Here is a 144,179-nt window from a genome sequence, read left to right as displayed (position 1 = left end):
GTGAGCTGCAGCTGCTCCTTGCTTTTCTGATTTCCGTTTTTGTTTTAAGTACTGGTGATTACAGTCTTTTGCGCTCATCTTCACTATTATAAGTATTTATAAGAGAGTCCATTTGCATAAACTCAGATGTCACACTGCTGAAAATTCAAATATCTGTCTTTTAAAAACAGCCATGTACTCTATGTACTTTCCTATTACAAATGGTGCATTTTGTCTTATTTATGTCAGGAATGGTGCCTTCTATTTCTCATTTCCTTAGCCTTTCATTTGGTTTATCTTTTCCTGTACCCTCCTTCGTGTTTGATGAGAAGTCAGAAAAAGTAAAAATAAGTTTCTATTAGCCCTAAATTTTTTAATTCTGACATGGTGAAATTTTACTGGAAGTTTATGTTATATAGAAATTAATAAAAATTCTTAAGAAGTTATTAATATCCATTATATACTTATTTTTTTAAATATTCAGTTTTAGTTGTAGGTGCACACAATACCTTTATTTTATTTCTGTGTGGTGCTGAGGATTGAACCAGGGCCTCACACACGCTAGGCAAGCACCCTTCCGCTGAGCCACAACCCCAGCCCCACCACATACTTTTGATAATACAAAGTTGAGTCATTTACACTTGTTTAATTAGGTAAGAAAGACAGTTTGAAAGTATCTGTGTGACAATTTCCACAGTTTTTATTTTCAATCAATGCTTATACTGAACCTAGTTATCGTAAAGTTAGGCTTCTAAGTACGCCTATTAATAAGAAGGTCAACAATCCCACCCTTGTTATTCAAAGATCTGATTTAATAATTCTAAGGATGGTTGACTTGCAGTGGTGAAACTGTAAGTATTTGCTATAGGAAACAAGCAGGAAACAGTGTTTGCTTACTTACTGGTGACCGCTCTGTGACAGAAGGTTGAACTGGTCATTTTTTTCAGTCTATAGGCCTATGTGATCTCTCTGCTTGCTCCCTGCCCAGCCTCAGTTTTCTCCCTCTCTCTCATGCCCTCTCCAGCCTTTCCTGCAATACTAGAGGAGCAATTCCAGCAGAGCCTCGGTGCCGGGGACACTGTGACTCGGCGTGGTTACTCCCTCACCTCCTTCGTCCTTGCTGAAGGGTCACCTACTCAATGAGGGCCACTTACTCTGACCGCCCCATTTAAAACTGCAATTTGCTCAGCACCCCAACCCTTCCCATCCCCGGGACCTTTTCTATAGCATGTCACTATCACAAACCACTTTACAAAATAACATGTGCTTTACTTATTAATGTCACGTAACTGTGTTTACTGTTCATTTCTATAAATAGAGATGCCCCTCCTGGGATCCTCAGGCAGGATCTTTGTGTTCCCTGTTGCTGCTGTTACTGATGTGCACAAATATATCTCAAGCCAGCAAATACTATATGGAACACAAGACAGTGCTCCATAAACAGTCATTGAACCTCTTTTCCCACTGATTCTGGCTTTGCCAATGTTATAATAAAATTTTCAACCAGTCTGAGAATGTTAATGATTCTCTTTAAGTTAGGAAAAGAATTTTTCTTGGGTGGGAGCAGAGGGGTAACTGAGGATGGAACACTGGGGCATTTAGCCACTGAGCCACATCCCCAGCCCTATTTTGCATTTTATTTAGTAACAGGGTCTTACTGAGTTGCTTAGTGCTGAGGCTGGCTCTGAACATGTGATCCTCCTGTCTCAGCCTCCGGAGCGGCTGGAATTACAAGCCTGTCCCACCGTGCCTAGTAGGAAAAGCATTTTTAAACTTCTCTTCCCAGCATATGTTAGATAAATAAAAATTACAGTCATCATTTAAACGCAGCATAAACTGTTGACTTTATGAAGATCAAAATCTACCAAGATCTATCAAATATCCATTAAGGGAATACTTAACTAAATAATTACAGAAAGGGAGCATTCTGCAAAGGAATGTTATTGCAGGAAAAAAATGGAGACCACGTGGCCCGTAAGAAGCATTCCATTATATGCACCTGTACTGTGAGTCCAGGTGACTGGCACTGCCCAGGAGTGAATCACCTTCTCACTTTGAGCAAGTGGAATAATCTGTGTGAATCTCACAATCTCTGAGATCTATTTGTAAAATACCCCAGATTTATAGAGTTTGGAGAAAATGCCACAGGGAAAGAAATGTTAATAGTTCAAAAATTAAGTTAAAGTACTTAAAATACTTTTCCTGGGCATTCAGAGACTCCATAGTTACCCCACATTGCAAACAAATAAAAAATTAAACAAAACCACAACAAATAATTATCTTTACAAATGAAAAATGAGACAAAAATGTAAGAAAGAACTATCTTTAGACATCAGATGGCAAGTAGCACAAAGTCGTGATCCCTAAGCAAACCCACAAGATGGCTCCTCCCACCACCTGGACTTCCTGCCTGGGGATAATTCCCCCCAGGAAACAAAGTACCCCACCTACTCCCTCTAAGGCAGGGCCAGTCATAATATAGTTAAAGTGTCTGATTAGATCTTACTCTCTCCCATCCTTACACACTCCACATTCCCAAACATGCCTCAGAGAAGGCTCCAAGTAAATATTTATTAAATGAAATAAACACTTTAAGGGATTAGCAGTGACAGAGCCACCAGGTACAGACAGAAAGAATCTGCTCAATTTTTTTGTGGGTCTAAAAAGTCATTCTAAAATAATTAAGTCCTTTTTTTATTAAGTGGGAAAACAGTTTCTCAGAGGATGTGAACTCAAAACTCAGTGAACACCACCTGCTCACCCCTTACTTCTATAGACACTGACCTTTCCCCCCTAAAGCACATCTTGGAATCAAATCCCCAACTCCTGTAGTTCCCTGTTAGTGAGCGTGACCTGCATTGTAATTTGCTTCCTGGGATTCCACAGCCATTAGGGAAATGTTTAAAATGGTGTTTAAAAATAGACCTGCAAAGTGTACATGGCCAGTGAGAAGGTCAGCTCCTCTGTTGAACACAACGCTTCTAAGAGGGCATTCAGAATTAGCGGCAAACATCTGGGCATCTGTTTGAAAAGGGGGCTGAAGGAGACATGGGGGTAATTTAAGATAGCGTCATAAATGATTAAGTGATTAAGCTCTGGGCATGGTCCTCTTTGCTGGTGTCAATATGCACAGTTATTATTTAGTTGTGAGTTTTATTCTTGTGGAATAGTTCTCTGGACTACTAGCTACAAGGTTTTCCTATATGATTACAAGACCGTTCCATCAGAAATATCTATATCATTTTAAATTGCTTTTTACAAAAACTGTATTTTCAAATGTCAGGTTTTCTCCAGAATTAAAATCACTTTGATTGGACCTGATTCCCTTAGGTGCCCTTTACTATTATAAAGTCTTCATCTCAAGTCTTTTAAAAGAAAGAAATGAAAAGAAAGAGGAAGAGAGGAAAGAAGGAAGGAAACAGAGAAATCCTGAAAAAGAGCAGGTTTTCCCACAGAGTACAAGAGCATTCTGAACGTGGACTGTGTGTAATCCCAAGAATGTCTTCAAGGCATGCCACAAATATGCCAGAGATCTCCAGGATGAGACCTCCACTCCTGAGGAAGTAAGAACCATTATTCTTCTACAACAACCAATCGTTTTCATCGCTTAAAGCACTAGTTCTAAGAGTGCGGTGCCCAGACTAGCACAACATTAGTATCACCTGGGATCTTGTTAGAAACGCAACTTCTCCAGCTCCCCTGGCGCACTGAATCAGAGGCTCTAGGACTGGAGCCCAGTGGTCTGTTTTTTCAAAACTCCTCTGGGTACTTGTGACCCACTGACTTGAGGAAGTCATCTCAAACACTGCTTGCTGCACAGGAAATTAACTGAGAAACTGGAAAACCACAGCTGTCTGGAATGGTCTGGGAGCAGCCTGCACATCAGGACTTGCAGCTGTCCAGGTAGTTTGAACACGCAGCAATGTTTTAGGACTCTGCTTCAGAACTTCTCTACTCCTTACCCATGTCTGGGAAAAGATGGCAGCTCAGTGGGCTAGAGCCAATGGGCACTTAATAAAAGAAACCAGACACCATGGAGAGACCTTGACGCTGTGTAAGTGCAGGTGCCAAGCCCCTCAAATCCCCTGAATTCCATATTCTCCTCCTGGGCACCAGGGTGTTCGAGGCTCAACCAGAGCTTAACCCCATCACCTAAGCTAATGGCAGCAATGAGAAGAGAATTTCAGGAAAATAATTAACTATGATTCTTATATTTGATGCTACTTTCAGTTTCAGACTTGGGGGTAAAGTGTTTTCTAATCAGTGGATGCTGGTGCATCGGTTTCTAACTTGGTATGTAATAAACAGGAGCAAATATAGAGTATATTTCTTTTTGTTCAACCAAGCAGCTTTGGTTGGACTTGCCCTTCACTCCCACAGTCACTTTATTTTAGCATAAAATGAGGCTGTCTCCTAGTGACTGCTCCACCTCTCTCAAGCTGGTAGCCGCAAGCAAAGACAGCACTTTGTGCCGGTCTGCATCTGCAGGGCCCAGGGCTCAGCAGGCTGTTCCCAGTGCTTGTTGATTGAGTCAATGAACTATGAAAGCTACTCTCAGTCTCCGAGCAAGAATTTGTACACTTTGTCAGAAGTCACAAAATAAACAGATCCATGGATTTCAGCAAGATGAAGGCTATAAAAAAGGTTTTCACATACATGATCAAGACTGTCTCCCTGGGCTGGGGAGATAGCTCAGTCGGTAGAATGCTTGCCTTGTAAGCACAAGGCCCTGGGTTCAATCCCCAGCACCACCAAAAAAAAAAAAAAAAAGACTATCTCCCTTTTAATTTTCCTTTGTTCTCAACAAAATGTACAAACTATAAGATTGAAATATTGTAACAAAAATAAGTCAAACTCAGAAAAGTATCACTGTTTTTTTTCTCATATGCACAAGCTAAAGGGGAAAAAATAGGGAAAAAGGGGGACACCATGAAAGTAGAAGGTAGAAAGTAGGGGAAGGAGATCAGTGGGAGGGAGGAAGGGAGGTACTGCAGAGTGAAGTTGAACAAATGACGGTTTTATGTGTGTATGAATGTGCCATGATGAAACCCACCATTCTGTTTAATTACTATGAAACTACAAAAAAAAAAAAGACTGAATCAACCCTGATGGCACATGCCTATTACCCCAGCATCTCAGGAGGCTGAGGCAGGAGGATTGCAAGTTCAAAGCCAGGCTCAGCACCTTAGTGAGGCCCTGTCTCAAAATAAAATATAAAAAGGGCTGGGGATGTAGCTCCATGGTTAAGCACCCCTTGATTCAATCCCCAGTACAAAAAAAAAAAAAAAAAAAAAGATTCAAATATTTTTAATACTAGTTCTGATCTTCTAAGAAAACAAGAGTGGGATGCAGTTAAATCCCCCACTAATCAATGCAATAACAGGACAAAGTATTTTTCAGGAAAGACTTTCTCTGCAATGCACATGTTTGTGTGTTTTACATATGCAAATTTTACATGTGTGTTCATGGCAATGTAGAGATGCAAAAACATATATAAATCTGTTTTGCAAATAACCAAGCCATTTCAGATACTTTCTTAATAGTTTGCTTAAGATTTACATACTGAACATATTCTCTAAAAAGAAATTAGCAAAAACTTTTTTTCCTAAAGGGTCAAACAGCAAATATTTAAAGCTTCTTGAGCTATGTGGTTCTCTGTCATAACTACTCAACTCTGCCCTTTGCAACATAAAAGCAGACTGTATATAAATGAACAGATGTAGAATGAATTAATTTTCACTCTACAAATACACCTCAAAGGCTTAGTCTCTGCTCTCATTTGAGCTCTGAAATCCCAGCTCCATCCCTCACTCTTTCATATATTCCACAAATATTTGCCTGGCATCCAGATAAGCACTGTGGCATGTCTTTGAGAACTGGAGGAAAACAGTTCTTCTGCAGTTTAGAGTAAAGGAAAGGAGGTAGACTATATATAAAATAACCAATGAGTCAGAGCAGCAGTGCCTTCTAGGGAACACTTGGTGACAACTGGAGATAATTCTGGTTTTCAAACTTCGGGAAGAATTCTTGTGGCAATTAGGGAGCAGAAGCCAGGGATGCTGCAAATAGATTCTAGAAGGCACAGGACAGTCCCCAACCACAAATTTATATCCAGACCCTAATGTCAGTGGTGCTGAGGGCAAGAAGATAAAGGTCTGAGAGGAACGAGGAGCCTTGAGAGCACCTGACTTCATCAAGGGTTTCCAGGAAGGAAGGAAGTGACATTCAGGGGAGTCCCCAGGAATAAACAGGTATTCACCAGGTGAGGGGGCTGCCCAGGTGTGGGGAGCTCGCAGGAGTGTCTAAGATACCTGCACTCCACCCTGGTCAATTAAACAAGAACCTCCCAATCTGTTGTTGATTAGAACCAACCCATAAGCTTTAAAACCAAAAAAGGTTGAGAAATTATTCTGAAATATGTCATGAGGCTGATGGCTGACAGTGTAGGACAAAGAAAATAACAGATGAAGGGAGGTCCAGGGGGGTGGTATGGAACCATAAAGACCCAGAATAACTAAGGCAACCCAAACAAAAAGAACAAGGCTTCAGGCATCACACTACCTAACTTTAAGATAAACTCAAAGTTATAATGATCAAAACAGATGGTACTGTCATAAAACAGACACATCAATCAACAGAATAGGCTAGAGAGTCCAGCAAAAGACCCACAAGTTTATGGATGATAGATTTTTAAATAAAAGTACCAAGAACACACAATGGGATAAGGACAGTCTCTTCAACTAGAATTGCCAGGAAAATGGGATTTACATACAAAAGAAAGAAGTTAGATCCTATTCTCTTCCATATACAAAAATCAACTCGATCAATTCTAAATGGATTAAAAATTTAAATATGAGACCTCAAACTGTTAAACTAGGATAAAACACAGAAGAAACATTTAACAACAGTGGTCTGGGCAATGATTTTTTTAATATGTATATAACCAATAAAAAGCACAGTCTACAAAAGCAAAAAAAAAAAAAAAAATGGGATTAATTAATTCTAAAATTCTTCTGTGCAGCAAAGGAAACAACAGAATAGAAAGAATCCAAGCAGTGGAAAAAATACTGCAAACCAAACATCTGATAAGAGGCTATTATCCAAAATATACAAGGAACTCACCTCAATAGCAAGAAAAGAAATAATCCAATTTTTAAATAGGCAAAGGACCTGAACAGACATTTCTAAAGAGGACATACAAATGGCCGATGTGCATGTGAAAAACTGCTCAACATCTCCGGTCCTTACAGAAATGCAAATGAAAACCACAATGACCTATCACCCCACATCTTTTAAAATGGCTGTTATCAAAATGACGAAAGAAAAGTGTGGGCAAGGATGTGGGAAAGGGAGCCCGGGTCCACTGCTGTGGGAACATAAACTAGGACAGCAATTATGGAAGACGGTGTGGTATGGTAAACCAAAACCAGAACTACCCAGGACGCAGCAGTCCCGCTTCTGAGTGTACACCAAGGAAATGACATCAGCCGGTTGAAGACATTCCTGCACTCCCACACTCCCTGAAGCACTATTCACCAGAGCCAAGAAATTAAACCAACCTCAATTTTTTGCCAATTAAAATAATTTTTTTTAAAAAAGCATGTGGCCAGGCATGGTGCCCACTCCTGTAGTCCCAGTGGCTCCAGAGGCTGAAGAAGGAGGATCTCAAGTTCAAAGCCAGTCTCAGCAAAAGCCAAGCACTAAGCAACTTAGCAAGACCTTGTCTCTAAATAAAATACAAAATAGGAAGGCTGGGGATATAGCTCAGTTGGTAGAGTGCTTGCCTTATAAGCACAAGGCCCTGGGTTCAAATTCCCAGCACCACAAAAAAAAAAAAAAAAAAAAAAATACAAAATAGGGCTGAGGATGTGGCTTAGTTGTCAAGTGCCCCTGAGTTCAATCCCTGGGGGAAAAAATAAATAAAAAAGCACATGTAGAAATAAGGAGAGAAAAAATAACTTCCAAGCAGAGGAGTCTGATACAGATTCCCCCAAGTGATCAAGGTTAACACAAGCAGTGATAAGTCAAGTAGATAGCATGCACCATTGTTAAAACAGAAATAGCCCTTTACCTCTGTGGTCTTCCTCCTGAAAATTTATACCCTGAGTCTAATAAGGAAAACACCAGACAAATCCAATGGAGGGGCATTCCTCAAAATAAGGAGTAGTAGACCTTAAAGCAACCAAGGTCATCAAAAAACAAAGTCTAAGAAGCTGTCACACCCAAGAGAAGTCTAAGGGCCAAGATGACCAATGACAATGTGATATACTGGATGGCTCCTGAAACAATGAAAGGACAGCAGCCAAAGAATTTCAGTTAATAATGATATGTCAGTATCAGTTCATTAATTGTAACAACGTATTATATTAAAGCAGGATGTTCGCAGGAGGGAAAACTTGATGTGGGGCACACCAGGACTCTTCTTGTTGTATTCAAAACTGTTCTGTAAATCTAAAACTGATCCAAAAATTAAAGTTCATTTTTAAAACAAATAAAACAGCATGTGGATCCATTCTCATATATAACCCATGGGATGCAAAATGTCTTGAGAAACAATTTGGTCATTTCTTATAAAATTTAACATACCATAATGATCCAGCAATCCCATTTCAAGGTATATGCCTATGAGAAAAGAAGAATAAATAGTCATGAAAAAACCTCTACACAGGTGTTTAATCATACTTGCCAAAACTTGAAAACAATCCAAATGTTTTCACCTGGTAAATAGATAAGCCCACTGTGGTATATCCATACAATGAAATATACTCAGCACTAAAATGGAAGACATGACAATAGGAATAAAAAAGGAATGAAGCCAGATTCTAATACTAAAGGATTTCACTTATATAACATTCTGGGAAAGCAAAACTATAGGAAAAGAAAACAAATGTGTGGGGCTGAACATAAATTCCACCCCAGTTTTCCTACACAAGTCCATCTAGAAGGCCATTCTGCCCAAGTGTACAGCCGCTTAGGTATTCAAATGCTATGTATTGCCCAGGCTCAACTTGTTCTACTCCCTAAACACACCTACTTTGGTCAAGGTTACATTGTTATTGTCACTAGATAAACAATGGTGCAATATTTTGTTCACACTGTTCTCATATCATTAGAATTGCTCCTTCCTTCCTTCACTCCTTTCAAACTTCTACTAATAACTGGAAGCCTTCCCATACCATCACAGCCTAAGCACCATCCCTGTGCAATCCTAGCATACTGTCTGTTCCCCATGTTCTGTTAATTCACAGTGGAATAAGTGATTGACAGTATTTACATAATTTACTCTTGCTGGCTGGAATCTCCATTAAACAGATGAGGAAACTACTAATGCTCAGCAGTTACTTCCCTGAGACACAGTGAGTAACAGAGAAGCCTGCAAATCAGCTGAATCCAAAAGCTGTTGTCTTGTAGTGATAATTCACTATCTTATCTTTTGTATTTTTTTAAATGTGAATGTCTAAATAATGCACAACTAAGCTCCCTGAGAAGAGAGCTTTTATAGACTCCTTTTGTATTCTTCAACATGCTAAAGAAAACACTTCCAAAACAATTTGTCTTAAGGTTTTAAAATCCTGGCCTTGGAGGAGACTCACATATCTGAGGCCACTTCCTTCAGTCAATAAACAGGCTCCTCTGTAACAGGTCTATATTTGCAAATGTGGACTTTGGGTATTCAAACTTTGAATAGATTCTCATATAAAGTAAGAATTCTGAATCCTAAAAAACACTGCCCAAAGGAAAACTAACCAGCACAAGTATAAAATATTCCTTTCATCCTTAACCCAGCCAAAGTCATCTCTAGTTGTCACATACTTTAAATATTTTTAGAGGTCTTGAACTTTATCATTTTTACCCTAGGTTTTACTTAACCTGTGCTGTTTTGGGGTTCTTTTATATCTTGGTACTTTTTCTTTTCCTTTTTGTTAAATTTCTATTTTACAAAAAAACAATTTTTCAAAATTTAAACTCAAATATCGCATAAGCAACATATTAAATCACAAAGTTGTAATTCTGGAAATGAACATTTTATAAAGAAAAATATGTAATTGCAAGATGAAAAAAATTTAGATATCACTCCATCATAGAATTTTAGTTTCAAGTTTGTTTACTTCATTGACACACCTACTTTTATTAAACTGACATCTATTTTTTAAATTATCCCTCACTTTTTCATATGATTGATGGGGTGTCCACTAGGTACTTCCCTTATCAACCAAAGACAACATAAAAACTAATTCTCCACTTCTTTGCTTTACTTTCTGCATAGGAGGTGGCTTAGATGCAATATGAAGGTTCTGAGTGAATTGAATAGACACTATGTGTCAATCAGTTTGTCATCACAGTGACCAAAATACCTGAGAACAACTTAAAGGAGGAAAAGTTTTAGTCCATGATCAATAGATTCCACTGCTCTGGATCTGAAGTGGGGACAAACATCATGGCAGAAGAGTGGCAGAGGAAGCTGCTCAGCTCATGGCAGGTGGGAAGTGAAGAGAGGAGTGAACCCACAAGGGGCCAAGGACAGATACAGTCCAGCCACACCCCACCTGCCTACAGTTACCACCCAATTATCCATTCAAATTATTGATCCACCAAATTGTTCTGATTAAGTCACAGCTCTCAAAATCCAATCATTTCATCTCTGAACACTGCTGCATCACCTACTACATGAGTTTTTCTGGGATCATTCTTAGATCCAAACCATGACACAATATAAATCCCAAGAGCGGTCTTATTACACATGAGAAAGTGGTCATTCTACAATCTGAGAGACTCTTCCACTGGAGCAAAGCTTGTTTGTCTGAGGCAGGGCCTCACTATGTTGCCCAGGCTGGCCTCACAGGGCAGGTTCAAGGGATCCTCCTGACTCAGCCTCCTGGTAGCTGGGTCCACGGATGTGCCGCCCCGCCCAGCTGGGCCTGAACTTGCGGTTTGGAAAAGCGCTGACCTTAGGTCAAGTGGCCAGATCCCGCCTGGCAGGTCTGCTCACGGGTCTCAGAAACACTGAAAGGGGTAAAATAAGGGCGGATTTGTCTTGAAGCATCCCATGATCTGTACTTGCAAAGGAACACTTTGACTAACGAAGCTGAAACCTCATGAAATTTTTACTAACATTTTTTTTTACCAACTATTCCTTAGTCAACGTGTTTGTCACTCTAACAAAGTACCTAGCACGCTACTTAGGAAGAAAAAGAAGTTTCTTTAACTTACGGTTTGGGAGATTCACAGTCTAAACTGCACAGCACAAGCTCCAGGACCAGGGCCATCCCTTGGCAGGAAGCGTGCACGTGGTGCCCAGGCAGAGGTCTGAACCCTCAGCAAGAAAGCTGGGCAGACAGATGCGTCCCTCACGATACTCTCGCGAGAACTCAGGCTCAGCCGGAACTACTCCTGCCCCTAATAACAGGTGGATTTCCCTGAGGCCCCACCTCTTAAAGGCTCCACCACCTCGCAATAGCACCGCCCTAGAGACCAAGCCTTTAGCACCTGGATCCTTGGTTGACACCCAAGCCGTACCTACACCCTAGCACTGTCCCATGTCAGGACGTTTTTTCCCCTATAGTCAAATTGAAAACATAATATCTTTACTACTTAGTGATTTAGCCAAACTTTACTAAGTCCTTATAGGCTTCGTGATCATCACTAGAGATACTAACAAATGAAAATGCCATTTAGTAACTCATACTCCAGTGAGGAAGACATGAAAACAGGTAAAAATGCAAGATATTAAGTGCAATGGCACAGGGACTGCAGCCCAGTAAGATTGAGAGATTGGGGCCAGGGGCAGCAGAGCCCACCTGTGATACCAGCTACTTGGAGAGTTTGAGGCAGAAGATTTTAAGCTTGAGGCCAACCTGGGCGACTTAGTGAGACCCTGTCTCAAAATGCAATAAAATAAAAAAGTACTGGGGATGTAACTCAGCAATAGAGTGCTTGCCTGGCATGTGCAAAACCCTGAGTTCAGTCCCCAGCACCAAAAAAAAAAAAAAAAAGACTAAGAGGACTCAAAAGAAAGTTTCCCAAGGAACTCAATTAATAAGTTATAGAACTGAATTTGAACCCAACTGTATGCAAGTTCAATGCTATTGACAGCCCTGCAGGCCACTGACAAATAGAGCATCCACATCTGCTCCCTGTGAGCAAAACTGTAATAAGGAGGTCCATGGTTATTGGGATAATTTCTGGTAAAAGCTAACATTCAATAGCAAGACTAAGCTGGTTCCAATGGTCTGATTTATGAAAGACACTTTAATGGGAAGCCAGATTTAGGAAAATGGCCTTTGTTTCCTCCATACTAGAAGGTGACCTAGACCTTCTTAAGCCAAAGCTGCCAGCAACTACCTCCTTTCTCTAGAGAGAGGCAGTGCGTACAGTGGGTAAGCACACCCACATTTGAATCCTGGCTCTGCTCTTTAAGACCTTGGTCAAGTAAATGCCTGGAGACTAGGAGGTCTGATTTCTAGTCCTGGCTCCGACACTATGGCTATACATAATTCAACGAAAATCCTAACCTACTATACCTAGTAATGAAGATTCCTATAAATAGAGACCAGGCTGCTGTTGGCCCTTGTTATGCAAAGAGGATTAGTTCCAGGGCCCCAGATGGAGAGCCAAATCAGTGAATGCTCAAGTCCTTTATATAAAATGCACGTATTTGCATATAACCTACATGTGTCCTCCTGTACATTCTAAATCATCTGTAAATTCCTTATTATACCTAATACAATATAAAGGTTATATATTTGTTCTACTGTATTATTTAAGGAATAATGACAAGAAAAACACATTTGTACATGTTCAGACAGACGTAATGTTTTTAAAAATATTTTTGATGCACAGTTGTTTGAATTCACTAATGAGAACCCTCACAGAGGACTACATGTTCCTATGTCTAAAATTGAAATTTTGCACATAACCATGAAAGTGTTGTCTTGGTGAGTATAAAAGGCAAAGAGAGCTGAGAGGGCAGGCATCAACCAGAACCAATGATGGTGCCGTCAGAACCCGTTGTCCTGGCTCAGAAAGACAAACGCTCCACCTGCTCTCATATTGTGGAAGTTAACCATTTGACTGCCTAGAAGTAGAGAGTGGAACAGCGGTCCCTGGAGGCTGGGAAAGGTCGCAGGGTTAGAGAGAGATTGGGTAACAGAGACCAAAGTGCAGTTAGACAGGAGAAATTAATTCCAGTGCTCTGTAGAGTAAGTATATTCCACAACAGTTATTATGTATATCAAAAAGGCTGGAAGAGTCCAAAGATTCCCAAGACAGAAATGGTAAATGTCTGAGGAGACGAAAATGCTAATTTGACTCAGATTCAATCACTGCATTGTATGCATGAGTCAAATTACAATGCTGTTCCCCACAAATATGCACAGATATTATCTGATCATTAAAATGGAAATAAGTGAAACACTCTGTCAAAGAAAGATATTATTAAATATTTAATATACTTTAAAAGTGAGAAGGTATGAAAGGAATTTTTGAGTGATAGAGGTTTTTTTTTTAAAGTTTATTCCTTCCTAAGAAGGAAGTTTCAATTTTCCCAAAACTTCAATTACATACCAAAGTGAATTCCCATATGCTATAAATGAGAAGCTGTACTAAGGAACAAACTAAGTATAAACCCTTGATGGTGCTCGTCTGGCTATCTTCTTTTAGAATACTAATGAACAGTGCAATAATATGAATACTTACTTAAAGATAGGTAAAGACCAGCTACCTTCATGAAAATATCCTAACAGATGTAAAGGAGTCAAATGGTTACATATAAAGGCAGAATAACTATTTTTTTTTTTGTAATTTTAACTTTCCCCAAAATGTAAATATATCCTTGGTGTGCAGAACTAAGAACTAAGCACACATATAAAGTCACATATTTTAAAGATGCTCAAAATATCACTTTTCCAAATATAATTCATACATAACCCAAAATGCTATTCAAAATATATTTTAAAAACTTGAAAATGTTAATAATCTAGCACTTTCCACAGTGAAATGCCAAAACATTAATTTGAAGTAGTTACTAGATTGGTTCTGTTCAATTGTCAAAGGCTGGCATTTAGTTAGAAATTCCTCGTTCTGACTTGTTGCCACAAAATAAACTATCACCTGTGAGGTAAATTATCATCTTGATATTCCATCTGTATAAGACATTCATAACATTACACACAACAGTAAAAAATTCAGAGTTCACAGGAATAGTACTAAAAAATAAAAACTTTTTTAAAGCTATTTAATAAAATCAGCCTCAATTAATACCCAAATCAATTTATTACCACTATCAGTCAAAAGCATGTCAAACTTCAAAAATATATAATTTTTTTCTTTATCACATAAAATAATTTTAAGAGTACTTTTATTTATAATATTTCCACAAATACAGACTGATCAAAACCTTAAGAAAATGCCCCTTAAAATAAATAGCACTTTTTAAGAGTGTGAAACTTTTAAATACTGTTTTTCAAAAGACAATTGAACAAAAAAAAAATTAATCCAAGCCAATATTTCATCCCTCAAAGCAATAAGAAAGATGCTATCAAACTTAACAAACTCTAGTCAGCAGTTTAAAAAGAATAAAGATGGGCTGATTTGTGACCGGTGTCTGGCGCCATCTGCTGAGCAGTAACAGTAATTTATTCTTACATGTTTCTCCAGTGTGTAAATTGTGATTTACATAAGCAATATGTACTTTGTGATGTAAAAATAATTGCTGTGTGTAGAACACTATTATTTTGGAACAGTCTTATGTTTAAGAAAATAGGCTGATATGCCTGTGGACACAGTGGCACACACCTATAAACCTCCACCTGAGCAACTTAGCAAGACTGTCTCAGTAAAAGTTAAGGGGTTGGGGTTGTGGCTCAGTGTTAGAGCACTTGCCTACCACATTTGAGGTACTGGGTTCGATCCTCAGCACCACATAAAAATTAAGGTATTGTGTTCATCTACAACTAAAAAAATAATTTAAAAAAATAAAATAAAATTTAAAAAAGAGCTGGGGATGTAGCTCAAAGGTAGAGTACTCTTGGATTCAATCCCCAATATTGGGGGGAAAAAGTTTTAAGACAACAATAAAAGAAAAGAAGAAAGAAAAATTTAAAAGGTGTATTTATGGACTCATACAGAAGAATCAGAAATTGCTCTAGGTATTATTTAGTGAATATGAGCAATATTTGTTTGGCATGTAAATATGTATAAATGCATCCTTTTTTTTTTTTTTTTTTAGTTGTCCACAGACCTTTATTTTTATTTATTTATTTATACGTGGTGCTGAGAAATGAACCCAGTGCCTCACACAGGCTAGGCAGGCGCTCTCCCACTGAGTCACAACCCCAGCCCTAAATGCATCTTAATTTCTACAGAAAACCATAAATTGTTTTTTCAGTGAGACTTATTACAAATGCATGAGGGTAAAAATGCTGTCATACCTGGTGATCATGAACATTCAATCAGAGAAGTACCTGCCTTGGGAGCAGTGTACCACAGTTGACATGATGGGACTGTGGTGCTCACTAAACCGTTCATAGAAGTTTCTGTTTTGGGTACTGGGAAAGATGGATGTGAGCGGGAAAGAGCAAGGAAAAACCAGAAACTGCTAGGATGAGATGCAACTTGCCTGACAGGCTAAAACCCACCTCAATCTCTCACCACCCCCAACTTCGACGAGGAAGGAAGCTTCAAGTAAAGCTGGCACCTTGGTGGTGAGCACACTCCCCTGACTTGGGAGCTGGAGCAACTGGGCCAGGCCACAGCCCACCCACCGGGAGCCAGCTCAGGGCAGAGCCGCTCCCGAGAACAACACGCTGCTGCTTCACTTCCCCTTTCGAATCCTGCTCAGGAGTGTCGTTCCTGGACCACACCAACTCTGCAGAGAACTCTGCAAGAAAGAGAACTCTGCTTCAAGAGATGTAATAGAGATCGGCTTCAGTGCTTGGCTGAATTCCAATCACACATCCATGAGATAATACATCACAAGGTCGCCCCATAACAAGTACCAAGGAAAAAAGCAATTGCTAGAGAACTGAAAGATGAACAATTGCCAAAGCTCATACTGTGACAGGAATTATTTGACTCTCCAACAAGAATGTGGGGAAAGGGACCTTCTTAGATACAGACATTTGGTGGAAATCTCAGAAAGGCCAAACCTTAAAAGTGGGACAAAAGGAGCTCTGGACTAAATATCACCCCAGATCTAACCTAAAATAACTTCAAAACAACCTCAGAAGAATCAGCCACATTTGCAGGAAATAGGTGGAAGTAGAGAATATCATGCTAAGTGAAATAAGCCAGTCCCAAAAAAACAAAGGTTGAATGTTTTCTCTGATAAACAGATGCTGATCCATGGGGGGGAGGGGGGGGGAGTTTGGATTGTGCAGAGGGGAGTGAGGGGAGGGGTGGGGCAGTGGAGATGGGAAGGACGGTGGAATGAGACAGGCATTATTACCCTATATACATATATGAAAAAAATAAATTAAAAACATAAAAATAAATTTAAAAATTTTAAAAAGAATCAGTCACTGTGGAAAACAAGTTGGCTTATCCTAAAAAACACTTAACTATAGATTATCACATGACTGAGAAAGTCAACTCCTGGGTATATACCCAAAAGAAACTTTCAAAGATATTCAAACAAGAACACCTTATAACTAAGATTCATGGTTGTACCATTTACAAGAGCCAAAATGGGAAACAACCCAAGTGTACATCACCTACTAAATGAACTTTTAATTAACATTTTATTTACATGCAATATAATATTATTACACTTATGTCAGGGACCAAGAAGAAGTTCTCATTCTGAGAACATTCTGACCTTTACGATAAGCAGCAGTGCCCATCCCCGCTCCTGGCTGATAATTCTGACAGTATGGCACCTATGGCACGGTCCCTGCTTCTCTTCCCGGACTTCACCTTCCCGCCGGCGGGAACTTCACCTTCCCGCCAGCACGAACTTGCACCCTATCAGGAGCCCAATAGAAGAACACAGCCAACCAGCCTGCACCTCGTCATACCCCTCATTCCCTCAGCATAAATACCCGTGAGAACAATAAAAATTTGCAGCTTGATCAGAACTCCTGTCTTGCTGTCACTCCCTGCGTCTCTTGTCCCTTTCATTCCTTCTCTCTTAGGTTCGCCATCCTGTGTTGATGTCCCGTGGACCGGGACACACTTAGTATTATATTATTACATATTATTTGTTTATATGCAATTTAATGTCATTTGACCCTGAAAAGGAGTGAAGTCTTGACACACTCTATGGTGGGGACGAGCTTTGAAAACATTAGGCTGGGTGACAGAAGCCAAACACAAAGGACCACCTACTACATCATCCCAGTTATGTAGACTCTCTAGAATATTCAAATATATAAACATAGAAAAGAGACATGTGGTTTCCAGGGGCACAGGTACTGGTTATATCTTGTTCTTGTTAAGATGTCAGTTTTCTTCCAGTTGATTTATATATGCAATGCTATCACAGTCATAATCCCAGCAAATTTTGTTTCATTTTTTTAATTAGCAAACAGCTAGGTGCCATGGTCATACCTATAATCCCAGCAATTCAGGAGCCTGAGGCAGAAGGATCCCAAGTTTGAGGCCAATATTAGCAATTTAGCAAGATCCTGTTTCAAAGTAAAATTTAAGAAGGCACTTGGGTATATAGCTCAGAGGTAGATCCCCAGTACTGCAAAAAAAAAAAAAAATAGCAAACGGACCTAAAGTTTATATATATATATATATATATATATATAAAGTGAAATACTTAGGAATTAGTTGAATCCAGGAGGTAGACAGTCTATATACTGCAAATGATAGAACACTGATGAAAGAAATCAAAAAGGCCATAAATAAATGGAACTATATCCCATAATCATGTCTTAGAAGAATCAACATTATTTTAAAAATTCCAAAGGCTTTTTTTTTTTTTTTTTTTTTTTGCAGAAATAGGAAAAAAACACTAAAATTCATATGGAACCACTAAAGACCCAGAATAACCAAAACATTCTTGATGGAGAAGAAAACTAGAAGCATCACACTACCTGATTTTGAAACATAAAACATACTACAAAGTTATAGATACAGTGGTGCTGTACAAAAACAGACATGTAGACCAATGGAACAGAATGGACAGAAATAAATCCAGTTATTTGTAGTCAAATGATTTTCAACAAAGGGTCAAGTCCAGAGTGAAGAGATTGTTGTTTAAAATAAATAAGGAGGGATAGGGAGATGGTGCACACCTATAATCCCAGAGACTCAGGAGGCTGAGGCAGAAGGATTGCAAGTTTGAGACCCGCTTGAGTAACTTAGCAAGACCCTGAGCAACTTAGAACCTGTTTCAAAATAAAAAGGGAAAGGGATGTGGCTCATGGTTAAGGGCCTCTGCATTCAATCCCTGGTACCAAAAAAGAAAAGAAATAGATAAGAAATTCAACAACTTAACAGCAAGAAAATAAATAAACTAATTTTATTTAAAAACAGGCAAAGATCTGAATAGACATTTCTCAAAGGAAGGACATACAAATGGCCAATGTTTGACATCAAAATGGAACTCAAAACTACAATGACATATCACCTCACACCTGTTAAAATGGCTATTATCTAAAACACAAAACATGTCTTGGCAAGAATGAGAAGAAAGAGTCATTATGAGGAACAGTTTGGAATTTCTCAGAGATTAAAAACAGAACTACCAGTCAGGTGCCTTGGTGCACATCTACAATCCCAGCAGCTCAGGAGGCTAACACAGGAGGATCACAAGTTCAAGGCCAACTTCAGCAACTTAGCAAGAACTCCAAGCAATTTAGTGAGACCCTTTCTCAAAATAAAAAATTTTAAAAAGGACTGGGTATGCAACTCTGTGATAAATTACTCTTGGGTTAAATCCCCAGTACCTCCCCCTGCCGCCCCCACAAAAGGAAATACAGCTACCATACAATCTAGCCATCCCACTTTGGGGCACACATCCAAAGGAAATGAAAACAGTATGTTAGACATTTGCACCCTGCGTTCATCACATTAATCACAATAGCCAATATGTGGAATAACCTAAGTGCCCATCAACAGGTGAAAAGATATAAAAATAAGACGGAGCCGGGTACGGTGGGGCACACCTGTAATCCTAGTGGCTCAGGAGTCTGAGACAGGAGTGTTGAGAGTTCAAAGCCAGCCTCAGCAATTTAGTGAGGTCCTAAGCAACTCAGGGAGACCCTGGCTCTAAATAAAATACAAAATAGGGCTGGGGATGTAGCTCAATGGTCAAGTGCCCCTGAGTTCAATCCCCAGTATTAAAAAAAAAAAATGAGATAGAAATCCTGTCATTTGCAATAACATCATGGAAGACATTATGCTAAGAAAAATAAAGCAGACACAGAAAGACAAATACTGCACAATCTCATTTACATTTGGAATCTAAAGAATTTGAATTCATTAACAGAGAGTACAATGGGGGTTGCCAGGGTCTAGGAATTCAGAGAAATGGAGTGATGTGGAAAAAATAGAGGCAAAGAATTACAGAATGTCCTAGAAACAGAGCTTCAAAAGGAAAAAAAAAAAAATTGTGTGCTGCACTCTTACTAAAACACGTAATCCTTATGATCAAAGCCTATCTACCCTTTCCTAAGCCTAAACTGACAAAGTGTTACTACCAGCTAGCTATTACTGACAGATCATGCCTTTTATTCTTTATACCACTCATACTTCTGTAATTGCCCAATATATCATAGGAAGGTAACGGCCTCCAATATGAGCCTTTTTTAAAAAAACAAAATTAACCCTCAATTGTTTTGCTGGCAGAATTTGATTTTTGTTGTCCTAAGAACCACCAAGTAGGACCTCATCCATGAACTTTCAGGTCCTATGGAACCCCGAGTCCGTCCCTTTCTCTTTATCCTCATGCAGATGGACACAATACCTTTATTTTATTTATTTATTTTTATGTGGTGCCGAGACTTGAACCCAATGCCCCACACATGCCAGGCAAGTGCTCTTCCACTGAGCCAAGACCTCAGCCCTCTCCTTCATTTTTAAGAACACATGAGCCAATGAGAAAAAACAGGCAAAAAAGATCATCGGAATTTGAGGGGGATGCAAGGCTGATAAGGCAGGGAGTCAGAACTGCTGACTGCCTTCTCTCCTTCGTGGAAAATCAAGAAAGGAGGCACAGGTATATTGTCACTGGCCAAGGTCTGGACCCATCTGAACAGACTGGAATGGTAGCCAGATTTTATACCAACACCAAATATAAAAGGCTAAATATAAAAGTCCCTACTCAGATACAAAAATCCCAGTGACACATGTACAGGTCAGGGACTGAATGAATCGACAGCCGTGTGTGAAATGTTTTTAATTTGCAGAACCAGAATACTCAGTGTCAGGAAACAGTGAACTACAGCTAAGGAAACAGCTGGGCTGGGGCTGGGGCTCAGCAGCAGAGCATGTGCTTGCCATGCTGAGCCCCTGGGTTCAGTCCCCAGCACCAAAACACACAGAGACAGAAAAGAAAAGGTGTTCAACAGAATCTAGAAGGAGGAAAGCTTGTGCATGCTAGACCAGCGGCAAAGGGTATCAGCATCTGGGGCCTTGTGTTTCGTTCTGGACACCATGTTTCAAAAGGTGGTTTAGCCATTTAAAACAGCAGTAAAAAGAGTGAGGAAACTAATAACGATTTTATGAGGAAGACTGGAAGAAACGTAAAAAAGAGAGCTGAAGTCCTATGGAGCAAGCCGGAAGCTAAATCAAAGAGCAGCCCCAATGCAGCTGGACACAGGAAGAACTGGGGTGGCATTTCAGGGGGCTGTGGGGTACTGGGCAGCCCACAGGAAAAAAAAAAAGGATTAAAGGACTTCTACTCGTATTAGACTGTGACCAGTTTATCTTCCTAAGATGGAAGTTTTTTTTTCAGATTCACCCACTTCACGTAAATCAAGTGCCTTAGAATAAATACAAATAAAATTTCCTTTAAGATTCAATACATAGCTGGACATGGGGGCCCACACCTCTGATCCCATGGATACAGGAGGCCAAGGAAGGAAGATCATCAATTAAAGGCTAGTCTCAGCAATTTAGTGAAGCCTCAAGCATCTTAGTGAGATCTTGTCTCAAAATAAAAAATAAAAAGGACTGGGGGTGTAGCTCAGTGATCAACGGCCCCAGGGTTCAATCCCCAGTACAAAAAAAAAAGATTAAATATGCAAAGGGGCCGATGATAGTATTTTGGGGGATGTTGGCACTACTCTCTATTTTGATTACACAACTATATATTTGTCAAAATTCATAGAATCCCAAAAAAAGTCTAACTCTTTATAAATCATAAATTAAACCAATCAAAACATTTTGCTTCAAACAAAGAGGATGTTTTCCAGGCAGCTTTCTTTACATCACGCTCACACCACGAGCTGATCCCAAACTAGAAGAAAGAGTTCATGCATCTGATCTTCTTGGCACTCCTTTGGTGGCTGGTGAACATTCTGGAAGGATTGAGAAAGAAAAGTCCCTTTTAGGTCTTTGCCCATTAACCCCAGGAGGGCTGCCGACTCTCTCCCTGAGTGCAGCCCAAGGTCAGCCCAGGAAAGGGACTACTGTGGAGGAGAGGCCAGCCTCTTCCCGTCTCAGCAGAGGACCAGGTGGGAATAGATAGGACTAAACCATGACATAGGTCACATGGACGAGGCCTGGTTGGTTCCCAACTTCCTCTTCCCGTCTAACCGGAAAAATAAAATAAAACAAGAGAAAGAAGAAGGCATTGCTCTTCTCCTTTCCTCCTGCCTCTCCTTTAACCATAGGGAATATTTATTATTTAGTTTCTGGGATCTCAGCCTAAAGACAAATCCAAACATAAAACCACTCACTTGCCTAGAAAGAAAGCAAATCTAGCTGTACATTCATATGAGCTCAGATCTGTTTTCAGTGTGAAGTACTTTTATTTTACATCTTTGTCCCAGAATCCTACGACCCAGTCTTCACACCATTCCTCTCTCAGCTTTGAAGTCACTCCCCACATAACAAGCAATCTACCCTAGATAGCCACCGACTCACTTCCTGTTAACCTACTTTAGTCCCCTGCGTGCCCCACGGCTAGCTGGTATTTATATTTATAGATCGTCTGTCTTCCCCACAAGAACAGCATTCTATGAGAACCATGACCTTGTATATCTCACGCATTGTGTCTCCTGAGCGCCTAGACGCTGCCCTATTCTAGCAGGTAAGGTAACCAACAGGTCCCTGTTTGCCCAAGGCTGTCTTGGTTCTAATGTAGATCTCTGGTGTGGGAGACCCCTCAGTCCCAGGAAAACTAGTACAGCTGATCACTCCATGAGTAGACGCTCTCCATCCAGTTACAATAAACATCAGAAACCGAATGAAGAGGTTTTACTCCAAAATCTAACACAACGTAGTTGAGTATTTTAGTCACAAGGTGGCAGTAGACTACTAGATTTATGAACATCAACCTCCATTAAAATCAACTTAATGAGAGGTGACATTACAATCTAATTCCTTGTGTATTCAGCTGTTTTTCATAGTACTTTTGGAGTCTTCTTCAAGATTCAAATATAATCTACATACCTTTGAAATTTTTTTAATTCCTATGTGTGTTTTTGGCCATCATTAATTTTTTTCCATGTAGAAAAAAGATGACTTTATAATTACTGTGACTAATTTGCATTTTGTATGTTATTTACAAAATGTCTGTCACACAATAATCTTATGTCAAAAATGTTTTGAAAGCAAGCTTTTCCATTAGGTAAGAGATAACCCCAAGCCAGTGTCTTTTTCCAGCAGAACTTCATAAAGTCACCAAGTCAAAAATGTTCATCTCGGAATTCTCCTCTACAGTGCAGATTTGTTGCTCTGATCGCTCCAGTGATTAAAATTTATGGAACAGTCTCCAAAACAAGGGGTTGTAATTTAAGGAAATCCCATCCTCTCTCATCCCCAGAGATCAAGGTAGTTCAGTCTGATCATGACAAGATGCAATGCCATTTCTGTAAACTTGCAAGCACACCCAAACAGTACTTGTGTGCTATTCATAAAGAATATGTTTGCAGCAAAATTAAAAGGATGCGCCAACATAATGAATGCACAAACCATCACAAACATGGGTGGCTTCTGAAGAAAAATTAAGGAAAACAGACCCAGAGAGGAGTTCAAGGGGATTTCAACACTATCTATCATATTATTAATTTTACCAGAGAAATGACAAAAGGTCAATTTTTTTTGTTTGTGCTGATGCTTGTTACATCAGTTTCCCTTTTTTTTTTTTTTTTCTTTCTCTCTTTTAATCTTTCCAATCAAAAAAAGAAGAAAGAGGAGGAGGAGAAGAAATAAACAGATATTACTCCCAAGGGTCTTCTGACTTTGCTGAAACAAAGCTGTCAAGCCAAGGAAAGACTGCATTCAATTTTTTTTTTTTCTGGTACTGAAGATTGAACCAGGCATGCTTTCCCACTGAATTATATCCCCAGTCCTTTTAAATGTTTTATTCTGAGACAGGGTCTCACTTAGGTGCTGAGGCTGGCTTCAAACTTTCCATCCTCTTACCTCAGCCTCCCCAGTTGCTGTGATTACAGGCATGCACGACCGTGCCCAGCTAGGCCTGTAGTTTTTAATAAATAAACTTGAGGTAGAAACTTGGAGGGGTGGGGGTAATGTATTTTTATATAGAAAAAGCTTTTCTTTCATATTCTTCATTATACTTACATCATTTGGTTTGGATCCTTTCCAATTCTATGAAAAATTGTCATTTTATCATCAGCAAGGCTAAAATCCAGAGTCCTGAATCTGACTCAGGAAGCTAAAGCATTCACAGAGGTAAATAAAAGACAAAATGATACATTTTTCCAATATCTCATGAAAGGTTACTGGAAATTATTCATGAATACATGAAACTTCCATATAATTACATTAGATACCACCATAACTTTGTTTATATTTTCAACTCTTTAAATAAGATGCTCTGCTCTCTAGGAGTGCCAGATCTGATCTAATCTTTGCTTTTCCTCGCGCTCGAGACCACTTGTTCCCCAGCAGTGAGTGTGGAGTCAGTCTCAGGAGCTCCGTGCTCTGCTGTTCCTTCACTTAGGGTCTTGAAAGTGACCTTGTGATCCGAAGCAGGGCTGGTAACAGTCATGAATGTTGCTCCACTCAAGGATGCATGTCTGCATTTTTTTTTTAATGTGTTTTTCAATAGTTGTGACTAAGTAAGTAAGTCAAAGAAAAGGGAGGTGGTGGGCTGGGGATATAGCTCGGTTGGTAGAGTGCTTGCCTTGCAAGCCCAAGACCCTGAGTTCAAATCCCCAGCACCACCAAAAAAAAAAAAAAAAAGGGGGGAGATGGTCTAACAGTTAGGAGTGGTTCAGCCCTACACAACTTGGTTTACAGGAACATGGAATTCTCTACAGTTAATTAAAATTCCCTTTCTTTTAGGACCAGAAACTAAGATACCCCTTAAAACTTTCATCTTCCAAAGTGTGGTGGTATGTGGATATAGCGGCCCACACCTGTAATCAGCCACTCTGGAGGCTGAGGCAGGAGGATGGCAAGTTCAAGGCCAGCCTGGGACAACTTAGCAAGACCCAGTCTCAAAATAAAAAGTAAAATGCGCTGGGGATATAGCTCTGTGGTAGAGTGCTCCTGGGTTCCATCCCTACTGTCATCCCCCACAAAAAACTGTACATACACATATATTTGTAGCAGAGTATAATAACGTGAATAGGTCTTGTCTTTCTTTTTCTTTTTTCTTTTTTTTTTTTTTTTTTTTTTTTTTTTTTTGGTGGTGCTGGGGATTGAACCCAGAGCCTTAGTGCATGCTAGGCAAGTGTCTACCAACTGAGCTATATCCCCAGTCCTTGCTTTTATTTCAAAAAGAAATTTTACATAGTGTTTAGAAGTATAGCCACTCAGCCCAGACTAAGTTCTGTAGAATTTAATGCAATTTATTTCACTGCCCATGCCTCAGTTTTCTCATCTGTAAAATGGGTATTATAATAATAGTACCTACCTCACAGAGTTGTTGTTTTTCAGAGTTACTAAGAAGAGAAATATGAGTCTTTGTAAGGCATTTAGAATCATGCCTGGCATATAGAAAGCAGAATTGATATATGAGCTTTACATTATAGAAAAAAAGAAAATTTGAGGGAACTTCTTGGCCTCCATTCCTTAAGGAAATGCATGTTGTGGAGGTGGTTGTTCCTCCATGACTCTGAGGACACGTGTGTAGTGGGACACATACCCGCCCAGGCCAGCACGTGGTTAGCAACCTGTACAGGACACCCCCACTCCACCACCAACTCAGGAGGATCCCTGCTTGGCCTGATTCTCTGCTGTTGCTGTCTTATGATACCTCAGACCTTTTGAACAGGGGACCTGTGTTTTCGTTTTGCCCCTGGACCCTGCACACGATGTGACAGTCCCAACTCCGCGCCCTCCTGTGCCCACTCTGTTCTCCTTGAGGCTTTAAAGCGCAGGGGCTGTTGGTGGTACCCGGTCACAGGTTTGGAACTGATCCCTCTGGAGGAGGAGCCATAAACAAGTTGAAAACCCTCAGGCACACTGCACGGTCTCTGCACAGAACCGTGTATCAGCACACATTTCTGTAAAGAAAAGGAAAAAAAAAAACGCGGGGAGGGGGTTGGGGAGATAGCTCAGTTTGTAGAGTGCTTGCCTTGCAAGCATGAGGCCCTGGGTTCGATCCCCAGCACCGCCAAAAAAAAAAGAACCCAGGGAGAGGGTACCTCCTTTGTGGAAACCAGTTTATGCAGTGTTCCCCTGTTCTTCCCTTCAGGTCCCTTCCTTCCTTAGGAAGGTGGCTCAGAGGGGACTGGACAAGGCAGGAGTTCAGCGACTGCCCACCTGTGCCACCTCCAATGGGCAAGCTATGCTGGCTCCCTGCGCCTCACTTTCAAATGGCTCTCAAGGAGGACAGCAATCCTCAAGGATACAGGGACACCGTGAGATGCAAAGCAATGTATGTGAAGGTCTGTCACCCTCTGCAGGGTGAGGGCCCCAGACACAGCATCAAAGAGTTCACTGCTGAGAGGTGAGCACCAGTCTCAAAGTCACTGGCTTCATTCCCAAGTGGAAAATTTGAGCGCCGGGAATATTAAATTACTCCATAAAAATTTCAAAGTAAGGTTAAACAAAGGTGGGCGGGTTAGTGAGCTGATCACTGCGGTACAACCTCTCTGAGTCAGTTATAGGAAAGGCAAAGAAAGGAAAGGTAAGAAACATGATGTTCTGTGCTATGCGAGAGAAAATTAAGGGTAAATGATTGTCACCCAGAATTGTAAGATTTTTGGTGCTGTGTTTCCAGGGGATTGAACTCAGGGTTGATTTACCACTGAGTTACACCCCTGGCCCTTTTTATTTTTTATCTTGAGACAGGTCTCCGTAAGTTGCTGAGGGTCTCACTCAATTACCTATGTTGGCCTCGAACTTTCGATCCTCCTGCCTCACCCTCCCAGTTGCTGGGATTACAGTCACTGTGCCTGGCTGGAATTGCTAAGTGTTTAACAAAGGAAAACATAAAAAGTGCTGACACATCATCTCCCTGCAGGCCTTGGGGAAGGTTTCCCAGGGGACGCCAGAAGGAGGTCCCATTTGGAAGGAGGAGGGTATTCAAACTGGGGCTCATCCACACGGGGAATCCTCAGAAGGACACAATGAGCCTGAAATGAGGTGGAGAGGAGAAATCTTCCTGTAGTTGAGCCACTGGAACTTTTGTAGCCTTTTGAGGTCAGCACCATTCAGGAAGATAATTCTGAACATAATGCAGATTATGCATTGGAGTGAGGAAGTGAAGGTGGCCAGAGAATTTATTAATAAGGAAACAATTCTCACTGTCCATCAACTAATGACTGGATAAATGTATTTGGTACAGATGATAAAATATTGTTTGACCATAAAAAGTAATGCAGTAAGGATGCACACTACCCATGACAGGCGAACCTCGAAAACTTGCTAAGTGAAAGAAGCTAGCCACAAGAGACCATATGTAACTATGTAAAAGAATGCCTAGAACAGGCAAATCTGTAGGGACAGAAAGCAGATGAGCGGTTTCCAGGAGCTGGGACAGAGGAAAGCGGGGAGTGACCAATAATGACTGTGCGGTTTCTTGTTGAGTGTTCACAGGTTCTGAAATTAGATAGTAGTAATGACGGCACAACTCTGTAAATATACCAGAACTACCAAATTGTCCATTAAAATTGTACTTTTAAAACAAGCCAGGGCACAGTGGTACACATCTGTAATCCAAACTACTCAGGAAGCCAAGGCAGGAGGAGCAAGTTCAAGTTCAGTCAAAAACAACAAAGAGAGACCGTTTCAAAAATACATAAAATTAAATAAGATAACAAAGAAAGAACCTATTGCCTGATAAAGAAATAGAAGAGCTGAGCAAAATTAGCACCAGAGAAAAATAAACAAGAATAGCTTCCAAAATATTTAGAAGATACATTTACAAGAAAATGCATTTCAAAGATAGGGAGATAAAATTAAAATAAGACATCCCTCAAGCCTTCTAACCAGCAGCAATAGCTAGATGGGACCGAGATAGAGAAGAGGCAAAGGGGACATATTCTTGCAAAAAAAAGAGCTGGGTTTCAGATGCAACAGGACAAGATAGTGGTGTTATACAAAGCTCTGTGACTTCATAGTGAGCCAGAGAGGGAAGTCACCAGCAAACAAAAATAAACAAATGATGGGGATATAGTTCAGTGGTAGAGTGCCTACCTACCGTACATGAGGCCCAGGGTTCAATCTGCAGCATCACAAGAAAAAAAAAAAAGAAAGAAAGAAAAAGAAAAAAGAAAAAAAAATCTTTTGTAGACCTTTTAAGAAGGCCATGTTTGGCAGAAATATTTTTTTTCTTTTTCTTTTTCTTTTTCTTTTTTTTTTTTTTTTTTGTACTTGGGGATTGAACTTAGAGGCACTTTACCAGTGAACCACATTTTCAGTGCTTTTTATCTTTTAGGCCTTAAGTTGCTTAGGATCTTGCTAAATTGCTGAGGCTGGCCTCAAACTTAACCATCCTCCTGCCTCAGCCTCTGGAGTCGCTGGGGTTACAGGCATGCACCCCCATGTATTCTGTTCTGGGGATGAAACTACCATGGCTGCCCACGCCCAGGTATGTTTTGTAGAGAGTTGCACCTCTTCGTAGAACCTGGAGAAGCTCTGCCTTCTCACTGTGAGTTGCAAAGTCTTGTCTGGTTCCTGCCGCACTCTCTAAAGGATCAAGCTCTGGGGGCTTCTGCTATTACTTTTCAACAGCAAAATCAGCTGCCCCAGTATTTGATGCTCTGCTTCAGTGTGTATCCTCAGTAAAACAGTCTCTTGAATGTGACATTGAATTACTAGAAGTGCCTTGACCACCAGAGTTTGAAGATGAATTCCAATCAGACCTAAGGAGATACCTAGGATCCCATCCTACTCATCCATCCAGCCCAAGACCCCCAAGTACAGCAGCAGCTGCATGGGGGACTAACAAAACGAACTGGAGGCTAAAAATAAATTTAAAATGCATTGGTCAGTAAGCTGGGCACAGTGCCTGTAAACCCAGCAGCTCAGGAGGCTGAGGCAGAAGGATCATGAGTTCAAAGCCAGCCTCAACAAGTTAGCAAGACCCCCAAGCAACTCAGTGAGACCCTGTCTCTAAATAAAATACAAAAAAGGCCTGGGGATGTGGCTCAGTGGTTAAGCGCCCCTGGGTTCAATCCCTAGTCCTCCCCACAAAAAAGATCAAACTTTAAATTTTGTTGTCAGAGAATCTAAGTCTTTCAAACTTCAAAAAAGAGTTTCAAAAAGTTATCACAGCACAGAATGCAAACCTATGCAAAGGGCGATCAGTGCCACTCATGTTCTCTCTTTTTGTGGCTCTGCCATTTTTAAGACCATTCCTCCCAAGGAGGGAAATTATGGAATACACTACCCAAAATGTTTCTTCTCCACCCCCTGCTAGGGCAGGCCCTATTTCCGGTCAGCAAGCAGCAGCTGCATTGATATCCAGTTGCGATTCCTCTGCACCTGCCCTGTTCAACCCAGCAGAGACCATTTGTAGCAAGAACAGCCTCAGAGCCGGGAGGTTGGCAGCCTTCCAGGCTCTTGTTTTCCTGATAGTGACCGGGATCCTGTCTTAGCACATGATCTTCAGTATGGCTTACAGACGATGTTAATGAAATCCCTCAAAAAAAAAAAAAAAAAAAAAAATTCACACAGAATGATTTTGTGCTAGGGACGATGGAGAATATCAAAGAAAAAGAGGATGTCACCATGTGTTTTCAGTCCTTAGGGCCCCTGTGCCTGTGCTATGACTGTTCTAAGTTTTTATGATCCTTAAAGACTGTGACAAATATTATTCTGCCATACAAAAGGAATGAAATGGTTATGTATTCGGCAACATGAATAGACCTTGAAAACATTAAGCTGAATGAAATAAACTAGAGACATAGAAGGACAAAACGATTGCATGATTCTATTTATTGAAATAACCAAATTCATAGAGAACAAAAGTAGGGGGGGTTGCCCGGGATTGGTGAGGAAGCACAGTTACTGTCTAACGGGTGCCGCGTCTGTTGGTTGATGAAGTTCTGGGCATAGATAGCGATGAGGCTACGTGACAGGAAGAGCGTATGCAATGCACTGGATGCACTCAGACGCTTACAAATGGTTAAAATGATAAATATCAAGTTCAGTATGTTTTACCTCAAAAAGGGGGGGAGGGGCAATTAAAGCACCAGGGACTGGAAATGTCTGTAAATTCCATTTCTTAGAGCTCACAGTAGCTTCAAATCCTTTTTGTTTACTTTGGTCCCAGGGATTAAGCCCAGGGGCACTTAACCACGGAACCACTCCCAGCCCCTTATACTTCTTATTTTGAGACAGGATCTCTCTAAGTTGCTTAGGGTCTTGCTAAGTTGGGGAGGCAGGCTCTGAACTTGTGATCCTCCTGCCTCAGCCTCCGGAATCACTGGATTACAGGTGCGTGCCACTGTGCCTGGCTCAACTCCAATTTAAACAATAGCAATATGAACCTTATGCGCAGCTATCATACTCCCAATTCAAGAGAGTATACACCAGTCTTGGTGTATACTTGGGGAGGGGAGGGGGGTAAATGATGAGTGGAGAGTTCCTTTGACTATTTGTGTAACTGTTTTGTTTCTTTTTTAAAAAATCTGAACAAAATGTGGCAAAATGTTCCTTTAATCTCAGTGGATGTTTATGAGTGCTACATCATTTCCTGTATTAAAGAAAATTTTCACACCTTCAGTTTCTCCAACACCTCTTATCCCTCTTCACTTCCATCTTGCTTTTTACCCCAGACAATGCTGGTGACATCAGAGCTCCCCTGGCCACCCCTTGGCATTGACCCAGCCACCAGGCGACCATACACACATATCCTGTCTTCCTGCCTGCTTTCAAAGAGTGGCTAAATTCCACCCCTTGTTTGTGCACTGGGTCCTGCAGTCTAGCATCTATTTGAGACAGTAATTCTTTGTTGCCTATCTTTTCTGCTAGAACAATTTATTCATAAAGTCAGAAATTTTGCCTGCATGGTTCTGTGATATTTCCCAAACATGGAGATCACTTACTGGTAGGTGATCACTTAGTAGACTCTAAATACATATTTCTTAAATGGGTTAATATATTCTTTCTCCATATTTTTTAAATAGTTCAATATTTTAAAAATTAAATATTAGAATAGAAAAACAGAACTTGAATGCACAAAATACTTGCGATAAAGGATTCTGTCCTGCTAATCCCATAAACCATTTAAATCTTACAAGTGTCAGTATTTCAACATTCAATTGTATCTGTTCCCCTTCTTTTTTTTCTTTTTCTTTTTGGAACTGGGGATTTAACCCAGGAGTGCTTAAGCACTGAGCCACATCCCCAGCCCATTTTTATGTTTTACTTAGAGACAGGATCTTGCTAAATTGCTTAGGACTGTGCTAAGTTGCTGAGGTTAGCCTTGAACTTGTGATCCTTCTGCCTCAGCCTATGGAGCCACTGTGATTACAGGTGTGTGTCACTATGCCTGGCTCCCATTATTCTTTTAGAAATAAGTCTGTCCTCCTTTCCATGACACAGTGTCTCTGGACCTCTGGACCTCTGAATATCAATGAATTTGTCTAGGAAGTTCACATTCAACTCCCAAAAAATGTGAAAGTGATTTTAGCACAGACAATATCAGAACTATCAGAGTCCAATGGATTAAAAGTCAGATGCACTTTTTTAGACAGCAGAAATTTTCAAAATAAGTTCTCTGTGACTCATTATGATAGTTAATATGTTCATTCTGAATTACATGTAAGTACTGTGTTTCTTAAAAACAGTAAAGGAAGTAAATAAACAGTAAAGAACTGAAGTAACTTTTCAGTTCAGCATCTCCACTCTGTCATCGAAATAGGAGACAAAGAGCATCACTGAAGGGTTTTTGACTACTGACTTGAGAACACTCTGAAATAATTCTTTGTAAAACATTTTGGAAACTTGTTAAGGAATTACGCACCATGAATTACAAAAGATGAATGTGTGTTTTCTGGGAGTCTCAGCAAAATTACATAGGTATTTTTTTATTTTTTAGTTGCTGATGGACCTTTATTTATTTATTTATTTATTTTATTTATATGAGATGCTGAGAATCAAACCCAGTACCTCACACATGCTAGGCAAGTGCTCTACCACTGAGCCACAACCACAGCTCTAGGTACTTTTTATCTTTAAAATTCTACTGTAATAAGTGACTTGGCTGAAGTGTGAGACATGGTAGTCTTTCATGACACACTCTAAATTACTAGTAAGACCCTTTGTAGCCTGAACAGTAGCTAAAAAGTATTCAATTTTACTTTTAAATACTATACATCTCAGCTCTAGAGCTAGTTATTTCATTGTACCTTAAATCCAATAAGATTAGTATTGGGGGAAAATTTTTAAACATTTCCTCTTTGGCACATGGTACTTTGAGACTCTTAAAAACTGATTTGTGTGCATTTTTGAGGTAGAGATTAAACTCTAAAGAATAAGATTTCTCTTCCAGCCAGAATTATGTCCTATGACCTAATTTAGGGGAAAACCAGACCTAGGGGCCATAACAGCTTGTTAAGACTCAAGAATGCTAATCATTTCTCTGGGCATGTCCTCAATCTAAAGCATTAATGAATGCCTTCACTTCCCTGGGCTCGATTTCTACGTCTAGAGTGGAATATTTGTCCCTGCAATATTTGTTCTACAACTCAGTTTGTCAGGCAGCAAATTCGGTGGCCCTCTGGTGTTTCTGTGGCCTAACATGAATATCGAGAATTGACATCAGGCGTTGAAATCTGTCTCTGTCATGCCACCAAAGGATTTATGTTCATGAACTTCCTTGTTCTTAGTACAAGAATGAGTAATTTTTTTTTTTATTTCTCTTTTATTCGAACTAGTAAATATTTACAAAGGAGATTCAGGTGTGGTGTTCAGTAAAGCACAGAGATACGGTGAAAACCAATTATTGTAAAAGGTGTTCTCTCTCAGCAAGTTTCATTCCAATCTTAGCATTTAATCAGTGCTCATTTTTATAGACCAGATCAAATCAGAGTCATAATAAACCTCTTAAAAGTTAGTTTTGTCAGCTACCACTAAAATAGAAAAAAAAAATCATGTTTTTATTGATAAAGATGAGCTCTTTTAATACAGTTGATATCAGAGTGCTATCGATTAACAAATTAATGTTGGCTGTTACATTGAACACTAATATAATAGGCAGATGATCTGTCTTAATGTGTCAGTATGGGAGCACTAAAAGTCTTAGATCCAATTCAAGATTTAGATCTTATTCATAAACTTTGTGTTTGCTATGCAGTGACATATTTTCAAAAGACTGCTTTTTTAAAGACTACTAAAATGTCCTTTATTAATTTGTTTCTCATCTTGGCATTTTTACAGTTCTAAAAATTAACAAGGTCCCGGGGATACATTTAACAATAATAAGTATTTATTGGGTGAAAATGTGTCACTAACATTGACAAGTACTATTCAGAAATGTGTCCCACTCTTTAGTATGTAAGTTTTTGATGTATACAAACTGAGCACGAATTTGACTTGGAAAACTTGCCCCTTGATGTATTTCCTTTAAAATTGATTTGTGGGCTCTCTGCTTCCTGGTCACCATAATCAGAACCACGCTCCTCTGTTACACTCTTCCGCCAAGATATTCTGCCTCACTTTGGGCCCAGAGCAATGGAATTGGCTGATCCTGGACTGAACCTCTGAAACCTCCAGCTGTTTCCCAGTCAGCCTGTTATTATGCAAAGCTGTTCCAGTGTTTACAACCCTCTCACACCAAGAATGACAACAGAGTCAGGCTTTTGGATGCTGAATGACAAGTTATAGCAAAACAGAATGAATGGCCTTCTCTACTGTGAAACATGGTGACACATCAGAAATTAGAGAAAGTAGAAAAAGATGGTAAGGATTTGAAAACTAGTACTTTTATTGCCTTCTTTCACTTTCTTTTTAAAAAGCTCGAAGGGAGGTTTTGTTTTCAGCTCTTAACTTTTTTTAAGTTAAATAGAGAAGTCCTATCAAACAGATTGGATTTTCTTACCCTTTTCTTCTTCCCCCAGGTCTGTCTTTCTCCAGGACCATTCTCCACGGTGGTGTCCTGCTCTCTGCAGTGGTTCTTTCCATGCACAGAGATGTCCTGAGAGCCCTCTAACAGCAGCCATGGCACACAGATTGTCATCCACAAAGGGAAAGACAGGCCCAGTCCTCTGCGAAACAGGAGCTCTCTTCCTCCTGGGAAAGGACTGCTTCCTGAGAATGAGATGGAATTGTGGAAACCATCTGAAAACTAGAAACACAGAAAGCGTCTTACAGAGCAAGAAAGTGCAACTCCATTTTCTCCACACTCAGAGAAAATGAATAAAAGTGAGTTCTGATAGCCATTGCCAGTGCTTGCAAGAAACACCATGGAGAATAATCATTAACAAACCCGGAAGTTCATGTTGTTCTCCTTGGGCTTAAAATTGACCACACTGTCTCCAAATCTCCTTAGAAGCAAGAGCCTTTATGATTTTCCACATCTCACTAATCAGGGAATAATTTAGAGGTGGTTATCCTGGAAACATTTTGCTAAAAGAGTGAATGATGATGGAAATTTAGGTTTGGAAAACTGCCAGGTTTTTATTCACTACTGTTTTAAAAGACCATAAGGAATGAGGGCAAGAGAGTCTCTGATTGAAAACATGGACTTGGGCCTGGGCCATTTCACAGATCTCATGTCCTGGAGGTATTTTGGTAGCAGATACTCAAAGGCTACACCGTTGCTTGGCACTTCCAGTTTCTGAAGTTCCTGCTAAGGCAATTCCCTCCCCCACCGCTCACCCCCAGTGCTGGGGGATCTAACCAAGGCGTCATTCATGCTAGGGGGGACTCCACAACTGAGCCATACCCCCTTCCCCAATTTTATTTTTTAATAAGTGTAATCTCACGAATCCCTCCAGATTGCATCTCAAAAAATTCCAGGGCCCCTTCCCTCCCACTCCACCTAGGGAGCCAAGTGCGCGGTGTGGGCTTCAGCAGGACAGACACGTGCTCCTGCCTCCAGACATCGTCTGAGGTCGAACATGCAGCTGAATCTGCCCTTGCTTTCGTGTCTTAGCCCCACTGTCCTTGGGGTCTGGAGACTCCCTTCACCCCAGCTGCTTCTAATAGCCTTCCTGAAAGTACTAAGTGTGTGGAGAATGAAATCTGCCAGGTCAAACTTCAGTTTCGGAGGAGGAAAAACAAGCATATTGAGATGGACCTGATTGTAAGAAGAGTATTTAAGATCAACCTCCTGAGAGGGTTGGGGATGTAGCCCAGTGGCAGAGTGCTTGCCTAGCCTGGGTTCCATCCCCAGCACCAGAGGGGCAAAAAAAGAAAATCGATGTCCTGGGGAAACTGACAGGGTTCTGTTATCTCACTTCTTTCCACATGTGGTTCAATGCACCCAGGGCGGTTTCCATTTGAAAAAAGCAAATTCATTTAAAAGGTGTTCTTCTTTAGAAGTCTGAGTGCCTCAGTCTAAGAATTGCCAGTCCTGTGTTCCAAATATAATTAACTGGTGCTCTACTTTACTTGAAGTTGCAAATGCTAGGTCATTGTCTGGAAGCTGGGGATTCACATTTACACATTTACGTCCCTCAGTGAACTCCTGTGCAAGAGGGAAGGAAGCACAGGTGGTTTTGTTTTGATGGACACAATACCTTTCTTTTATTTATTTATTTTTATGTGGTGCTGAGGATTGAACCCAGTGCCTTCGGTGTGCTAGACAAGCACTTTACCACTGAGCTACAACTCCAGTCCCAGCACAGATAGTTTTGTGGGAATAACATCCTTGCCTAAAATATCTGACTGAGCATCGTCCCACCTGTTCACAGCTGCCCTGCATGTTCACCCCACTCAAGAAGCCTCTCCGTTTACAAAGAAGGGCCTTCCTCTGTGCTGCCGCATTGCTCCAAGGACTAAAGACCTCAATTAAAGTTAGAGGTGTTGAAAGAAGCCTCTGTAATGATCAATCAATTTACTCTCACACATAACACTGTAATACTAATTATACTTCTTTCAATTAAGACCAGACTGTGACTTTAGCACCAGGAGATTTGGGCTGAAGTCCAGATGATCTGAATTCAGACGGACAGTAGAATACAGTGGTGGGAGTGATTTCTTTCTCATATCCTCACTTTTCAAGTAATACCTAACTCTTTGCAGAAGGACTTTGTGAGCAAAGCTAAGACACCTTTGTACTGACAACAACTTTCCTGAAGAATTTTAGTGCTACCTAATGAAATACTTAAGGGTTATGACATGGTTCCTATTCATGAACTTGAAACTTGACTTTGTAACAGCATGTGTTCTAATCTTTATGCTTTGCAGCCATTATGCTTTTGGTATATGAATTCTTAGGTCATATAAGATGTTGAGTTTCTGGAAAGATAACTGCTTCAAAGTAACGGGGTAAACCACTGAGAGCTCAAAAGAATCTCTTTTAATTATATCTAATCAGGAACCCCATTTATTTCTCTTCAAAACTCAATGCTACCTTACATTTATAATTTTTAATTTTTAAGAATTTTGATTCAATTCCCAGCACCACAAAGAAAAAAAAACAAAGAATTTTTAGCCTATCTAATCTCATCTAACACTTATTTTGCATGGTAAACAAGGTCTTACTTTGTCGAGAAAATTGAGGTTCATATTAGAAAATAAATAGCTCAGACTAAGCTCAAGTCTTCCACCTCCTGCTGCAGTGATCTCTCCATTGTATCAAACTGATTCTCAAAATTAGATGAAGCTGGGTGCAGTGGTACATGCCTATCATCCCAGGGGCTCAGGAGGCTGAGGCAGGAGGCTCACAAGTCAAAACCAGCCTCAGCAACTTGGTGAGACACTAAGCAACTCAGTGAGACCCCATCTCTAAATAAAGTATTATTTACTTGAAGCACCCCTGAGTTTAACAATCCTCAGTACCAAAAAAAAAGATGAGACACTGCATATGAAAGTTTACATATCTTCCTTTCTAGGTAGATGATTTGGGGACTGTGTCTTCATCCTTATTAAAAAAAAAAAAAAAAAAAAAAAGACAGGATGCTATGTACAAAAATGTACAATTGATTATGAAATGTGATTGGTTATACAAAATTGATTAAGAAAAACTGATTATGAAAACTTTGTAACCAATAGGGAGTAGTTTTAACCCATTATTAAAATAGAAATTTTAGCAAGTAATTTGAGAATTTAACAATTGGGTTGTCTTCTAATATAATGATGATATTATCCTGTCCTTTGAGACTTACAACAATGCCAGGTAGTCCTAAATTGGGATTGCAGTAAGGTTGACAAGGCCACGTACAAATTACCAAGACTCATCAAACGTAGTAAGAGTAAAATTTATGACTCATAAATTATACTGTTAGAGCCATATACCTAGTTTTATAGGATGAATTTTGTCACCTTCAAATGCACACGTTGAAGCCCTAACCCACAGTACTTCAGAAACTGTGTATTTGACATAGAGCTTTTAAAGACGTGATGAAATAAAAGTGAGATCATCGGGGTTGATCCTAAGCCAATATGATGGATGTCCTCTAAGAAAAGATATATACAAAGGAAAGACAAATGAAGACACAGGGAGAAGACCACCATCCACAAGTTGAGGAGAAAGGCCCAGAAGATACCAACCTGCCTACACCTTGCTCTCAGAGTGAGTTCTGGCCTCCAGAACACACACACACACACACACACACACACACACACACACACAGAGATAATACTATGCTACCTAAAACAAGATATATAGAATCTGCCTTTGAGTAGTTGTTGAATTTTACTCCTCTGAGCTATTTTTTTTAATACATACATATTTTAATGTACATTATATATATTATATTTTATATATTTAGTTGTATATAGCTACAGTGCCTTTATTTTTATGTGGTGCTGAGGAGCAAACCCAGTGCCTCACACATGCTAGGCAAGCCCTCTATCACTGAGCTAAAATCCAAGACCCTGGGTTATTTTTTCATTCCTCAAAATTTTTGTGCTTAACATTTGGATTACTTCTGTTTTAATATGAATTACTATAAACCTCAATAATGAACTATGAAAGTTCAACATACAACATATAACATATAAAACCTACATAGTTTTATTAACTACATAACTCAAATCTATAAAAATAGAAGCCATGTTCTCTAGTGAGGAGAGACTGACCCAAAGTGCCCACAGTCCCTGGTGGGCACTGTGAATACTTGAGTCTATATCTGGGCATCTGTCTTCTTATTAAACACTTTTGGTATCCTGATAGTCACAGTGGTGGCTGCCCAACAAGTTGAGCCAAAGAAAGGGAGAATGAAATCCTTGCTATTATGTCCATATAAATTGTGTAGAGTTCCTGTAATTAGAAAGCAGAGAAATCATAAAATGAATCGAGCCCTCTTTCTTATTATATTTCTTAACAGCAAAAATTTCCCTTGTTTCAATTCCCTTCTAAATTTTGTACCACAGTGACATGTCATGGCTCCATGAGATCCTGAAATGACAGAAAAACCTGGGGTCTCAGTATTGCTTTTAGTCAGACGAGTTCTGATTTGGGCAGCAATGATGCTGATTGTGGGTTGATAGGACATTCTCTCCCCACACTATGTTGACAAGTTGGGATGCAAATACGTGTTTTCTGAGTACTACTTGTAAATTTTTTCAGAACCTTTTTTTAAAAAAAATTAAACAAAATTACAAACGAACATGACGTGTTGATGACTAACAGGATATGAAAAAGTATAAAAATCTAAGAACCTTGGATCTTAAAATCACAACTACCACCTCCCAGTTCTGACATAAATAATAGTTTTCTATGGATGTTATGGAAGAAAACTCCCCAATAGATGGAATTGTGTGCTTCAGAGAGAGAAGACAATGGTTAATCCAGTGAAATGTTGGGTAGTATCGTGTAGTAACCCTGTTATCTCTTTTGTTTATTGCTGCCTATATTTTGACTTCTCACCCTATACTCTTTCCTAGAGACTACAGAATTGGTAACAGGCAATCTGCCTCTCATGACAATCACTAGCACATTCCCCAATGCAACATCCAAAACTCAGCTCTCTTTCTTCTTTTCTCTCAATTTGCAATATTTAATGACTACTGATTGGAGCTACCATTAAGGAAAGTTTATACACGAGACCCTGACTCTCTCGAATTCTAAAATCTGGGCTCATCAGTCTAATGCATGTCCTATATTGGCTGGCCATAAGTTTAAATGTACTATTTAATTTATTGCATGAGAGCTATCTGCACTTCCTAGAACCACAGGTATTTGCTTCACAGGCAAAGTCTCAGATTATCTAACTCTGCAGCATAGTTTATATAATTCCCTCACCTCTCAAAGGCTTTCTCAAATCCTGTGGTCATCTAGGTAAACAAGTAGCAATTACCAGCTCAGTGTTTACAAGATTAGACCACAGGATAGAAAAATCAAAACATCAAATCAGATGTTAGACTAAACTTCAATGTGCTTCAGGGTAAATCTCACTAATGGACAAGTATCTATGCTTTTACGACTACGTAGGTTAATGGCCAGACTAAGTCAATAATCTCCAGTTCCCACTGCGGCTACAAAGCAGTGTAAGTCAAGGACCTTGCCTTCTCCCTGTGCCTTATTTCCCCCTGTTTAACATCAAGGGGCCTTTGTTATGATCTGAATCTGGAATGTTCCCCAAAGGCTGAGTTATAGAATGTTTGGCCCCCAATGCGACAATGTTCAGAGGTGGGGCTTTGGGGAAGTAACTGGATCACGAGGTCTCTGATCACATCATGATTGAATGTGCTGGAAACTGCAGGAGATGGCAACTAGTTGGAGGAAGTAGGTCAGTGGGGAAATGTCTTGTCCCCAGCCCTTTCTCATTCCTCCTATCTCTCTCCCTGCTCCGCCCGCCCCCTGCTTGCTGATTGCCTTAAGGTTTACAGTGGGGCCAAGAGACCGGGGGCTGAAACCTCTGGAACTGTGAGCCACAAGATATCTTTCTTCCTCTGAGTTGATTTTCTGAAGTATTTTAGCACAGCTTCAGAAAGCTAATTAACATTTTGTACATTCAGAACATGATATAAAGCATACAGAAAATAAAAAAAGAAAGCTAATTAACAAAGGACCCATTACAAAGGGTATGTTGTTTTATCATTTCAGAAAACATACTTATGAACGGGAATTTATTTCTTTTATTTTTTAATTTATATTAGTTGTCAATGGACCTTTATTTTATTTTATTTTTTTCAATTCATTTTTATTGTAAACAAATGGGATACATCTTGTTTTTCTGTTTGTACATGAAGTAGAGGCATACCATTTGTGTAATCATACATTTACCTAGGGTAATAGTTTTTGATTCATTCTGTTATTTTTTTTTCTTTTTCTCCCCCCTTCCCTCCCCCGCAATGGACCTTTATTTTATTTATTTATATGCTGTGCTGAGAATCAAACCAGGTGCCTCACATATGCTAGGCAAGAGCTTGCTCAACCACTGAGCTACAACCGCAGCCCCAAGGGATTTATTTCTTATGTAAAAAGAAATTGAGTGTCAGAAGATGGAATTTGGGCTGAGAAAAAGAGAAAGAGCAGGTACTAACCCAGCTACAAACCTCCATATTAATAGGAGAAACTTCATTCATTGAATGAAATCTCTGTGTAAAAAAAGATTGTAATGAGTCCTTTCTTTCTTTCTTTCTTTCTTTCTTTCTTTCTCTCTCTCTCTCTCTCTTTTCTTTTCTTTCTTTCTTTCTTTCTCTCTCTCTCTTTTCTTTCTTTCTTTCTTTCTTTCTCTCTCTCTTCTTTCTCTTTCTTTCTTTCTCTCTCTCTCTCTCTCTCTCTCTCTCTCTCTCTCTCTCTCTCTCTCTCTCTTTCACCAGGGATTGAACTCAGCGGTACTTGATCACTGAGGCACATCCCCAGCCCTATTTTATATTTTATTTAGAGACAGGATCTCACTGAGTTGCTTTTGCTGAGCCTGGCTTTGAACTTGAGATCCTCCTACTTCAGCCTCCTGAGCCACTGGAATTACAGGTGTGTGCCACCGTGTCTGGCAAAGAGAATCGTAAAGATTCTTAACTCTCAGAAGAAAGTTCATGAAATAATACAGTTGTATCTATAAGGGCAAAACAGGGAATAGGTTGAGGGTGTAGCTCAGGGGTAGAGTGCCTCCCTAGCACAGGAAAGAAAGAAAAAAAGGAAGTAGGGAGGGAGAAAGAAAGGAAGAAACAGGAAACGGAGGCTGTTGAATATAGTAGGGAAGAACCAGTAGTAAAATGATGAATGAAATTTTTGTTCACGTTTCTGTTGTGATAGATCATCAATTATTGAAGCAATATCCATGCTTTATAGGCACATGCATGATAAATAATATATATAATCATGTGCCATGATTATAGGCACATGCAGATAGAAATATAGGACTCGTGGTCTTATTAGGTTGGGTAAATAAGCATCAGAATAATTTGGAGAACAAGTGTGTGACAAAGAAATGCAGTATTTATAACTGTCAGCTGAAAGTGAAATTAAATATTCTGCATCTATGAAGTTGACCTTGGAGATGAAGGAAGATACAAAAACAAATTATAAGGAATACTTTCAGGGACTACAATGCAGGATTCAGTTTAGTGAGTAAAGATACCATGGAGCTGGATGTTGTGGTACACAGCTATAATCCGAGCAAATCAGAAGACTGAGGCACGAGGATTGCAGGTTCAAGACCAGCCTGGGCAATTTAGCAAGACACTATCTCAAAATAAAAACTTTTTAAAGGCTGAGGGTGTGGTTCAGTGATAGAAAACCCCTAGGTTAAATCCCCAGTAACAGAAGAAAATGAAAAAAAAAAGAGAGAGAGTGAAAGAATTCCTTGTGGGGAGCTGGGGCTGTAACTCAATGATAGAGGCCCCCTGGGTTAAATCCCCAGTCCTAGCAAAAAGAGAGAGAATTCCTGGTTGAGGGATGGAGGTGTGGCTCAGGGGCAGCGAGCTGGCCTGGCGTGCAGGAGTTCCTGGCTTCCATGCTCATCACTGGGGGAAAAACCTTGTGGAAAGTCAAGGACAAAAGGCTCTCAGGTGAAGAATTGTGCCTCCCCTGCCCCGATCACAGTCACCTCCCTCCAGAAACAAGCTTTACACCGACTCGCCTGTGCACAGGAGTCATAGACGCTCCCACACACCCTGGGCAAGCCTTGGCCTCCACTGCCAGGCTTATCAGCTTGTAGATTAAGCTTGGCCTTTCTCGCCAGTTCTGGCTTCTTTTCTCTGCTCACAACAGCACACATGCTCTGACACCGTGCTCAGTCTCTCCCACTGGGCAGGGCTGCAGCCCTGGGCAAGAGGATGGGGAGGGGCGATTGTGACATGGGTTGTAAGTGTCCTTCCTGAAGGAATACAATTCCGGGGCACCCATTAGGAAGTGTGCCTGGAATCGTGAGTCCTAAGACATGTTTATTTTCTCGTTTTGGCCTTTTTTCTTTTCTTCTTTTTTTTCAATATGTTGCTGAGTATCAAACCCAGTGCCTCACATGTAATATAGCCAAGCACTCTACCACTAAGCCACAGCCACAGTCCCAAGTAGTTTTTTTCTTTAACACATTAGCTTTCTTTACAATAGCTTCTACCATTACTGAAAAATGTGATGCTAAGACAGAAAAACATGGGCAGCTGTATGTACACGGAAGATGATAATATTTTGCTAAGAATTAATAACAAGGACTGGGGATGTAGCTCAGTTGGTAGAGTACTTGTCTTGCAAGCACAAGGCTCTGGGTTCGATCCCCAGCACCACCAAAAAAAAAAAAAAAAAAAAAAAAAAGAATAACAAAAATGGCAAACACTTAAGTAGCACCTACTGTGTACCAGGCATTGCCTGAAGTTCCTTCCATGTACTACCTTTTAGCACCGCCCAGCAATCCTATGAGGTTAGTTCTATGACCACACCTAGTTCGTGAGTGGGCGAACCAAGCTATGGAAGGGTTAAGTTGCATGCCTGGCTATGAGGTTTGGTCCTTAACTGCTACACAACTTTGTTTCCCAGGTTGTATATTTCTGAACGGGACTCAGTGAGAGCAATCATCAATGGAAATCATGGTTCATTCAGACCTCGTTCTCCAAAAAATACGGCAGGCCCCAAATAGAAACACAAAAATATGAAAAAGGCTTTTAATCAACTACTCATTTCCAATCGCCTTTACTGTTGCCCTCCTTTGCAAGAAAAAAGAATGAAGGAAATGCATACACATACATACATAGAGTAAAACATGAATTTTGAAAAATTATAAGAAAAATGTAATTAGGTTGAAGAAGTACAGTTGGCTATTTTTAGGTACCAAAATAGAAAGGTGGATCAATGGTACAGAATAGAGGACATGGACACAAACTCAAATAAATACAATTTTCTCATACTAGACAAAGGGGCCAAAAATATGCAATGGAGAAAAGATAGCCTCTTCAACAAATGGTGCTGGGAGAATTGGAAATCCATATGCAACAGAATGAAACTAAACCCATATCTCTCACCATGCACGAAACTAAACTCAAAATGGATTAAGGACCTCGGAATCAGACCAGAGACCTTGCAACTTCTAGAAGAAAAAGTAGGTCCAGAACTTCAACATGTCGGCTTAGGATCAGACTTCCTCAACAGAACTCCCATAGCACAAGAAATAAAAACAAGAATCAATAACTGGGATAGATTCAAACTAAAAAGCTTTCTCTCAGCAAAGGAAACTATCAGCAATGTGAAGAAAGAGCCTACAGAGTGGGAGAAAATCTTTGCCAATCATACTTCAGATAGAGCACTAATCTCCAGAATCTATAAAGAACTCAAAAAACTCTACACCAAGAATACAAATAATCCAATCGACAAATGGGCTAAGGAAATAAATAGACACTTCACAGAAGAAGATCTACAAGCAATCAACAGACATATGAAAAAATGTTCAACATCTCTAGTAATAAGAGAAATGCAAATCAAAACCACCCTAAAATTCCATCTCACCCCAATTAGAATGGCGATTATCAAGAACACAAGCAACAACAGGTGTTGGCAAGGATGTGGGGAGAAAGGTACACTCATACGTTGCTGGTGGGGTTGCAAATTAGTGCAGCCACTCTGGAAAGCAGTGTGGAGACTCCTTAGAAAACTTGGAATGTAACCACCATTTGACCCAGCTATCCCACTCCTTGACCTATACCCAAAGGACTTAAAATCAGCATACTACAGAGATACAGCCACATCAATGTTCATAGCTGCTCAATTCACCATAGCCAGATTGTGGAACCAACCTAGATGTCCTTCAATTGATGAATGGATTAAGAAACTGTGGTGTATATATATATATACAATGGAACATTACTCAGCCATAAAGAATGATAAAATTATGGCATTTGCAGGCAAATGGATGAAATTGGGGAATATCATGCTAAGTGAGATAAACCAATCTCAAAAAACCAAAGGACGAATGATATCGCTAATAAGTGGATGATGACACATAATGGGGGGTGGGAGGGATTAGTGTTAGGGTTAGAGTTAGGGTTAGGGAGGGGGGCAAGAATGGAGGAAGGAAGGACTGTATAGAGGGAAAAGAGGGGTGGGAGGGGTGGGAGGGAAGGGGAAAAATAACAGAATGAATCAAACAACATTACCCTAAGTAAATTTATGATTACACAAATGGTATGCCTTTACGCCATGTACAAACAGAGAAACAACATGTATCCCATTTGTTTACAATAAAAAAAAAAGAATTAAGACGTTCAGCACAAGAAAAAAGAGAAAGGTTTGAAATTAAAAGAGTCAGTACGTATAATGCTAAATTTAAATGGTAAACAACAACAACAAAAAAATATCAAAACAACCTAAGTCTCTCCTAAAAAACAGATTTTTTTTTATGTACTTTAATAACAAGAAAGAACCAGGCACAGTGGTCCATGTCTATTATCCCAAGTTTGAGGCCAGTCTCAAAAACTAAAAGGATTGAGAATGTAGCTCACTGATAAAGTATCTCTCAGTTCAATGCTCTGTACTAAATAATAATATTAATAATCATTGTTATTATTATTATTACAAAAGAAAATAATTTATAAAGTGCATCCTTTATTTCTATGAAAATAATTATATTAATAATTGTTTAATTACAAATGCAAATATGAAATTATACATATATAATTTATATGCATATATATAATATTAATATATATAAAAGTACTGCACAAACGTCAAGCCACATGGGACAGTTACCTGAAATAAAGTAAAAGGATTGTTTCCCCCTTCCAGACTCTCTAATCTAGTACTCCTAATATCAGGAAAAAGGGGTGTTTAACTTGTCTACTAAACTTTTGATGTGCCAGAGTATGGTTTTTATTTGTTTTGTTTTGGTTTGGGGGTTTTTATGGGTTTTTTTGTTTTTGCTTGGGGTTTGCTTTTGGGTTTGCTGTGATATGCATCATCTGTATCAGAGTAGTAGAAATATACACAAATAACATAAAAATAATTATAACTGGATCCTTATGAAACTGTTACCACTTGTATCAGACTAGATTCTGGGTCAGCTGACATATTAGGAAAGGAGACATACACTATGGAAATGGCCTATAAGGGCTCCCAGATGGAATTCCCTGTCCCCTCAACTGTTGTTTGCATAACAAGGTACGGAGATGACTGTATTGCTATGGCTGCCACAGCAAAACGCCATACACTGCGTGGGGTAAATGATAGAACTCTCTTTTCTCAGAGTTCTGGAGGTGAGAAGCTCAGATCAAGATGTCAGCAGGTTGGTTTCTCCTGAGGCCTCCCTCCCTGGCTGATGGGGCTGCCTTCTCTCTATGTCCTTGCATGGTCTTTTCTTGGTGTGCCCACATCCCGGGTGTCTCTTTGTATGTTCAAATTTCCTCTTCTTATGAGGACACCAGAAAGATTGGGTTAGGGCTAGACTAAAGCCTCATTTTATCTTAACCATATCTTTAAAGGAACTGTTTTCCAAAGTCACGTTCTGACGTACTGCAGGTTAGGCTTCAGCGTACGAATTTAGGGAAGACAAAATTAAATGCCGACAGTGACCTTGACACCAAGATATGGTGGAACCACAGGGTGAAAGGACTGTGGGTCCCAAATCTTCCCTGGGGAGAGAGAAGGGCAAAAAGCCTCTCACTGGGAACCTCAGTATTGGACTTCTAATTTTATGAAGTCCCTTAGGTTTTGAGATGGTTTCTAGAAGTTAGTCTACGCTGAACAAGTCAAGTGAAAGAAAATTGTTCCCTACTCCATTCATGTAATTAATCAGATTTAAAATAGTAGCTTCAGGTGATAAGAAGAGAGTACAGATAGAGATAAATGATTCTAGAGTCTGATCGATTTGGTGAAATTAACCGTGCATGTTAAGTTCTGTAATGAATTGTCACCTTAATTAATGCTACGTGGTATGAATAATTTGAATTAAGCTTTAAGAGGAATAAATAGTTCTGGTTCTTCTGTGTGCCTGAAAGGATTACAGAATTAACACTTCCGATGAAGTTCATTTGTAGCTGTTTGGTAAATTGATCGTGCCCCATACTCAGAGCTCTGTGATCCCTCCTGGGTCTGTCTCTGTGTAGCTAGTAGAAAAGAGGCCTGCAGCACCCAATAGTCTTCTGTTTATTAAATTAGGATGCTAAGGGAGGAAGAAAAAGAACTAGAACGGTACCAAAGGTGCCTGATGGTGCAGGCTAGCTTGCTCAAAGGGCATCTCCCAGGAGCAGCGAGAAGACGCTGAGTGAAGACGTGGGCTTCCAGCAAGTGCTGCTCACGACAGCCTCCCCGGGAGAGCTGATCAGAGCCTGAGGTCCAGAAGGCCCACGAAGGCTCCCACACAGCTTCCTGGTCTGTAGGACTAACAGTGCTGGTTCCAACAGACCACCTGGTCCACTTGACACCAGAGTCACCCAACTCCCCACTTTCCAAGTCTCTTGGGTCTTGACATTATCTAACCTTCAGTGGTGGGAAAACTGAGTCTGCTTGATCACCTGCTCTTTCAAATCTTTTACATCTTGTATCTGACTGTTGACTTTTGAAACTAAAAGTCAAAAGTTTTGATTCCTGTTTCTCTGATTCTACTGTGACAATTCTCCCTGGAGGCAATAGAGCTTGGTCTCTATCTGCCCAACAGCAGGAGGTTCATGCAGTAACAGGGACTGCATGATATCACGTACACCAAAAACTCAGTTAATCTATCAGAGCATCTTTCTGCCACACTATCAAAAAAAAGAGCTGGAAAAAATGCCATCCTGGTTTATGTTTGGTTGAAGGAGAAAACAATCAAAATCCTGCATGTTATCTAAGAAACATTTCCAGCCAAAGGCAATCTGTCCTCCTGTGGGAATCCTTGGCAGAGAATCAGATGGGATGATGTGGACACACTGCACTGGATAGAGAGGTTGCCTGCTATCAGGTCAAATGAAACTCCCCTCAGACACAAACAAAGCTTATGGTTACCAGGCAGGCACTGGTGTCCTCTTACAAACAAAGCATGGTCATGTTTGGTGGCATTCCAAAGGCATATGTCATCTGGGGCGTTCAGGTCAGAGCTAAAGCTGTGGAGGAGAGTTCTGCTGTTTAGGTTATAAGGTAAAGTAGAGCAAGGTTTAAAAATAATACATTTGACATAGAATTAAATATTACCCAGTCCAGGGTGCTTCATTTCCCTCTATCATAGAAGGTTGAACTAAAGAAAAGTCAGCCTTGTAGTTCTGGTTTGGTTCTGTTTTGGTGCTGGAGATGACCTCATGCATGCTAAGCATGCACTCTACCACTGAGTTACCCCCCAGTGACCTCGTGATATATTTAAAGCATTGAAAAGATGACATACAACTGTCAGTCACTGATCAAGCGTCAAGAACAAAATATTCTAAAAGGCTGTCATCATTTGAAACATTTTGTATTGGACACATCAGGAAGTTACCAAGTATCTATAATAGTTGACCCTCGTATGAAGTATTATGTAGGCTGGATCAAATTCTCAAGATTTTAACCCTTCTCAGCGTTTGGAAAGTAGCTCAGTGGGTAGAGTAATATGCATGAGGCCCTGAGTTCAATCCCCAGCACACACCACGCACACACACACACACACACACACACACACACACACACACATAAATGGAAACTTCAGGGAACCTCAGTAAAAGACCAGATAATCATCCTTGAGTTCAGAACTAGTCAGAGATTAACATGAGCAAACAAAGCAGTACCTAGAGCAATTTTTCACTGCCGGAATACCAGGGAATATGAGCAGGGAACAGGAAATGTTGCTGAAACAAGGGTTTTGTGGGTGGGTTGATTGAGTTGGTCAATAGGCAGAAGGTTCAGTTTAGTTTTTTCCTGCATTCAATTTATAGAACCAGTGGCAAATCATAAGAAAATTAGTGAAGATGTAAATTATTAATGGGAGTCAAGGAGTTATACCCCACAACCACCCTGACATTTTCTATATGTAGAAATTGGTGTCTGGAGGTTGAGTAACTTTCTAAGGTCTCTCAGAAAGTGTATTAGTCAGCTTTGTATTACTACAACAAAATACCTGAGGCAATTTATCTCATGAAAAGAAAAAAGTTCATTTAGCTCATGGTTGTGGAGATTGAAGTCCAAGTCCATGGGTGGCCTCATGGCTTTGGGCCTCTGGTGAGGGTACAAGAAGACAATGATGGGGAACGAGTGTCAGCACAACTTCTCACATCAGGAAGCAAACAGAGATCAAGAGACTGGGTACTACAATTCCCTTCGAGAGTATCCCCCAATAACCTAAGGATCGCCAACTAGGCCCCACCTCTTGAAAGTCCACAACATCTCCCAACACCACCACCCTGGAGACCTTTGGGAGACTCTTATCCAAAGCTTAACAGTAAGTTAATTGCAACACTTGGACAAGAACCTGGTTCTCCTGTTTCTGAGTCTAAGACTTTCTCCACTTTAAAATATTGCCTTCTTGGCTTTATGAGAAAAGTTACCTACCAACCATGAGCTGACCCATCTTCCTTTCCCATTACCAGGACCATGACTTCTGCACAACAGCCCTGCTGAATCAGCACAATGGTGGGAATGACTGCATTATGCAGTGCAAGGCTCTAACCGAGTCAGGGAACTGGATGGACAGCTTGTGGCAAGGGCTAGATAAGGGTCTTATTAATGAGTATGTGTAACTTGTGATGTGTTATCCAGCTTCATACACATAGTGAGAAGTCCGCAGTGTATGATGGGCTTCCTCTAGAGCTAACATTCCCAAAATATCTGGCCAAGGGTTGGCTGATAATACTAAACACCTTCATGATGATAAGGATAGACCCCAATTAGGGTCACGCCAGGGTTCAAATGTTTTAAGAGAAATGTCAAAATTCAAAACATATTTGATGAAATGAGAGTTGGTTAATTTATGTAATTAAAATTCTCTCAAAATTATATTAATATTCTCTCAGCAAAGGAAACTATCAGTAATGTGAAGAGAGAGCCTACAGAGTGGGAGAAAATCTTTGCCAATCATACTTCAGATAGAGCACTAATTTCCAGAATATATAAAGAACTCAAAAAACTCTACACCAAGAATACAAATAATCCAGTCGACAAATGGGCTAAGGAAATGAACAGACACTTCACAGAAGATGATCTACAAGCAATCAACAGACATATGAAAAAATGTTCAACATCTCTAGTAATAAGAGAAATGCAAATCAAAACTACCCTAAGATTCCATCTCACCCCAATTAGAATGGTGATTATCAAGAACACAAGCAACAATAGGTGTTGGTGAGGATGTGGGGAAAAAGGTACACTCATACATTGCTGGTGGGGCTGCAAATTAGTGCAGCCACTCTGGAAAGCAGTGTGGAGACTCCTTAGAAAACTTGGAATGTAACCACCATTTGACCCAGCTATCCCACTCCTTGGCCTATATCCAAAGGACTTAAAATCAGCATACTACAGAGATACAGCCACATCAATGTTCATAGCTGCTCAGTTCACAATAGCCAGATTGTGGAACCAACCTAGATGCCCTTCAATTGATGAATGGATTAAGAAACTGTGATATATATATACAATGAAATATTACTCAGCCATAAAGAATAATAAAATTATGGCATTTGCAGGCAAATGGATGAAATTGGAGAATATCATGCTAAGTGAGATAAGCCAATCTCAAAAAACCAAAGGACAAATGATCTCGCTGATAAGCAGATGATGATATATAATGGGGGGTAGGAGGGGTTAGTGTTAGGGTCAGGGTTAGGGTTAGGGTTAGGGTTAAGGAGGGTGGAAGAATGGAGGAAGGAAGAACTCTATAGAGGGAAAAGAGGGGTGGGAGGAGTGGGAGGAAGGGAAAAAATAACAGAATGAATCAAACAACATTACCCTATGTAAATGTATGATTACAGCTCTTCGGGGGACGGTGTCTAGAGGCACTCAGAATGGTCCAGCGTTTGACATACCGTCGTAGGCTTTCCTACAATACAGCCTCTAACAAAACTAGGCCATCTCGAAGCCCTGGTAATAGGATCGTGTACCTTTATACAAAGAAGGTTGGGAAAGCACCAAAATCTGCATGTGGTGTGTGCCCAGGCAGACTTCGAGGGGTTCGTGCTGTGAGACCCAAAGTCCTTATGAGATTGTCTAAAACAAAAAAACATGTCAGCAGGGCCTATGGTGGTTCCATGTGTGCTAAACGTGTCCGTGACAGGATCAAGCGTGCTTTCCTTATTGAGGAACAGAAAATCGTTGTGAAAGTGTTGAAGGCACAAGCACAGAGTCAGAAAGCCAAATAAAAAATGAAGCTTCTTTGAATAATAAAAAGTCAAAAGGCTAAAAAAAAAAAATTTATGATTACACAAATGGCATGCCTTTACTCCATGTATAAACAGAGAAACAACATGTATCCCATTTGTTCACAGTTTAAAAAAATAAAATAAAATAAAAATACCTGAGAAAACCAAAAAAAAATTATATTAATAGATCAGAATATTTTTAAGTGTGTTAACAGTGATTTTTTTTTTTTGCTGTGACTGCCATTATAGTTGATTTCTCCTTTTTTCCTCCACTGTTGTCTGTATTTTGAATGTTTTCATATCAAACATTTTAATTTTAGAAGGGCAGACTGGGTTGAGAAGGAACTGCAGGAAATCAAGAGTGGGACAGCACCTGTCATCTGCCAGGTTCTGGATCCTTGGAATACAGCAGTTCATGGAAGCGCCAAGGTCCTGGCCTCCGGGACCCACATTTTAGAGAGCGGACCAGGCTATTGACAAACCTATGTGTCAAGTGGTGAGTTAGAATAAAGCAGGGCTGGGGTTCAGTGAGTGATGAAAAGGGATGCAATTTCTTTAGGACTTAAAGAAGGTTCCTCTGATGTGTGGGCGTTTGCCAAGCCTGAAGTCAGGGCAGAGCGGGAGGCAGGTAGGAGGCGAGGGACGCTGAGGTCTCTGAACGAACACAACAGAGAAGGGTCAGTCATATTCCACCCACACTTGGAAGGTCAAGTTGCCAGGATTTGCTGATGGAGTGACAAGATGCGAGCGGTCTAGAAAAAGAGGTGTCCTGGCCTACATTGCTTCAGAACTCATTCTGCTAAAATTCAGAAAGACAAAATGAGGTTTTGCTTTAGCAGCACCTGCCTCTCTTCAACACCCCGTCCCTATCCTTTCTCTTGTCTGGATTCACAACAGTCTTGTTATCTCCACTTTATAGCTGGGAAAAAAAAAAAAAAGCTTTCCCAGACTACATAAACCAGCCACGACTCCAGCACCGGGGAGGGAGAGAACTGAGACTAACGTGAACATTTTCCAATTTATCCAAGTAACTCTAGAGGCTTTGGCCCCAGGATAACATGAGCCATGTGTTTCGGCATTGTTTTCTCCACCATGCCCAGCAAAGTACCTGGCATATGGTGGACCCTCAACAAATGCTGGCTGAATGAAGTCCCCACCGGCAACTGTAGGGTGAAGCTCGAGGACACAGGCTTTAGAACCAGACCAATCTGAGCTCTGTCCCTACCTCTGCCTTTGAGCAGCTTCCAAGCCTCCCAACCTTCAATTTTCTACCTTGTTAAAAAGGGAAGAGGAAGAAAGGGAAGGTGAAAAAAGAAAAGAAACAAAGAAATGGGATAATCATCCTTAGCCCTCACAGTTGTTGGAAGGATGGACTGAAATCATGTTTACAAAGCACTTGGTCCAGGAGCTGGCCCACATCAAATCATCAGAAAGTGTAAATTATTATTAAAACGAGAACCCAGAAACTGTTTAATCTCCCAGCACTTTATTTCCTACCAAACCGGTTAGAAGACCCTGTGGCTTAAAATAGAAGCCCTGAGGAAGTCTCTTCTGCTCAACCACATTGGACCCCACCCTGCCAGGCCTGCAAAGTTGGCTGAGGAACGCAGTTGAGTCATCCCAGCTGCTGGCAGAGCAATTTTAAGTCCCACGGGGCCATGTCCCTGACCAAACCCACAGCACACCCACATCCAGCTTTCCTGTCTGTAGAGAGATGAACGGCAAGTGGGAGGCCATGTGTGTTTCTGGGCATCTGGGCAATCAGCTGTGGCAGGACCCTCTCGTCTGGTCCCTCCCAGCCTGGGCTTGTGTATTGGTGCCAGAGAGGCACCTGGCTTATGCATCAGTCTGCAGAGAGAAGCAGAGGTCCTGTGTGAGTCACTAGGCTACCTTTATGGAAGTCAGCTAAACGATTAGTGCTGGCCCCATATCTGACAAAAGAAACGAAAACAATTTTCAGTCCTACTAATTTACACGGTCCCTCGATCCTCTTCACTGGTCATAAAAAAAAAAAAAAGACCAAACACTTCCTGAAAATAAACCTGAGTCACGCTGCGAGGGCAATATGCCCATTCTCAAGGACTGGCACACTCTTTGGGTTCACATTAGAGGGCCCCATCCTTAGCACCTCTTAATTGGTATCTGCTTTCCCCTTGGCATCCCAAGTCCACCTGGGAGGCTCACTTTACCTCCCCATCTTGGCCCTCTGTCCAGACAATTCTTCCTGAATGCACAGTGGTCTAGGAAGTGGGAAAGAGACACCTCAGGAGCAAGTCACCTACCCCAGTGCACATGAAGGCCCACCAGAAGCCTAAGGGAGTGCCTCCAAATGTCAGCTGGGAGTGTCTTCAATCATAGTAGCATGGGTCTGACAGCCCTCCCTGAGGCCCTGAGGATGGCGTTCATGGAAACGCCACATTGTTTATTTAAAGGACAGAGGGCATCCATCAGAAGCTGAACCCCAGTGCTTGCTGGGGTTCCTAGCCAGCTGCCCTGTGATCTTCTGGAGAGCTTAAAAAAAATACTGATGCTCATTTGCAGGTAAATGGATGGAACTAAAGAGTATCATGCTAAGTGAAATAAGGCAATCCCAATAACCAAAGGCTGAATGTTTTCTCTGGTAAGTGGATGCTGATCCATAGGGTAGGAGGGGCTAGGGAAGAAGGAAGGAAATTTGGGTTGTGCAGAGGGGAATGGAGGGAGGGTTGGGACGGTGGGGATGGGAAGGATGGTAGAATGAGACGGACGTATTACCCTGTATACATGTGTGATTACACTACTGGTGTGGCTAGGCACCACGGGCAGGCAGAGGAATGAGAAGCTATGCTCCATTTGTGTACAATGTGTCAAAATGCATTCTACTGTCATGCATAACCAATTAGAACAAATAAAAATAATGCTGATGCCCAGGGCCCAGGTCAGACCAACTGAATAAGAATCTCTGAGGTGATTCTAATGTGCAACTATAGGTAGGTAATCCAGTCCAGTGGCTCTTAATTATTACTGAGTTACATAGTCCCTTGACAACACAAAACCCTTCTGAAGAAAAAAGTAAATTAAAAACAACAAAAAAAAACCTTTTTATAAGCAATTTCGGGGCAGACGCTGACGGCCTAACTCCCCTGTCTCACAGTCTTTTCTTCAGGTAAATCCTGAGTGAGGCTGGGAGCAGCTAATTAATAAGGATCGGCAGCTAACAAAAAATAAGTATGTACAACAGGCCAGTGTTCTTTCTCCTCTCTGAGTGGAACACAAGTCAGGAGAAAGGTAGTTATTTTCTCAGAACACAAGTAAGGAGAAAGGTAGTTATTACTGTGTATCTTATCAAATGCATTTATTGAGCAGATCTCAAATTACATAAAATACTACTGAAACTGTCCTTAGTGAAGTCTACTAATTATCCCAAAGTACTCCTATTATGGGTTGAATTGTATCCCCCAAAATATACATACTGAAGCCCTAACTGCCAATACTTGAGACTTCGGCCTTAATTGAACGTAGGGTGTAGGAATAATCCAGTTAACATGGGCTCATTAGAATGGGTCCTAATTAAATGAGTGATGTCCTTATAAGAAAAGGACATGACCACATGAAGGAGAGATGGCCCAGTGACAACAGAAGCAGAGACTGAAGTAATGCCAAGGAATGCCAAGCACTGCCAGCTGGAGCTGGAGGGGTGAGGTGGCGGAGGGAACCTGGCCCTGCCGATGCCTGGATTTCAGACTCTCATCTCCAGAACCACGAGAGAAGAAACTCCTGGGATTTTTTTGTTTGTTTTAAATATTTTTTTAGTTGTTGATGGACCTTTATTTTATTTATATGTGGTGCTAAGAATCGAACCCAGTGCCTCACGCATGCTAGTCAAGTGCTCTACCACTGAGCCCCAACCCCAGCCCTCCTGCTGTTTTAAGCTACCTAGTTTACAGTACTTTGTGTGGCTGCCTTCGGAAACTTCCCGATGGTTCCGCAGATCTACACACGATGCCGGGATGCAGGAGCCACAGAGGAAGTCTGCAAGCTTGGTGGAGAGATTTCCTTGATGGTGTCACTAAGTCGTCTCCAACCCCACTTTCCAGGAAGATTCTACTTGGGTATTTTGTTCCCTGCCCACTTTCACTCTCAGCACCTTTGGCACCTGTAACTCTCTACAAGCATCTCCCCAGCTGCCTTGTGACTCCGGCAGGGCTGGGCAAAACATCTGTCCTGTTCATTGTGACTACCTATCTCAGCACCTGCCTCAGGGCCTGGCATGATGGAACCTCTCAATGAAAGCCTGAGTGAATCAATGACTGTATGGATGTTCACATGGGGGCTGGGGAGATAGCTCACTCGGTAGAGTGCTTGCCTTGCAAGCACAGGCCCTGGGTTCGATCCCCAGCACCCAAAAAAAAAAAAAAAATCTACTTAGTTGTTTTGGATGTTCACATGGTACTGTGTTTACCTTTTTATTAATCATTTGCTAGTTTTATTCTTTCTTAATTTTTTAATTCATTCTTTCTAGATATACATGACAGTAGAGCATATTTTGACATATTATACATACATAGAATAAGTATAACTTGCTCCAATTAGGATCCCATTATTGCGACTGTGTATGATGCAGAGTTACCTTGGTTGTGTATTCATATATAAGGATACGAAAGTTATGTCTGATTCATTCCACTGTCTTTCCTATTCCCATCCCCCTCCCTTCCCTTCATTCTCCTTTGTCTAATCCAATGAACTTGTACCGGTCCCCTCCCTCATCCTGATGGATCTCTGTGCTGCATCTCAACCTGTTGACCTTTCCTCCTTTGACTGGAGAGACGCAGAATATTCTCTGGAACATTTGTGATTGTTTTCTTATTTTCTTTTACAGTCTTTCTTTCTCTACACAAACCACAAATCTTTGTGTTCCCTGGATTCATTTTTCATCTCATTCTCCAACCAAATCTGCTAGCTGTAATTTCCACTGATGTTCATGAGTCCCAAGTTGTGTGCTAAGTCCTGAGCCTCAGAGTTATAACGTTATCGCCCAGGTGTTTCTCCCCGAGAGTTCACAGACATAGTAAATAAAAGTCAACCAACTTTACCTCCTTTGTATCTTAAATCCACCCTCACCAACAACTGCCGACACGGATACCATCATCTTTCTACAAAGAATCTCTTTGGAGGACTGGTGTTGTAGCTCAGTGGTGGAGCGTTTGCCGAGCATGTGAGAGGCTCTGGGTTTGATCCCCGGCACTGCAAAAACAAAACCAAGAATCTCTTTGGCTTTCCAGATTTTATACTCAGTCCCCTCAAATCCATCCTCCATAGGCACTAGAGTGAGACATCTAAAATGCCAACTTTCCAGTTACTCTTGACTTACAGTAGCGCAACAATCCTACAAGACCAAGTCAACACGACAAGCCATGCCCTGCTCATCTTGCCAGCCTCCACTCACACCTGTCCTGCCTGAAACCTGAAGGCCCAGCAGCACCAAAACATCTCACAAGTGTACTCTCCTCTGGTGCATTTGCTCACACTGGTTGCTGAGAGGAATGGACTAATTAAACTTCTCATTCCTTAAGATTCATCAAGGTGGTGGAAATCTTTCAAAAATGGATCCCCATAATTCTCAGTTCCTAGAATTCACATCTTTGAGCATGAATCGGGCCTAGTAACTTGTTTCTACCAAATAGAATACAGTGAAAGTGATCAGATGGCAGCACTTGAATGATCAGGTCATAAAAGACTGACTTCTGTCTTGTTTCTCTCTCCTCTCTCTCTCTCTCTCTTTCTCCTTTCTTTTTCTGTCTTTCTTGAATGCTTGTTTTATGAAGCAAGCTGAGGAGGCTTGTGTGGCAATAAATTGAGGGTGGACTCTATCCAACCACCACTTAGGAACTGAGGCCTTCAGGCCAATGATTACAAGAACAGAGTCTTTCTGACAACCACAGAAAGCTTGGGTTACAGATCCTTCTCCATCAGAACCTTCCAGATAAAACACTACCCAGCCAACACCTTGATTGCAGCCTTGTGAAAGACTCTGAAGCAGAAGATCCAGGTAATCCATGACTGGAATCCTGATTTGCAGAAACTATGGATAATCAATGCATGTGGTTGTAAGCTATTAAATTTAGGAGAAACTTGTTATGGTAACATAGAACTAATCAGTCATCTCAAGCAGCATCTATGTCATGAAGATTTCAATGCCTACACACACACACACACACACACACACACACACACACACAGTGACCCTCTTCACGGCTCCCAACATGCTTTGTGTTTGCCTCTAAACACTGCACTTAAACAGTTTGTTGTAATTATCTGTTTTTGTGTGGGTAATACCACCAGACATGAGAACATTGAAAATACAGCATCTCTTCTTGATTATTCTCTTTTTAACTGTAATGTCAAGTAATTCTTTGTGCACATAGTTAAAATTATTTTACAGATGAATGAATGAACGGATGAGTGAATAAATGAAGGAAAGCCTTTTGCCATGTGAAGCAGGGGGTAAAAACAATAAATTGTACCTATGTTGTGCCTATGGGAACTTATAATCAAGTTGGAGAGGCAGCCATAAAACAGGTTAAGTGTTGGATCATCATAAACATGTGCTATAGAACTATAAAGACAGAATGTCCTTTCTGATCAGAGCAATCTAAAAAGACTTCTCAGAGGAAATGGATTTTGACACAGGCCTTCAAGGGTAACAGTATTTTGGCTGGAAAGAAAGAGAGAGAGAGAGAGGGAGAGAGAGAGAGAGAGAGAGAGAGAGAGAGAGAGAAATGGAGAGGGAGAGAGAGAGACAGAGAGAGAGAGAGAGAGGAGAGGGAGAGAGAGACAGAGAGAGAGAGAGAGAGGAGAGGGAGAGAGAGACAGAGAGAGAGAGAGAGAGAGATGGAGAGGGGAGAGGGAGAGGGAGAGAGAGAGAGAGAGAGAGAGAGAGAGAGAGGGAGAGAGAGAGAGAAGAGGGGAATGAGAGAGAGAGAGAGAGGAGAGGGAATGAGAGAGAGAGAGAGAGAGAGAGAGAGAGAGAGAGAGAGAGAGAGAAGAAATCCAAAGCTGATGAAAAGTCCAAACAAATCCTAGAAAGAAATAGAAGAAATCTAGCAGGGAGACAAGCCAGATGGAGATGCAAAATGGGAATCAATTTGCTTAAAGAGGCAGGACATGTGAGATGTGAGATCATTTCTCTTGAATAGCATGGTTGAAAGCAGAACCTGGTGGAACTGACATTTAAAGAACAAGAGGAAAAAAAAGGAACTCGCTAAGGAGAGTAAGAGGACTGGCGCCCATGGAGTCATGTGCTAATTACATAAGTTTGAAGAAAGCGGTGATGCTTAGAGGGTAAGCATGATGCAATACAGAAAAAATAAATAAAGGGCTTGGGATGTGGCAATGAGACCACCAGTGACCTTTAAGAAAGCAGTCACTATGGGGAACAAATGGAGATGGACAGTAGGTTGCAAGAGATAAAAATACAGCACGTTTGAGGAAGTCAACCAAGAAAACCAGTGCTGAGAAACAGTACCAGTGATAACTTGGTAGACTTTCCTGCCAAGACTTCTAAGTCACTGGTGATTTTGATCATGAAATAACTTAGGTGATAGAGAAAGCGACACCTTTCTTTATTTTTGAAATAAAACAGAAAGGACCCTCCCTGACCTTGTTCCTGTGAACACCCTCTTGGTTTGTCACTGCTCCTTCTGTCTGGACCCTTGACCGCTGTTTCCTCGGGCTGTGCGCATAGGTCTCCCCAACTCCACTCTCAAGTCCATGCAGTGAGAGGGCTGCTTTCTTCATGGCTCACTCAGGAGGAACTTAATGACTCCAGGAACAACCATGACAACATTTGGTTTTTAGAAACTCTGTAAACTTCCCAAGTGTTTTTTCAGCAACCTTTTACTGGGAACTCACTAACTGCCAGACCCTGTGAACTTTGGGGTAGAGAGAGTGCCAAGAAGTTATCCCCTTCTCACCAATGAGTCCAAAGTGGGGAAAAAGAAAAGTGGGGTATAGTTTATTTAGATGGAAGTTCTCAGAATAAACTCTGCTGAAAAACACATGTGAAATCACATTACAACCAAGCAAGAATGACCAATGGCCCTGATTTGCCTGGAACTGAGAGTGTGTTCAGGACAGGGGACTTTCAATTTTTAAAACAAGGTAGTCACATGAAACCAGGGCCAAAGAACTTTCTAGATTCTTCAGAGAGGAAACCATAAAATGCTGCCATGGAGTCAAGGACCTATATCTATGACCCACTTGGAATATTTTTCAAGAAAATTCCAACGTAACCGTAAGAGGATTTGGGTGGAAAATGATAACAGAGTATGTATCTAGACAGATACCCGCATTTCTTAATCTACCATCCAATGCTAGCAGCATGGTTTGCAGTGGCATACACACATGCCTTCAACTGCCCCTCTTCCTCATTTAAGTTAATTTAAAGATGCATCATCCTGGCTGGGTACTTTCCAAAGTCCCACAAAGGTCACCGGTCCCACAGCTGCTAAGGACTCATCTGTGAAGAATTAGCCGACTTCCTTACATCTTTTTATAACTTCAGATAGAAAGCTAACATTTTAGTCTTGATTTGGTAGTTCTCAGAAATCTGTTCTTTTTCATGTGACACGAGTACAGCATTCAAAAGGAGTCTCTTGTTTCCGTGGCCATTGCTATTTTGTGTGGCATATGTCATTTTTTTCAGATAGCAGAAGTGGGTCTTTTTTTGTTTTGTTGTTGTTTGGGGTTTTTGTGGGAGCTTGTTGTTGTTCGTTTGTTTGTTTTTTGGCACTGGGGCTTAAACACAGGGGCACTCTACCACTGAGCTACACCCCCAGCCCAATTGGGTGTTTTCTGCTGAACTGATAAATGGGTATGTGTCTGGAAGACGGAGCATCTGGGAATCCCTGACTAACAAGTAACCTTTGTAAAACCAGAGGATTTCATAATTCAACCACCTGTCGATCCTGCCCCACCTCAACACTTGTACATAATGAATCATCAACTCGGACTGGTTGATTTAAATGTCCTTTCTCTCTCTCTCTCTCTTCTTTTTAAAATAGTGGCAACAATTTTCTCTTCCTTCCTAACTTCTGCCTGGACTTCATAGAATCAGGCAGATCTGGTGAGGCAGTGATAAAGGTCACAAAATGACTGTTGTGACCGACTGGTCCCCTCAATCCCTTTCTTTTTCACTGACATATAGCTCTAACAGGTCTGTCTCAGTAGGTGCTCTTTTGGGCTTTAGCTGATAAAAGCCAGTCAGTGGGCAGTGTATCTTTCAGAGTTAACTCTGTCCTCCTCCACCACAAATCCCTCTCAAGAATGAGAAGAGGCAGTACCTTCCCTGGCTGCTCACGCTGGCTTCTTAGAATGGAATAATGTGGGAGGTTTTACCTAGGTCCTCCTTATTTTATTTATTTGTTTATTTATGTAGCAGTACTAGGGACTGAACCCATGGGTACGCTACCACTGAGCTACATTCCCAGCCCTTTCTATTCTTTGTTTTGAGACATGGTCTTGCTAAATGGCTGAAGCTGACCTTGTACTTGCAGTCCTCCTGCCTCAGTCTCCCAAGTCACTCTGATTACAGGCGCACACCTCTGCACCCCTTCTAGGTCCCATTTATTCCTGGAGATTGGAAAGTCACCTTGGACTGGAAGAATGTGAATGAGTGCTGCATTTATCAATCTTTTTTCTTGTATCAGCTAAACTTAATAATCAGCTTCCCACCCTCAGGAAATCTAGGGATATAAAACTTGGCTGCATTTAATGCAGTGCTGGGTGAAAAACAAACTAGCCTTGCTCTGGAATAGGTATCTTTCTCCCAACCGCACAGCGGGTGGGAGGCAGGTGTTTTGTAACAGGTAGAGAATGCAATTTTGAGGCTAGAGAGGCCCAAGTTCAAATTCTGTTTGTTCTGCTCATTTGCAAATTGACTTGGGGAAATTGCAGATTCTCTGAGGCTCCTTCCTCAAAGGAGAACTGTGCCAGCGCAGTGGCACCTTCCTGTAATCCCAAGAGTTAGAAGGCTGAGGCAGGAGGATCACAAGTTCAAGGTCAGCCCCAGCAACTAAAAACAAAAGAGGGTCCAGGAGGTAGTTAAGTGGTAAAATGCCTATGAGTTCAATTCCAGTACCAAAAAAAGTTTTAAATGAGAAAGATAACTAACCAAACCTTCTGAACATCAGTGTTCTGAGGACAATAAAATTAAGATTCTAAAGAAACTGGTCCATCAAGGTGATCAGTAAGTAGCATTTATCTTGTGGAAGTTTTGTTTTTATGAATACAAATGTAAAGAAGCAGTGGCAACCCCCTGTGGGTGAATATAACTATGGCTCCCAAGGTTAAAAACAAAAGCAGTTTGCATGTGACCCTTGTCTTCCAAATTTTCAGTCTTATATAGTGGGGGTGGGGGTGAGGGGGCTTCGAGAGTCCCCGCTGAAAAACTGTTCTATGTAAATCTAGCCTTACTCAAATCCAAAATAACCAGACAAAGCCTTTCCCCCTTTTCTTGAGGAGGTATTATGTAAAACGAGACCCGGATTTTTATGTGCATATACATGCAAGGGGCTTTGGTCATTTAAATGTAGTACACTGGGATAAAAATAAATGGTTTGGCATTACTAAGAGTTTACAAATTAAAAGCAGATGTTCTCATCAAGGGAAAAACTGCCACTTCAAGCCCTCCAGCTTCACCACCACCCTATCACAATCCTTTGAAGGGTTTCATTTTAGCCTAATTGTCTTTGCTGGGCAAGATCTTCCATAACTCTATAAGAAAGCTAATCTCAAACCCTCCATCTTCAAGGAAAAGTTGACTGACATTTTCTGGACACCACGAGTCAGAAATGGTCTACATTCTCATCTCATTGGATAGTCTTGACAGTTTGAAATAGATATGGTTAACATTTAAAAGAAGACAGAGATCGAGTGTTTATCCAGAGTTACACAGACAGGAAGTGGCAACATGACAGTCTGATTCCAAAGGCAGAAGCAATGACAATCGTGAAAACACAAAGCTTGTAGTTTTGAAAACAGCCGAGTGAAGAGGTGAAGTTGGAAGTGGGCAAAACTCATACACTTTTTTTGAGATCACAGTGAGAGGGCATGATGAAATGAATAGAAGCTTCTTCCTAAGCCACAAGAATTATCAAGGAGACTTATTTGCACATTGTATGCTTTTCTGTTCTGTCTGTTCTGTTCCATTGCTCAATCCGATCCCAAGCCCAGGTTCCTTGCACTGTGTAGGTTCCAGTCACCGAGAGCAGAGGAGGCACCCTATCTATGGGTTGGGGAGGACTGCAGCATGCCAATAACAAATTGGTTATTAAAGGAATCCTAAATCTGGATCTATAGTTATTGTCCACTTCCCTTTTTCTCTGGGATTTTGAAGAACAGCCTATTTGGGGAAAGACCATGAAAGAACTTCACTGAAAAGAGAACCTAAAGTTAGTGCCTGAGTTGTATTGACAAAGGTTTTGTTCTTTAACTGTGACATATCACTAGAAAATATTCAACTGATTACATAGTAGGGTGTGTCCTGTCAGGTGACCCCCATCTATTTTCGGCCACATATAAGTAGTTTTCACAGTGTCACCACTGCCCACTGCCAGGGGAACCAGGCTCAGGAGAAACTCTCAAATACCAAGTCCAAGTAGTTCCCAGCCAGTCTCCCAATTCAGAATCAATGTCTCTAGGCTGGGGCTGTAGGTCAGTGGTGGGGCACTTGCCCAGCACATGCAAGGGAAAGAAAGTGTCTTTAAGTTGGGAGAAGAATCCAGAAAATGATCCCCCCGCCCCTTTTCCTATCCCACTCCCCTGCTTCTTTTTGCACTCTTCCTTCTTATAGTGTCTGAATTGAGGGCAGGAACAGGGGTTCATAGGACTGGGGTGTGGAGGGATTCAGACCCCTGTGCCATAATTCATCTTCTGACTCAAACTACAAAGGACCCCCAAGGACGGTCAAGGTTTCTTGACTTCAGCGAAACTCTGATTCATAGTTACTCATTGCTAATCTCACACAGCTCACCAATGGCTTTGTATTAAAAGTCCAGTCTCAAGATTCCAAAGTAAAATGCTTTTTGCATGACTTGGCTCCCGGTCATCACTGTTTTTAGGGTGATGCTTGGTCCCCTCTGACAAAGGGTTGAGAAGTAGGACCAGATTCTCACCATTTTTGCTGTCCCTGCCCAAGGGAGGGGGGAGGTCACCGTCATTAGGAGGAAGGCTAGAACCCAAATGCCAGCACGCAGGGTTTTTCCACTTAGGAATAACTAATTCCGAGTGGACACACACGTAATTTTTCAAGCATACACAAGAGGTTGTTTTTAAAATATGAATGCTAGCTGGGTGCGGTGGCACATGCCTATAATCCCAACGATTCAGAAGGTGTGAAGCAGGAGGCCAGCCTCAGCAATTTAGCAAGACTCTGTCTCAAAATAAAAGGGCTGGGGATGTGGCTCAATGCCACAGCGTCCCAAGGTTCAATCCCCTCTATCGCAAAAATAAGTTTGTGAAATCCGTCTTCACGTGTTAACTCCTATATTTTAGCAAGACAGTTCTGTTTATGCGGAGAGGCTGAGACTCTTGCAATATCCCTCAAATGCAATCATGCCTTGACCCCACCCTTTCTGAAGCCAAACTCTCCCTTCCCTCCCCCTCCTGCACTACACCACGCTCCGCATCCGGGAGCCCCTCCCCCCTCCCCCTTCCAGCGAAGGAAGGCAATTTACATTCCACGAGGTCTGCCGACTCCTCGCGAGGGCAGGGGTGGAGTAAAGAAGTGGCTCCTACATCTAAGCTCCAAACCAGCGGTACCTTCCAGTTCTCAGGAACAGGAAGGCCACCGAGCTGGACCTACTTCTGCATGACTAGCTTCTGATGAAGCAATCCCTGCTGCGCTAGCGCTGGGCACAGAAGCGTGGTCACCTGAACCGAAACTGCACAGCGGCTCCCATCGCCAGGTCGACGGAGGCAGCGAAGCACTAGACCCCGTTAGATCGTGAGTCGCAGGCGACTTCAATCCACGCGGGGCACTCCTCAGCAGGTCTCCAGAGCTATGGCACTGAGGTCCAGTTTTTTACTATTTCCCTTCCCAATGAAAGAGCAATCAGACCAAATGCACCTCACTCTACCACATAGCTGCAGGGAGGCGTTGGCGCCAAGTGACGCCTGCTGCTGAAGTCAGTTAAAATATTTTGGATTGATAATGAACACTTAGTAGCTCACAAGTTGAAAAAATACACAGAGAAGAATGGTGATAAATTTTAATTGTTCGTTGCCACAGTATCAGTTTTCATATGTACATATAAATAGTTACAGACCATAAATACCCATATGGCAAAATATTTGCCTCTAGGCAAAAAACCCCCCAATTTTTGCAATAAACACTACTTAATACTGAAGAGAAACAGATGCTGAGGAAATTTTGCATCTAAGGTGACTACATCCTACATTGCAATTCTTACTCTAAGAACTCAAGTAGTTAAAAATGCAATCCATGTTTTCAAACCAAACGAAAAATAATTATAAATAGGTAAAATAAATAAAATTCCTGACAAATCCAATCATATTATTCCCTTTTTTTGGTATTTTTTTTTTAGTTTTATTTAATTGATAAACTATATATTCATGGGGTACTATGTGTTTTAATATGTACATTGCAGAATGATCAAATCAGAATATTTATCCTTTCCATGTGGTTAAGAACACATAACTCCTTTAGTTATTCTGAAATGTACATTAACTATAGTCATCTTGTTAGACAACAGATCACCAGAACTCACTTCCAACTTTGCACTTTTGTCCACCCCACCCACCCCAACTTCTCCAACCAGATTCAGGTATCTGGTAATCACTACCCTACTCGTCAGAATTTGACTTTGGTAAATAACCATGTAAATGAGATCAAGTGGCACTTGATCTCTGGGCACGTCCTCTAGATTCACCCAATTCACTTTGTTAAGGCCCAGTAGTATTCAGTGTTCATACACTACTCCACTCCAGCCATCCCTTGGACACAGGCTGTTTCCATGTCTTGCCTATTTGTGAATAATACTGCAACATAGGAGGGCAGATAATCCCTCAGCATACTGGCTTCAATTTCTTTGGATATATACCCAGTAGTGGGGTTGCTGGATCATATAGCAGTTCCGCTGTTTCTTAAGGAATCTCCATACTGTCTTCCAAAATGACTGTACTAACTTACATGATCACAAGGGATAGATCAAGATTCCTTTTCTCCACAGTCATCAGCACTTGTTATCTTTCACCTTTTTGAAAATAACCAATCCAGCAGGTATAAGGTAATAGCTCATTGTGGTTTTCATTTGCATTTCTCAGAATCTTTTATCTGTTGAGCATTTGTATGTCTTCCTTTGAGAAGTGTGTATTCAAATCCTTTGTCCATTTTTAACAGATTTGTTTTGCTATTGATTATTGAGTTTCATGTCTATAGTCAATAGAAAAATACTGATGGAACTCTTCAAAGAACCTACATATTACTCTAATGCAAATTATACAGATACCTATATGTAAATATATACATGTATCTCTTCATATATGTATATATGAAATTTTTATTTTGGATGAGAAATGTTCCTCTTCTTTTTTGAAGACTATCCCAATTATGAAAATGTTCTAATTTCTTTTAAAAGATCACTTTTTGTAGGATGCACACTGACTACTGTGAGAAAGGCCATCCCACAATTTTTTAGAAACTTTCTAAGAATATTTGTTTTACTAAGTTTTAATTATATCAATTAAAAAGTCAATCTCAAACTCACAAGGCTGAGACTGGAGGATTGCCAAGTTTGAAGTCAGTCTCAGCAAGACCCATTTCAAGAATAAAATGAACAGAAAATTTAAAAAAAGGAAAAAAAAAATGAATAAAATGAATACAGGGCTGGGAATATAGCTCAGTGATAGAGAGCCCCGAGATTAAATTCCAGTACTGGGGGGTAAAAAAAAAAAAAAAAAAAAAAGTTTGATTCCTTTTTTATTATCCTTGGTCATATGAAATCACCAAGCTCTTTATCATTTAATATTCAATCTGCTAGAGTTTTACTGGCACTATGTAACCCATTTTTTCAGTTACTTTCTAGTTTTACATACTTTGCAGTTAATGCTCACAGGAACACAGTTAAAGGTCATCTGAACAGAAACAATACAATCTGAATGAAAAAAAGCTAAATTATGTTACATTTTATAGTGACCTATGAAGTCAATGTTCACTGTGAACTTCGCTTTTTTAAAAAATAATTTTTAAATAGCATCTAGTGTTATCAGAATGAAATTTTTCTCTTACCACGATTATATGTATAATCGAAAACTGAAAAAGCAAAAACACAGAGCTACTTCTTCCCCATTGCCTAGTGTAATCATTTGTCAACTCTTATTACCCAGGTTGGGCAGCAACCTTCTGCAAAATAATAGAATAATCTCTAAGCAAAAAAGAAATGCATTAACAATGACTTCCCTATTTTTAAGTCTCCTCCATTCACGTTTTAAAATAAAACATGGTTCTGCAATGGTCTCACATCCCAAAGAATGATTTCTGGGAAACTTCCTACAGAAATTCATCTTTTGACTTGTTCTGTCTTCCCATTCCAAAGACATCCAAAAGGAAGTGAAATGTTTTTTCACAAAAATTGGACCTACTGGGATACTTCCTTTTTAAAGGACACCCTTCATGCAAAAGCTTCTGAAGCAGTCAGGTCACTAAATTGAAGAGTTTGGAAATCAAATTCAGAAGTTTCTGACGGAAATTCACTTTGTCTCCAAATCTCCTGAGTTGAGTGCCACACTCAACTTCCACCTCTGTGAAAGAAAGCAAAACAGCAAAATTAACACTGACAATAGTCCCAACTGTCAACCAGCAAGAGTTCACAGGACCATTCAGGTGACAAACTGAGCAGGAAACAGTTCTTAAATTTTAGCTTTATGTGCACCTGTTTTCTTAATGTGAGAGTAACATTAACTCACGAAAATAGTTTAAGGTAAGAATATAGACAACTACTTTGAAATCCTTTATTATTTTGAACTTGTGACCTTCTTGTTTCAGTCTCCCTAGTCCCTGGAATTACAAGCATGTGCCACTGTGCCCAGCTAAAATCTTTTTTTTTTTTTTTTTTAAGCATTCTGGATAAGACAGGTATTTTCTTTCAAATATAGAAATATTGCATATCAAATACCACAAATGGTATCATGAGTCAGTCTTTATCAAATTTAGGTGATGTCATTCTTTTCTCTCATTTACAGTTGGCCAGGGAATATAAATCAAATTCTATACACTATGTTTTCAAAGGGCAATATTTCATAGTTCAAATTATGTCCATTTCATTAGAACTCTTTTCCTCCTTTTAAAACCTGGTATTTTTTTCTCATAAAATATTCATAAAAATCTTACTCCAAAATTAAGTCCACTTTAAAAAAATTTGAAAATCTAATTTTAATCTAAACCAACCTTTTTTGGGGGGTGGGGGGTACTTGGGATTGAACTCAGGGCACTTAAACACTGAGCCACATCCCCAGCTCCTTTTTAAAAAAATATTTTTATTTAGACAGGGCCTCACTAAATTACGAGGCTGGCTTTGTACTCAAAATCCCTGCCTCAGCCACCTGAGCTGCTGGGATTACAGGCATGTTCCACTGTGCCCGGCCTAAACCAACTTCTAAACCCAATCTGTACCAATTCATTGCCTTTACAAAAAGTGAAGCACAAAATTATTTAATTCACATGTTTACTATTTCTTAGAATTGAAGTACTATAATCAGCTTAATATAATAAAGAAAAATGATGCTTACATATAATCTAACTTCCAAGTAAACTTTTTACTAACTAAAATTAAAATTAAATCTAAACTGGGGCTGGGGTTATGGCTCACTGGTACAGCACTTGCCTACCAAGTGTGAAGACCTGGGTTTGATTCTCAGCACCACATATAAATAAATGAATAAAATAAAAATCTAACAACATCTTTAAAAAAAATCAAAACTGTTCACAATTTCAAAAAAATTTTTAATATTTCAAAGAGAAATCAGGGTTTTTTTGTTGTTCACCTTGGTTCATACTTTCTAAGACAAAGACAATGAGCTGGGCATGGTGGCATATGCCTATAATCTCAGAGACTCGTGAGATCACAAGTTTGAGGCCAGCCTCAGCGACTTAGCCAAGCCCCAAGCAACTAGCGAGACCCTGTCTCAAAATTTTTATATTTTCAAAATAAATGAAAACTATAAATATACAGTAAATATTTAAACCTACATTTCAGTGAACAAAAGATAAGTGAAATCTTTCTTAACCATTACCAGGAGATCTAATAACTCTTCCAAGATGCCATTCTTCATGGGCTACAGTATTTATATTTCAGTAAGTGGAATGTGTTAACATATAGTCCTTTAAAAACCACCATTCAGGGGCTGGGGATATAGCTCAGTTGGTAGAGTGCTTGCCTCACACGCGCAAGGCCCTGGGTTCAAGCTTCAGCACTGCGCACATGGATGGACACAAACACGCACAAACCCTCCATCATCCAGGGCTAGGGATGTAGCTCAGAGGTAAGTGCTTGCTTAGCATACTTGAGCCCTTGGGTTCCATTCCATGCAAGGGGAGAAAAAAACATCACCCAATACACAATTTTGGAAGCCCCCAATTCTACCAGAAAAAACTATCTCTTACACACACAACCACAAAAATAGTTCTGTTATCTTTTTTAATTTTAAAATTGCAGTTGCAGAACTACTATCTTTTAGCAGGGATTTTCTGCTCTCTCTTGTTCTTAGGAACTAGAAGTCTATATGGATAGGCTAAGTCTTTCAAAACATAATCAGAATCCTTTTAAAAAAAAAAGTTTTAGATGTTGATAGACCTTTATTTTATTCATTTATTTACATGTGGTGCTGAGGATCAAACCCAGTACCTCACACATGCCAGGCAAGCACTCTACCACTGAGCCACAACCCCAGCCCTCAGAAGAACTTTTGAGTATCACAAAGTAGGACCCAAAAGGGTCAGAGAGAGAAGCCTGCTGCCAATTTAGCCAAGATCACATTTGCATTGTACCACTTGCTCTGCACGCCCCGGGGCAGAATTAAAGAAAAAAGGGGGCCCGCAATTGTCTGATGGTAATACCCGAGTGACCCATAGGGATTTCCAGCCCCAAGTCTTAACAGCCTCCTTTTTACAACCCTTTACAGCAGGTGATTGCCGCCTTTGATAAGATTTACAAGGTAAGGATGGTAGGATGAGGGGATGCTGGCAGACCTGAAAATCTGTGAAAGAGTTGGGGGAAGGGGGTGGATGAAGAAGACAGGAGACCAGCTCCTCCTCCCCCACTGCCACCCCTTTCAATATGAATTAACTAAGGAGGAAGACCCCTAGGTTCCTCAGCTCAGGAGTCCTAGTGGGGCCCCATCAACCTTTGTCAGTCCAGCGGGATGGTATCCAGCTTAAACACTACTTTTGTTCTTCTTAGACTGGGGGCAGTGGCAAGGTGAGGGTTTTCAGAGGGGGAGTCTGAATGAAGAGAGGAGGTAGCTGGGGGGGCGGGGGCTCTCCTACTGAAGACAATGACAGTCTTGTGGGCTGCCGCTGCTGTTTGCACTTGCACTTTTCTTCCCTGTGGTCCCTTAGAAGGGTACATGGAGAGAAGGGGAAAGTAAAGATAGCTGCAGCTGCGTGTAACCCCAGGGACTGGGGAGGCTGAGCTCAAGACCAGCCTCAGCAATTTAGCAAGACCCTGACTCAAAATAAAAAATAAGCTGGGCATGGGGGTGCATGCCTGTAATCCCAGTGGCTTGGGAGGCTGAGGCAGGAGGATCATGAGTTCAAAGCCAGCCTCAGCAAAAGTGAGGCCCTAAGCAACTCAGTGAGACCCAATCCTAAATAAAATAGGGCTGGGAATGTGGCTCAGTGGTTGAGTTCAATCCCCGATACAAAGAAATAAAAGAAAAAGGACTAGGGATATGGCTCAGTGGTTAAGTGACTCTGGGTTCAATTCCTGGTACCAAATAAATAAAAAGACCAGCCTCAGCAACTTAGTACCCTGTCTCAAAATAAAAGATAAAAAGGGATGGGGATGTGGCTCGGTGATAAAGTGTCCCTAGGATAAATCCCCAGTACCAAAAATTTAAAATAATAAAATACAGCTCTGTCTGAATACCAACCCAGGCTCCCTCCCTTGCTCTCCCGGGAGAACCATTGAAGAACCAACTAGAGTAACCCCAAAGGCAGCGCTGAGGGGCAGACCTGGCCCTATCCTGACCCTGAGGTCCCCTGAGGTCCTCGCTGTTTGATGGCCAGGTCCCAATTCTCTGTGGCCCCAGCTGACCAGTACCTGTCAACGCTGACGCTGGGGTCGGCTGCTCGCTTTTCCACCCCTTCCTTCCAGGCATCTCTGCAAGCACAGCTGTGATCTCTGCTCCAGACCCCAGAGAATTCAGTTTATCTTCAGTTTTCCTGAGCTGAGTGACACACTCAACTTCCAGTTCTGAAAAGGAAAGCAAAACATGGAAATGAACTTCGCCAGTAGTTAGACCAAAAGGTACCCAGAAAGTTAACATAAGTGAGAAGCTGTACATCCCAAGAGCCATTTCTCTTAATTTCCTTTATGTGCACCTGTCTCCCAAATGTGAGAAAGACTTATAACATGCACACACACATACACACTAACCCGTGGAGACTCTCAAACAGAAAAGTTCAGAGTATGCTTAACTTTGAAAAAAAAAAAAAACAAACAAAAAAACTTTTTTTTTTTTTTTTTTTTTATATCCAGGATGTGACAAGTGTTCTCTTACTTTCCAGTTTGGAAACTTACTGTCAAATACTATAAACAGTGCCATTCCTCAGCTCTGGCAGCCCACTGTAGATATCCTTTTTTGTCTCTCATTTAAAGTTGGCCAGAAAACATACGTCATGTTCAAAATGTGCATTCCTTATAAATACATTTTTAATAACAATATTTCATAGCTCATTATCCACTCCTTTAAAACTCCTTGACATTTTCTCATAAAACGCTTATAAAAATCTTATTCCAAAATTCTGCCCACACTCACTAAAACAATTTAAAATTTACCTGTTAACGTAAACCAGCGTCTTCCTACAAGCCAATCTGTATCAATTCATTGCCTTTATAGGAATGAATGAAGTAGAAAATAAGTTTAATTCACACGTTTACAACTTTTTAGATTTAGGGTACTGTAATTAACTTATTTTCAGAAAAAAATTCTAATAATTTAATTTCCAATTAAACTTCCATCAATAAAAATGACATATAGCTAGTATATTTCCAATTTTGTGTTCACATTTCAATGAACAACTCAGGGTTTTTCCTTCACTTCAAAATCATGAATGTTAAAAATCATGAGAGGTGGCCCAAGCCTATAATCCCTGCCACTCCAGAGGGTGAAGAAAGGGGATTGCAAATTCCAGGCACGTTAAAAGGGCTGGGGAACGTAGGTCAATGGTAGACTGTCCCTGGGTTCAATCCCCAGAGTGGGGGGCAGTGTGCGTGGAGTGGATCATCATGAATATAAATTTTAGAATCTGGCCAGGTGTGGCAGCGCACACCGGTAATTCCAGTGAGTCCAGGAGACTGAGGTAGGCAGAAACAATTCAAGGGTAACTTAGAAAGACTGTCTCAAAATAAAATGGATGGAATGGGTTATACACCTATAATCCCAGAGGCTGGCTGAGGCAGGAGAATCCCAAACTCTGGGGCAGCCTGGGTAATTTAATGAGACCCTGACTTAAAATATTTAAAAGGACTGGGGGACTGGGGTTGTGGCTCAGTGGTACAGCACTTGGCCTACCATGTGTGAGGCACTGGGTTCGAGTCTCAGTACCACATACAAATAAAGGTTCATTAACAGCTAATAAAAATACTTTAAAAAAAAAAAAAAAAAAAAAAAAGAGGACTGGGAATGTAGCTCAGTGGTAAAGCACCTCTGGGCTCCCTCCCCAGTAGAAAAGAAAATTGTTTAAAAATCTGATTCTAGGGCTAGGGTTACAGCTCAGTTGGTAGAGTGCTTGCTTTGCACAAGGCCCTGGGTTCAATACCCAGCACCACAAAAAAAAAAAAAAAAAAAAAAAAAAAAGATTTTATATTTAAAAGTCTATTTTGTAAATAAGACCCTACTCAGGTTCAAACTTTTGTGTGTGTGTGTATTAAAGCAAACTCTTAAATCTATATTGCAACCAATTTCTCTACAAGAGCTGAGTAAAATCTTCCCTACCTCCAACCAGAACTAAGAAATCATGTAGTTTTGTAGTATGTAATTTTTTTTTAGTCTCCAGGGTCAAACATTTTGGAAATACTTACAAACACATATTCTTTTCAGTAAGTGGGATATTATTATTAACATATAGTCCACTAAAACTATAATTCAACTTATGATTTTGGAAGCTCTGAATTCAATTCAGGAAAAATTACTATTTTCTTGAGACAGGAGGATCACGAGTTCAAAGCCAGCCTTAGCAACTGCCAGGCACTAAGCAACTCAGTGAGACCCCGTCTCTAAATAAAATAGAATATAGGGCTGGGGATGTGGCTCAGTGGTTGAGTGCCCCTGAATTCAATCCCAGTACCCCCAGAAAAAATATTACTTTCACTGGGATGGATGAAAAAAAAAAAAAAAAAAAAACTTTCCCGGGCCCTCGCCACACTAGGCCAGCATTCCTACCTACCACTGAGTTAAACTCCCGAGCCCGTTTACTAATTTTTTGTATCAGAGTTACACACCAATAAATTTATTAATATATAATTGGGTTTGAGAGAATTTGTCATCCCTTATTTTCGGGAACTAGGTTAGTCGGTCCAGAGTACTACTGACTAGTTAGATCTTTCAGAAACACGGTCAACTCTTGTTCATCACAAAAGGTGAGAAAGCTTTTCCATCTCAAGCAAGATGCAAAGAGCAACCTGGTGCGCACTTTAAAGCGCCCGTCACATTTGTAACGTACCACTTCCTCTTTATGCCCCACAGGTGCCATAAACTTCATGAAAATGCGGGCCTACAGTTGTCTGATGTAATAGCAGGATGACCTTATTGCTCTCCTTATTACAACTCCTTAGCAGGTGACGGCCGCCTTCGGTAAGTTTTGTAAAGATTTATAAGTGGGGGATGGGAAGCTGACCCGAACAGGTGTGTGGGGGCTGCAAGGGTGTTTGGCCAGACGGGGAGGGGGTTTGGGTAGAAAGGAGGGTCAACTCCTCCCCTGCCCCACCCACTCCCAATCCACTCCTTTCAGTATCTTTTGTTAAAATGTTAACTAAGGAGGAAGACCCCCTAGGTTCCTGCACTCCGGGTCCTGGGGGTGGGCCTCCATCCACCCCGTCAGTCCCGTGTGGGGCAGTATCAATCGTAAACAATGCTTTCGTTCCTGTCGGGTGGGGACGGTGGCAACAGATCTCTCAGAGGCGGGGTCGAGAGGAAGCGGGGCCATCTCGGGAGGTGGGAGGCCAGGTGGCTCCCGGAGCCCTCTCCCGCCCTCGCTTGCCGTGACAATGACCGTCTTCTGGGTGCCGCTGCACTTGCACTTTTTCTCCCCGTGGCCCCGAGGACGGCCAAGTGGAGAAAAAGGAAAACCAGGGAGGAAGCAGCGTGTCGGCCCGGCCAAGATACAGCTGCATCCCAGTCCCAAGCCGGGCTCCCTCCCTCGCGGGTCCCACGTCCTTGGAAGAAACGCCGGAAGAACTTCCTGGGGGCGTCCCGGAGGCACGCGCCGGGGCGCAGAGACGGCGGGACCTTGAGGTCCCAAGCACTCTTCGCCCAGCCCCTTAAGGCACACCCGCCCCGACTTCGACCTCGACCCCGGCCCGACCCGGGTCTCCGAGGCCCCAGCTGCTGGGTACCTGCCGGCGCCCGCGTTAGGCTCGGTGGCGCGCGCTTACGCGCCTTCTTTCCAGGCATCTCCCCGGGCGCCGCCGCGATCTCTGCTGCAAACCTGGGGCACTCTGTCCCCCGACCCAAGTACTCAGGCTTCCGTAGGACGCGGGCCGCACGCCGGGGCGGCGGGCGGGACAGAGTGGCCGGGCGTGCGGAGCCCCTGAGGACACTCAGTGTCTGCGGGGATCCTCAGAGCTCCCGCGCCGAGGCAGCTCGCGAGTCATATGGGGACTTCCCCAGTGACGTCACGATACTTGACGCGGGCCCGCCCCCGGCCCCGCCCCCTGCAGGGAGCGCGCACAGGTCTGGGAAGGAGCCGCCGAGCGCAACCTGCCCGGACTCGCTGCAGACCCGCCGCGGCGCCGGCCCGCAGCGGGGAGCGCTGGGGTCCTGGCCAGTGGGACCCTACGCGGCCCCCAAATTACTTCCTTAAGAAAAGGGGTGGGAGAAAAAGGTCGGCTTTGAGAATCTACAAACACAGGGGGTAGAGACAGCGGCTCTTGGCGGGGGCTGGGAGTGGCGAGACGAAAGATTTTCCTAGGAAGAAAGTTGGGGGTTGGGGAGAGGCCAGGCGCCGCCTCCTTATCATAAATTGGCAATTAGAGACTTCTGTAAACAAACCCCGGAAAGAGTTAGGAAAAGGGAACTTTTCTCGAATTCAGCGTGGATAGTACCAGGGAACTGAAAAGTAATAACTTTACCAAAAGTAAAAAAGGTGTCCGAGGTCATGTGCGAGAAGTATCTGGTCCGAGAACAAAATAAAGCATTGGGAGTGTTGGGAAATTCTACAAACTGAAACCCCGCGCGTTGTGCGCGTCGGGAAGGGGCGTGTAGGAGAGCCGGTAGGTGGTGGGAGGGGGCTGGGTCTCCGCCCTGGGTAGGAATGTGATTTTAAAAAGCCGTGCACACTCCCCTTGGGTATGTCGATTTTGCATATTCTGGATGTTCGGTAACAAAAAGAGTGGGTCGTCGTCATAGAAAACATTCCAGTCTTTTGTGGAGGGAGGGATGGGATACCTGGGAACGTGATAGTGTTCTCACAGTGTTTGGTGCTTGACTATTTATTGTTTAAAAGAGTGCTAGAATTAGGAATAGTTCATCGATATAGAGTGTCAGTTCTACTAAGGACTTCGGCTTGCATTTTCCTCATTCTATCCCCAAAACAAATCTTGAAAGCTGACCTTCCTACCATCGTGACCACTTTACAGGTGCAGAAACTGAAGGTTTATAGAACTCTTACCCAACTAGGCCTTCCTAGCAATCACCAGCGTCTTAAAAAATGTGTTTCCACATTTTCAACTCAGTTGAATGCAAAGCTTCCACGTTGGTTGCATAGAGCTGCGTGGACCTCCTGGAAGTGTTTGCTTTGGTTCAATGTTGCTGTACAAAATGTCGCATAAAGGTTTGAACTGATTCCCAACACTTAAAAATTGAACGGCTGAACAAATTTAAAAAATGAAAGACTGAATTAAAAACTCAGATTTCCGGCATCTGCCGGATATCAGAAGCTCTGGCAACCCCAGATTGATTTTGCGAAAGTGCAGAGTAGGCTGGAAGTAGAAGCCACCCGCTGCAGAGGGACCCGGAGGCTCCTGTTCACCAACATTCCCTGCTGTTTGCTTTTCTCATTTACATTATCTGACCCCAGTAGGCATTTGAGCTTGTTTATTTATCTTAAATCATTCAATCAACACAAACCAGCAAATATTTATTTATCGCTTTGCCCTGCATATGGTATATACAACATTATAAGCATAGAACAAAACTACTCTTGAGTTTAACAACTTTGTTTTGAGACTGATGTTGGGTGTTTTGAGTGTGGTACATACCGTAGAGACAAAAGCAGATCAAATTCAAGAGTTATCACCACGTGACAGGAAGCCAAGTGAAGATGCTGCCCTAAAATCTGTTATCTCAAACGTAACTCAAAACCACTGTGACCCTCTCAAGGGTCATTTCTACTTCCTTAATCCATGAGAATAACGTTCATTTCCTAATCGCATAAACTAGTAAACTTCTATGCAAAGCATGCACCCTGAAATGCAATGAATACACATATACAGAGAAAACAAATTATAACACTATCTACAAAGGATGTGTCATTGCTGTCCTCTAGCATTATCATTATAAAAGGTTGTTGACCTGTAGTGGATACAAACCTTAGGCAAATTCTACCTTTAAAAGAATTGCAAATTCAATTGGCTAGTAATAAGAAGTGGTGTGGGGGTAGGTGGGCTTCAGGAATGTCTGGAAAGCAGCCGATGGAGGACCTGTTTAAGACTTTGAGTAAAAAATGGTCCATAAACTCTTTTCGGAACTAACATTTTAATAAGGGAATTAGAAGCAGAGTGTGAAAAGCCTTTCTTCCATGTGTATCTCTCTGGAAAAGTGATGAATCATTTAATGTTGGACTTGCAAGAAAAATGGGGATATTATGGCCACTGGAGCTAACAAAATAATGATTAAAGATTTATCATTAACTGGACAGGGTGGAGCATGCCTGTAATCCCAGCAGCTCGGAAGGCTTATGCAGTAGGATCACAAGTTCAAAGCCAGCCTGAGCAATTTAGCAAGGGTCTGAACAACTTAGCAAGACCCTATCTCGAAAAGTAAAAAGACTGGGGATGTGACTCAGTGATTAAATGCCTTGGGTTCAATGCCTGGTCCAAAATAAAAGATTGAATGACAGAAAGCCTGACCCAGTGGCTAGGGAAGCTGAGGCAGGTGAATTGCAAGTTCAAAGCCAGCCCCAGCAACTCAGTAAGACCCTGTCTCAAAATAAAAAAATAAAACGGGTTAGTGATGTGCCTCAGTGGTTAAGTGTCACTGGGTTCAATCTCTGGTACAATAAAAAAGTAAAAATCTGACAATCTGTGTGGTCAGAGTGTTTGTTTAAAAAGGTATGTATATATATGTGTGTGTATTTTTAAACTCGCAACAATAAACATGATTAGTAATAGAACAATCATCCATATTTTTCAAGCAGAAAATAGCATCTGACAGCTAAGCAAGAGGATATGAGAGATGCATAAAAGGGTATTTAGAGGAAGCACGTGAGGAGACTTACAAGCGGTAGACCTGATTCTGTTTGTTCCAATAAAAGGGACTTTTTTCCCCTTGTGTAGCATGTTTGTTAACAGGAAATTCATTTGAATTTCCTGCTTTGATCAATTAACTGTCTATTGCAGTTCAGAACCTGCTAGGCTGTGGAAAGACAGCAAGCATTCCTTGCCCCTGTGGAACCTATGGTGGAGACACTCAGAGATCCCATGTAAATAGGAGTCACTTGAGCACCTGGTGGGAAAACATATCTGACACTGGAGCTCTGGCGGGATGTGAGGTTCTGCGACTTTAACCAACTCTGGTGGTTCTGGTCTGTGGCCATGTTGAGTAGCCAGCCTAGTGAGCCGCGGGTACAGTGAGTTGTACGTCAGTGCTGGGCCGGGGACATCGCGGCACAGGACAGGACTGCCTGGGAAGGCAGCTAGCTCAGCAGCCAGAAAGGGCATCTGTATAGAGACCTGATGCCCCAATAGACTCGCCAAGCAGTGATGCCAAGGGGAAGTGCGACTGGCTGAGCTAGCTGCCGTGTGAGGCAGGGAGTCATGAGAGAGGACTGGGGAGAGGCCACCAGGGGAATTTGGGCATTATTGTGGGGACTCTGTGGAACCACTGAAGGTTTTGAGCAGATGATCAGTTTCTAGGAAGCTCACTCTGGCACAGCGTGACTAGTTTGGTTGTGGTAAGACCTGAGACTGACTTGGGAAGGCATATGATAGTTTCCATACAAGATGGTAGTGCCAGCAGACGGTCACCATTTCAACCTGATTTACTAAAATTCCCCATATTTCTTCGCCAAGGTAGCACATGTCTGGTTTTCTCCCTGCCCCACCCCAGCTTAAATGTTACTGACATTTTATCCTTGTACTAGCTTCCTAGGGCCGTGGTAAGAAATTACCACAAGCTGGGTAGTTTAAAGCAACAGAAAAAAAAAAAATTCTCTTGCAGTTCTAGAAGCTAGAAATCCACCATCGAGGTATTGGCAGGATCATGCTCTCTCTGAAGTCCCCTGGGGAGGAATCTTCCCTTCCCTGGCTTCTGGTGGTTGCCTGCAATCCTTGGCATTCCTTGGCTTGGAGATGTGACACTGCGGTATCTGCCTCAGCCTTCACGTGGGTCCAAATAAATTTCTTTCTTCTTTCTTCTTATAAAGACGTTAGTCATTGGGCTAGGACTGGATTAGGGCCAAACCAAAATGACATCATTTTAACTTTTTTTTTTTTTTTTTTTTTTGTACTGGGGATGGAACCGAGGGGCACTTGTATCACTGAGCTACATTCCCTGTCCTTTTTCTATTTTGAGACAGGGTCTCACTGAACTGCCCATGCTAGCCTTGAACTTGTGGTCCTTCTGCCTTAGCTTCCTGAGTCACTGGGATTACAGGTGTGTGCCGCTGCACCTGTTTTCCACCCCTCCGCACAGCTGGTTTTTTAGTCTCCTTTAATCTCAGCACCTTAACACAACCCTTTTGCAAATGTTGGTATCTTTCTTTCCACTCTTGTCTTCAGTGAATGTTTCTGAACATTGTAACTGCATGCTGTGCCTGTAGGATTCTATGGATTGTATTTCATTTAACATTGTATCAAAAGCAAATTTTCTATCTAAGGGTCCATTGTTTTTCTTCCTTCCTAATAAGGTGATCAGATTGACAGTTCACAACTGACTTGGCCATTCACCTGTTGGTAGAACTTTGGGGTTTGTCTTTCTCTTCTTTCCTGGTCCCCCCACCTCCACCAGCCCTGCCATTACCCTCTTCTTCTTTGTTACCTACAAATTATTTTCAGTTTAACTTCCCTCTAAGTCCAGATATGGCTTATTTTTATTTATGCTTCTGATCTAAGGGAGAAAAAAGTAGGGAAAGGTTGAGCCCCTAGTGCCAGCTTGGTCTCGCCCTTCACTGCTGCTTCTGCTTTCTCATTGACTGATTCTGCACATTCAACACCCAGAGTCTGTATTCCTCATTTTATTCTCACTTGTTCCTAATTTTTCTGGGTTTTGGGGGGGAGCATATTATCATAGATAATGATTATCAAGCATGTTTGTGCTCTTTTTTTTTTTTTTTTTTTTTTTTTGTACCAGGTTTTGAACCCAGGGGTGCTTAATCGCTGAGCCACATCCCCAGCCCTTTTATATTTTATTTAGAGATAGAGTCTCACTAAGTTGCTTACGGCCTTGCTAAGTTGCTGAGGCTAGCTTTGAACCTGTGATCCTCCTGCCTCAGCCTCCTGAGTTGCTGGGATTACAGGTGAATGCCACCACATCTGGCATTTGTGCTCTTATTTGTTTTATTTTAACTGCAAAGGTTCCAGAAGAGTAATAAACAATAGTACGTTTCAAGAACTGCCGGGAGAGGCTGGGAGTGTAACTCACTGGTAGAAGGCTTGCTTAGCATGGGAGAGGCCCTGAATTTGATCATAAGCACTGGAAAACAAACAACAACAAACCAGCCAGTACAATGAAGGGAATAGATCAGGACTGCCTGGGTTAGCTTATTTATCAGTTTCAATCAGAAAATATGCAGTTGGTTTAGGGATTTCATTGAAAAGAGACCATTAATAAATGCTAGTGTATCAAAACCCTGAATGTCTGGTGATCAAATGATGTTTACATGGTTATTGACTAACTACTAGTTAAGTAATTCATTCTTGTGGGAGAGTAGAAAACAACAATTGTCCAAATGTGGTCAGTGTGCGACTTTGGAATTAATTGATGAGCTTATGTAAAGTGCAGTCCTGACCTCAGACTAGAAATAGTCACTTGGCACAGTGCGAACCCCTGCCAAGCCCAGTAATGCCAGCGATTTAAGAGGCTGAGGCAAGAGGATCACAAGTTTGAGGGCAGCCTCAGCAACTTAGTGAGACCCTGTCTCAAAATAAAAAATAAAAAGGGCTGGGGGTTCACACTCAGTGGTAGCATGCACAAGGCCCTAGTTTCATTCCCCAGTACTGAGGAGAGAAGATACTTTGCCTGTCTGGAGGCTTGGAATGTTTCCACTTGCATGAAAAATTATGATCCAGCTGTGTGGATAATCAGTGGCTACTGCCTTCAGTAGGAGGTGCAATTTCATTCTGGCAGATAGACTTGGGTAGAGATGCTGAATTCTTTTTTTCTTTTTTCTTTCTTTCTTTTTTTTTTTTTTTTTTTTTTTTTTTGTTGCGGGGAGGGCATGTTGGGGAAAGGGTGGTAGTGGGAATTGAACCCAGGGATGCTTAACCACCAAGCCACATTCCCAGTCCTTTGTTATACTTTATTTAGAGACAGGGTATTGCTTATAACCTCATTAAATTACTGAGGTTGACTTTGAACTTGGATCCTGTTGCCTTGGCCTCCCTAGCTGCTGGGATTACAGGCGTGCGACACCGTGCCTGGCTGAGGCTGAATTCTTGGTATCTGTCATTCATGCTCATTTGAATCATCAACAGTACCCACCATGTGATCGAGTATCACTAATAGAGAGCTACTGTAGACCTTGAAAGTGATGGAGACCAAGACCTCTCACACCAGCCTCCCCCCGGCCTTCCTCAAACCCACTGGGCTCCTTCCCGCTGTCCTCACTGCTGCCTCTGCCTGGAATGCTCTTTCTCCTGACCTTTACATGTCTGCACATTTCTGCTCACTCAGGACTCAGAACAAATGCTACTCTCTTACAAGGGTCTTCCCTGACTACCCTGTCTAAAATCTCCCATCTCTACCCTACAAATGACTGTCTACCATGACATTTATTTTGTTAAATTGACTATAACTTGTTTATTTTCTCCTTCTCCTTTTGAAATGAAACCACAGGAGTTCAGACTTTGTGTGCTTGGTCCCTGCTATTCCCAGGCAACGGTAGAAACTCAGTGAATACGTGTTGAATAAAAATAAGGCCATGGGGGCCTGCTGAGAAGGACTTTCTCTGCTGGAAGACAGTTTGTGGACTAGGTCTTACTTTCCACATTCAGATGATAGAAAACCAAAACTGGAAGAGGTTAAATCATTTGTGTAAATTCACAGCACAAATAAACAAGTGAGTAGCCGTTGTGATCCACAAGTCTAGTCTGCACCTAGTTCAGTACAGTTTTGATTGACAGGAAGGATGACAGTGATCAAAAAAGATGGCAGACACTGAGCATTTAAAATATGCCTGTTGTTTCTCTCCCCTACAAATTTATTTCCTTTTAACAATAAGCCCCCGGATTTTATAAGTTTCGAAGCTCAGAGGGAGAGGAAATAGTTACCACCCTTGGGAACTGGCGCTGAGCTAAGCATGCTGGTGTCGCTCCCCTTCCTTTCTGACTCTTCAGTCCCCTTTGCTCCTCTCCTCCTTGAACTTGCCCACCAACTCTGCCCTCCTGCTCAGTGATCTCCCACATCGTCACAGCCCCATCTCCCAGAGTTCCTCCCTATACCACTCACCTTTCAAACATCAGCTTGGAATCTCACACAACTGCACGTTCTCATGGGCCCCTCAGCTTGTGTGGCTCAAACGTGAACTCCAGACCCCAAGTAACACCCACTCATCCTTCACACCCAGCATTCTCCCTACCAGGCCCCTTCAGCTTCTCCAGCCAGAGCTCAGGACGCTTCCTCTGCATCACCTCCTCTCTCTCACCTGGGCCCCTGCAGATGCCTTGCATATCTGCCCCTCTCCCATCTGTTCTGCCCTCGCAGCCAGAGTGACTTTTACCACAGAGTCACAGAGTTACATCCTCAGTGTTTTGTTTTGTTTCTTTTTTGCATGCGAGGTCTCACTAAATTGCTGAGGGTCTGAGGTTGGCCTGGAACTTGTGATTCTCTTGTGCTGGTCTCCCCAGTTGCTGGGATTACAGATGTGTACCACACCTGGCTCAAACTGCTTTCCTTTAATACAAAAATTTCTAGGTCTCTTTGCAGAACTCTTCTCTCCTTTGTCCACATTGTCTCGAGAGTGATCAGCTTTTTATTTTAAAAGACAAGAGTCCCTTATCCACTTAAAGCATCTCCAATTGCTCCTAGAGTCAAGTTGATTATGAAAAGTCACCTGCTAGAGTTGAAGGGGAAAAGGGGAGAGTTTGTTCTTTTTCCCAGGTAGGACAAGGGAGGGAGTAGTGGTCAGGAGGACCTGACTGACCACTCCCGCCCAGGCTATTCATATGGAGAAGAGGATAGACAGGAGAGAATGAGGGAGAAAGGCCAAAGGCTACCACTCAGGCTGGCCTGGCAGGAGGAGCAAAGAGTGAGAAGGAAGAACCATTAAAAAATCCTAAGATTTCATAACTGTTGCTCCCTGCCCAGGGTGCTCTTTCACTGGTCATTCCCCAGCCCTTTATTTTATGTTTTGTTTTGTTTTTTTGAGACACAGCCTTACTGAGTTGCTAGGGTCTCACTGAATTGCTGAGGCTGGCCTTGAACTTGTGATCCTCTTGTCTCAGCCTCCTGAGTTGCTGGTATTACAGGCATACGCACCATGCCCAGCTCTAGAATTCAGGTATTGTAAAACAGTCTTTTTATAGACTGTTATAATCTAGCAATGACCAGTTATAATCCAACAGTAACTGGTTATAGTCCCAACAAAATCAGTTAGAAAATGTAATGTTTTTAAAAATACCATCCCATTCATAACAGCCCTGAATATTACAAATATGCTTATAAAGTCATATGGGGCTGGAGTTGTGACTTGGTGGTACAGTGCTTGCCTGGCATGTGTGAGGCCCTGGGTTGCACACTCAGCACCACATATAAATAAATAAAATTAAACAAAAGATCCATAGACAACTATATATATATATATATATATATATATATATTTATATTTATATAAATATATTTATTTAAAAAGGCATATGCAAAATTTAAATGAAGAATCCTGATTGTGTCCTAAAAGACATAATGAAAGGTTATTCCTGGGTGGGAAGATGCTGCCCAGTTAATCAATAAATACAATGTAACCCTAATTAGAACCCCATGGAGATTTCTTCAAGAATATTAAAAAAAAATGGCAAACTAGCCCTATCACTTATTAAATATTTTGAAGCATATATAAAGACAATATTACATAGATAAATAATTCAACAGAGAAGAGTTAAAGATGCAGACCTGAAACAAACAGGAATGAAGCACATGATTGTGGTGGCCTTGCAATTCAGCTGCAGAGAAGATGAATTATTCTGTAAGTGGTTTCAGATGATTGAATACACATTCAGAAAAAAAGTTCATACCTGATCCCTACTTCATGATCTGCATCAAATGAAATCTGAAAAGTCAGTTAAATGTAAATATCAAACATATTAAAAAAAATACTGAAGCAATTATAGGTGAGAATTTTCATAATCTTGGGGATTATGAAAACCAAGTCCCAAGGGCATGTTTGACTTCCTAGAAATGTAGAAGTTTTTTTTTAAGTACTTTTTTAGATGTTGATAGACTTTTCTTTCTTTCATTTACTTATATGCAGTGCTGAGAATGGAACCCAGTGCCTCACACATGCCGGGCAAGCGCACCACCACTGAGTCACAACCCCAGCCCCTGTAAAAGTTTTGATCAGTGAAATGCCACTATGAACAGAGTCAAAAGACATCCAGATCAGATCTCCTGAAGAACAAAGGCCACGCGGGTTCAGGCCCTCTGCCAGCCGCCACCCTGTTGGCCGCTGGCCAGTGCTGGCCGCCACACCGCCTGCGGGACAGCTGCCCGGGGCAGGAAGTGGAGGCCCCACAGAAATGCCAGACCCGAGGGGCAGAGCAGGTGCCTGGGCAGCCGAGCACTCAGCCTTACGCTCTTTCTGGGGTGTGGAGGCACTCTGATTGCGGCAGTCCCCCTCTGGCCACGCGTTTCTCCCTACCTCTCTCCCTGGTCTCCATGGGATATACTAGGCTTGCAGAAGAGACCCTAGAGACCCTAGAGGAGGAGTATGCAGCCCCTGGCAGCAGGCATTGGCCCGTTCAAGTCTACTTCTGCAGAAACCTGGGGCACGATTATTCCAGCCCCCAAACTGGAACACCCAAGACGTTATCCACCATTGACTTGGCACTTCTCTTTAACCCATGTTTGAACTGTCTTCAGTGCTTGGGTATCTTGCTTTTTTTTTTGGGGGGGGGGGGGTGCTGGGGATTGGACTCAGGGACTCTCAACCATGAGCCACATCCCAGCACTATTTTGTGTTTTATTTTGAGACAGGGTCTCACTGAGTTGCTTAGTGCCTCGCAGTTGCGGAGGCTGGCTTTGAACTGAGGTCCTTCTACCTCAGCCTCCCCGGCTGCTGGGATTACAGGTGTGCGCCATTGCACTCTGGTGTTACTGTAAAGTCCACCTGGATGCCTTCCCTCTTAGTTAGTGGCCCTTTCCAACTCCCCCGGCCCATAAGACTCCAGTTTCTTGGCCTTCGTCCCCTTGCTGAAGAACTTATAGCCATCTCCCCACTGCCACCCAGATAGGTCTGATCTCATCTCCACCTTCCCTGCCTCATTGGGAACAGCATACCACAAACTGATTCTTGAGCTCCCTAAAATAAGCCACAGCCTCCAGGAGGGCAGGAACCCCCTTTGTCCCTCGTGGCTACTACCCTTCCCTCCAGACGATTTCAGCTGTTTCTATTCCCCATGTTATTGTATGGTTTTATTATTTCAGCTTTAATGTCTTTGAAAATAATAATCGCCTGGAATAATGATCCCAGTCTCAAAGAATCACATTATATAGACAAAAGTCATAGTCCTGGAGGAAATTTCAAATTGTTTTCCATTTTATTGATATTTTAGTTTTACTATTTACTGGACTTGTGAGCTTAAGCAAATTGCTTAGCTTCTCGGCCTGTTTCCCAATTTGGAAGGGAGAATGATGATATTACCTTCCTTACAGGGCCTTTCTGACACTGAAAAGGAGCGGACCAGGCAAATCAGCATCCAGGGTGTCACATCCTCGAGGCTCAAGCCCAGGAAACTCTCCTCTTCCTACCCCTCATTCTGGGCCCAGAATGAGGGGAGCCGGGCAAGTGAGAGGGTAGCTGCCCCTTGAAATTCCCTGGAATAAATGTTAAAATGGATGCACGTCTCACCCCCCGCAGGGAACCGCCCAAGCCTCGCACTTGTGTGGAGACATGACAGGCCAAATTGCCACCGGATCTCTGAGATGAGAATCAGGAGCAACTTTGTTGCAGTCCACAGAAAAAGGAAAGAGGTGACAGGCAGAGAAAGGAAACTAACAGAAAAAGAGGAAATGATTCACTTTCTGAGCCTCAGACCTCCAGCTCACAAACAGGCTGGGAAGGTGGGGGTGGGGGTCAGTCAGGCATCAGGAGGTGACTCTTTTTCTTTTGGTACCAGAGGATTGAACCCAGGGGTGCTCAACCACTGAGCCACTTCCCCCAGCCCTTTTTATTTTTTATTTAGCAACAGGTCTTGCTGAGTTGCTTAGGGCCTCGATAAATTATTAAGGCTGGCTTTGAACTCACAATCCTCCTGCCTCGGCCTCCTGAGCCACTAGGATTACAGGTGTGCACCGTGGCGCCCAGCTTTTCCTTTCTTTCTTTCTTTCTTTTTATTTATTTATTTATTTTTAGATGTCTCTTGGGAAACATACAAGACCAAATACTCAAATTTCTCTTATTGAATAGATTTTGGCGGATAGGAGAGTGGGATCTCAAGTCTTTGAGGGGAATATGAGCGCTTCCCTCTTTTCAAGGTGGCAGAACTTCTGTGCCATGGAGCGTGGTGGGTGCTGGCGGAGGCCTGGGCTCAGGAGCCTTTGGTTCTCGGGAGGCAGAGCAGCCCTGGAGGCAAGGTGCTGTTCCACTGTCAGATAATGTCTCCGATTCCTTAATTCAGGAAGAGTACCTTCTTTTAGGATCTGAAGTCCAGACTTACTCCCAACTCTGCCACTTAAAACCTACCATGTTCGTAGGCAAAAGATTTACCTCCCTGGGGCCCAGTTATCCTGTCTGTTAGACGGTCGTCTTAACTCTGGACCTAGCTCTGGAGTTTGGAAGAACATTAATCAGTGAGAGGGTGGATATGGCAGTATGTCATAAGCTGTGTGGTCGTGTACATAAGTGGTGTCTTGGCATTACTGTGACAGTGGTTCAACAGTTAGGATATGTTATAAAGCTGTAACTGAGCAAACTTGGTAGTTCCAGGAAAGGGGCACAAAAAAAAAAAAAAAAAAAGCGACCCCACAAGAAACCAGAAGCAATGTGCTTCTTAGAAGGAGAAAACCAGTTAACAGTGGTATCTGCAATCCCAGGAACTCAGGAGGGCCGAGGAAGGAGGATTGCAAGTCAGAGGCCAGCCTGGGCAATTAACATGACCCTGTCTCAAAAGAAAATAAATAATAAAAAATAAGGAAAAGAAAGAAAAAAAGGAGAATGAAGTGATAGGTACACAGAAGCAAGAGAAACAACTACTTTTTATTGTACACTCTTTTGTGACCTTCGAATCCTTAAAAACATGGGTTCATATTAATGCTCCAAGAATATGCATGTACAATTCACAGGTATGTGGACCAAGAAGTTTCTCTCCCAGGTATACACTAAATAGAAAAGTATGTACATTTTCATGAAGGACAAGTTCAAGAACATTCATGGCTGCACCATTTATAGTGATCTCAAATGAGAAGCTGTCTAAATGTCAAGCTGTAGAACAGAAAAATAAATTATTGTCCATTCCCAGAATGAAATGTCAAACAGCAACTGTAATAACGATCTACAACCAGAGGGGACGATCTGAATAAGGATGGCAAGCAATGCAAAGAGAGAGAAGCCAGATAGGGAAGAGCGCACAGTGCACGTTTCCAAAGGCAGATGCTACCAACCTGTGGAGACAGAAGCCATTAGAATGGCTCCCCTTAGCACTGCTCATAACTAAAGGTCATAGACGGCTTCTAGGGGGTATTAAGATTAGTCGTTTTATTCATTTCTTTTTTTATTTTTTAAAATTTTTATTTACTTATATTCTTTGTACTGGGGATTGAACTCAGACATGCTTTACCACTGAGCACCATCCTCAGCTCTTTTGTTTTCTATTTTAAGACAGGGTCTTACTAAGTTGCTTAGGGCCTCACTAGTTGCTAAGGCTGGCCTCAAACTTTTGATCCTCCTGTCTCAGCCTTCCCAGTTGCTGGTATTACAGGCCATGCACCACCAGGCCTGGCAGTATTCATTTCTTAGTTTGGGTACTGTTTTCATAGGTGTGTTCAATTTGAAAATTTATCACACTGTTTTCTGTGTGTATGTTACATGTTAATTTATTTTTTAAATTTTTTTAGATGTTGATGGTCCTCTATTTCATTCACTTATTTATATGTGGTACTGAGACTCGAACCCAGTGCCTCACACATGCTATGCAAGTGCTCTATCACTGAGTCACAACCCAGCCCTGTTACATGTTAATTTAGAGTTAAAATAAATGGGTAGATAGATAAGAAGGAGAGATGCCTAAGAGTACATAAGTGTCATCCTAATGAGACCCACAGAGAAACAATAGAATAACGAATAAATTTTGATCCAAGCTTTTCCAGAGATCTCCAAAAGGTATCCATTTCATTCAGTTTGTTAGAGGCAGTTTAAAAATTTGGTCTAGGTGAGTGCAGTGATGTATGCCTATAATCCCAGTGATTTGGGAGGCTGAAGCAGGAGGATCACAAATTGGAGGCAGCCTGAGCAACTTATTGAGACCCTGTCTCAAAGTAAAATAAAAAAGGGGACTGGGGATGTATCCAGTAGTTAAGTGCCCCTGAGTTCAATTCCCAGTACCAAAAAGGAAGGAAGGAAGGAAGGAAGGGAGGGAGAGGGAGGGAGGAAAGAAAAAAGAGAGAGAGAGTTCAGAGTCTAGCAGTTGTTAGGGACAGCAGAAATTAAATTCAGAACAAAATGTGCTATTAAAATGAGAGACAGGTGACTTGGTATCTTTTCAGTATTATCAAGTAGCAAAACAATTAAATAAAGATATGATGTATGACTGGGAACCATATCAAGATCCTGAAATGAAGTCCAGAGTGTAACAGTGTTCAAGCCTAAGAGTTCGGAGAGCAAAAGACATTTTAGTATTTCTTAGAACTGAAAACTGTCAGTAAAGTGTAAATTGATGAGTTCTAATCTCCAGGGCTATCAGATGGAGACAACACATATCTGACCCCTGTACCTGAGGACCTCAAACCTCCAGGGCCAAGGCTCCTAGGCAACAGAGCTGGTAGGTGGCAGAGCCTGGTTTAAATGCAGAGCCTAACTCTCAAGCACTGCGACAGAGCTTTCCTTGGTTCCTGATCACACGCCCCTTTCTTTCTCAAGTTTTGTGCTTATCCCTCCTGCCCCAGACGCTGGAGAAGCCGGCCCTTCTCACCCCTGGGTCCCAGCTGAAATGCCCCAGGGCTCGTCTGCCACCTAATCTACAGTAGTTTCCCCTCTGTTCTCTGTTCCTCATTTCCTTTCTGCACAGCGTACACAAGCTGCAGTCGCTTCATTTGGGGGTTGCGGGTACTTGGTTCTGTGTTCATCTACCGGCCTCCCCAGCTGGACCATAAGCTCTGCCAGGTAAAGGTCATGTCCACTTCATCTCTAGCTCGTCCCTGCAGGTACGAAAACACTCAACAGACCCCTGTGTTAAACATGGCAGCCTCAGTTAGTGCCAGGGGAACATGGATGGTCCGAGCCCACGGGCAACCCGACGGGGAGCTGCAGCTTGGCTGGGCCCGGTGCCTTGTCTGTGTTTCTCCAGCACCAGCTCCCGAAGGCTGCACTGATCACTGTTCTCCATTCTCATTCCCACTTGCTAAAGTAAGCTAGTTCACAGTCGCAGAAGGGGTTGCATCTTTAAAAGATAATGCTCATTGATCCCTATTTTTAGGTTGTCAGATAACAGGGTAAGTGAAAATAGTGGAACTGATTGTACAGTGAGAATTCTGCGTGCAGGGCCGTTGAAGCTGCGTGTCCTCGCCTGAGTCACCTCCTCTAATAGTTCCTGCTTTACTCAGCTTCTTCCTCTCTCCTTCTTTCAACTCGGACTTCAGAAGAATCATGATTTGTTTTGGAACTACCCCGCAGCCATGGGCCTCTGCGGCCTTCATCGTGAGAGAGTTGCAAGTTGCCCCTGGAGAGCAGCAGCCCCATCTGAAGCTGCATGGTTTGGTTTCTAGAAACTTCAGGATTTCAATTCTGTTTCCAGTTGTGGGCTCTACTCTGCAGCCAGGCACTGCGGTTTTGCATTGGGGGTAGCAATCATCTCTCCCTGAGCCTCTAGTTACTCCTCTTGTTATCCTTCTGGAACTCAAAGTGTTCCTACCAGGAAAATTAGTGTCTGGGCAGTAGGGACAAAGGTTGGCTTAGAATAACAAAGTAAGACAGGAAGCGCTCCGTCATAATAACAACATTGGTTAGAGCAGAAAAAAGTAGAAGTGGCCCGGGATTTCCAGAATGGCTCTGTGCACGGTCTTTTCCTTGGCTGTTTTGAGATGGCTGTTATAATTTGCAGGGGCTCTCCCTTCCACTCCTATCTTTCATCTCTCTCCTCTCTCTCTCACTCACACGTGCTCACACACTCAAGCACACCCCTGCCTCTAATCTGAATCCTCCAGAACTCCAGTCAAGGGCTCAGTCATCTGCCCAGCTGATCCTAGTCCTGATGAAAGTGAGGGTACATTTGTCTGTTTGGAGGGGCCCCACCCTTGTTTTTCCCTTCGGCTATCTTCTTCCTTCTGGCAGCTGGGTGGTGAGGTGGCCTCCTTTGATGCCTGAAGGATGTTGCCGTCAGGGCTTGTGGGGCACCTGCACCCACACGTACAGCACGGAGGTGACAACTGAATGACTGGTCATTGTGTCTTTAGCTCGTGCTTTTTCATCTTAGCCTGAAAACAGCCTCCCTGTCCTAAAGCTTTGTTACCAGAGGAATTCATCTATGTAAACAGCTAGTAGGACAGAATTTGCTGGATCCCACCTCAGAAACAGAATCACTTTGCCCCCTAGTTCCAGGGCCTCTCGGCTGCTCACACTTGTGATCCTCCTGCCTCTGCTCCGAGTCGCTGGAACTCAAGGCCCGGATGCTGCCCGATGAGGCCTGATCTTCTAAGTGCTAACTGCATAGCGTAACATGCAGATCCAAATTTCGGGCACACCCTATTTTTCTTTTTTTTTTTTTTGCGGTGCTGGGATTGAACCCACGGCCTTGTGCTTGCAAGGCAAGCACTCTACTGAACTGAGCTATCTCCCCAGCCCCTATTTTCTTAAACATAGGTAAATATTAAATACACACACTCTTCTCACAAAATATTAACCCCAAAGATTTTAATCCTCTTAAACATTCTCTAAGTAATCATCGTGTCCTGGTTGAAGGGTATTAGTTACGAAGGAATCTATCTTCGCCTTTTTTCTTTTTAAGTTTTTGCAATATGTTTTCCTTACATATGATTGATTTATTTCTCTAAACTATGACTAAGGCCAATTTTGACTTATTTAGTTAAATTAATATATCAATTTTTATCTAATAGCCAGATAACTAAGGAAATGGACTCCCAGTTGTAAAGAATAAAAGCATAAACACCTTGTTTTACTTAATGCAGTATTCAGGGTTTTGCTTTGGTTGTTTTTTTTGTTTGTTTGTTTGAATTTGAACTCAGTGGCATATAACTGTAATCCCAGCTACTCAGGAGGCCTGAGGCAGGAGGACTACAAATTCAAGTCAGCCTTAGCAATTTAGTCGACCCTGTTCAAAATTAAAAATTAAAAGGGTTGGATCTGCAGCTCAGTGGTAGAGGCTCCCTGAGGTCAATCTCCAGTACTGCCAAAAATAGAAAGAAATTGAAGATGATACAAATAAATGAAAAGTTATCCCGTACTTATAGATTGGCAGAATTAATATTGTCAAAATGTCCCTACTACCCAAAGCAATGTACAGATTAAAAAAAAAAAAAACTCTATCAGAATTCTAATGTTGTTCTTCACAGAAATGGAAAAAATAATCCCAAACCTCTTATGGAAACATAACAGATTCCAAATAGACAAAAAGAATAAAGCTCCGGGCATCACACCACTGAATTTCACAATATCTTACAAAGCTACAGTAGTCAAAATATCATGGCGGGCTGGGATTGGGACTTGCCTAGCACATGTGAGGCACTGGGTTTGATCCTCAGCACCACATAGTTTATTATAATAAATAATACAAGTAATGTGTCCATCTACAACTAAAAACATAAATAAAAATATCATGGCCCTGGCGTAAAAACAGACCCATAAGCTAATGGAATACACGAGGGAATCCAGAAATAAGTCTACACATCTACAGTCAATTGATTCCGACAGTGGTGCCAAGAATACACACTAGGGAAAGAACAGTAACTCCAATGAGTGTTGATAAAAAATCTGGATCACACACAAAAGAATCAATACAGACCCTAATCTCCACCCCTTATGCAAAAATCAGTTCATTATGTCTTAAAGACTTAACACAATAAAATCAAGAATCAATAAATGGGATGGATTCAAACTAAAAAGTTTCTTCTCAGCAAAGGAAACAATAATTAAGAAGAGAACCTACAGAATGGGAGAAAATCTTCACCACACACCCTTCAGATAGAGCATGAATCTCCAGAATATATAAAGAACTAACTCAAAAAGCTTAACACAAAGAACCAAATACCCCAAATAAGACATGAGCTAAGGAACTGAACTGACAGAAGAAGAAATTCAGCTGATCAACAAACATGAAAAAATGTTCATCATCTCTTGCAATTAGAGAAATGAAAATTAACACAACTCTGAGATTTCATCTCACTCCAGTGAGAATGGCAATTATCAAAATACAAGCAGGGCTGGGGATATAGCTCAGTAGGTTAGATTGCTTCCCTCCCAAGCACAAGGCCCTGGGTTCATATCCCCAGCACTACCAAAAAAACAAAAACAAAAAAATACAAGCAATAATAAGTGCATTAGTGTTGGTGAAGATGTGGGGAAAAAGGTACGCTCATACATTGTTGGTGGGACTGCAGATTGGTGCAACCACTTTGGAAAGCAATATGGAGATTCCTCAGAACACTTGGAATGAAACTACCATTTGACCCAGCTATCCTACTCCTTGGTTTATACTCAAAGGACTTAAAATCAGCATACGACAGTGATGCAGCACATCAGTGTTTATAGCAGCTCAATTCATAATAGCAAAACTATGGAACCAACCTAGATGCCCTTCGACAGATTAAAGAGATAAAGAAAATGTGGTACGTGTACATAATGGAATATTACTCAGCCTTAAAGAAAAATGAAATTATGGCACTTGCAGGTAAATGAATGGAGCTGGAGAATATAATGCTAAGTAAAATAAGCCAATCCCAAAAAACCAAAGGCTGAATGTTTTCTCTGATAAGTAGATGCTGATCCATAGTGGGAGGTGGGTAGGGAAGAATGAAGGAACCTTAGATTGTACAGAGGGAAACAGGGCAGGAATGGGGCAGGTGGGGAAGGGAAGGATGGTGAATTGATAGGGACATTATTACATAATATACGTGGATGAAAAAAATTCTTTTTAAAAAATTAAAAAAAAAAAAAACTTGAACAGGTTATTTAACCTTAATTTCCTTTGTCTCTAAAGAGGAATAATCTCACTCTGGAAAGCAGTGTGGAGATTCCTTAGAAAACTTGGAATGGACCCACCATTTGACTCAGCTATCCCACTCCTTGGCCTATACCCAAAGGACTTAAAATCAGCATACTACAGAGATACAGCCACATCGATGTTCATAGCTGCTCAGTTCACAATAGCCAGACTGTGGAACCAACCTAGATGTCCTTCAATAGATGAATGGATAAAGAAACTGTGGTATATATATATATAACAATGGAATATTACTCAGCCATAAAGAATGATAAAATTATGGCATTTGCAGGCAAATGGATGAAATTGGAGAATATCATGCTAAATGAGATAAGCCAATCTCAAAATCCAAAAGGCGAATGATCTCACTGATAAGAGGATGATGACACATAATGGGGAGTGGGAGGGGGGCAAGAATGGAGGAAGGAGGGAATGTATAGAGGGAACGGGGTGGGAGGGGTGGGGGGAAGGGAAAAAATAACAGAATGAATCAAAACATCATTACCTATGTAAATGTATGACTACGCAAATGGTATGCTGTACTCCATGTACAAACAGAAACAACATGTATCCCATTTGTTTACAATAAAAATAAATTAAAATTAAAAATTTAAAAAAAAATAAATTTACAAAAAAAATAAATAAAGACAAAAATGAGATCTGAAACTGTAAAACTACTAGAAGGTAACAGGAGAAAAAGGTCAGTGACGTGGGTCTGGGGGCAATTTCTTAAATATGACCCCCAAAGCACAGGCAATGGAGCAAAACGAGAAGAGTGGGGATGCTTCCAACTCAAAAGCTTCTGTGCGACAAGGAAGCAGAGGAGTGGAGAGACAACCTACAGGTTGGGAGGAAATATCTGCAAATGACACATTGGATGAAAGGGGTTAATATCCAGTATATTTCAGGAGCTCAAACTCCATAGCAAGAGAACTCATCCTGTTTAAAACTGAACTGAGGCAGGCGTGGTGGTGCACACCTGTAACACCAACTACTTGGGAGGCTGAGGCAAAGAGGATTGCAAATTCAAGGCCAGCCTGGGTGACTTAGTGAGACCCTATCTCAAAACAAAAATCAAAAACAAGGGCTGGGAATGTAGCTCAGTGGTAGTAGGGGTGTCCTAGCATTTGGGAGGTCCTGGGTTCAATCCCCCAGTGGAAAGAAAGAAAGAGAAGGGGTGGGGAGAAGGGAAGGGGAGAAAAGGAAAGGGAAATCGAAAGTAGCAGAGAAGGGGGAAGGGGAAAAGGAAGGGAAGGAAAAAAGAAGCTGGGCAAAAGAGCTAAACAGACATTTTTCAAAAGAGAGAGGAAATGGTCGCCACCGGAAAAATGCTCATCATCTTTAATCATCAGAGAAAAGCAAATTAACATTGTAATGAAATGTCAGCTCACACCTGTTAGATGGGCTGTGATCCAAAAGATGAAGGATGATTGCTAGTGAGAGCTTGGAGAGAGGGAAGGAAGGAACCCCTGGCACACCCTTGGGAGCAGAGCAAATTAACACAGAACGCTTTGGAAACAGTATGGAAGTTACTCAAAATACTCAAACTAGAGTTGCCATGTGATCCAGAAATTTTACCCACTGGGTATATACCCAAAGAGGTTGAAAACAGCCTGCTGAGGAGACATCTGCCCTTCGGTGTTCCCTGAGCATTGTTTACAACAGCCAAGACGTGGAAACAACCCAAGTCCATCAACAGATGAATGAATGAAACACATCCCTAAAATGGAATATTAGTTGTTCCCTGTAATAAAAATAAAAAGGGTGAGACCAGTGCATGTCCGTGATCCCAGCTGCCAGGAGGCTAAGGTAGGAGGATCCCATCTCAAGGCCAGCCTGGGTAATTTAGCAAGAACCTGTCTGACTTTAAAAAAAAAAAAAATTAAAAAGGCTGCTGGGCGTGGTGGCACACACCTGTAATCCCAGTTGCTCAATTGTCCGAGACAGCAGGATTGAAAGTTCAAGGCCAGCCTCTGCTACTTAGCCAGACCATAAACAATTTAGTGAAACCTTGACTCAAAATAAAAAATTGAAAGGGCAGGATGCGGCTTAGCGTAAAATGCCTCTGGGTTCAATCCCCAGTACTAAAAATAGAATAAATAAATAACTATAAAGGAAGCTTGAATTCTATTATTTGTTACAATATCTATAAACTTGGAGGACATTATGTTAAGTGAAATAAGCCAGGCACAGAGGGACAAATACCATAAGCCCTTGCCTACGTGTGAATGCTTAAAGAAATTGAACTCAAGTAAGAGTAGAGGGGCTGGTTACCAAAGGCTGGGGAGGTTGTGCGGGCAGACAGGGAAAGAGAATAGATCCAATTCATATAAAAGTTACAGTTGGGAGGAATAAGTTCTGGTGTCATGTCCCTTGGTACAACAGGACAGCTATAGTGAATAATAATATCCCTTTCTTCCCTTCCCTTCCTTCCTTCCTTCCTTCCTTCCTGCCTTCCTTCCTTCCTTCTTCCTTCCTTCCTCCTTCCTTCCTTCCTGCTCCTTCCTTTCCTTCCTTCCTTCCTTCTATCCTTCCTTCCTTCCTTCCTCTCTCCCTCCCTCCCTTCCTCTCTCCCTCCCTCCCTTCCTCTCTCCCTCCCTCCTTCCTCTCTCCCTCCCTCCCCTTCCTCTCCTTCCCTCCCTGCCCTCTCTCCCTCCCTCTTCCCTCCCCCTCCCTTTTTCTTTCTTTCTTTTTTGGTACTGAGGATTGAACCTAGGAGCACTCTGCCCCTGAACTCCATCCCCAGTCCTTTTTATTTTAATTTTGATACAGGGTCTCCCTAAGTTGCCCAGGCTGACCTTGAATTTGTGATGTCCTGCCTCAACCTGCTGAGTTGCTGGGATTACAGACCAGCACCACCACACCTAGTCTGAATTTATTGTTCATCAACCTTCCAATCTCAGAACTACATAATATCCAATGATAAAATGTGTCAGATTAGATTCTGGGACAGAGCTGTGGCTTTGCATGATTTGAACACAATGTCCCGGATCATCATTCTTCTGACACACATACGGTCATGAATAACAGGGCAACTGAAAATCAGCCGTGAAAGGGATGAGTCCTGATTCTTGATCTGAGTAATAACTCTAAATAAAAAGAGGAAACCAGGTATACTGCTATACTTTCTTAGAAGCTGGAAGTCATTTTAAACAAATGTATGTATTTCTAACCATTCAAGAAAAGTTATAAACAGACGAATGATATCCTGGAGGCCTAGGAATGTGTGTGTAATTGAATGTTTTCTTCATTGGGCAAGTCCAGCAAAAAGAGGAAGTCATCTATTTTTAGTACTTTGGATATTCACATACAAGAGGAAGAGGAGGGAACAAAAGAGAAAACCTCCTTCCAAAAGTGTGATTTTACTTTAGTACAAGTAAATAAAATTAGATATATGTCCTACTTGACTTCTTTTTCTCCCTTTTTGTCATGCCAGGGATTAAACCCAGGGCCCTAGACATTCGAGGCAGGTGCCCTACCAACTAGCTATATCCACAGCCCTCTTCCTCCCTCCCTCCCTCCTTTCCTCCCTCCCTTCCTTCCTTCTTTCCTTGCACAGGGTCTTGTGCATGCTAGACAAGCACTCTACCACTGAACTACACCCCCAGCATGTCCCTATGATTTTTTTCAACTACACTTTTTAAAAATTTTATGTACTATATAATATGATGCATGTTTTACATGCATAACCTGATACGTTATATATTTCTGATGGAGCTTAAAGACCACCTACTGTCTGAAAAGAACTTTGGTTTTGGACACAAAATTCTGAGCAACTGAGACCAAAAAGTGATGGCTACCATAAAACACTCCTTCTTGGCGTTTCTTTGAACCCCACCTTTCATCAGTTGAGAAACTTCTTTGTGGCTGTGGTTTCTGACGTCCATTTTCCAGTGGGAGGGGAATCTCTCTGAGATGCTATTTTTAGCTGAGGATTTGTTTTTGCTTATAAGTCACAAGTTTTCAGTTTCATATCATTATTCAGCAAATAAATCTCCTATGTTTGCTTTATATATCTATGGTCTCCTGGATGACTAGGATAACATGAATGGGTTAGAATGTGATTTCAAGGACATGAATCTTATGTTGTGTCTTATTTAACTGCAAACTGCACACCGTAAAATAAATATATTTCAATTTTACAATATATGAAAACCGTCCTTGGCTACCTAACTAGTAAATGTAGGGCAGATTTGGGGTTCAAAGAATCAGGGATGAACCTAGAGGGCATTAGGCTAAATGTGATAAGACAGGCAGAAAGACAAACACCTCGAAATTCCGCCTGTGGAAACTAATAAAGCAGGAGTTGCCAGGGGCCAGAGTTGGATGAGAGAGGTGTGGAGATGTTGGCCACAGAGCACAAACTTCCAGTTTTCAGATGAGCAAGTTCTGGAGACCTAATGTACATCCTATTGTATGTTTGAAAGGCTCTAAGGGAGTAGTACATCTTTTTTTTTTTTTTTTTTTTTTTTTTTTTTTTTTTTTGGTACCAGGGATTGAACGCAGGGACACTTAACCACTGAGCCACATCCCCAGTCCTACTTTGCATTTTATTTAGAGACAGGGTCTCACTGAGTTGCTTAGCACCTCACCATTGCTGAGGCTGGCTTTGAACTCGAGATCCTCCTGCCTCAGCTTCTCAAGCCACTGGGATTACAGGTGTGCACCACCACACCTGGCAGGGAGAAGATCTTAACACTGTCACACATACACACACAAGAGGTAGCTGGGTGATAGGTTGTATTTATTAATTTATTGTAGCAATCATTATACCATACGCACACATCATCATGTTGGATACCTTGAATATGTATATACAAATTGTCAATTATACCTCAATAAGTCTGAAAAAAGAAAATATACATGTGTGAATCCTTAATTGTGAAATTCACAATTCCTTACCGTAAGGATCTTTACACTGGTTCCATGCCTATTTTCAGAGATCAGCTCTTATGGAGAGGGGATGGGTGGTAGCACACACCTGTAATGTCAGCTATTTAGGAGACTAAGTTAGGAAGATCACAAATTCAAGCATGGCCTGAGCAATTAGCAAGACCTTATTTCAAAATTTAAAATAAATTAGACCCGTTGGCACAGCCTTTGGTGCAGCGGCGGCGGCTCCCGTTTCTGCCGCATCTCTTTTCCCGGCCTTCCCCTCCCCACCAGATCCTAGAGTTGCCTGCTATGGCTTTACTCACTGCGGCCGCACGGCTCTTGGGAGCCAAGAACGCATCCTGTCTTGTTCTTGCTGCCCGGCATGCCAGTGCTTTCTTCCACGAATTTGAAAGATGTATGGCCAACCTGATACCTAAGGAGCAGGCCAGAATTAAGGCGCTCAGGCAGTAACATGGCAAGACAGTGATGGGCCAAATCACTGTGGACCTGATGCATGGTGGCATGAGAGGCATGAAGGGACTTGTATATGAAACATCCGTTTCAGAGGCCATAGTATCCCTGAATGCCAAAAATTACTGCCTAAGGCTAAGGATGGCGAGGAACCCCTGCCTGAGGGCTTATTTTGGCTGCTGGTAACTGGACAGATCCAACAGAGGAACAGGTATCTTGGCTTTCAAAGGAGTGGGCAAAGAGGGCAGCTCTGCCTTCTCACGTGGTCACCAATGCTGGACAACTTTCCCACCAATCTACATCCGATGTCTCAACTCAGTGCAGCCATACAGCCCTCAATAGGGAAAGTAACTTTGCCGGGCATATGCAGAGGGTATTAACCGAACCAAGTATTGGGAGTTAATATAAGAAGATTGTGGTGGATCTCATTGCAAAACTACCTTGTGTTGCCGGCAAAGATCACCGGATCTCTACCGGGAGGGCAGCAGTATTGGGGCCATTGATTCTAAGACTGGACTTGGTCACCACGATTTCACCACACGTTAGGCTATCCTGATGCTCAATTCACTGAGCTCATGCGTTTATACTCCACCATCCACAGTGACCATGAAGGTGGCATGTAAGTGCCATACCAGCCACTTGGTGGGCAGTGCCCTTTCAGACCCGGTACCTATCCTTTGCAGCAGCCATGAATGGGCTGGCAGGGCCTCTTCATGGACTGGCCAATCAGGAAGTACTTGTTTGGCTAACACAACTACAGAGGAAGTTGGCAAAGATGTGTCAGATGAAAGTTAAGAGACTACATCTGGAACACACTCAATTCAGGACGGTTGTCCCAGGCTATGGCCATGCAGTACTGGAGGAAGACAGATCCACGATATTCCTGTCAGCGAGAGTTTGCTTTGAAACACCTGCCTAATGACCCTATGTTCAAACTTGTTGCTCAGCTGTACAAGATTGTGCCCAATATCCTCTTGGAGCAGGGAAAGGCCAAGAATCCTTGGCCAAACGTAGATGCGCACAGCAGGGTGCTACTCCAGTATTATGGCATGACGGAGATGAATTACTACACGGTCCTCTTTGGGGTGTCACGGGCACTGGGTGTGCTGGCACAGCTCATCTGGAGCCGAGCCCTAGGCTTCCCTTTAGAAAGGCCCAAGTCCATGAGCACAGATGGTTTGATGAAGTTGTGGACTCTAAGTCAGGGTAAAATTGACTACCAGAAGATGAAGAAGCTTAATAAAAAGTATACTTTTGTTTTGTTTCAGGGGGCCTTTAAAGATGTAAGATTCATTGTATCTGAGGCACTGAAATACGTTTGAAGTTACGATATAAATTAAGACTTTAAAAGATAAAAAGTGACCCCTTCTTCCCTAACCAGGTCCCTTCCCTTCCTGGTATGAGTTGCCCATCAACTATAGGATAACCAGGACTAATGCATGTGGTATGGGTTAGGTTTGGCCTCCTATCTTCTCTAGAGTGAGAATCTGACTCCACTTCCTGAGTCAAAGCAGGTTGCAAAGAATCTGCAGTCACTCTGGAGCCTCTGCTTTTATTCTGCCCCCCTCTGGGTCAGCAAGCCAGGACTCTGCCCTTTTGTTTCCATAGAATCATGTTGGATTGTCAGCTGTACCAAGCCCCCATGGCCCTCTCCTATACACAAACACTTCCTAGCAAGACCTATTGGTTAGGTTAGCTAGACCTACTTTGGCTTTTTTTTTTTTTTCAATGCTGCCAGGTGACCATAAAGGCATAACATTTGTTGCAACTGATGCCCCCCCTTTTTTTTAATTATCCCATTAAAATTAAGGTAGTGTTCTGTTTCCCACTACTTTAATGCCTCCTTCCAGACTTTCTTATACCTGCTACGCCTCAAGCTGAGGATTCTCTGGACCTTCTTTCTTGTTCCCTACCAGAGACTTCTTTCAGCAGGTTTGTCAGATCTGTGGTCTTTTCCAGTCATTGGCTTTATCAGTGCTTAATGTGATTAAACTTTTACTTCCACAGAACATAAGCCACTACACTCACTTTTTTCCTCCTATGTTAATACCGTGGGGCATAGAACACGGCTCAGGAATGACCAGTTCCTTTGATCTGGTCCCAGGGGTACTAGCATTTCTTTTTGACAGAGAATTATTCAAGATTGAATATATCTTCAGATATCAGGTCTTAAGGCTGGGGGCACTCAAAAGAGTAGTAAACCTTCTTCCTTATCCCCTACCACAAGAAAATGTTCCCTTATTTATCAGTGTCTTTTCCTGCCCCATCCCTAAGAGCTTGCAGTACAATGTTTGTTTTAGAACCCCATTTGCACAGGTTTTCAGTGACTCAGAATGCTCTACTGCCTTTCTTTGAGAAAGGATTGATATACACTCCTGCTGTGCCCCCTTCTTCCCTCAAAACTCCTGCCTGTGTTTGTGTGGATCCCCAAACCCCAGAACCATGCTGGAGATGGACACACTGTAAACCCTGGGTGACTATCAAGTCATGATGCAGACTTCAGGGTGTTCTGTATAAAATAAAAAATAAATGTTTTTATTAACAATGAAAAAAATAAATAAAATAAAATAAATAAAAAGGGCTGGGCATTTAGCTCAGTGGATTAGCATTTGCCTGGTATGAGCAGATCCCTGGGTTCAATCCCCAGCACCACGAAACACACACAGAGAGAAAGAGAGAGAGAGAGAGAGAGAGAGAGAGAGAGAGAGAGAGAGAGGAACTCTAAGTCTGAATTTGAATGTCAACAGTGAAGTCGGAGGCAATGGCTGATGCACTGATGTATTCTGGGTGCATGAGAAAGACTGCGTGTCCTGAATGATGGATGAGGTAGGTGGCTTATGGATGCACCATGCAAGGGGAAGTAAAGGCCATCTGAAAACAAATCAGTGATGTGAGTCTCCTCTGATTGCTCAAATCCATGTGCTTTCTTCTTTGGTAGCTCAAATATGTGTGAAATCACTTTGTAAACCCTAAGACAACTTCAAAGTAAAAAGGATGTATTGTAGTTTTACTTTGATTATTAGTTACTTGCTATTCAATCTTCAACTGAAGCCATTCTGGGAAAGATTATTTCAAGCAGACATTGAAATAAAAAGATTTATAATAATTCTAATACAGTCATATGTGGTTAGAGTTATGTCCTAAGATAGTTTATCTCACAGTGAGAAGCCTATAATGTGAGAAGCGTCTGTGACTTCCTCTGTCTTTTTTCTGAAAATTTCCAGGCTTTTCCTCATTGTTTTCCAGAATTCTTTGTGGAGATGAGGACATGACCTTGGAATAAACTCTGAACTTTCATTCTAACAAACTGAAGTTTCCATAACTTCACACCTGTAATCCCAGTGGCTTGGGAAGCTGAGGCAGGAGGATCTCGAGTTCAAAGCCAGCCTCAGCAATGGTAAGGTGCTAAGCACAGGTGTTCTTTTTGACAGGTTCATACAAATATAAAGGTATGGCCTGCTTGGCTTTAGATCAACATCAGAGATAGTTATTTCCTACTGGACCCAGATGCATTGAAGAAACTTGGAAAGTTGAACTGATGTGTTTTAAGAGTTGCAGGTAAAATCCAAAGTTACAATCCTGAAGGCCCCCTGACAAAAGACTCAATATTAGATGAAGATTGATCTTTCAGTGCTAGGGATATAGCTCAGTTGATGGAGTGCTTACCTCACAGGCACAGGCCCTGGGTTCAATGGGTTCGATCCTTAGCAACACACACACACACACACACACACATACACACACACAAATTGATCTTTCAGCTGGAGGTGGGTTGTTTAAGTTAGTGTCTTGAACTCATCTTATTTTTTAAGTACTAGGAATTGAACCCTGGGACATTCTACCACTAAGCTATAGGCCCAAACTTTTTTTTTTTTTTTTGTAATGATTTTAAGACAAAAATCTTGCTAATTGCAGAGGCTAGTCTTGGTGAACTTGTGATCCTTCTGCCTCAGCTTTCAGAGCTGCGGGGATTACAGGCCTGGCCAAGGTCCCCAGCTCGAACTCTATTTTTTTTAAACTATATTCATACTAAGAACAACACTGAAAGAAATTGCAGATAGAAGCATAATTAATTATTCAAGAAGGCAAATATTAAGAATTCTAGATTTTTAAAAAATGGTGTAACATTAAAAAGAAGTCCTCAACAACATTCCAAGAGAAATAATCTTTTTTTTTTTTTTTTTTCACATAAGGGAGTTTATTAAGCAAACAAAGTGTCTCCCTGCAGAGAAGTAATCTTTATGTCTTTTAATTTCAGAAACAGGGGCTGGGTTTCCACTGAGTGGTAGGGTGCACGCTACCTCACTCTTCTCCCAAGTCACCAAACAGCTATTACTTAGTGTGGAGATGCTTTTAAACCCACTTCTGTAGTGGTGAGATTTCTTTTTATTTATTTATGCTGTCTTTATTTGAAAACATATGCTCTTTCTTTAACATCATAGTTTTAAAAAGGAGAAAAGACTCAATAAAAAAATGAACAAGATCTAGATTACAATTGTCGCTCTTCTTTTTCCTTTTTGCTCTACGATTGAACCACATGCGCAGTCCTCTGTGTTTTCCTTTCTAAATGAGATTTGGTAAAAGTATTTACTGTGTCTATAATGTTGCAGTATTATTGAGTCCATTATAACAATTTGGAAAATACAAACTAGTGTAAGGATAGGGAAAATGTAATTGTATCTTCTCATTTTTTCTATTAAAATATAAATTTATTTTTCTCTTTATATAAGTAATCCATATCTATTCATTGTAAAAACCTTAAAACATAGAAATACAGGAATGTAGAAGTAAATTCTTTGTTATTCCACTTGATAAGAGCCAACTCTTGTTTAGTATGTGCTTTCTAGATTTGTTTATGTTGATACACAAACACATGTACACATATATGCATATGTTTTACGAATAGATTACACTGTATATCGGTTTGTAATTTCCTTCTTAAAGATATACGTTGACATCTTTTCCGTGTAACTGTCTCATTAAATGGCATAACAAAACATGTCATTATTAACTGCCAATCTATTAGTGATGAAATTTTTGTTCAATATTTTGCTGTTATGTACATGCTACAAAGAATATCCTTAAACATGCGTATCTCAACATACTTCAATATATGTATCTGAGTAGGTAAATTCAAAGTGGAATTTTTGAATCAAAATTTTTAAATTTTTCATATATTACTCTTTAGAAGTTTATATTCTCATTGGAATTCTCCAGTGGTATTTGAGAATACATGATATGCATTCTTCACCAAGCGATGTCTCTTATAGACACTGCAAAAATTGTTTCTCCAATTTAATATTTGTGTTTAACTCTATGATACATTGCTGCCATTAAGAGGTTTAAATTTCAAGTAGTCAGACTCATCTCGTTCTTCTTACTAGTTTTAGCCTGGGTGCTAATCTAAGCACATCCTACTCCATCAAAGTGTAAAAATGTTTCCACTGTTTTCTACCAGTATTTTCTTTTATATTGTTGAGGTCATCCATGTAAATACTTCTTTCTTTTCTCCCCAGAGGAAAGCAATTTGAAATAGACTGACTTTCAGAAAAGTTAGACCACTTTATACTCACAAAAGCAGTGAATGAAAATAAAGTTCTAAAGTCTGTGGTCCTGGGTATGTAGCTCAGTGGAACAGTGCTGCCTAGTAATGCACTAGGCCTTGAGTTCAATCCTCAGTACTGAAGGAAAAAAGAAAGACAGAAGAGAAATAAACAAAAAGTCCTTGGCCACACTATTCTTGTTTTTTGTTGTAAGATTTGTCAGTGTAGCTGGGTGTGGTGGAGGCTGCCCACCTGTAATTCCAGCTACTAGGGAAGGCTGAGGCGGGAAGATCTCATATTCAAGTCCAGACTGGGCAATTTAGTAAGACCCCGTCTCAAAAAATAAAACATACAAAGGAGGGGAAAATAAAGTTCAGTAGAAAAGCATTCCTGGTTTCGATCCACAGTACCACAAAAAGGGGAAAAAAAGGTGTTTCTAAATGTATATTTATGATAATTTTATTCTTAGACTTGTTTAATTAAGCAACTAGTTTATTTTGCTGGGACTTACTTCTTTTTTTGCAGTGCTGGAGATTGAACTCTGGGCCTTGCAGATGATAGGCAAGCACTCGCCACTTAGCTACATTCCTACACTCAACTTCTTTTTTTGTAAATATTTTACTAGTTGTTGATGAACCTTTATTCATTTGTATGTGATGCTGAGAATCAAACCCAGTGCCTCACACATGCTAGGCAAGTGTTCTACCACTGAGCCACAACCAAACTCCTAGACTTCTTTTTTTTTTTTTTAATTTGATTTGCAAGAGTTCTTTTACATTTTCATATACATTACAGCATGATGCAGGCAGAAGAACAATGTGAAAGCCATTGACCCTTTTCAAATTATATGTGCTGCAAATATTTTGAATTGTATTTTAAACTATGTGATAGTCTGGCAGATGATGGTTCAGATTGTACAATCTTTGTTGTTGATCAGAGGTAAACATCAAGTTGGGCTAGAGGGTGGGGAGGTAGAAAAACTTTCCAGTTTATGGTAAAGATTGAGACAAAATAAATCCCTGCAAAAACAGCCAGCAAAAAGCAAAGCCATTCTCATGCTAATATTGATCTATTGATAGTGGCTTAAGTGTCTTTAAGTCTGGGCTTTCTGCACTCAAGAAAGACTAGAGTCAGATAAAGTGGCATAGGCCCTTAGTCCCAGCAACTCAGGAGGCTGAGGCAGGAAGATCACAAATTCAAGGTCAGCCTCAACAACTTAGTAAGGCCCTGAGCAACTTAGCCAGGCCCTGCTTCAACATAACATAACGGGCTAGGGATGCGACTCAGTGGTCGAGTGCCCCTGGGTTCAATTCCCAGTACCCCAAGCAAACTAACCACAACGACAAATTGTAAGGGAACTGGAAATGTAGCTCAAAGTTTTTGCCTGGGATTGCCTGAGGTCTCGGGTTCAAGTCCCCAGCACTGCAAAAAGGAAAAGTTATGAGAAAACCAGGAGACCCTGTAGGTCTCGGTGGTTCTCAAAGACCATTGCACTTCACAGAATGTCCTTGGGGACTACTAGGAGGGCGCCATACACCCAGAGGGTGCATTTTGTTCTTTGATTTACCCATGTGATGCGTGGGTGAGAACAGAGAATTAAATTGTGGAAATACATTGTACAATATAATAGAAAAAGCTTTTCCTTAAGTGAGAGCTATACAATCATAAAAAGGGTTTAGCTCCAAAACCATACGCTCAGGTCAACTCAAAAAATCAATCATTTTTACCCGGTCTGTAATGCTCAAAGTCTCAAACGTGCAATTTTTGCATCTGACTGTTTCCGAACTCTGAGTGCGGAATCCTGTGCCCTCACAGCCACACCTAGCGACATGTGACATCATCATTGATTCTATGTCTCACTGAAATATAGGCACATAAGAATAAGCACATGGTGTGTCCTGGACACTGTACACAGTCCCCTTGGATCTGCACATGACTTCACTGTTGTGCAGCCAAACCAGGAAATAGCTCCTTCTGTACCTGCTGCAAGTAACATAGCCTCAATGTAATTTGTGCCTGATAAAGTCTCCCTATTGACCTTGTCATCATGTGCTGCATTTTGTTAGCCATGAACCTAGTAATGACACTTTTATCTGTGGTTCTTGATTATTATTATAACAGAATAATTGAAAAGCTTTCTGCATGGTCATTGATGTGTATTCATTACCTTAATGATTATTAGTCCTCAGTGCATTCCTGCTGTCCATCAAAGCCCCACTACAAACCCCTGTGCAATCCAGCGACGGCAAATCCCCTGGAGTGCAGTGATCACGGCTGATGTCTTTTTCTTCATTCCTGACTCTGGAATCAATAACAGCCTACATCATATGTGCTAATTGGGTAAACAAAATACTCTCTGAAGCCTCTGGAATGTTCCTGAGAACATTCTTCTGCTTGGAACGTTTTCTGAGAAGATGCTTCTTATAAGGGAAGAGTGACCCCATCAGATCAAGAAAGAGGGCAAAGTGGGTGGGGTCGAGAGTGAGGAGAAACAGAGATCTTATGTCAGCAAAGCAGAAAGGCACGCTGGAGGGCCTCATCGGGTTGCCCTCAGAAACACCCTGGAAAGCTCTCATCCTACCTCGGACAGGGCAGGTCTTTATTCTTCGGTGCCACTGTTGTGAAAGAAATACATCACTGTATAGTGTGAGTGCTAAACCAGTCTGAAGATAGGGTTGTAAACCCAGGAGACAGGTCTGTGCACACAGGGAGAACAAACACCAGTCCCACTTGGTCCCACCTGCCTGACCCCGAGTTACTCAGTAGCTGGGGTGATGAGGTTGGGGCTGCTGGAAGGCTGAACTGGGTCCTCCAGAAGAGAGAGGGGAAAGAGGTGATTGTGGAAGTCTCAACTGCAGAAGAGAAAAGCAAGTTTTCAGATCAGGCAGTGGAAGATCAAGAGTCACACATGTTTGAACTTGTACCGTCCCCCAATACAGGTTTGACTTACGTGGAACCACAGTCCCCAGCCTGTCCCTCAGGAGCATCAATGGTGAAGCTGTGTGTAATTTAACCGTCTCAGGTTTCTTTTGTAATTTTAGAATTTCAATGAGGTTTCATTCTGTCTTTTAACCTTAATACCAACTCCAAACGTCCATTTCCTCCTCAACAATATTAAGTCATAATAACTGTGTTTACTAATAGTTTCTCAAGTTCCTCTTCTTTGGAGGCAACCCTGTAGTCCCATAATCACTTTACAAATAACACATGATTAGAGATTTTATCTCCGGCCGCTCCCCCTCCCCACAACAGTTTTGAAATTGGGTGCTTTCTCTAGAACTTCTTAAAAATAGAGACTTGAGTTTGCCGGGTTTTTGTTCTGTTTCGTTTGGCTTTGTTTTGTTTTACTTACTGACATACTTACTTTTAACTCTTGCCTTGGCCTTTGTTCGGGTTTGTGTCGTAAAGTCAGTAAGTCATTCTCAGATAACACACACCTTTTCTGAGCTGGTTTTGAGAAGCAGGGAGAGAGTAATCTATCTATGAGCAAACGTTGTTTACCAGAGCGTCAGCCTTGGTCGAAAAAACACTTCCCATAGGACTGAAGGTGAATCACAGAACAAAACAACAGACCCAGGAGCTTCCCAGGGCCTGGGCCATTGTTCTGTAATGACCCGTGTTAAGGATCTCCGCAGGTGCTCCAGCCTCTGGAATATGCAAAAAGCCTTCTGCTTGTGCACGTTGCTTCCAGCTGGTTGGGACTTTCCACAGTGGGCTTCTATTCAGAGATTATGGGTAGAATTGATTTCTGTCTGGGACGTCTCTCCAGGGGGTCTGATGCTCTTTAAGACTTTTTTTTTTAAGCAATTTCAAGTTCACAGCAAAACTGAGAAGGAAGGTACAGAAATGTCTCTTCTTCCCCTAAAGACACCAGAGTGACACATTTGTGACCACTGATGAACCTCTTTTGACACGTCGTTATCACCCAATAGTTGACATTAGGGCTCACTTTTTTTTTTTATTTTTGAGACAGGGTCTTGCTAAGTGACTTAGGGGCCACCACTAAGTTGTTGGGTCTGGCCTCGAACTTTTCATCTCGAGTCATTGGGATTGCAAGTGGGCGTCACTGCGCCCGGCAAGGGCTCTCTCTTGTGTCTTGTGTTACGTAGGTTTGGACAAATGCATCGTGGCATGTGTCCATGATCGTAGGGGACACGGTATTTTCATGGCATGTGTCCATGATCGTAGGGGACACGGTATTTTCACTGCCCTAAAAATCTCATTGAGCTTTTTTTTTTTTTTTTTTGCGGTGCTGGGGATTGAACCCAGGGCCTTGTGCTTGCGAGGCAAACACTCTGCCAACTGAGCTATCTCCCCAGGCCTCACTGAGCTTTTAAAGGCAAGTGCAAGCGTGGACCCTTTCCTTCTGGTGCTGGCAAAGGGGCTTCCTTTCTTGTTGAGAGGACTAGGTTTTCTCCAGCACTTTGGGAGTGACAAGTTGCTTTTTGCCAAATAAGCTCTGTGTCCACCAGCTGGGGAGACATGTGTAGACGCTGCAGGGACCACTGTGGTCACAGACAGAGACCGTCCCCTGCTTCTGTCTCAGTCTCAGCTGCCACCTAATGTCTGTAGAACTCCCAGCCTGATCCTGCCGCTAATTACCCGGGGGACAGCTCCAGCAATATGCCCCGGAGACTAGAGGGCTCGAGGCTCTCTCACTTGCCAGATGTCTGTCGGCACTGCAGAGATAACCAGGTCTTGTTCCTCCGTCTTTGTCTCCCTAATTACTGGTTCTTCGGCACTTAGCTCTGCATGAGCCAGACCTGGAAGCCTGTTTACCAACCAGCTTTATCTGTTGAAAACAGACACTCACCTCTTTCTTCCTTGATTTATAGCCCTGTAGCACAAGTCTTATCTCCTCTGCTAGAGACTCAGCTCCCTGCAGCAGAGACCCATGCTCAAGTCTCTAGAGCCCCAGTGTCTAGCTCTGGGCCTGGGCCTGAGATGGATCTCAGTGAAATGTGAGTGCAAGGGACCATTATGAGGTGCTAGAATAGTGGCAGGGCCCATTCAGTCTCTCCAATTATTAGATGATAATTGGTTACCACCTATTGACCTCCAACAAAGTCTAGCAGTAGATACAGTCTCCAGGCCATGCAACCGCCTCCTAAGATAGATGAGAAATCTTTTTACATAGCAAAAGAAAGATATTCAGAGGTATTAGGCAACTTGCCTAAAGCTATATGGCTGTGAATGGCAGTGTCAGGGAGTTCTTTTGTCTCCAAGCCTGTTATTGGGCCTTCACCCACATCAAGTCACCTCCCCAAAGTTATTAAAGATGTCAACTATGAGGGGGTGGGGTTGTGGCTCAGTGGTAGAGCACTGGCCTAGTGTTGTGAGGCACTGGGTGCGATCCTCAGCACCCATATAGATAAATAAATAAATAAATAAAGGTTCATCAACAACTAAAAAAAAAGATGTAAAAGATGAGATTGCAATTGGGATCACTCGGAACAATGCCTGGCCTGGTAACACACCGTGTAGAAAGTTCTGGAAAGCACTCTTGCAGAGTTTGTTCTAAAACACAGTCAGGACATCAGTACTGATGTTAAGGGGAAATCAACAACGTGTTCCTTGAAACTACTCACTTCCTCAGCCCTCCTGAGAAGGAAACTGCGGCAGCTGTTTCGCTCTCAGCTGCCCCCTAATGTCTGTAGAACTATCAGAGTGTCCAATCATACCCTACGGCGGGCCACGGTTTCCCTCAAGAAATCACCAGGAAACAGTGTGTGTCAGGGGGGTGTCTTGACTGTATCGTAGAATGTTCTAGACTCTAGAATGACCTCATTGCTACCTGTCTGTGCTGCAGTCCAGTATTGTTCAAGTGCTGTCCACCCTGCAGCCTCAAATCCTTAGCCCTGACAGGGACTCACTCCTGCAGAGCATTGTATTTAGGGCACTTAGGTAGGAAGTGCCCTCTTCCCTCCGCAGTCACGGGGATTGATCGTAGGAGATGGTAACCGTGCATGCAGATGAGTTTTAGAACTCCACTTTTCATCTATTAGCTTCTGTTGCTTATTTCTTCTAATCTATAGATGTTTAACTACTAGAATAGCAAGACCATTAGAAATCCAGCAAAAGATGGAATGGGAGAACCAGGTGACAGTGTGGCCTGACTCTCCTCACAGGCAAGTAGTGTACTAGTTTTAAAAGGACAGGCTCAGAAGCAAGGGTTCAAATCTTGGCTGAATTGTGACATAGCCCTGCAAACTTGAACAGGTTATTTAACCTTAATTTCCTTTGTCTCTAAAGAGGAATAATCTCACTCTGGAAAGCAGTGTGGAGATTCCTCAGAAAGTTTGGAATGGAACCACCATTTCACCCAGCTATCCCACTCCTTGGCCTATACCCAAAGGACTTAAAATCAGCACACTACAGAGATACAGCCACATCAATGTTCATAGCTGCTCAATTCATAATAGCCAGATTGTGGAACCAACCTAGATGTCCTTCAATTGATGAATGGGTAAAGAAACTGTGGTATATAGATACAATGGAATATTACTCATTATAAAAAATAATAAAATTATGGCATTTGCAGGCAAATGGATGAAATCGGAGAATATCATGCTAAGTGAGATAATCAATCTCAAAAAAGCAAAGGACAAATCATCTCGCTAATAAGCGGATGATGACACGTAATTGGGGTGAGAGGGGGGCAAGAATGGAGGAAGGAGGGACTGTATAGAGGGAAAAAGAAGGGTGGGAGGGGTGAGGGGGAGGAAAAAATAACAGAATGAATCAAACACCATTACCCTATGTAAATGTATGACTACACAAATGGTATACCTCCACTTCATGTACAAACAGAAACAACATGTATCCCATTTGTTTACAATAAAAATAAATTTAAAAAAATAATACAACAATAAAAAAAAAAGAGGAATAATCTCAGTACCTACCTCACTGGGTAGCTGCATGTATTAGCATAATGTGTATAATGAACACAAACCTTTTGAATATATAATTTCGATAGTTCCTGGGTATCATCGTTGCTCCTGTGTAAACTCTTATCCTATGAAGCAGAGCTATGAGCATTCTTGTCCTATTAAATAGCATCTGGTCTGGAAGAGGGGCACTGCCTAAATACCAGCTACTTGGGAGGTCGAGGCAGGAGGATCACCAATTTGAGGCCATCTGGGTAACTTAGCAAGCTTTTGGTCTCAAAATAAAAAATAAAAGAGAGCAAAAGGCTATGGATGTTGCTCAGTGATACAGTGCTGCTGTTCAAACCCCGTTACAAAAAAAAAAATTCAGCCACACAGGTTTAAAAGGGAAGTGAAGACGTTTTCTTTTCCAGAATCACATTGTCGAGCTTTTCTAATTTTACTAGGTGTTTCCTTCCTTTTCTTCTTTTTCTTTTTCTTTTTTCTTCTTTTTCTTTTCTTTTTTTTTTTTTTTTTTTTTTGAGGTGGGGGTAACAAGATTGAATCCAGGGGTGGGTGCTTAACCACTGAGCCACATCCTGGCCCTTTTATTTTTTATTTAGAGACAGGGTCTCGCTAAGTTGCTTAGGGCCTTGCTAAGTTGCTGAGGCTGGCTTCGAACTCGCAATCCTCCTGCTTCAGCCTCCTGAGTTGCTGGGACTACAGGTGTGTGCCACCACACCTAAATCTAGAAGGTTCTATAAGAACTGCAGAGAGTTCTGTGGAGCTGCAAGGAGAATTTCTGAAGGGCTGTGGACACAGGAGACACTGTAACTGGAGCTGAAGGCTCACATGGCCCAGCTGATCAAGGGGCCCGGATGGGAGCCTTCCTGCCTTTTGTGTGTGTTTATGCATTTTGTTTTGTTTTTTGTTTTGTTTTACAAATTGATCTCATTCTGCATACACTGTTTTTTTCTGTGCTTATATATTATTTTTCTTTATGCCTTAGGACACATACCTTGACCCATCTCTAAGTCATAATGTGTTTGCTTTTATAATTCTTTTTTCTTCTGGTACTGGGGATTGAACCTGGAACATTTACCACTGAATTACTTTCCCAGTCCTTTTTTACTTTTATTTTCAGGTAGAATCTTGCTAAGTGGTCCAGATTGGAATCGAACTTGGGATCCTCCTGCTACAACCTCTGGAGTTACTGAAATACAGGCCTGTGCCATCCTGGCCTCAGCTAAAATCACTTTTTAATTACAGAAACAACATTTATAACATAGAAAATCAGAAAACAGTCACCAGCTCAGTGGCACATGCCTGTAATCCAGTAAAAATGGGAGGCTGAAGCAGGAGGATTGGAAATTCGAGGCCAAGCTGGACAACTTAGTCAGACTCTGTTTCAAAGCAAAAAATAAAAAGGCTGGGGATATAGCTTAATGGTAAGATGCCCCTAGCTAAGATCCCAAACTGGGGGAAGAAACAAATGGAAAACAGACAGACATAAATTTAGACATAAAAGCCCAACATTCATAGAGTTACTTTATATTAGGTAGAGGGGAGTGAAGGGAGGGGAAGGGGCGTGGGGAAGGAGTGACAGCAGAGTGAAAACAGACATTGCTACCTTGTGTACACGTATGACTGCATGATCAATGGGATCCTGCAATAGGCATAATCAGACAAATGAGAGATGACACTCTATTATGAATGATCTATCAAAATGTATAAATGCATCCTACGCCATGTACAACTAACTAGAATAAATAAAATAAAATAAAAAAGCACAAACATTCCTCCCCTCAGATACTCAGATCACTCTACCACAATTTAGGGAACAAGACCATGGATACTTTTTCTGATCCTACATGTGTGGTGTTTACAAACAACAAAACAACAAAATCAATGCTGTACTTTAAAGGGACACGTTTCAGCAGGGCATGGTGGTGCAGGCTTACAATCCCAGCAACTCAGAAAGCTGAGCAGGACTGCAGTTTGAAGCCACACTCAAGGTCAGCCTCAGCAACCCAGTCTCAAAACAAAATTTTATAAAGGTCAGGGGATGTAGCTCAAGGGTAAAGCACCCCTGGGTTCTACCCCTAGTACCATCAGAAAAAGAGCGGGTGAGTTTTATGATATGTGAGTTATTTCAATAAAAAAGCCCATTTAACAAACCACAAACCACCACCACCATCACCACCACACACATGTACATCCAAAACCATCTTCTTTTCAGCCGATGATCTCCGCTCCTCCTATCTGGACCGTTGCATGTGTCCTAAATGGACCTGCATAGGTAGGTGTGTCCAGAACAGCTTCCAGTGCAGGAAGTGTCATCTCTTAAACCCTTTAACCTCTTGAAGCATCGCACAGCAGCACTAAGTTTAGGGGACTCTTGCCCAGTAACGAATACTGTTGGCATTTTACAGGCGAGGAAATAGGCTCAGCATGGGTATGGACGCTTCCCAGGGTCATAGGACCAACGAGTAGAGTCAGGGCTCTGTCACTGTGGTACAGAGACTTGCCTGCGTGCAACTCAGCCCTGGTGCTGCTGGCACTGGCTGAAGTGGCACAGGAGAGGCCTGTTCGTGCCTTCACAGGGCGGCTGGGGTCGTGGCTCGGTGGTAGATGGCCTGCCTAGCACGTGCGAGGCACTGGGTTCCATCCTCAGCACTGAACAAAAATAAATATATAAAATAAAGGTCTTGTGTCCATCTACAACTAAAGATATAAAAACAAACAGACAAACCTCGACAATAACCAAGCTGACTGGGAAGGAGTGAGGCAGCGAGGGAGGAGGAAAGAGGCTGCGTGAGCTCGGGCCTTCACACGTCACTGTTCACGCAGCCAGGAGGCTGAGAGTGGAGAGAGCGCTGAAGAGGAAAGCAGAACCCGAAGCCCTCGGTTCCATTCCAGGAGCATGGACGCTTCTGGTCAGGGAGGCCTGTGCAGTGTGTGCAAGATGGTGGGGAGGCCAGAGGAGGAGAGGCCAGAGAGAAGGTGAGGACCAGGAGGGGCCGTGTTCAGATTTCTGGAGGCCCCTCTCCTGGCCCAGGTTAAGTGTCGCAGCGCCGGAGACAAGGCAGTGGCACAAGGTTCCCTGCCCACCACTCAGATGCCAGCCTGCCCCTGTCCTTCCCTTGTCCCGCTCAGCCTCAGTCCCCCCACTACCGCCTCATTTGTGCTTTTACACAGCCCTCCGTTTGTCCCTAATTGTACACCAGGCAAACCCTCTGGCTCAGTTCAAGAGGCAACCCAAAAGCACTTCCTTCTCAAAGAGAGCCCCCCGACTTCCTGAGGCAGGCTGCTCAGACACGGCAGTGACAGTTCTTGGACTTGGATCATATCTGTCTGCTGACTGGGCGGCTTTCTTCTAGCACATCACCTGGGGAGCTGTGGGGAAAAAATACAAAAATAAAAACTTCTGGCTGCCAGAGCCACCTATGGAGCCTTCCTTCAAAACTGGGCGGGAGTCCGGTTTACAAGGCTCCCCAGGCGGTGCTAATGTGCAGGCCGGCTGCAGAGGCCTGCTCCAGCCCAGCTCTTAGCAGGCTTCAGAGCCTCCAGGGAAGCTTGCTCCTGAGGCTCCAAAGTCAGACTTCCTGATTCTGAGTCTGGGGCAGGGCTAGAGAACTGCATTGCACCGCGCTCTCAGGTGGGCCCAGGAGCCGACAGTCCCGGGGTAGCCGTGTGGGGACACCAGGAACCCCTTCGCTGCATCGGCAGGGATTCGATTAGAAATACAGCATGTTGGGTCCCACCCCAAAGCTGCAGACGACTCCGATTTTCATCAGATCCCTAGGTGATTTCACACGCCAGTCAAGGTTTAAGAAGCCCTTCTCCGAATAGTAAATTCCTCTATCGGGGCCGTGAAATTTTGCATCGGTTGCACCTAGCGCAACCCCATACATGAGTAAACACTCAATAAATATAAAATGAATTAATGCCCATTAGCACAGGGATACTGACTCCTGTTCCCTAAGCAATCTGATTTAACATCTAGAAACTGAGCAGGTAAGGTTGCTTAAGCGGAACAAGAGGACACTGTGGGAGCTCTTCCCGTGAAAAGGGCTAAGGCCCTGCCTGAGAGCCCACTATAACCATGATACTTAGCCTTCTATCTTTTTTATTTTTTTATTTTTTTGGTACTAGAGATTGAACCCAGGGGCACTTAACCATATTCCTGACCCTTTTATTTATTATTTATTTTTATTTTTATTTTTTGGTGCTGGGGATTGAACCCAGGGCCTTTTGCATGCAAGGGAAGCAGTCTAGTCTATATCCCCAGCCCGATTTTTTAATTTTGAGACAAGATCTCTCTGTGTTGCTTAGGGCCTTGCTCAGTTGCTAAGGCTGGCCTGAAATGTAAGAACCAGCCTCCCAAGCCGCTGGGACCACAGGGTAGTGTACCACCGCACCTGGCGGCTCCGCCCGCATCCATTCTTAAACCAGGATTTAATGCATCTTTCTTGATCCAGACCAATACTCAGGCCTTGGATGCAAATCTCTAAGCAAGACTCATGGAGGGGCTTACCCCTTAGTCATTCTTTTTTTTTTTTTTTTTTTTTTTTTGCGGTGCTGGTGATCTAACTCAGGGCCTTGTGTCTGCAAGGCAAGGCACTCTACCAGCTGAGCTATCTCCTCAGCCCCCCCTTAGTCATTCTGAGCACTGTGCATTCTTGCTGTGATCACCCTGGTGAAGTGCTGATGCAAAAGGCTTATAGGTGCAGTGACACTAGAGAGGAGTACCAGAGGTCAGGGAGACATCATCTGGACTATGTGGTCACACCATTCAAGTGTCAGGAACAGGACTTCCAGCCTTGGAATGGGGGTTGACGAGAGCACAGCAAGGAAATGGCAAAGGCTGGGTACTGGTCAGATATTCCCAAGAGACGGACAGAAAGAGACCCAATCGCTAGGGCTGAAGAAAGAGGGGACCACATCTTGGGGATCAGAAAGGAAATCATTTTGGGACCTGGGGCACCTATGACTTTTCAGAGCCAGGTCCAGTGCCCGAGGAACAAAGGAGGAAAGGAAAAGAGGAATGGATGCTTAAACACCTTTAAGGACATTTTGTCATTAAATAAAAATGACAACTGTTTCGTTTTACAGAAGCTCTGCAGTTTTCAGTTTGAAGGAACTGAAGCAAATACCCAATTTGGGTTTAATTGGAAAGGAAGCCAGCAGCAGTGTCCATTTCTGAATCAACTGCCATATTTTTTTGCTAAATTCAGAAAGTTTTTTGAGTATTTTTTTTGTGTTTTTTTTTGTTTGTTTTTGTGCCAGGGACGATTGAACCCAGGGGCACTCAATCACAACCACATCTCCAGCCCCCTTTATTTTCTATTTTGAGACAGAGTCTCAGTAAGTTGCTTAGGGCCTTGCTAAGTTGCTGAGGCTGGCCTCAAACCTACAATCCTCCTGCCTCAGCCTTCCGAGTTGTAAGGATTATAGCATGTACCATCACCTAAATTTAGAAAGTTCTATGAGCATTGCAGAAAGTTCTATGGAGTGGCAAGGAGAATTTTGGAGGACCTATGGAACAAATGTCTTCCACTATTGAAGCAGGAGCCACTGTAATGGGATCTGAAAGTTCACATAGCCCCGCTGGTCAAGGAGTCCAGGATGGTAGCCTTCCTGTCTGCCCTTCATTATTTTTGATAGGTCCACTAAGGATAACTCAGACCAAAAAGGCATCCAGGAGCCTATCTAGGTTACTTAACTCAGAATTACTGATTAACCTACGGCACCGGGCTTATAAACCTGTCTTTATTTTCTGGTTGGCGTAGCCAGGTCTCCGAAGGAACTATAAAGTTTTATGGTTATTTTAACAAGATGAGTTTTGGAGTCAGGCTTTGTCCTGGATGAAATTGCCCCCAGCGACCATCCAGGTCAGCTTAATCACCTAACCCTGCCCTGGATGCATGCCTCGGTGGGCCTAGTTTAGACCACAGATTAGGAATAGTTTTCTTATTCAATACAGTGAAATGTCCTGTTGCAGAGTATATTCATACCTGTGGACACACTTAGCCTTTTTTTTCTTTTCTTTTTTTTTTTTTTGGTACCAGGGATTTAACCCAGGAGTGCTTTACCACTGAGTTACATCCCCAGCCCTTTGGTTTTTCCATTTGGAGACAGGGCTTCACTAAATTGTTTGGGGCCTACCTAAATAGCTGCGGCTGACCTTGAATTTGTGATCCTCCTATATCTGGCCTCCCCAGCCACGGGGATTACAGGCAAGCATAAGCACCTGGCCTTAGACTTTCTATAAGAAGCATAATTATGTATATTTTCTGGTAGCTTGGTCTTTTATTGTTGCTATTGTTTTTACTGTTAACAGTTTTCAATGCCACTTTAAGATGGGTAACTTGGAAATAATATTTTCCATTTCTTTTAAATACTTTCTTTTTTATTAGAAATTACTACCATTCAATTTCTTTTCAGTTATTTGCTTTTCTGAAGAAACATTATTTAAATACATCCAAGGGGTGTGGTGGGGCACACCTGTAATTTCAGGGACTCAGGCAGCTGAGAAAAGGAGGATCACAAATTCCAGATCAGCCTGGGAAATTTAGGAGACTTTGTCTAAAAATAAAAAATAAAAGGGCTGGGGATGTAACTCAGTGATAGAGTGCTCCTGGGTTCAATTTAAAAAATTAATCAATTAGGTTATAATAAGTTTGAAATATATTTAATACTATTTCTTGGAGTAGACAGAGCTATGGTTGAGGATATTATTACAGTTACAGTAACAATGATTTTTCCAGGTAAAATTTAGTTAATGAAACATCTTTAACTTGTGTTGCTGGATTTCAACTACTCAGTGATGTGCACAGGAATCTAGAGTAGATAGTACAAATTAAAAGATGCGATCTTGACACCCTTCCCTCCCAAAGTCAACCATTCAGTAAAAGAGAGGGGTCCTGAGGCTGGGTTTGGAAAACTATTACAGTGACCTAATTAAACGGCCAACTAGAATTAATTTCATACATTAAAAATGCAATGCCAATGTCTAAATACTCAGGTTATTATTGAGGATTTTTTTGGGGTCTGGTTAATCCCAGAGATTTTATTTGCACAAAAGCAAATTCCAATACCATTTTGTCACTGATGCAATCTATAAGCTATAAAAAGCACTGATGTTTTCATTCATCTGTGTTTTCCAAAAATAGCCTATAACTATAAAATTTAAAAGTTCAGTTTTGGGGCTGGTAGGTAGCTCAGTGGAAGAGCATGCACACAACATTCATAGGCCCTGGGTTCAATCAGTACCTAAGTAAAATAAAGTTAAAAAGCTCGATTTTAGTAGAAGCTGAACTAAAGCTTTTACTCCAGATAAGAGCAATTGTCTTCAGGGTTTTCCTCATGTTTCCTTCAATGGCGCCATCGCTAAGAAAGTTCTGGAAACTTCCGAACTTGAAGTCTATCCTTTGAATGTCCTCTAGGGTAGCAAATCCTTCCCTTTGTTTAAGAGCTTTCCTTTCCAGAACAACGTTAACTCTGTTCTTGAGTAATGCAGGTGGCCCATCTGGGCAATACTATCTGAATCTAAAACCCACTTTGGAACCAGGGGATGGATTATCATGTGTGGCCCATAAACTCATTCTGAAAATAATCCCAGAGGAGTTTCACATGTGTTTCCAGTAAACAAAGATCTTAGGCAAGAAGTGTAGTTTCCCAAAGGGTTTGTTTTAAAGTGACATTAATCCGGCTAGAAATTCTTAAAAGAAATCCATGTTAATTTCCAGTCATGGCTCCAACACATTTCTGAGGGTAAAAAATGCTTTAGGGAAAGATAAGGAGAACTTTAAAATGTTTTATTTTTCAGCATTATGCTTAGGAAGAAAATAATTTTATTGCCTTTCACACCACACACAGAAGAGTGAGAATAAGAATTATTTTACTTCCCCAATGCTGCTATTTTACAGGAATTTACAGAGTTGAGAACAGAAATAAGGCGAGTAACCAGGAATTGTGGCTCTAGGGCCCTGCTAACTCTGTTATGATTCTGGAACAATGTTCTCCTTACCCTACTTCATTTACTCCAGCTGCAAAAGCACTCGTGTAATTACCCATAGATGCAGCAATTTGAGTTTAGTATCATCAAAATCCAGACCCCAAATAAAATTCATATTGACTTACATTTATGTTGCTTTATATTTTTACAGGCCTTTCTTGCAGGTTCCTCCTGAGAGGCAGGCAGAGCAGGAGTTCCCTTTTAGAGGTAAGAGACTGAAGGACAAGAATGCAGTGCTGGCCCTTGTCATCACCTGGGTCTTCTTAACCCCTGAATTAAGCCAGGAATCTTTTCTGACAATATGCTTCTGGAAATGAGCGCAGCAGTGTGTGTTCTAGTTTCTCTGAAGTAATGCATGCAATATATTAAAACAAAATTTATTTTAAGTGCTTTTACTGTTGTTGGGTGTTTTATGGGGTGGGGGGGACCAGGGATTGAACTCAGGGTCACCCAACCACTGAGCAACATCCCCCCCTATATTTAGAGACAGGGTTTTACTGAGTTGCTTAGCACCCCGCTTTTGCTGAGGCTGGTTTTGAACTCACAATCCTGCTGCCTCTAGAGCTGCTGGGATTACAGGCATGCACCACAGCGCCCAGCCATTATGAAATGTTTTAAACAAACAAAATAAAGATTATTAATACAATGCATATTTGTGACAGTATCATCCAGGGATGAACAGTTACACTTTTTTTTTCCTGGTACTGGGGACTGAGCATAGGGCACGTTTCCACTGACAACATCCCCAGCTTTTAAAATTTATTATTTTTAAAAATTTTGAGACATAACCTTTCTAAATTGCCCGGGTTGGCCTGGCACTTGGTGATCTTCCTGCCTCATCCTCCGGAGTCGCTGGGATTATAAGCATTAGCCATCACGCCCCTCCAATTTAACTCTTTAACCTGAATTTATCCGCCCCCCACCCCTTTGGGCAACCTCATCCCTGCCCCCGTCCCCCTCCCCACCAGGCAGCAGTTTCGCAAGCCAGACTCAACACTGGAAGTCAACCAGCTAGGGCGTGGGTCTAATGGCTCTCAAGGCGAGCTGGTCCTCTCTGGCACCCTGCTCACCTGAGGGCCTCTGAGTGAGTGGGGTGGGTCTGGGGCGGTGGGGCTGGAGTAAGGCTTGGGCGCGGGCTGGGCCTTGCACAGGGCAAAGCCAGCCACTGGGTGCACCATGCAGCCTGGGGCGGCCTGGTCGAGAGGACGAGGGCGAGGTCTGCCTTCCCAGTGCTCCACTGGAGTAGCTTTCCCAAGCTTTCCCACAAGCACGTGGGGCACTACCCACAGTTGGGCTCCACCTTGGCCCTTCCTGGCCCTGATGGGGCCACCCACCCAGGCCCCGCCCAGGCCCCGCCCAGGACCCTGCCAGGCCTAACTTTCAGCTCTCTGCCCTCCTGGATGAACCAGCCCATACTGGTTCCTGCTGGCTGGGAATCCCCCTCCCCGCCTTCCAGGGGAGTGATTATGTAAACTAAGCTGCGACAAGGGAAAGGATTAAGGAGCTACCCTAAAAGGGAAACTTGTGCATTTGAACTGTATTGTAATGACTGTGACTTTTTTGAGGAGTGACTGTCCCAGCCCTGGGTAGCGAGAACGCCCAGGGGCAGCGGGTGGAGGCTGGAACGTCACGTGCCCGCAGAGGCTCGGGTTCTGGGTGTGCCCTGGGAGGCCAGGTGTCCTGTCACTCTGGAAGGGCCTCAGAATTGGCACTTGGAGGTTTTCTCCAAGCGAGGTTAAACTATCCCCCAGATAATCTGATGCTACTGAGCCTGTGGAGCCCCAAAGACCAATTGATTTAAGGATTCTAGGGTTACTGATTGATTCTAAAATTTCTTAGTATTGTAGTCTATTGTAATTTTCGTTTTGAAAGCATTCATTTGTTAAATGTGAACATTTAAAATACAACACGTTGAGAATTGTTTTAGATATAAATTTTATTATTTATTCAAGATTCAAACTTTACACCTTGCATTTGGTTAGTATGTCATTTTTCTTTCTTTTCTTTTTTTAGTTGTCAGTGGTTTTTTATTTTATGTGGTGCTGAGAATCCAACCCAGGGCCTCACAGGAGCCTGGCAAACACTCCACCACCAACTCACACCTCCAGCCCTGGCATGTTTCTTTAATTTCTCTTCACCAAAAGCAACACCCCTACCCCTACCCCACAAACACCTAGTCTTGTCTTTTCTATGCAATGACTCTTTTTTGTTGTTGTTTTTTTCCTTTTGGTACTAGGGATTGAACCCAGGGACAGTTAATCACTGAGTCACATCCCTAGCCCTTTATTTATTTTTTATTTTGAGACAGGGTCTTGCTAAGTTGCTTAGGGCCTCTCTAAATTGCTTTGATTTGCCATCCTCCTGCTTCAGCCTCCCAGACTGCTGGGATTAGAGGCGTGTGCCACCGTGCCCAGCTGGGCAGTGACTCTTGTGTATGTAGCGTGCTCCACCTTGTGACTTTGTTTCTCAGGAATGAATTCCAGACAAAGCCTTTGTCGGCCAACATTGTTCTCCGGTGATATTTCCCCCTTTTCACTGCATCATAGTTGGGGTGTGGAACATTAGGTGACCCTGCTCTAATGGGGAGGCTACAGCTTGAGTGTTTAGATTCAGGTGGTTTCTTTGGATTTCTCCTCTATGAAGGTACCCTTTCGTCTCTTGCAATTAATAGTGATCAGTAGGCTCCTACCGGAGGCCGGAGGCCGGAGTCCGTGTGAAGATCCTGTTTACCAGCTTTTATTCCACAGTTTTAGTGTTCCCTGGAGGCCTCAGTTACTACCTTAAAGACTGCAAAATAGTAATTTGTAAGAAGAATGCTCGTTCCCTCATTTATTAGCAGCGTTCTCTTTTTCTGTTTTGTGGGTGTGTCAGTGAGGGCTCAGGGTCCTGTGGGGGTCTCAGGGTTCTTTTGGGGGCTGAGGGAGGCGCTTGCAGTGCTGGGATGGAACCCCAGGCCTTGTGCATGCTAGGCTAGGCCAGCACTCTGCCACCAAGCTGTCTCGCCCAGGTCTCACCTACTGTTGACGTATTAGTAAGGCTGGTCTGTCACAGCTAATGAACCAACATAGATACATGGTCACCAACCTACGTCCAAGCTGTACTGAGCTTTACTCCATTTCCCGGAGCATCCTTTTTTTCCTTTGCAGCATGCCACGTTCCATCCCGCCATCTTGTCCCGTTAGGCCCCTCCTGGCGGCCACAGTTTCTCTGACCTTGACAGTTTTGATGACCTTGATAGTGCTGAAGAGTACTGGTCTGGTCTTTTGTACAAAGCCCTTCATGTGGGGTTTGCTGGCGTGTTTTTCTCATGATTAGACAGGGGTGACGTGTTTGGGCGGAAGATCACACAGGGAAAATGGCACTCTCTTCACCTCATAGCAGGGGTGCCCTCCTGCCCCGGCACATGGGGAGTTTTCTCACGGGAGAAGCATTTCTTACCTGACATGGAGTCTCAGGGTAAAATGGAGTCTGTATGGTCATTGCCCATATAGCTTGGCCCATAAGAGTGTCCCAGGTTTGACCAGTGGGATCCCTGTCACCTGGGTTCTTCTGCACACCTCCATCAGTCTTAAAGCACCTCACTACTTCTGACTCAAGATAATCTACACTCCCTGGTACTTTGTCTTACTCATGAAACCAGCCAACCCAATTGTCCTGAAAACCTTCCTTGGAATTCCTATTTATCAACAGGGGGAACATGCCACCAGAAGAAGATACTAGAACTTTATCTCTGGTACAGACAGGTGATCACCTGTTCATCGAGGGCCTGTTCCTCTCATCCACTCGCTAGCCTTTCTGGTCTTGATGTTCTTCACCTTGCCAGAGAGGTTCCAGCCCAAGGCTACTGCGTGGGCTGAGCTTCCCCAGTCTTCATCCTGACCTGGCTCCCGTCTGCCCCACCCCTCTGAAGTACCACGCTGCCTCTTTCCCCCATGAAATTCTGCTCTCTGTCCATCTCCCTCTGCTTCTGGGTTTGATTCTTTGTGTCGCACTTGTCACTCCCTAACATTGCATTGGTAAACTCTTTATTTATTTTTTTTTCTTTAATTTTAACGTGTGTGGGTCAGATACTGGGCATTTAACCTAGGGGTGTTCTACCACTGAGCTACACCCCTGGCCTGGGGCGTCACACCCAGGGCCCTGCATGCTAGGTAGGCATTCTATCACTGAGCCACATCTCCAGCCTTTTTATTTTTTAATTTGAGACAGGGTCTTGCTAAATTGCCCAGGCGGGCCTCGAACTCACGCTCCTCCTTCCTCAGCCTGAATCGCATTTCAGACGGACATGCACCCCTGCACCCGGCTCATTATCTCTTTCTTGTCTGTATTCCTCACTGAAACATGAGCAATGTGAGGACAGTGTGCAGGCGCTAATCACCACGCTTCCCAGCCCTAGATCAGTGCGAGGCACACAGAACGGTTCCCTGGGTTTGTGGAGTGAATCCCAGGCTTATATTCTCCTCTCTCCAGTTTCGGGTTTGTTCTAATGATGTTGCTACAGGTGCTCATCTGTCAGCTATAAATGTTTAGCGCTGTGTTTTTTATGACTGTGGAGATTTTTTTTAGGAGGATGCTAGTGAGTTTGGGAGAGCCTCATCTCTGCTTAGCTGTGTCAGAAGTGCTAAGAAGTAAAGGCAGAGAAGGCGGATTTGGGGCTCCACCTCTACTGACTTGTTTGTTTATGAGGGAGACAGGAAAGAGAGTGAGAATGAAGAGGGGTGCTGGGAATTTAGTGTCAGAGGATTTTTTTTTAAATGGTTACATGCATTGATGATTCAGGGCTCTGGAAAGGAAGCTTGTAGGAGATCTTTTTTTTTTTTTTTTGGTATTGGAGATTGATCTCAGGGATGCTCTACCACTGAGCTGCATCCGCAGCCCTTTTTATTTTATTTTTTAAAATATATTTAGTTGTAGATGAGCATGATACCTTTATTTTATTTATTTATTTTCATGTGGTGCCTCATACATGCTAGGCAAATGCTCTACCACCAAGCCACAACCCCAGCCCCCTTTTTATTTTCTGAAACAAGGTCTCACTAAACTGCCCAGGCTGTCCTCAAACTTGTGATCCTCCTGCCTCAGCCTCTTGGGTTGCTAGTATTACAGGAGTGCACTGCTAAGCCTGGTTGAGACATTTCTTCCTGAGAACATGTTGGGAGGAGGAACAAAGGAGGCACGATGTTCATGAAGTCAGAGGTAGACAAGGGATGCAGTCAAGAACGGGCTGTGCTGATGTGACAATCAGCAGATGGCCTCAGTCTTCTGAGTGAAGTAGGAATTAATTAACATCCCAACTGGTCCCATCTCCTGTTTAAAAACCCAAATCTACTTTTTTTTTTTTCTTTTTGGTGCTGGGGATTGAACTCAGGGCCTCTTGCATGCTAGGGAGGTGCTCTACCACTGAGCTACACCCCAAGCCCTACATTTTAAAAGATCACATACAATTTTCTTTCATATCCAGTTTCTGTTAGGTTGCAAATCAGGTAACTAAATATTAATTTGGGCTTGATGTAGAGACAACATGCTATATGCATATACTTAACTTTAAAATGAAATTTTAAAATACTGTTTTGAGAAATTGAGGTTATTAGAACATCTCTAAATATAGCCCAGTTACCACAAATCAGGAAAAAGTATCCCTGGTTATTATCCTAAACAACATCTCCAAGCAAGACACCCATACTAACATGCTGGTTGTGATCTGAGGGTGCTAGCAAGCAACCTGAACTTTGTCTGTTGACCCAGCCTAACTATTGACAGTACCTCCTGTTACTCTGAGAAGTGACCCAGTTTAGGATTACGGTTCTGCAGCGTCTCCGCCCTCTAGTGGCAAGTTAGTGGGCGTGGGAAACGCACTCAGGAATAGATCCCCTGACATTCCGGTGTGCAAAACCAGAGCAGCCAAGGCATCTAGTTTTCTGTCTGCCTCCTAGACATGACTGGAAGATTATTCAGTTCAATTCAGAGGCATAAAACAGTTCTCTAATAAAGAACTGTTTTTTTGTTTGTTTTTAGGTTTTGCTTATCATCAAATTTTAAATGTTGCCAAAACCCTGGGAAAAATATGAAAATGGGCATGTTGTCTTTATTTTACTATTACTGGGATTATTAATATATTTATCTTTATAAAGACACATTGACAGTAGGTTTCAAAATGGGACATGTTCAGCTTGGTGTGGGGAGCACAGCTGTAATCCCAGTGATTTGGGAGGTTGAGGCAAGAGGATCACAAGTTCAAGGTCAGTCTCAGCACTTTGTTGAGAACCTGTTTCAAAATAAAAAGGGCTGAAAATATAGCTTGGTGGTAGAATGCTCCTGGGTTCAATACCTACTACTGCAATTTTTTTTTATAAAATAAATATGAATCATACATACCATAGATATGAGATCTATGCTTTTCTTTTTTTTTTTTAGGTACTGAGAATTGAACCCAGGGCCTTGCACATGCGGCAAGTGTACTACCCCTGAGCTACACCCCCAGCCCTCTATACTTATTAATAGTCATTGAATTGTTGAGTGAAAAAAAAAGGTAATGGGATAGATTAAATATTATTATTGTATTTATGGAGCTGTGACAATGTGTGTGTACACACAGGTACCCACAGGAAGATGTGTGGGAGAATGAGCACTAGAACGTTCATAGTGCTGCAGATAGTCGTTCTGTATTTTTCTATGCTTTTTAAATCTATAAATGCATATTTTTCATTTTTTGCCATACTGGGGGTTGAGCCTAGGCCTTGAACTTGCTAGGCCAGTGCTGTACCACTGAGCTACATTCTCAGCCCAGGGGCATATGTGTTATGGAAATCTAATGCCTAGGCTGAATCATCTGATGACTCACTAAAGCACAGCTTTTCTCCTTTACAGTTTGGATCACTGCAACTCCTGGAATTGTGTAATTCGCCTAGAATCCCTGAACTCAAGATGGGCAAACTTGTGAAATCAGTAAGATGTGCAGTTGCCTCTACCTGGACCCAACCCCGTCCCCTACCAGCCTGTTCATGACCTTAGGCCACATTTTATTTCACCCTCCATAAAAACAACAACAACAACAACAACAACAGCAAAATCTCCTGTAGCCAGGCATAGTGCTACACCCTTGTGATCCCAGCAAATGGAAGGCTGAGACAGGAAGATCCCAAGTTCGAGGCCAGTTTGAGCGATTTAGCAACACCTTGTCTCAGATGAAAAAGGAAAGAACTGGGAATGTGGAGTTCAGTGGTAAAGTACCCCTGTTCAATCCCCAGTACCCACAAACAAACAAAAACTGAGAGTTTTCACTTGAAGCACTTTGAAAAATCTTTTTCCCCCAGGGGTTGGGGGTCAAACTAACTTGGGCATGCTAGGTGACTGCTGTGTCACCGAGCCACACCTCCTAGCCTCAAATTTGAAAACTATTAATACCAACTTCACTTGTTACACTGCCTACTTGAATCCATATCTGAGGCCATCAGAAAAGAACCAATGAAAGAGAGGAGAGGGACTGTACGTGTGTCAGGGTCTTGGGACACTTCAGAGATAACTCATTCTGTCTCGGGATAAGGTGTCCTGACTGGAGGCCCACTGTCTGTCATGGTTTCAATATTTAGATCTTTGGAGCCAAAAAGCTCCTGACGAGTTGCCTGGTACATTCTTTCATCCCTTTGTGACACGTTCCTGAATGCACTGAGGACACAGGCGTGAAGCAGGTCCCCACCCACCCCATGGAGCAGACTCTAGTAGGAGATGCAGAATTGGTGTCAATGTCACTGCTGGGTTCTCCCTGAAGCTGGTGCCGTGGGCGGTCTTGGTGGCAGATTGCTGGACTCAAGACAGCACTTGTCGTCAGCACTGCAACTGTGGACAGACCAGGCCAGTCAGCTGGGTGTGATCGGCTCGCGTTTCACAGCTGAAGAAGTCGAAAGCAGAAAAGACAAGATTTCCCTATTATTTTAGAGCGAGGTCACTCTAAGGAATTTGTTAGAAGAGAGCAACATAAAACAAATGGTTCTAAGAGAAGGTCAGGTTCTCAGGCGGTTTCCCACAACTGTACTTTATTTACAAGATCCCTCATGCTCCCTGGATTTAGACCCAAGATACAAATTATTTTCTTTTCTTTAAAAACTGAAAAAAAAAAAAAAAAAAACTGTTTCATTATAATCATACACAATGTGGGGTTTGCTATTAACATGTTCATACATGCAAGCAATATAACAGTATAATTTGGTCAATTTCCAAGAATTTTTCTTCTTTCCCTACTGGGAATTGAAACCAGGAGTACCCTCCCACTGAGCCACATCCCCAGCCCTTTTTATTTATTTATTTTAATTTTGAGACTCTCTAAATTTAATTTTGTGTTTCTCTAAATTACCTAGGCTGGCCTCAGGCAGTATTCCTTTCACTTTGCACATTTACTTTTGATTTAAATTAAAATTAGATTGACTTAGAATGGAATTTAAAAAAAAAAATTAAGCAGGGGACTAATTGTAAAGCCACACATTATCGACGAAGGGGTGAGGTGGGGTGGGGAAGTCTATGGGTTCTGGAAGCTGCATCAAGCTGCCAGAGTGTGCAGAGGCAGGCAGGGTGACTGGGTGCTGGGTGGGGAGGGGTGATGGGAAGTACCAACCCAACACCCATTGTCTTTCCAAAACTTCTTGGCACTGCTAGGGGTCCCTGGCCCCCAAACTCTAAAAGCAACATCATATTGAACCAAATCAAATATGGGAAGATACAAATTTATTTTCACAAGTACTATCATCCAAAGTATCATTTCTCTTAGAGTCCGATAGGTGAGGATGGATATTCTCCTGGAATTTTCATTTCTTTAAAGAATGTTTTTGAACACTGTTCTTAGTTGCCAGAGCCTTTGCGACACTAAGTACAATTCTCCTTTACTTTCTGAAGAGACTAGTTTGATCTTCCATTTGGGGATGTGTGAAGGTTTGAGGTGGGTAGAGATGGCAAGTGAAAATCTGCCAGCTTTTGTTTACATTCTCTGGTCTCTACTGGCTGCTGAGCATAGATGCCCAGAGGCCTGCCTGTCTGGACCACCCAGGTCTTTGATTTAAATTACTAGGCCACCCAGACGTGGTTCCTCCTGAGGGATCGTGAACTCAAGGCAGTTCATATTACTGAGTCCTTATAGGGTCTTTGGCAAGTGCTTTTGTATCATAGCGATTTGATAGCAAATATCAGAATCAGCAACTCTAAGTGGGTTCAACAATGGTGTTTGTCTTCTCTAAAGATAGGAACTCTGTGGGTCATCCAGACCAAGACTGTTAATTCCCCAACTCGGTGACATCTTCCAGGACGTGGGCTCTTTCCTTTCCACCTTGCCCTTGTCAGCTGCAGGGAGCCTCTCCTGCTTTCAAGGTGAGAACCAGTTCCACATGCCCAGCAAGCCAGGGCCGGAAGAGCGGTTCCCCACCCCCACCCCCACCCCAGTGATGGGAAAGGAACTTCTCTAATTTAGCAACTCTAGGAAGTGGGCTCTGTGATGAGAGGGGGAAAGGGTGGTGTCAGCTAGAGTGCCTGCCACGGTTAACAGGTGCTCACATTTCCATCAGAGCCCGAGAGGTGCTGTCATCTCCCAGGGCTTTGGTGACTGAAGCCAAGATTTGAACTTGGGTGGGCTTCCAGGATCTTTACTGCTGTTGAAGTCCTGGCTTCCAGAACAGTAGAAAACGCTATCATAAATTAAACTTATAGATTTATGCTCAAGGTGAAAAGGAATAGGGATCCTTCATGCCTGGAAATGCCTCTGACAAGAATCTTTTTTTGGTGCTGGGGATTGAACCCAGGGGTATTTTACCACTGAACTGCATCCCCGGCTCTTTTTACTTTTTTAGTTTCAGACAGGCTCTCACTAAATTGCTGAGGCTGGTCTTGAACTTGCCATCCTCCTACCTCATCCTTCTAAGTCACTGGGATTACAGGCATGCACCACCGCACCAAGCTACGAATTGATTTTTGAGTTAAGGAATTGTCTCTGATACTATAAAAATCTATAGCCGGGCACAGAGGCACACACTGGCTCAGGAGGCTGACAGGAGGATCGAGAGTTCAAAGCCAGCCTCAGCAACTTAGCAAGGCACTAAACAACTCAGCAAGACCCTGTCTGTAAATAAAAATAAAAAGGGCTGGGGGTGTGGCTCAGTGGTTAAGCTCCCCTGGATTCAATCCCTAGTACCCCCCAATACATATAATATATGTACTTCCATATATTTATAATTTAACTAGAATTCAAATATGAATCTGATTTTCTGGTAGTGAACACAGGGTAGGTATCTTTTGACTGTTAAAGGGAGAGGAAATTCGAGATAAACTTGGCATTGGTGGGGTGGCGGCTGCAATAGAACAGGGGAGTGAGCAGTGGACATTTTGAGACTGAGGTGGGGGTAATTCTTAAAGGGAGTGGGGTTCAAAGGCCCTGGCTGGTTGCCCACCTACTTCTCCATCTTTCCTTCCCTTCCCACTGTCCACAGGATACTAGGTTCCCTGACGTTGAAGTCACTCAAGTTATTCCACGGACATCTCCCTTGTCCAGAGGATAGTGAAGTCTCATTCTAAGATTTGGGCTAGTCATGTAAAGTTATTTTCTAAAAAATCTGAAATCTTAAGTTTCATTTAAGTACAATTTTGCATTTTAATGCAAATGTAGCTCATTCACATAATTGGTGGGTATAAGGTGATGAATTGGTCCTTGACATCACCAGACATACTGAAAACTGTGGTCAGATTTGCAGAAATAATCCAATTTCAAGATTTCACCCAACCCTCTCTTTACTCTCCTGTCTCTTCCAGGGTTTTCTTGCCCCAAGTTCTTCCGTGAGCCCTGGGAATTTTACCCTCACACCCTAGTCTCCATTCCCAAGCTTGATTCTCTCAGATAGACTGCACCTCTTTCTCTTCTGTTTCTTCAAGGAACCAGAACAGAATGGATGTGTCTTCAATGTCTAGGAGCTCGACTGGCCCTGAGTTCTGCCTCCCAGGGTCACTCTGCTGGCCTTGGGCCCTGTGTGCTCTGCTGGCCCGTCTTCTCTAGGCCTCTGTAAAGTCTTTCTGTTATGGTGTTTTGCTCTTCCAGCTTCCATGGAGGGGCTCCCAGTAGGGCAGTCCCTCACCCTTAGAGCGGACCAGCTCTCCTGGGCCCTCCTGGGGCCAGGAAGGCTCCAAGGAGGTGCCTGCTGAAGGGCAAGCCCCAGAGGCCACTGGCTCCCCGCCTGCCTGCCGAGCTTACCAGCCCTGCCAGATCTGCTCTGTGCCTGGAGGTCTCAGGGGCTCCGGTGTCCTCCACAGCTTGGCTGTCACCAGGGTCCCAGCCTTTCCCATGTGCTAATAGTGACCTCATTGCCCGTTCAAATCCCAGTCCCTGTTAACATCCCCCCCACCAACATACACACAGTGGCCATTCAGAAAGTGTCGCCCGGAAGTTGAAGACAAAGCCAGCGGAAGTGGGTGGCGGCTGGTGAATCTCAGCTCTGACTGAGCCAGGACACCTTATTACCCAGCAAGAATAATTTAAATTACATGTTAATGAATTAGTTGCTGGCCCACAAGATGTCCCAGGTTTCTCCTTTACATCTGGGGACACGCAGGTGAAATTTCAAAGGGAACAATAAAAAATATACACTTTAGGAAAATGGAAGTAGCTTTTGTTTTTTCTCGGAGATTACCCAGTCACCCTCTCACTTCATCTACCCAGTCTTTCTGATCCCTTGGTCTCTGAAAAGTCTTTATTTTATTTTATTTTTTAATTTATTTTTATTGTAAACAAATGGGATACATGTTGTTTCTGTTTGTACATGGAGTAACAGCATGCCATTTGCATATTCATACATTTACATAGAGTAATGATGTTTGCTTCATTCCGTTATATTTTTCCTTCCCCCCCACCCCTCCCACCCTCTCTTTTCCCTCTATACAGTCCCTCCTTCCTCCATTCTTGCCCCCCTCTCACCCCCCATTACGTGTCATCATGTGCTTATCAGTAAGATCATTCATCTTTTGGATTTTTGAGATTGGCTTATCTCACTTAACCTGATATTCTCCAATTTCATCCATTTGCCTGCAAATGCCATAATTTAATTATTCTTTATAGCTGAGTAATATTCCATTGTATAAATATACCACAGTTTCTTTATCCATTCATCAATTGAAGGACATCTAGGTTGGTTCCACAATCTGGCTATGGTGAATTGAGCAGCAATGAACATTGATGTGGCTGTATCTCTGTAGTATGCTGATTTTAAGTCCTTTGGGTATAGGCCAAGGAGTGGGATAGCTGGGTCAAATGGTAGGTCCAAAAGTCTTTAAATGTATTTATATCTTCAACAGAATTTGTCTGGCTAGACTTGGAATTATTTGCGAGCAATCAGTTTTCTTGTATTTTAATTTTTATTATTTGTAACACCCAAAAATGACCAGAAGATATCTGTGTATGCGGAGCTTAAAATGCCTATTTCTATTTCTTTTCTTTTTCTTCCCCCACCCCCATACTGGAGATTGAACCCACGGGCTCTACCCCTGGGCTACATCCCCAACCTGTCGTTTTCTTTTTTATTTTGAGACAGCGTCTCATGAAGTTACCCAGCTCACCGGGAACTTGCAATCCTTCTGCCTCAGCTGGGATCACAGGCACATGTCACCGTGCCTGGTTTTTAAAAACTTTTTGCAAATCATTATTGTATATTAATCATACAAGAGAATGGGTTTCAATATGCAATTTCCATACGGGCATATTGAAAGCACCCAGAAAACCACTCCAGACGTGGGAGCTTCACAAGAGATTTTAATAGGCAGATGAACAGAGTGTCTGCCCTTAAGGGCGAGAGAAAGAAAAAGTGCAAATGGCAGGAAGACTACCTTTAAGTAGTGGAAGCCCACCTGCTAATTGGACCAATGACTAACCAGCAAGTTAACAAACTAGATGAAAAGTAGTGTGTGGGGAGGGGGCAGAATCAGGGGAGAAAGGGCTACAGGCCTGTTCCTTTCACATATGATGTGCTTTGACTGTATCCACCCTCCCTGTGGCCCTGTCTTACTCCCTCACCTATCTCCTTCCCCTTCCCTGATAGTTACCCCACTACTTGCAGATCACTTTTCCCCCCATAGACTCCACACATGATAAAGAGAAGTTATATTTATCTTTCTGAGTCTGGTTTATTTCACTTAACATGATGATCCCCACTTCCACCCATTTTCCTGCAAATGACATGATTTCATTCTGCTTTATTTCTGAATAAGATTCCATTGTGTTTATATACCGTATTTTCTTTATCCGTTCATCTATTGATGGACACCTAGATTAATTCCATAACTCTGCTGTTATGAAGTACACCATGGTAAACATGTGAGTCCAAGTATTTCTTTTGTATGCTGAGTTTGATTCCTTTGGGCATATGCCAAGCAATGGTAGAGCAGAATCATATAGCATTCTATTTTCAGATACTGATTGATTGATGGATTGTAGGGTACCAGGGATTGAATCCAGAGACCTTCCACTGAGCTACCTCCCCAGCCCTTTTTATTTCTTATTTGGAGACAGGGTCTCTTGAGTTTCCCAGGCCTGGAACTTGTGATCATCCTCTCCTTTCCAACCTCCTGAATAGTTAGGATTCAGGGGGTCACTATCACTGGCTGTTTTTAGTTTTTTGAGGAACTTCCAGATTGTTTGCCATAGTGGCTGCTGAAATTTACATTTTCACCAACACTGAATAACCCCCTCCCCATCTTCAGTAGCATTTGTTATTTTCTTTTTTCTTGATAATAGTTATTCTGATTGAGATCAGATGGAATTCACTGTAGTTTTGTTTTGTTTTTACTACTGGGATTGAACTCAGAGTTGCTTTACCACTGAACTACATTCCCAAACCAACCTTTTTACTTTTTTTTTTTAATTTGTCAATGGACCTTTATTTATTTATTTATATGTGGTGCTGAGCCTCGAACCCAGTGCCTCACACATGCTAGGCAAGCGCTGTACCCCTGAGCCACAACCTCAGTTCACGTTTTTATTTTTTGAGACAGAGTCTCATTAAATTGCTGAGGACCTTGCTAAGTTTCTGAGGTTGGCCTTGAACTTGTGATCCTCCTGCCTCAGCCTCTGGGGTCACTAAGTATATAGGTGTGCACCACCACACAGGACTTCAATGTACTTTTTTTTTTGTTTTGGTACCGGAGATTGAACCCAGGGATGCTCAGCCTCTGAGCTACACCCCCAGTCATTTTTATTTTTTATTTTGAGACAGGGTCTCACTGAGTTCCTTAGGGCCTTGCTAAAGTTGCTGAGGTTGACCTTGAACTTGCAATCCTTCTGCCTCAGCCTCCATTCTCTAGGATTACAGGCGTGCACCACTGTGTCTGGCTTCTGCATACTTTGATTGCAATTCCTTGATGGCGAAAGAGGTCAAACATTGGGCTTGGGATATAATTCAGTTGATAGACCTGCTTGTGTCACATGTGTAAGGCCCTGGATTCAATCCCCAACACCACCAAAAGAAAAAAAAAAAAAGAGAGAGAGAGATGTTGAGCAGTTTTTCCTCATATTTTGATCCATTTTAAGTTGATTTTTGTACAGGGTAAGAGATCCAGGGTTCTAGTTCCAGTCTTCTACAGGAAAAGGCTATAGTGTGTGTGTGTGTGTGTGTGTGTGTGTGTGTGTGTGTGTGTATTAGGGGCTACTGGAGAGATTAAACCTAGTCTTTGCACATGCTGGGCAAGTGCCCTACCACTGGGCTTCATCTGCAACCCAGTAGAGACTATCTTTAAAGTGACTATTTCTGAATAATATTTTGGAATACTTTATATTCTGAAATGTTTGGAGAGAAAAAGTAATTGATGGAAGAAGAGGGTGATTCTGGTGGATAAGATGAAGAACTACCTCAGTGGCTTGGGGGAGGGGGATTCTACTGGTGTCAGAATCGAAAACACCAATCTCAAATAAGGAGGACTGCTGGATGACAGGTTCACTTTGCCATGCTGTTTTCAGGTGGTGATAGCTCTTGTCACCGCGCAGAGATTCTGGAATCTCTTCACATTACTAGCATCAAGAGCCCTATTAACTGGGAGGCCAAGAGATGGCGCTGTGGGTTCAAGAGAAAGAGAAGGCAGCAGGACCCTGAGCCACCTCCCCGCCAATCAGGGGTCACCAAATACCAGGCCTCCTGGGATTTTCCTGGTTTGCTTTCTCATGGCTTTAGTGGCTCCTGCACACTCAGAATAAATGCTCATTCTAGAGTAGTAAGTGCACAGAAGAATCATTTTCTCCTTGTTTAGGAAGGGCTCCGCTCCCTGACATGCTTGATAAAAAGCTGCCGCGCGGAGACCACATGCGAATTTCTGGCTTTGATGGAAAGGGAATCTAGCAAGGATTGGGAGGGCGATGACTTCCGAATGCTCCTTGGAAAACTGTGACTGTCATAAGCAATAGCCTGGCATAAATGACAAAGTTGGGTGTGGGTAAATGAGAGACAAACAGATGAACCAAAGCACAAAGCAAACAAAAATAATTGGCACAATAAATCATCATTGAACTCTTAGGACTATAAATCTGCTTTCATAGGATGAGCACATTTTTGTCTCAATTTCTCCAACTTTTGATAGAAAGCCGGAGAGCTTTGTCAGGGGGATTACTTCATGTAAACTTTTCTGTGAACAAAATCTCAACCTCAGTCTTCTCACCAATTTCATTTTGCAGCCCATTTATTTATCTATTTATAGGCAAGGTCTCGCAGATTTGCCCAGGCTGACCTTGAACTCGCGGCCCTCCTGCCTGCCTCAGCTTCCCAAATCGCTGGGATCACAGGTGTGCTCCACGTTGCCTGGGCTTAATCAGATTTTGTCACCATTTCTGTCTTTCTCACAGGTCAACTGCCATGTTAGAACCCTTACAAAAAGAAAAGAAAGAGAGAACTTCTTTTTTAGAGAGGTAGAGGACAACGTCGTAGGGAAGAAGAGAGTTGACTTCAGATCTGAGGTGGGGACAGTGCTCCGTGGGCTCCTCAGGCATCTCATCCTCTGAGAATTTCTGTGGGAGATGTTTACCTTGTCTTTTTCCTCCAACATATGTTAACTGTTCATCTAATTTTTACCTTCAACCTCTTCACCCCAGACCAGTGTGCTTGTCAAAATAAACGGAATTAGGTGGATCAAACCATAGGACAAGACACACTAAATGCTGCATTCCAATACTTTAGAGCTTGAAGCACCCTGAACTTTGCTTTAGGACTCACTTTCTGTCACACCTGGTCATCAACAGATTTTTAGGATGAATAAATATTTACATCTCTTAAGGAAGATCTGGGCACCCTGTTGCTCTAGTAAGTGGGTTAAAAAAAAAGGAGAAGGAGAAAGAGGAGGGGAAAGAAGGAAGGATGTAAGGAGGGAAGAAGGGAGGAAGGGAGGAAGGAAGGAAGGAAAGGAGGGAAGGAGGGAAGGAAGGAAGGAGGGAAGGAAAGAAGGCAGGAAGGGAGGGGCTATTGGTTAAATTGAATGAAGCCTAAGAATTTTCTGGATCAAGTAAAATTTTTACAGCTCAAATTGCTCTCAAAATGTTGTTTTAGGGGAGGGGGTGTGGCTCAGTGGTGGAGCACATTAAGCCCTGGGTTCTGTCCCCATTCCCGCCCGTTTTTTGTGTCAAGTTTTGTTGGTTTGCAGGGCCCAGGGCTGAACCCCGAGCCGCACGCATCTCCGGCGAGGCTCCGGCCCTGGTCCCACCCCAGTCCCAAGACCAAGTCTTGAAGCAGCTCGGGAAGACGTCTGGTTCTCCAGACGCGGCCTTCGGCGTTGCCAGGCCCCTTCCAGCACTCTTCCCAGCAACGACCCTTCCTTCCCGGGGCGAAGCACTCCCTCTTCCCTCTGCGTGGCAGCAGGGAACATCTGGTTGCCATTGTCTTGGTGCTTCGGAAGAACCATCATTAAATTGCCACATGCTTGCGCTTCTGGCAAAACAGCCCATTGTCTTTGACCTTCCTCAGAAAAACAGGTCCTCCAGGCCCTAATCCTGGGGTTGTTTTATGGGTTTGTAGCCTTCTCTAAGCTTCCCACACCCTCTTAAACCGCGTGGCCTTGGACGGGGCTCTGCGTCGGTGAGAATCTGGGCAGGCGCTGCCTTCTGGGGGAGGTACCGTCAGAGGGGCAAGTGGTCACCCGCTGGCAGCCAGTGCCTCTGGTCACACGGTGCGTGCTCCTTTCTAGTGAGCGCCAGGTCGCAGTTTATATTGCGGGAAACCAGAAAGCTGGGTCCCGTTTGCTGTTTGGATGAGAATCCTCATCCGGCCACTGAAGGCGCTTGTCCCCTTTCTTTCTCGGGCGGCAGGAGCTGTTTCGTTTTTGGTTTGATGGTCGGAAGAAATTTGCCCAGAATATGGAAACAGTCAAGACATTTTTGGAAATCCTGCAGAACTCTCTGTAGTGCTGGAATTTAGGAACATTTTAGGAATGGAAAATAATGTAGCAATCACTATTTTCAAAAAAGAAAACTGGGGATTCGAATGACCTCAGTCTTCTGTCCCTATTGACTCTTTTGCATTCAAAGTTCTTTCAGCTTGTATTTTACTCAGTTTTTCATTGCTGTGACCAAAATACCTGATAGGAACAACTTGAAGAAAGAAAAGTTTGTTTGGGGCTCACGGTTTCAGATGTTCAGTCCGTGGTCGGTTGGCTCCATTGATCTGGGCCTGAGGTGAGGCAGAACATCATGGTGGAAGGGCAGGGCAGAGGGAAGCTGCTCACTCAGCTCTTGGTGGCTGGAAAGCTGAGAGTGAAAGAGGTTCCAGGAATAAGATATAGTCCAAGGGCATGCCACTTTCTCCAGCCATACTCTACCATCCAATGTTCCATTCAATTTATTAATCCATCAAATGGATTAATCCACTGATAAGGTAAGAGCTCTCATAATCCAGTCTTTTCACTTCTGAACATTCCTGTGTTGTCTAACACAGGAACTCTTTGGAGGACATCTGTAGATTCAGACTATAACGGCTGACACCATCAGTACTCTTTTATTTATTTACTTATTTTTGGTACTAGGGATTGAACTCAGAGGCACTTTACCACTGAGTCACATCCCCAGTGCTTTTTATTTTTTATTTCGAGACAGGGTCTCACTAAGTTGCTGAGGCTGGCCCCGAACTTGCAATCCTCCTGCCTCAGCCTCCTGAGTTGCTGGGATTACAGGTGTGCACTACTGTTCCTGGCCTTATCCAACTTCTCTTTCAGAAAAATTTCAAATCAACAGAAAATTTGAGCATAATGTTTAGCAATTAACATTTTGCACAATTGCTTAATCACTCTTTTTTCATATATACTTGCACCTGCATGCATACACACACATATACACACACAGAGACTCACACCCCGTAAACCACTTTCTTTTTTGAGGTGGAAATACTTGAAAATAAATTGCTGTCATCGTAACAATTTATTTCTAGGTATATCCGCCAACATCTTCTGAGAATAAGTCAGTCTCCTACATAAACATCATGTGAATATTACTCCTAAAAATGAATATTAATTCCATAACATCATCTAATATACAATCCATATTCAAATTTCCCCAGATGCCCCAAAAATGTCTTTTGTAGCTATTCTATTTTCTGATCCAAGAACCAATCCGGATTCTTCCCATTGCTGTCTTTAGTCTCTGGAGTCTCTTCCAATCAGAATCATCCTCCAACTTTCTGTTTTCTTTTGAGGCACTGACTTTTTTTTATCAAGGATACAGGCCAATTGGTCTTGTAGACTGTCCCATATTCTGAAATGGTCTGATTGCTTCCTTATGATTACATTCAAGTCGAACAGTTTTGCCAAGAATGACTCAGTGGTATTGGTGTATACGTTTTACTTCACTGCCTTGGGAGGTCCAGAATGGTACTGCTGGGTTTGATGACTTTCTAAGACAATGTCCACCAAATCTCTCCAAGGTTAAGATAGGTTTTCCTTTTGAAGTGCTAAGGAACATGTGAGTGGTCTTTGAGTCTGTGTGAATAACGTCCTCTCCAGTAGTCTTTCACCTGATGGTGGTCTTGTCCATTGTTTTTCTTTGCCTGGATCAATACAGAGGGCTGCAAAATGTCAATCTTCCCTTTTTATTGCTACTTCCAATCATTAGCTGGTATTGTAGAAGAGCTTTCCCCTTCTCTTCCCTCCCATCCCTTTTATCCCTCCTCTCCTTCTCTCATCTCCTTTCTTTCTCCTCCTCCCCCCCCCTCTCTCCCTCTCTCTCTCTCTCTCTCTCCAATTAGTGCTCTTGACTGAAAGAACTCAGGAGACTTTTCTGAATTAGTGCTGGTTTGTTTGTTTGTTTTTTTTAGCTCCTGATGGGAGACGCCTGCTTCCGTCCCTGGTGAGTGGTGCTCTCCCTTTCTGCTTCCTGATAGAAATGCCCTCAGCTTCTTTCTTCCTCCACACCATTCTACCATGTTGGTCTTACCTCAGGCCCAAAGTAATGGCATTGGCCATCTATGGACTGAGGCCTCTAAAGCCATGAGCCCAAATAAACTCTTCTTCTTCTTGGTAGACAACTTAATGAAGTTGTCTCCTTTTGGAGGTCATGGTTTAGATATGAGGTGTCCCCCAAAAGTTCATGTGTGAGACAATGCAATAATGTTCAGAGGTGAAATGATTAGAATATGAGAGGTGTAATCTAATTAATTGATTAATCATATCCACTGGTATGGATTAACTGGGCAGTAACTGTGGGCAGGTAAGGTGTAGCTGGAAGAAGTAGGTCGTTGGGGATATGCCTTTGGGGTTTGTTTCAGTCAGCTTTTCATCCCTGTGACCAAAAATACCTACCAAGAAGAAGAAGAGTTTATTTGGGCTCATGGCTTTAGAGGCCTCAGTCCATAGATGGCCAATGCCATTACTTTGGGCCTGAGGTAAGACCAACATGGTAGAATGGTGTGGAGGAAGAAAGAAGCTGAGGGCATTTCTATCAGGAAGCAGAAAGGGAGAGCACCACTCACCAGGGACAAAATATAAACCCCAAAGGCGTGCCCCAGTGACCTCCAGCCACACCTGCCTACAGTTACCACCCACTTAATTCATCAGGAGATTTATGCACTGATTAGGTTAAGGCTCTCACAATCCAATCCTTTCACCTCTAGACTTACTTTTAGTTTATAAATATTATTTTTGTTATTAATAGCTACTTGTTACAAGGGTGCAACTGTATGTAAACGAGAAGCACAAGTTCAGTCTAATTTCCATTTTAACATTAACTTGAGATAAAGTGAGATAATATCACCTCCGAATTTTCTTGTACCGTCTCACACATGAGCTTTTGGGGGCACCTCGTATCTAAACCATAACAAGGTTTCCATTTGGTCCCTGGTGAGCAGAGCTCGCTCTGCTTCCTGGTCACCGCGTTCGGAGCTGCTTCCCTCCACCATGCCTTTCTGCTTTCCGCCAGTGTTCTGACTGCCCTTGGGCTAGACCTGCTCAGTCGGCTGACCACAAACTGAAGCTCAGAGACCGTGAGCCAAAATACACATCTCCTCCTCTACATTGTTTTCGTCAGGTCTTTCGGTCACAGCAATGCAAAGTTGACTAAATCAATTTGTGTTTCTCCTGATAAAATCGCAGGATTAGGATCCTACTTCAAACTGAATTCACCTTTTTTCTCTAATTGTCTCCTTGTTAACTTTTAAAACAGGTCACAAAACGTACAAAGCCATGTTTGAAGGCTGGAGAGAGCAGCGCTATAGTCACGAACGAGCTGTGCATTAACACAGAACCCACCACGCCTGGCTTTCCCCCCTGATAGAATGTCCTGAATGACAGCGAAGTCACAGGCGGCATCACTTGTATGCATGGGTCAGCTGGTAGTCACAGGCGGGGCAACCACAGATTATTTTATTCCAGTCCAATCTCAGTATGTGATATCTATAACACTGGGTCACACACCACACTTCACACACACACACACACACACACACACACACACGCTATAAGGGGGGTTAAGGCAGCTGCAGGGTTACAAGATGCTGTGCCAAGAGCAAATCAAATATGAGTCAATGTAGGGGTCAGAAAAGGGATTTGAGGGACAGTCCTGCAGAGTTGTCAAGGCAAGGGTCTGGAGGTCTGGACTGCTGACCGTCCCACAGTGTCAGCTTGAGGTGTCAGCTGAGAATAGGCTGTGTGATGTCATGGGCAGGAAACACTGCACTGAGCAGAAGCCTGGGGACAGAGAGTTGAGGGTGTCACGGTGCAGGGCTCCTGGCTAAGGCTCATGATGGGAGGCCACGAGCGCACCGCCCTTTCTGGCCTTTGTACTCTTTCCCCCATCTGGAGTAGACCCCGAATCTTAATTTCCTGTTTCCGTTTCATCTTTGCTTTTTTACCACCTTTTCAATGAGACCTATTCCAACCCCTTTTTTTAAATGTATATATATATATATATATATATGATAAGAAGCGTAAAGGGAGGCTCATGTACTAACTTGAGTGCTTTAAAACTGGTGAAAGCAGCTTGGATTGGCTTGTCTACTTTCTCACCTGGGCATCTACCTGCTTTCTCAGGGCCCTGCTGGTTCAGGAAAGGTGGGCACCATCGAGCATAAGATGAAAGGCATTGTATGAAGAATCGCGGTGGGGTGGGGGCGGCTGGGGGTACAGCCCGGTAGGTGGAACGCTTTGCCTTGCGTGCACGAGGCCCTGGGCTCCATCCCTGGGTTCAATTCCCAGCACCAAAAAAGAAAAAAATAAAAAGAAGAAAGAACGAGGGTCCTGGCATTGGCACAGTGGTGGAGCATTGGAGCTGGAGGCCCAGGGTTTGGTCCCAAGTGCTGCAAAAAACGAAGGAGGGAAAAATTAAAAAAAGAAAGCCAGGCCGTGCTCCGCAGGCCCTGCCACAGCATTCCTGGCTGACGGAGGGCGGGGACGTGCGACCCCCATGGCTCCAAAGACCGGAAGAGAGACGGTAGTGTGCAAAGCAGAGTCAGGTGCTCCTCAGAGAGCGGGACGTGGTGAGGCACAGGGCTGACACCAGTCCCCTCCTGGTGGGAACGCACTGCTGGCCTCACAGTATTGTCTGACCCAGCTGCCCAGAGCCCCCCAGAACCTGCAGACAGTGAGTACGCCTGAACCCCAGGAGGAACCGTGTCATGAATGACTCTCCTGACGGGCTCATGTTTTCCTTGGGGTTGGGATACTGGGTCCTGAACCCAGGGCACTCTACAATTGAGTCCTTTCAATTTTTATTTTATTTAATTAATTTATTTTTTGGTAACCAGGAATTGAACCCAGGGGGCTGAACCACTGAGCTCATTTCCAACCCTTTTAAAATTTTATCTGAGACGGATCTCACTGGGTTGCTTAGGGCCTCGCTAAATTGCTGAGGCTGGCTTTGAACTCACAATCCTCCTTCCCTAGCCTCCTGAGCCGCTGGATTGCGCCACTGTGCCCAGCCTGACTGCTCTGTTTTAAGTGGCCTTCTTTCCATGCTGACTCCTCATCACCTTTACTCAGTTCTGCTTTATAAAATACTATATAATGTATCTATCTGTAGGTCAATAGTGTATCATCTCTTTCCCCCACAAGAATGTAACCCAGCAAGGAGAAGCTTTGTTCAGTTTTGTTTGTTGATAGATCCCAAGTGACTAAAACAATCATCTCTTTACAAATTACATGTTGCTTAGATGAATGCTCATTTTTGCTCATTTTGATTTGAAGAGTTTTGATCGATTTTAGAGACAGAGAGATGTTTAGGGAATACTTGGTAAATTGAATGAAAACCAATCTCATGTAAAGCCAAATCAGCTTTTTCCCCCAGGAAAAGTCTTTAAATTTAATTTATATTTTATTAAATTTATGCAAATGCATAGTTTTAAAAATTAAATAGTTTTATTTGCTTAAAATAAAAACCCACATTCCTTGCCCCACTCCTTCACAATCTTGATTTTCAACTTTTGGATGAAAGCGCTTTCACTGAAATATTTCAGCTATTTTTCTAGCCCTTATTTCCATATTTCTTATACATCTATGTATTCTTATACTACTGCTTTAAATTTAATATTTTAAAATAGTCTCTTGTGACTTCTTTCTTTGGAAATGAGGATTTATTGCCTTTAAACTGTTTCCTGTCTTCAATATTTCTTCTCCCACTCTGCCCTCCTTATTGCTGTAAATATGCCATAGGGTTTGATTAAATCAATATTTGTAAGGGCAGATGAACCCTGACAGCTTTTATTTTCTTGGAAATAATAAATGCCTGTTTTTTCATTTGCTTAGCACTCTTTGTATCATTAATCTATTCTCAAACTCTGCCAAAACCATAAATCTCCTTCCAGTAATTTTGAACAACTCTCAATTCCCCCCGCCTGCCTCTCTCTCTCTCTCTTCCTCCTCCTCCTCCTCCTCCTCCTCCTCCTCCTCCTCCTCCTCCTCCATCCCTTTGGCACTCTTCTCGCAACTACTCTAGTGTGGGTCGGTTGCTTCAAGGTCTGCTGTAAAGTTGCCATCCTTCTGAAATTGTTCTTGTTTCTGTTCTGATTCATCTTGTTTCCTGAATCCCATTTCAACTTTCTTGGTTAACTCACTCATCTTGATGGGGTTCATCTTCCAGTGGATTCCTGAGAAATGATGTTGGGAGGAAAAATATCTTGAGATCTTTCATGAATAAAAATGTCTTTATTTTGTCCTCATACATGATTGACATTTTTGCAGGGTATAAAATTCCAAGTTGAAAGTTCTTGTTCTTCAGAATTTTGAAGGAATCACTCCATTTACTGCTCATTTTCAGGGTTTTTTTAAAAAAATCTGATGTAACTTTGATTCTCTGTTTTATAAAAGATGTGTATGTGTTTTGTATTCCTCTTTCTGGATGGTTTTAGCATCTTATTTTTATACTTAGTTTTCTGAAATTCCACAGTGATTTGTGTTGGTGTGATTTATTTTATTTTATTTATTTGTTCTAATTAGCTATACATGACAGTAGAATGCATTTTCTTAAAGGTCATGAACTTTTAAAAACTTTATTTATTTACTTATTTATTTATTTATTTATTTTTATGTGGTGCTGAGGATGGAACCTAGTGCCTCACACATACTAGGCAAGCGATCTACCACTTAGCCACAACCTTGCAGCCCAGTAGAATGCATTTTGATGCATCATATATAAGTGGAGTATAATTTCTCATTCTTCTGGGTGTACATGATGTAGACTCACACTGGTTGTGTAATCATATAAGCACATAGGGTAATAATGTACAATTCATTCTACTATTCTTCCTACCCTATACCCCTCCCCTCCCTTCACTCCCCTCTGTCTAATCCAAAGTACCTCTATTCTTTCCTAGCCACCCCCATTCATTGTGAGTTAGCATCTGCATATCAGAGAAAACATTTGGCCTTCAGTTTTTTGGGATTGTCTTATTTCACTTAGCATGATACTTTTCATCTGCATACATGTTACTGGCAAATGCCAAAATTTCATTCTTCTTTATGGCTGAGTAATATTCCATTGTACATATACACTACATTTTCTTTATCCATTCATCTGTCGAATGAATAAAGGCATCTAGGTTGATTCCATAGTTTAACTCTTTTGAGTTGAGCTGCTATAAATATTGATGTGGCTGCATCACTGTAGTACACTGATGTTAAGTCCTTCGGGTATAAACTGAGGAGTGGGACAGCTGGGTCAAATGGTGGTTCCATTCCAAGTTTTCTGAGGAACTCCATACTGCTTTCCATAATGTTTGCACCAATTTACAGTCCTGTGTGTTGGTGTGATTTTTTAAAAAATTTGGTGCAGTCACTGTAGTGGGTTCTTTTAATGGTCTTTCAGTTCTGGGGAATTCCCCTGAAGTACCCCTCCCCTCACTTGTTTTTATTTATTTATTTATTTATTTTTATTAAAAATTTTTTTAGTTTTACAGACTGCATTTTGATTCATTGTTTTTATTTTTCTTGTGTATGTGTTTGTTTTTCAGTGCCAGGAATTGGAGCTTGAACCCAGGGCTTCTACCACAGAGTTATATCCCCAACCCAAATTAATTTTTAAATAATATTTTCCTCCATGTTCTTTATTCTTTCTTTCTGGACCTCCTATTATGAAGATGTTGGACCTCCCTGGCTGATTCAAACCTTTCCTGTTCTCTGCTATTTTCCACTTCTTCATTTTTGTATTTTTTTTTTTTTTCTGGGAGATTTCCTCCTCCTCCACCTCTCTTCCAGCCCTTCTACTGAATTCTTCTTTTTTGCTACAATAGTTTAAATTTCCAAGAGAGCGTTTTCTTTTTCTTTTCTCTCTCTCTCTCTCTCTCTCTCTCTCTCTCTCTCTCTCTCTCTCCCTCTCCCCGTGGACTGAAACCAGGGGTGTTCTACCACCACTCGACATCCCTAGCCCTTTTTATTTTTATTTTGAGACAAGTCTCTCTAAATTGCTTAGGCCTTTGCAAACTGCCTGGCCTTGAACTTGTGATCCTCCTGCCTCAGTGTCCTGAGTCCCTGGGATTACTGGTGTGAGCTGCCATGCCCAGCATTTTCTTTGTTAACGTTTGAAAATTTCATTTCCTATAACCTGATTGTTCATCAGTGATCTCTCTTCTCTGGGTCTTCATGAACTTTAATGATTTTGGGGGGAAGTTTTTTTTCTTTCTTTTCCTGCATAGTTCCCCTGACCCTGGAGCTCCTTTATTTGCTTAGTTTGACCCTATCCTCTAATTTTTTTAATTTTTTAATGACTGAAATGATAAAAACTTTGGAAGAACCACTTGTTCTTGCCTGTCTTGTACTTCTCTTGGAACATGACCTTGGTCTACCCTTAGGCCTTACATTTAAGAGCAGGGTCTTTAGGGATGTAGCTCAGTTGGTAGAACACCTGCCTAGCGTGCATGAGGACCTGGGTTCAATCTCCAGCGCCACAGAGAGAGCAGGGTCCTTATTGCCCCGGGTTTTGTCCAGGGGATCCCCACAGAACATCTGTGGGCAGGAGGCGACTGCAGCTCTGAACATTCACAAAGAACTTGATGTTTGACCTCTTGGCAGTTTTCTTCTTGCCCTGGCAGCTATCACCTTGTGGAATGGTGGTCAATTCCAGCCACCATAGTATGCCACAAGGGTGGTCTGAGATGCCATCCTCCATGTTCTTCCAGAAAGCTTCTGGGTTACAGCTTTGTACCCAGAGTAGTGTCCGGCCAGGCCAGCTGGACTTTCTCAGGTTCCGTGAATTTGCCCATGTTGATGGTACCCGTCGGGACCTACTGCAGATGGAAAGACTTGTCCTTTTTGTGTTAGGTAATTTCCTCTCATATGTGGCCACCTGTCTATTTAGTGAGGTACTGAGAAGACTGGGGTAGGTCCAGAAACTCTGTGTGATGGGAGGGACTTTTCAATCCTCAACAAAACCTTTGTGTGTATGTGTGTGTGTGTGTGTGTGTGTGTGTGTGTGGTCCTGGGGAGCCATCCCAGAGGTGCTCTATCACTGAACTAGAGCTGCAGCCATTTCTGTTGTTGTTACTGTTTTAAGACAGGATCTTGCTAAGTTGCCCAGGCTGGTCTTGAACTTGTAATCCTCTTGCCTCATTTTCCTGAGTGGCCAGGGTTACGGGCATGTGCCGATGCACCTGACTACAATAAACCCTTTTTATCCTACAAATGGTAAGCCCTTGGTGTATCTGTTTATAAGCCTAGATTATTAAGAATGGAGGAGAGGGGTGGGGGGGGGGAAGGA

At 42.3% G+C, this 144,179-nt stretch overlaps 2 protein-coding genes and 2 pseudogenes across 2 annotated transcripts; 2 read left to right on the top strand and 2 right to left on the bottom strand.

The window, feature by feature from the left end:
* Nucleotides 1–78, bottom strand: part of LOC124965397 (5'-AMP-activated protein kinase subunit beta-2-like) — a 20,393-nt pseudogene extending 20,315 nt beyond the window's left edge.
* Nucleotides 79–49,919: 49,841 nt separating this feature from the next.
* Nucleotides 49,920–50,330, top strand: LOC124965669 (60S ribosomal protein L34-like). Its single transcript, XM_047526769.1, has one exon. The coding sequence runs from the start codon at nt 49,939–49,941 to the stop codon at nt 50,290–50,292; it is 354 nt and encodes a 117-aa protein (XP_047382725.1). The 5' UTR covers nt 49,920–49,938; the 3' UTR covers nt 50,293–50,330.
* A 15,257-nt stretch (nt 50,331–65,587) lies between these two features.
* Nucleotides 65,588–73,368, bottom strand: Pmaip1 (phorbol-12-myristate-13-acetate-induced protein 1). Its single transcript, XM_047526578.1, has 3 exons — nt 73,125–73,368; nt 69,609–69,761; nt 65,588–66,090 (listed from the first exon to the last, which is right to left on the bottom strand). The coding sequence occupies exons 1-3, from the start codon at nt 73,180–73,182 to the stop codon at nt 65,984–65,986; spliced, it is 318 nt and encodes a 105-aa protein (XP_047382534.1). The 5' UTR covers nt 73,183–73,368; the 3' UTR covers nt 65,588–65,983.
* A 23,468-nt stretch (nt 73,369–96,836) lies between these two features.
* Nucleotides 96,837–98,413, top strand: LOC124965396 (citrate synthase, mitochondrial-like; annotated as a pseudogene).
* Nucleotides 98,414–144,179: the final 45,766 nt, after the last annotated feature.

This window comes from Sciurus carolinensis, chromosome 15 (assembly GCF_902686445.1).
Source record: "Sciurus carolinensis chromosome 15, mSciCar1.2, whole genome shotgun sequence".
In the NCBI taxonomy this organism is placed as follows: Eukaryota; Metazoa; Chordata; class Mammalia; order Rodentia; family Sciuridae; genus Sciurus; species Sciurus carolinensis.
The sequence above is the reverse complement of the archived record's forward strand: the minus strand, read 5'-3'. Positions and strand labels throughout refer to the sequence as shown.

Coding starts and splice junctions, on each gene's coding strand:
- Pmaip1 (XM_047526578.1), bottom strand. CDS start 73,182: ATGCCTGGAAAGAAGGCGCGTAAGCGCGCGCCACCGAGCCTAACGCGG. Junction 69,762..73,124: donor CCTAACGCGGGCGCCGGCAG/GTACCCAGCAGC, acceptor TTTCCTTTTCAG/AACTGGAAGTTGAGTGTGTC. Junction 66,091..69,608: donor CCCAGCGTCAGCGTTGACAG/GTACTGGTCAGC, acceptor TTTCTTTCACAG/AGGTGGAAGTTGAGTGTGGC.
- LOC124965669 (XM_047526769.1), top strand. CDS start 49,939: ATGGTCCAGCGTTTGACATACCGTCGTAGGCTTTCCTACAATACAGCC.